The 128934-nt window shown below is 38.4% G+C and overlaps 1 protein-coding gene across 1 annotated transcript; it reads left to right on the top strand.

Moving 5' to 3' along the window:
* The first annotated feature begins 32620 nt into the window (after positions 1–32620).
* On the top strand, positions 32621–71676 carry MTPN (myotrophin). The gene is made up of 4 exons (XM_051640877.1): positions 32621–32977; positions 57073–57186; positions 58425–58508; positions 68432–71676. The coding sequence occupies exons 1-4, from the start codon at positions 32906–32908 to the stop codon at positions 68516–68518; spliced, it is 357 nt and encodes a 118-aa protein (XP_051496837.1). The 5' UTR covers positions 32621–32905; the 3' UTR covers positions 68519–71676.
* Positions 71677–128934: the final 57258 nt, after the last annotated feature.

The raw sequence follows: 128934 nt of genomic DNA, 5'->3' as shown, positions 1-128934 counted from the left end.
AATCAATTCCTATAAATTTTTCACTTATTTTTCCCAAAACTCACATTTCTCCTTTTATATAAATCTCCAGTTCGGTTTTGTGATAACTAGTAAGTTATTTTTAATAAGTTAGAGCACCATGCTCTTAATGTATGAGGCTTTTGAAAAGGGCACTCAGAATGTCTTGGGTTATATATTTCAGAATCTCAATTTAAATGCAGATTTTTAAGTCCCTGGTTAAGCATCCATGAGGGATATCTCTCACTTGATTAAAATACCAGTAGTGAAAATATTTTGGATTTAACATTTTCTTCCACAGAGTGAACATATTTAACAGGTAGTCCCAAAGAGGATAAAGTTTGATGAATGATTTTTCCTTAGGTAATTTTCAGGTAATGCAGTAAGTCTCCAAGTAGGGTGATTTCAATAGAGCAGAATTCTGATGTACTTACTCACAAAGGAGTTAATGCATTTCAGCTAATGCCTAATAGTTTTCCTTTTGTTATCTAAATTAATACTTACCTGTACAATAACTCTTAACCAACAAGCGTTCCTGCTGGAGATGAAAAGCCCCAAACGGAGATTTGCCATATTGTACCTTGATAATGTTTCACACAAAGCGAGAGCTAAAGGAGGTGTGTGTATTGACAAAGATGAAGCACATTATTTGGCTGGCTAAGTACAAATGCAAATCTTTATAGGCCCACACTACAACTGATTGGGAATGGTAGCCTCTTCCAGATCAGGAACCACTTGTAGGAGCCTGAGGCAACCAGAGGGGTAACTGAACTGGATAAGATGGGTTTGCTTGGCACTTCCAGGCGTTCCTTTGCTGCAAGGAATGCATGTATATATTCCAAAAGATAATTAATAGCCCACATAAGGCAAATAAATGTTTTACTATTCACAGATTTTTGTGGCTGGATTTTACAGAAATCACCCCAAAATGTTGATAGAAACCAGAGTTAAATACAGCTTCCCAATGAAAAAAAGACATCTATTGGAGAGTGTCCAAAGGAGATCCATGAGGATGGTGAAGGGTTTGGAAGTGATGACTTATGAGAAGTGGCTGAGGTCACTTGGATTATTCAGCTTGGAGATGAGGAGGCTGAGGAGTGACCTCATTGCAGTCTATGGCTTCCTCACGAAGGGAAGGGCTGGGGCAGGTATTGATCTCTTTACTCCTGTGACCAATGAGAGGACTCGGGGAAATGTCAGGAAGGTGAATCAGGGGAGGTTTAGGTTGGATATCAGGAAAAAGTTTTTCATCCAGAAGGTGGTGGAGCACTGGAGAAAGCTCCCCAGGGAAGCAGTCACAGAACCAAGTCTGCCTGAGTTCAAGAAGAGCTTGGATAATGCTCTCAGGCACATGGTGTGATTCTTGGGGTGCCCTACACAGGGATGGGAGTTGGACTCGATAATCCTGATGAGTCCCTTCCAACTCAGCATTTTCTATTATTCTATGATTAATTTTAGAAAACTGTGTAGCAGTTATGAGGTCCCAAGAAAAGACTCTACATCGAGGTTGAAAATTTATCACTGTTAATTCTTGTTTTAGCAACCGGATTATTACAACTTTGAAATCAAATGTCTTTCATACAGTGGATTGCCTGAGGTGATCTGCAGAGCATAGACAGAAGCCAAGCTAGTGTGGATTTTATTTCTTTTATCTTTAAGCCTAATTAAGGGACACACAGGAAAAAAAAAATATCAAACTCATAAATTGGTCTTTTAGCATACATTTTTCTGCAGCCATCATAAGTGGGCTGTGAAGAAGCAAAGAGCTTTTGCATGCTGACCTGAGTATGCCAGAAGCTATACAGACTTGTCCTGGAACAGGAAGGATTCCTTTCCTTTCCATTTGGCTGTGCTCAGTCTCAGATGAACCCACTGCAGGACTGCTGCCCTTGTACAGTTCAGGAACAAGGAGCAGTAGTGATGGATACAGGTCGCTGTACAAAGCCAATTATTCAGACAACATGAATTGCTCTTGGCTTCAGAGAAACAAATTTAAGACAAGATAGAAGAAAAGACTGCTGAAAAATATGGATGTATAACAACATAGGAGGAAATATCACTCAGCCTCATGATCAAAAGGGAAGGCGTGTAAGCATCCAAATGTTCCTCTAGTCTTCCTGAGGCCAGGGGCATTTCACTGCAGAGGCTGAGCCAGATAATGAGACACTATGAAATGCTTACAAAGAGCTCCTCTTGAATTTTATATTTGGCTCTGCTAGTCCTCTTAACACATAGTGTTTGCTTGGTGCAGTTCCCTAGTTCTTGTTGTGTGTGTGTTTTAAGTGGATGTTGTTTAAATGCTATTGGTTTAGAAAGAATATAAGCACTCTGACATCATTAACCTTACTTCAAACACAGTTTCAAGGAACTGTAGACCATAGCAACAAATATGACATACAGCTTTATCTTAGTCCTTTTGAGAATGGGTCATCTATCCATCCCAGACTCTATCTCGAATGACACATCAGCAGTGGAATCTTTGTTGACATGAATCACATAATTCCCAGACCATCCTTCCTCTCTCTCTCACCAACTCTCTTTCTTCCCATCTCAGCCAGCTATCTGATAAATTTAACCTCTTGCATCTGTGGTAGAAAATTTGTTGTTGTTTTGTTTTGTTTTTTTAATCCTACTGATGATGACCAATAATGTGATATATGACACAAAACACAGGGACACATCCAGCCATCTTATCTCAGTTCGTATTTTCCTACTTCTTAAATATTTCTTGATGTAGTATGTTCGCTTTTTTTTCCTTTCAAAAGTGTTCTGGAATTTATTTTTTTCTTTCTCATATAGGAATTTATTTCTCTGTACAACTGTGAGGCTTATTCTTTCATGTGTACCCATTTTTTAATTGTCAGCCTTTTCAGAAGTATATTTCATTGTAAGTTCTAATCCATTTTTCAAAATTGCTTTCACCCTCCAGGTTCAACCTGATGTTGTAATAGTTTGTCTAAAAAAAAAAACGACCCTCTAGCATTTTCCTACACATCAGCTCCTAGTACAAAACTAAAAACTAAACTAAACTAAACAAACAAAAAAGAAGTCATCACTTCTTACCTTATCTAAACCCCATTCTCGAATATCTTGCATTTCAGCCTCAGTACTGGACTCCTTAAGAGTCCAATATGCTGTAAAGAGGATGCTTGTATAGGAAGCAATATCAGCCTTGTTTAATCGTGTTTGTTGTGGTGTGAACTAGTTTGCAGAAGCTGCCACGCACATCCCAATTCCACTGCAGTCACTCACAAATGCGGGTGCCTTGCAGTTACTTTGAGTTCTCAGATCTGATTTTGCTGCAGCATTAATTCTTCCTTTCCCTGAGACTGGGAAAATAATATTTCCAATTCCTGCCCTAAGATTTCATGCCTGGTCAGGTTTTCCCCTGTGATTTACTCTTTCTCTATTTTCCAACTTAATCTGAAAAAAATTAATGATTTTAATTGAAATCACAAGATATGGTGGATTTGGATGATTAGAAAGTCTTCATGATACAGTATCTTAATCTTCTTTGAAAACAGCAATTGGGACTCCATACAACTATGTAATTGTGAAAGACAAAGGAGGAAGGTTTTAATCACACTGCAGAGAATTATTTTACAGTGCAGCATGTTGTGTTTAAACTGTAATAATACAAATGTGTAAAAGTGAAAATCATTTTTTTTTTCCCTCTCAATTATGTAAATTCTATCAGATTTTCTTTAACAATAAGTGGGGGTCATTTGGCATGGAACAGGGGGAGGTGGTGGTGTTTTATTATTCTGAGACTAACAAGAGTCTCCCTCTTATTGATTCTTAACCCAGAAACTCTGTGAGGAACAGCTGACATACACTGTCGTGTGGCTTACGTTTGTGTAGACCCAGGCAATCCAAAAGAGTACATCTGACCAGATCATGCTTCCAGCTCTGTTTGAAGGTCCTTTTTTGTATCGTGTTCAGGGTGGCAGAATGAATTCTGCCAGATGCTGGAAAACTAGAAAAAATCAGCAACATTGCAATACTGCTAACAGGTCTTTCAGGACATGGATCTCCTGAAGAAAGTCCAGAGGAGGGCCATGAAGATGACCAGAGGGTTGAACCACCTCTCCTATGAAGACAGGCTGAGAGAGTTGGGGCTGCTCAGGCTGGAGAAGAGAAGGTCCCAGGGAGACCTTATAATGGCCTTCCAGTACCTGAAGGGGCTACAAGAAAGCTGGGGAGGGATTTGTTACAATCACATGTAGTGAAAGGACGAGGGGTAATGGATTAAAACTTGAAGCGGGGAGATTTAGGTTAGACATTAGGAAGAAATTCTTTAGTGAGAGGGTGGTGAGATATTGGGACAGGTTGCCCAGGGAAGTTGTGGAAGCCCCATCCCTGGAAGTGTTTGAGACCAGGTTGGATGGGGCTTTGAGCACCCTGGTGCTCAAAAGGTGTCTCTGCCCATGCAAGGGGTTGTAACTAGATAATCTTTAAGGTCCCTTCCAACTCAAGCTGTTCTATGATTCTATGGTCTTGCCAAACATTTGGAGTCAGCAAGACCAGGTAAACAGCCATCACTTGTTATGGAAAGGGGGGAAAAATAACTCACAACACCTCAACGCCTTTACAGATCCAGTCACTGAATTACTCAGTACTTTTGTTCAATTTTTAAAAAGTTTAATCTCTGCTTTTAAGAGACTAAGGGATGATTTTATTGAGGTTACTTTTATGTGCAACATCCTCCTCTCAACTGCAAGCATGCAAGCTCTCCTACCTCCCTAAGGTTTGCTGAAGTCCTGCTGACTGAAATGAGCTCTACATGGATTAAAGATTAAGCTGAAAAGGTAGCCCTTTTCTTTATTGTGACTGTCCTAATATTTTTGAAATCTGTAGCACTCAAGTTCTAAAACAAAAAATGTGTATTTACCTTCTGTGTGGTTTCTGGTATTCCATCGTTACTTTGTTCTGTCACTTGAGCTACTGGAGCTTGCTGCCAAGGGCAAAGAGGATACATGTGGCAAACACTATGTTCCCAGAAGCCTTCTGGATTTTCCAGACAGTCTGCCAAGCACAGTGGATTGTGTAAACTGACTTTGTACTGGATTCTAACTGCAATAAAACATTCAAGTTTCAAATCTCCCTGGAAAGTGGGACTGTAACACTTCTCTGAAATACTCATTTCCAAAACTATTTAAAACAAATGCCAAGACTTCCATATAATCATAAAAGCCATCTTCATTTTCAGTAAGTCATAAGCCTATCATTTGCCATTGCCTCAGAAAATGCTGGAAGGCTGGGCCCTAATGATGCAAAAAAGAGGACCACTCATTCACTCCCAGTAAGTATGTACTTATTAGTAAAACTCCAGGAGTATGCATAGCTTAGCTACTTTTAGCTTCTACAGTTTTTAATCATTCAGGCTGTAAATACAAGTTTTCACCTTCTAGTGTCTCTCACATCAGTCACTTACACCATTGTGAAACAATTAAGTGACCCAGCTGGAATTCAGGAAAGCTAGTATTATTTTTCTTTTTCCCATGATACATCCATGGTCATTAAGCAAGCCATTTAGTTTTACATGCAAAAGGATATAAACACTTGAATTTGGTATAAATACTTCTGTTAGTTCTCTTTTCCAATATAAAACCTTTAAAAAGCCTCTTCAGCTCCACCTAAATCAGGACTTATCTAAATTGTTGTGTTTTTTACCTGCAAACATCTGAGGTATCTGAACAGCTTTCTATATCCTACATGTTTATTGCTCTTCCCTTCGTCTTAGAAGTGGTCAAGTGGCCAAAATTACTGCTGTGCCCAGTGCCCATGTGCTAGATTGGCCCTCAATACACACAAGCAGCAGATGCCAATAGAGAGGTGTGTACTCTGCCTCAACAGCCACCCTTCCACCTTCCTTATAATGTGCCCGATTGCACTACTTCTAGACAAGGGCTTGAACTGATATCTCTCAACTGAATAGTCCACATGTTTCAGGCCATTAGCTATCAGGTAACCTGAGGTCACTTCTCATCCCTTTTGAAATATTCCAGACAGAAGATTATTTGCTGGCATTCAAAAGTGAGCTGATACCCCTGTAGACTGTTAGGAGATCCTCGTAGCTAGAAGAGAGCTGCATGAAGTGACCTTGTGAAAACCTTAAGGCATTACTGAGAAGCATGTTAATATTCTAATGATCAAAAAGGCAAGTATCATAAATTGGAATTGACTTGGGTTTAATTGGGGTTGGGAGGAAGAAACCAAACCCAAAGAAAAATAACTGTAACTACTTGGATGGCTGGGGAATTTGCCATGAACTCAGAAGCCTTGGTTTGAGTCCATTTTCAAGTACACCCCTACTTACATGAATTATTGTTACATCAAAGACTGCAACTTATATTTCAGAAATGTTAAACCATTTTAATTCTCTTCCACACAGTTGTCCCATTTTGTTTTCCAAAACTCTGATGAATATTCATGGCCTCCATGGAAAACAGAGGGTTTTCTACATTGTAACACATGTCAAAAATGTGTTGATAAGAGCAGTTAATACGGTCAGAACAGCTGAGGTAGGAAGGGATCTACTGAGATAATCCAGTTTAACCCTGTTACTAAAGCAAGGACACCATGTGGTGGTGGTGTTACTGCCTTGGGTCTTGTGCAGTTGGATCTTTAATATCTCCACAGATGAGGTTCCACATCCTCTCTGAGCAGCCTGTTTCAGTGTTTGACGAACTTCACAGTAGAAACACAATTACTTGTCTTCAGATTGAATTTCCTGATTTTTAATTTGTATCCATTGCCTCTTGTCCTGCCACTGGGTGCTACAGAGAAGAGTCTGGCTGTCATCTCTTCATTCCCTCCCATCGGATTTATACACACTGATAAGATCCTCCCCTGAATCTTCTCCAGGTTATTTCTAGGTTAATGCTTGAAATGCTGAGTTAAAAGGGAATAATCTGTTTCTGGTTGTACTTTATTTCCTGAGAAGTTTTGTGAATCCCAGAAAAACTCCTTAAATGTTTGATAAACAGGCTTAAAGGAAACTACTACCCCCAGTGCTTTTTGTTAGCCTAATAAAACTGACTAAGCACTTTGCTGGCACTTTGCATTTTGTCCTTGGTCAATTCTTCTTTGAGACAAACCTGCAATTGTAATCACATATGAAGTCAAATAAAACTCTGTGTGAGTTTATTCTTATTTATATACTCATTATCATCTTGCTAGCAAAAGGTTTATAATTTCATTGAAGAAAATATAGTTACATTTTCTAAGTATTCGATGACAGAAAGAAAAACCAAAAGATGTTTGCTAGAAATGTTTCATTTGTTTCTACATGGTTGAGAAATCAGAAATAGCAAGAAGTGCTGAAAGAAGGGTATTCTGTTTTATTTTAAGCAATTGACGTATGCTGGAGTGCTACACAACAGATGGCAGATAGCCAGAAATAGAGCCAAAAAAAATATAGTGTAGATTTTGCTAAATTTGTGACAAAATCAATCACAGTAAGCACAGAATTTGATCCAACAGTTAAAATGAGAATCAGAGTCACTCACACCTACTGTGTCATAGTCCAGTGGATCACCTGTTCTTTGATCCAGAACCACGAATATGTTCTCATTGACTTCAGTTAGCTCTGGGTTTATACAATTCTTCTGAGCAGTCCAGAACAGAAATAATCACAAAGTATCATCTGCAACTGGTAAAACAGAGACCATGAAAAACCGTTCAAAAAGTGAAAAGGGGTTTCCATGATCTTGTCCACACTGGGCACATTTGCTGCTGGAAAAGTTCTTCAGCTACAGTAAACTGACTTAAACTCTGTTATAGAATACAATTTTTGAAGTAATTGGCCTGAGGTCATGCTTTTGTTACCCATACCAGAATCTCACCAATTTTTTTTACAGGTAGACTGCAAACCTGTAATGTGGTATGGTCTCTACTATTGCTCTTTGAGTCAGTAAAATACATGCGTCAACATTTTCACTCTCCTGCTATCTTAAGTGGTCTGAGACACTGTCAATGAGTACCTAGATAAAGCTAGAGCTTTATTTATTCTTCAGCAAAACTGTGATTGGATTCCAGTACAATTACAAACTCAGTGTCAGCCTGAGTATAACTCATAAGAGACCTTCATTGGGTTTGAGGGTGTAGTCTCCAAGAACTGACATTGAAAAGGTTAAGTGACTAAGAACAGAACGAATTAAAGGGCAGGTAGGAAGGACAAAAGGGATAATTGCGTGGTACTATATATTACATTTTAACCATCAGGAAAGGCTGCAAATGAAGCAGCTGTGCTTTGAAGTAAACACAAGCTGGGAAGCAGCAGAGAATGGACATGATCAAAAGATTTTGTTTTTATAAAATGAAGCTTTTATTGTTTTATACTCATGTCAAGTATTTCCTGTAAAACATCCATCTCTTTATTTTCCAACTTGTATTTGGACTGATAAGCCCCAAACATTCCAACATCAAAACATAAAATTGCAACATTATAAGAGTGCATAATTTGGGAAGAGAGGAAATTCCAATTGAAATGTCACCAAAACTCACAGCTTTTAAACACATTTCAACAACAAGCAAAGAAGAAAATCAGTACCAGTACACCCACTAGCTATAGAAGATAAACACAAAAAGATGCTGCCAATCTACAATCTAGCACAAGACTGCATCTGTAAAGGATATTTATTAACACCAAGATATTTAAAGAGCAAAGAAACTCAAAACAACTGAAGTTTTTTATAGTTTTTGGCAAGGTGAAAAAAGAGTATATACAAGTATTCTTGAGTTTTGTATGTAATTTCTTAAAACTGTGCTGAAAGAAGTGCTACATGTGCTCTCCAGGATGCAGTAATACAATTTGAAGCAAGTCATCTCTTCCCAGTATGTGCCCTGCCTTGTAGCTGTAGTTCACAAAGTCTTTAGATTTGTGGAACTGTGATCCAGATTTATAAAGATGTTTCCACATCTAACACACAGGGGCTTGGAATGAGGTACCTAAAAGCTGAGATCTTACACAGCTAAATCCATGAAAGTATGTAAAGACCTAAGTTAATGGAGTGCAGACATCACAAAAATGCCCCAAGGAACTAACAACTCTGTCTACATTGGAGTAAGGGAGGGAAGAGTTCAAAGTATCCCACTAGGCCACTAAGCACAGAAAGTAAAAACTGAAATAGTATCAGGTCCACTCTGCATGAGTAATTATTTTTTTCTTTAGGATTTCCCATGGAAACAAATCTCACTGCAAGTACCAAAATTGATAAAAGCTTGTTTCTTCTGGATTTATGTCTTTTTTTGTTGTTGGATTTTTAAGTAAATTATGGCAACATTTTCTTTTTTCTCCATGCATAACTAGATTATGAAACTGAGGTAACTTGCTTTTCCTTCTCATCCCTCTCCAACTGTTCTCCAGCAAAGTAGAAGCAAAAGAAACCATCTTGTTTGTCTACTCAAGCATCTCAAGTATTAGGCTAAAGTAATCTTTTTCCCCTACATTACCTCCCATTACCTGCATGCAGATGAGCAGCGACAGCCAAGAGAATGGAAACTTATCCAGGACAAAGTTACAAGCATTTATAAGTTGATGTTTCTTATCCTCTACTGCCCATTCTTCAGCAAATTTAGCAGAACATAATTGCTTTTGAAACCTCTATGTCTGGAAACGAATTGAAATTCTCCACTAGATATGGAAGTTTTAGGAGGTGATATCACACCCTGGTAGTGTGATTTCCTAAGCTTTGTTTCCATCAAAATTTGCATTAAAATAATGAGCAGTTACAAATGAAGGCATGAAGTAATACTGCAGGTACAAAAATAAAAACAACAAAAACTACATCAGGTTTTCTTTGGCTTTTGAGATTTTGAAATCTCTGCAATGTTATTTAGTTAACATAATTTTGACTTTACAATATACAAAATACAACATACAAATTTGAATTTACAAAAACATGTTTTGTTTCGGTATATATACTTCTACACACACGTTATATGCAAAGCAATGCAGTTTTTTTTCATCTTTGCATAAATGCAGTTATATATTGCTGGATTATAATATCTGGTTTTATTATTATTGATGCAGCTGGTCTTATTGTTCTTCGAAATCTATTAATTTTCAGCTATAATATTTTTTTCAGGAAATACTGCAGTGCAAAAAAAAAAAAAATTAAAAAAAATAGAGGCTTGAGCTTTATTACTGTTGTCTGCTCTAACAGAAGGCCCATTAATTGTAAACTGAGGATTCCACTATTAAGATTTCAATAACTGTCATATCTCTTGGGAAGTAAGTAATAAATCTTCTTTGTAAAAGCAGCTTAAATGACAATTGTTCCTCTTTATGTATAGAAAAGTTATCTCCATGTCACGAAGAAGTGTGTTACTGCATTTAAAAAGCTTTCTGCAGAAAGCCTTTTATTTATTTATTTAAGCCTGTGAAGAAAACAGAAGTAGATGACTATAATGATCAACATTTATTATTTAAGTGGTTCAGGTTCAAGCTGCGCTGCTCAGACATTTATGAAGATAAAACTACCCTGTTGCAGAGAATATACCATTATCAGTATTAACTGAAACTGACAAAGAGGCTTTGATGGTTATTGGACTGGGATGCACAAGCTGGAAAGGGCAGAACTGGGCTTGAACTTCCTTGCAGCTACCGCTATTTGCAGCAGCAATTTAAAATTGTAAAAAGCAGAGCTGGACAAAAGCAGGATGTTTCACTGCTTACTCACCTGGACTGTCTTCTTTCCCACTTAGCTGGCTAGTGATATTTTTCTTCCCTCATCGAACAGATCAAAAAAATATTGCTTACAAATGTTTGAAACAAAAGCCAAGAAACCAAAAGGATAAAATCACAAAAGTGCTGGGGAAGCTTACATGGAAACACCTGCCTTTAGACACTTTTTGCTACTTATATTACAGAGTAGGTAGAATTGTATGCACCATTGAAGTCCTATTCAAGTTATTTTTGAGGGCTACAGTGTAATTTACACACACTTTTCCCTCAGGTAAATTTTGTCAATAGTGTTATAAGGGTGAACTTATTCATTAGGTACTAAGCAATCCTATGTCTATGAAATGTTTGCATTCCTTCCAGCTGTTAAGGGTAGGAAAGGGGAGAAAGATTAATAAAATAAATGTAAAGGGACAAATTACATAGGCTATGCACTGATTGCAATGCAGGATTTGTCCTGATGTCTTGCAATGATTTCTAGTATTTCCAATAAGAAGGTTAATTCCAAATTTCAGATTTTATTTTAATCCTAATACATCATGGAAAATATCACATAAGTGAGAACAGTACTTAAAACTGTAAATTACAATTTTTAAAATCTTACACTGGATCAGTGAATATTAAAGCAGTAATGTTTTTCTTAATTAGTGATATATATATATATATATATATATATATATTTAATGAGATGCATCCAAATTAATACTAAAATAATATTATGTAGTTGAAATAACAAAACCAGTAAATTTTAAGAGTTATTTGCTCCAGCACAATGTAGTTCTGGCTTCACTGCATTTTCTGGGAACAAAAATAAACCTGTAAAACTGACCAGCTCTAAATTGGGAGGATAGGCAGGTGTCTCAAAATCTCTGCCAACCCTGTTTCCGCTTTTGCTTTTAAGTGAGAAAGGTAGACAGACTTCTTCAGTACAGCTTCTCACAGCCTTCTTCAAATATATATATTGTTTATCCTAAATGACACTTATTTTTAGGCTTCAGTTAAAAGCTTCTCTTCTATTTCTATGTAATGGAAGTTAGGCTTGCATTTAAAATAAGCAATATGCTCCTTTTGTCCAAATATATTGTTTAAGAAAGACTACTAATTCCTAGGAAAATGGAGGACTTTTATTCATTTAACAGAAATTAGTTTGAGACACTAGTGATCAGATACAGAGAGGTATTTTAAGCACCTAAATTTGACATAGAATAGCACAGCATAGCAGAATAGAAGGACAAACAGAAAAAGAGTTGAGTTCAGCATCTATAACTTTTCATGGCTCTAGGTCTTTAGAGTTTAAGTTAATAACTGCCTCAAAATTAAATTAATCAAATTATCTTAAATCATTGCTAAATCAACATTTTGGGAATATTTGTTATGCATTTTAAGATTTCATGTGGGTAAACCAAAGCTGATAAGGCTGAATATTAAACTTCTTTATTTTGGCTTATTTTTATGTTTGTTTTTTTTGTGTTTTTTTTTTTACTGTGTACACAGTTATTTATATGTACCTGTTTTTCCTGTCAATGAAACATTACTCAAGAATATATTGTCCCCAAGAAAGAAGACAAAGAAAAGAAACATTCTGCAGACGAATACATGGCAACATTTCTGATGCTGAAGCTAAAGAGGTACTGTTCAGTTGATTAGGCCACAAAATTGATTTATCTTTAAAGTTCTTTCGTATTATAGCTCTTTACTTCCATGCTCCCAAATGTGGTTCTTTTGAAAATCAGTCTTCATTGACAAATGTTTATGACAAAGCAATAACAAATGGGGCAGGGAATAGCTCCAAGAGGCATGGTTATTACTGTCTTCTCAGAACACCCAAAGGCATTCTTAAGGCCTGCTTCATTGTCTTTGCAATCCCAACTCCCTGCTGCAGTGTGCAAAGCATCTTCCAGAGTACTCAGGACCCATCTTTAAAGCCATGATTGTTAGTTTAGTGAAGCCTGTGGAAACATAAAATCCTGCCAAGCATTCCTGGTTCAGCTACCCATGAGATAACCATTTGTGTGGGAAGTTACTAGAGGTTCCTGAGACTTCTTAAAAATACAGTAGATTTAGCCAAACAATTTATTAGGCCCAAAAAGAGCAGAAGAGATATTCAAAAGCATGAATGACAACTGTGCATCTCACTCATTTATTTTCTGTAGAGATTAGGCATGTAAATGACAACTGAGGCTTTGAAAAGCTCCAGCTGCTAATTTTAAAGCACGAGATGGTAATGTTGTAATAAATTAGAAAGCATGTCAGTTTGAACAAAAGATACTTTGGACTATTAATCTGCTGCAGGCTCATAAAAGAAAAATGTCATTGGAAATGCATTAATTGAGTGCCTACATTTAATGTTGTTATGATGTAAAAGCTGTGGTTTCTACTGATTGTTATAAAAATAAGAAATACATCCCCTAAAACTACAGAAAAAACCAAAACAAAACAAAACCAAACCCATTAGATAGGACACTTCATGTGCATAAAGGGACATAGTTTACAGCTGCTATGTGAGACATCTGGGCATTTTAAAGAGTTCATACAACATTTTAGGACACGGCTAAGATTTTCCACATGATCACAGGCTTGCTTACCTAGCTGCTTAATCCCTATAAAGCATGGGTAACTTATGCTAACAATCGTGAAGCCATTTGTGGGGGTTAGCATATTACTTCAGAATCCATTCTCTCTGCATAATCTGATACGTGCTGAGAGAATTAGAAGACAGCATTATGAATTAGGCCCACCTGTTTTAAGAACTTGAATAGATGTATACTGAAACCTTCAAATGAAGCTGAAATGGCAGCAGGGATTCTGCCCGCCTTGACACTTGCAAGACTTTACTTCAGTCATTCTAAAAAGGAAGGCAGTTGTAAAAGTTGAAGTTCTGTGCATAGCAATATGGAAAGCACAAATTCAAGAATTTGACACTGTAGAAAAATGTTTTGCAGGAGTGTAGATAAGTGTTTTGCATCAAATGTAATGCAGTAAACCTAGGAAAATAATAACCTGAACCATGGCTACAGAATACCAAACTCAGAACTGCCAGACATAGTTCACCAAAATGATCCCCACAAACAGCTTTCTGAGACCATAAATTCAATATGTAGCAGCTGTCAACAAATCAAAAAATGTTTGACATCACTTGGAAAGCCACTTAGAACAAGAAAAAGAGCCTTGTTTTTTTGCTGTTTAAAACCTTGTTTGCCCACATCTTGAGTCCTGTGTGAGGTTATGGTCCTGCAATTCAAGAAGAATTAGATAAGGTAAAGAAGAGGGAAGCTAAGATGAGTATGATGATGGAGCAGCAACTTTATACAAAGACATTAAAAAGTCTGGAAGTCTTCAAACTGGAGAAGAAAAGGATGATGGAAAGTACAACAAAGATCACTCTGGTTTGGTTTGGTGGGTTTTTTGGTAGCGGGGGAAGGGCCACAGGAGTGGCTCCTGTAAGAAGCTGAGAAGCTCCCCCTGCTCCAAAACCAGCCAAGGAGCCATCAGAGAGACTATAGATGTGCCTCAGCAATTAACATACGAAAGAATCAAAGTAACACCTGAGCAGAGTAGCACTTGGGGCAGAAGAGCTGTGCTGAAGGAGGAGAGTGGTGCTGGGGAAGAAGAGCAGTGCTGGTGGTTGGTGAGGAAGAAAGGGAAGAAGGTGCCCAAGCAGAAGTTCCCCTGCAATCCATGGTGAGATGGCAGCTGTCCCCCTGCACTCATTGAGGAACCTGGTGGAACATTCCTTGAAGGAGCCAGGAGGGGTGTACTTGGCCAATTGGACTTGGATTTTGTGGCCAGTGGATTTGCTGCCTGTGGACTCTGATTACGCAACTTTGGAAGACCCCAGCGTGAGGGGAGTTTGTTCCTGAAGCAGCCCATGACTCTGTGGGAAGCCCAGGGTGGAGCAGCTCTGGACCTTGTGGGAAGGACTCATGAAGGAGAGGTTCATGAAGGACACTCTCCCATGGGAGGGACCCCATGGGGAAGCAGGGGAGGACTGTAAGGAATCCTTCTTCCTGAGGAGGAAGCAGCAGCAGGAACCACCAGCCTGTGAAGTGACTCTAAACCCCATCCTCTGTCCCCCTGTGCTGCTGGGGGGAAGGAGGGAGAGAAACTAGGAAAAGAGTGATTTGGGCCCAGGAAGAAGGGAGGGGTGGGGCAACATATGCAAGCCCTGCTCTGTGTGTTGTCTGTGTCCTGTGTGTGTTTGAATAGTGTGAAATAAAATTATTATTTTTTCCCCAAGTTGAGTCTGTTTTGCCCAGGACCTTAATCGGTGAAGAACTTTCCTTGTCCTTTGTCTCGACCCATGAGCTTTGTCCTCCTCATCTCAGAGTGTGTGGGGGTGTTGAGTGAGTGGCCCTGGGGCTACTGTCTTTGTTGTCATGTTGGGCGCAAACCACGACAAAGATTTACAAAATAATCAAAGCAGCAGATGAAGTGAATTAAGAACTGTTATTCATCATACCCCAATACAGGAGCTGGAGGGGACCCATGGAAACTATTAGGAAATAATTTTAAAATGGATAAAATAATGTAATTTTTAGCATGAGGGTAATGAACATCTGGAATTTATAATCAAATTAAATTTTGGATGTAGATAATGTGTCAGTAGGTTAAAAAATCATTAGACAAAATCTTTGACAACAGGTCCATACGCAGACACCTCTAATAACCCCATTACCATAATCCTGGATGGGTGAAATGTAAGGGGAACGTACTGAAGAAAGAGTCAGGACTGACATACACTCTCCAAATAACACCTTCTAGTGTTTCTGACTGAGACACAAGTCTAGGCTTGACGAACCATCAGCCTGACACAGCAGGACATTTCTCACATCCTTGTAGTCTGAAATACGGAACTTCTGAGTAAGAATATCAGACTACCTATATGCAGTCATAGCATAAATACTACAAGTAGGAATATTGCCCATGTGGTTAGTCACTGTATACATACAGTGAGGTATCACTGTGTCTTACATTAACTTACTGATTAGAAATTGATATAGGGTTTGTGGACTGCATACAGAAATGCTACACAACATATCTGGAGGAGACAGGAAGCACACAGCACACTCTACAGTGAAAAGGTGTCAGGCAGGCTGTTAGCGTCAAGCATCCTAGCTCCAGCAGATAGCAATCACTCTCCTAACAAAGTCAGCAGGCTGCAGGTCAAAAGAACTGTAACGTGTTTTAAAGCACTTCTGAAGAAGGGAAGGAAGGTCAATTACCAGAAGTCTCTTCAGGCTGACAGGGAGAGTCTGTGGAGAGAGGATATTTCAGCCTTCTTGCATCCAGGATACGTTAAGACTCAAGAAAAAGTGCAAGTATAAACACATTTTGAGCTTAATTGGTTTTGTGATACGCTTTTCTTGAAAACATATTAGTTTAAGCAAATATTATACGGCTTTTAATAGAGAGCTTGATCACTGTACGAATTATTATCCCAGAAGGACACTGAGTGCCAAGATCCCCGCTTGCCAAGAAACTCACAGCAGGTCCTGGACAGTGAAGGCTGCATCTGATTTAAGGGTAGCAGACAAACATGATCCCATGCAGAACCAGGTGATGGTGAGAAGCCAGAGGCAGTGGGGTGGGGAAGATTGTGCTCTTCCTGAATTGAAGAGGCTACAGGAGTTTTTCAGCTGGCACTATAGACAGTCAGGCTTTGAATCTAAGGTATGATGTATGCTGCTGTTTAATTAACTTTACCCACAGCTCTGACTGTTAAAAGGACTTGTTTGTGCTAGAAATAGTTTCTGCAGACAATATAGGTATGACACATATAAGAAAAAGGGGTAGACACCCATTTTACACATGGAAAAGACAAACATGCCATGATAAAAGACTTGTCTAAAATAGCACAGGTGTCTCAGCCAGGACTAGGGACTGGATCCTTATTTGAACCCTCAAGCCCAGGACTTCTTTCCTGTTAACAGTAATCCTAGTTGTGTTAGGCTGGCACATACACAACTGGACAAGTAAATAATCGCATTAGAATGACTCTACATAATCAATCGGCTGGAAATAAGCATCTGGCATAATAATCTTCTTGCTTTCCTTTTCTTCTGTTCCTTTTCTTGTTTCCCTAGCTGCTGATTTCTTCCTTTTACAGAAAAGCATCAGCATCGTATCTTCAAGGACTAGCTGACACAGAAAACTATAATAGGAGGTTGCTAGTGCTATGAAGGAGTATCTTTTTACACAAAACACTTTTTAGTAAGCTGGCTTATTCCCATATCTTCCTCAGTTGTCACACATATGCAGCCCTTTTATGCTACCACAAAGCCTGAACAAGTGAGTGAAAGAAAAACATCTGCTGATGTTCAGAGTTTTAATGAAATTCACTTCAGTAATATTTGCGTCTATTCTTGTTCTTGTATTACAGAAAGACTTTAGCCAGACAGTTTACTGGCATCAGTGACAGGGCAGGAAGAGAGAAGCTGACAGACATGAAAGATTTTTTCAAAGCAGGACAATTAAATATAACTTACCACTAGGCAGGTGGATAGGATACCCAGACACTGAAACACCCAGAAACTCAATACTTACCCTTCTCTCAACAATTATCTCACTCATCCCTTTGGCAGTTTTCCTACCCACATAATTTATCTTCATGTTTCTTTCATGTGTTCTTTATATATACATACACCAATATGCACATTATTTTATTTAATTTAAAAAGGCAGAGGATAAAGGAGAAAGAGAAATCTGAGGGCTCTAGACTCACTGACTATCCTCATCACATTTGGAATAAGACAATGGAGGCAAAAGAGCACCTCAAAGATTCAGAAAACATAAAAAAATATCTGACTTATGTGACCAATTACAAAGCAATCTGTATTTAAAGCATTTCAGTCAATCATAACCTTGAAAGAGGAAAATTAAAACATTCACTCATCAAACCAAAAATGGGTCCTTGTAAGGAAGCTACAATTTGCTCATGGATATTTCATGATCCAAGAAAGATGCCAAACTCATCAGATAAATTGTTTGCTGTGAATTATTCACTTGGGTCTAAATTGCTGCTCTTTCAGGCTAATACAATGGAAACCTGTGACTCCTTGTCATCAGATTTGCTTTTCAGGAGCTGCCTCATATTCACTGTTCTTAGCAAAAAAGGCTTTGTATGACAGTTAGCAGCATAACAGTAACAAAGGATTTTGTTTCTTTTTCCTCCTGTTTTTAAATTACTTTCCTCCATATTCTTATTATACCTTTACCTTTCACATCCAGCCCCTGATTCAGCTGCAGATTTCTACTTCCTTGCCTGTAGTTAAGCAAGGCTGATGAAAGATCTTAAAATAACAGAAGGAAGAATGTATGGTGAAGGACACACAGATTTCCCCTGCTGAATTGGCACTTTGACAGGTTTTCTAGCTGATCTGAACTTTACATTCCAAAGGCAAATATTTTTTATCACTTAAATCCAAACTCAGTCTACGCCTGACAAAGGACCCGTTATTGCCACCTTTTAAGCTGCAGTAACTTGTCAGCCCAGTAGAGCGCAGCCTTTTCTACTCGCATACAAATATTTAGCATTGCAGCAAGAAGTGCTTGCTTAAGTGGCCTTCAAAAAAATACTGTAGGCAAGAAAAACAAAAGACTAGAGAAAATAACCTTGCTACTGGAAACAGACAGTGGAGAAGCTGTAAATATATACATATAATATATATAATACCGTACTACATTCACCAAAAAAATTAGGTCCAAAAGTGGAACTACCTTCTCTGCTTGACCCATCCAGGAAAAAAATGGCTTATTGTTTTCAGTTTAAGAAGTCTGGCTTCCTCTGCTGTCTGTTATATATGAATTCACCCACACAAGCTAGGTTTTTCCTTCTCCACAATCACTCTGTTATGATGAAAAATGAACTTGTACTTCATTCTAATATCCTTGCCATTCTCCTTCAGCATTTTTGAAAAGGGATTATTTAAGTTGACGAGTTCTCAGAATGGCAGTTACATTTTTATTTTGTCCCACTTCAGTCCTTTGTCTTGAGATGGATGACTCAAACACAAAACAGGTACCATAAACCAGTGTACAGCTGATGCTCCATAAATCTGTACATCTAATTGTGATTAATAAAGACAGGGGTTTATAGGTGCTGAGTAAACCTTAGATAATGCCATTTGTGATAGTGAAAAATAGGGCAGTGATTTCTTACCAGGTAGCAAGAGCACAGTGAGACTTTTGCTAAAACAAAAGTACAGAAAGTGCCTGAAATAATTCCTCTTTCAGACTGTTTCCCCAGTATCTTACCTTTCCAAGTCCACTTTCTCCTGAAAGGGAGGAGGCTGAAGGAGTCATTGCACTTACAGAGCAGGAATACTCTCTTACAAATAGATTGACAAGTGCAAGTCTTTGGATACATCAAAATGTGACTGAGTCTATATCTTGCATATAGAATATTCTCAGGATGTTTCATCTCAAGTTGCATGAAAGAATATCACTGATATATGGGCCTTCTGTTCTGGCCATCTGGTGAGACTGCAGCTGCTGGAGTCAAAGGGAAAGTCCTCACTAAGTGTAGTGAGGAAGAATCCCATGGAGAGAATGTCCTGGCTTGCCCTTCCTCAGCTCAGCTCTAGCCCTGGAAGACTGTCATCTCTTGTGTGAGCCCTCTGTGGTAGCTGGTTCTCTGACAAATACAAATAGGAAGACTGGAAAACCTTCATTCAATCACTCTATAGTATCAGATTCAATGAATTCTGCTCCTGAACTAATGATTCTGTATAAAGGAACATTCCTTAACTAGTAAAAAAGATTACTATTTTAAAAAACCCTGAAGTATATAATGTAATAAGCAACTCAGCAAGCATGGAAGTTTCTCTTTTGTTTGAGAAATTCAGCTCAAGATAAAACTAAATATCATGGATCACTTCAAATTTAAGAAAAAATGCATTACAGTGGTTTTTAAAGGTCTGAAGAAGGGGTTTAAATGGATGACCTCTACATGCCAGTGAAGAAAGTACTGGACTATTTAAACTATTATCAGCACAGAGGAAAGTGAAACAGTTCTTGCCTCTCATGTGTTCTCTCATGAATATCCATAAAGTGGAAAAAAAAAGAGAGCTATTACTACCCCAGAGCACCAAAGCATTCCTTTAAAAAATACCAAATTTCAGCAAAACATGTAATGGTAACTTAGAGAAGCATAGTGTTAATACTCTGCACAGATATTGTATGCTTAAATTATGTAATTCCTTGGTTCAGAAAGTCTTGACAGAATACGTTTAAAATTACTAGCCCAAGGCTACCAAAGTAGATAATATCAAAGCTTCCAAAGGATTACAGAAGTTTCTTACCTCCAATCTCATGATTGGAGTATTGTTTATTAAATAGAGTTTTAATTCAGATTCTATTATCCTGTTATTCTATAGCACTGATTTAAAATACTAGTCACTGCTTTTATTTTTATGTCAGATGATCACAAAGTAAAATTTCCCTAACCATAAGGAAACAGAAGGGTTACTCACTGATGGTAGCATGGAATATTACATAGGACTTTCAGTTCAGCTCCAAAACGGCAGTTTGCTATGTTACTGCTTCAAATACCATGGCTGCTTCATTGACTAGAAGAGGTACAACAATTAGAGCAGACTTAGGTACAGCAATGACAGGCTCCAAAGAGAACTCCCCCCCAAAAAAAACAACCAAACAAAAAATAACAATAAAAAACTGCTTACTGTTACTCAGAGTACATTCCCACACTTTCTCCTGTTTGCTCTTGCCACTTGCATAGAAAACCTTACTTCCTTCTCAGGTGTTTGGATATTGGTGGACTCATATTTTATATCATTACTAAGTCTGGTGTGTCTTTTAACCAGAAACCCCTTCTCAAATACAGGAAGGCTTCTCCTGCCAATTTTAGTGATCTGTAATACAGACAGAAAATATTAATATCAGGCTAAAAAAAAATCTGTAATGTCAATGTTTCAAAGCAGAGCTGCTTATGTTAAAACCATTACCAAGAGAAACTGGCCTATGCACTGCTATTAAGCATTCTAAAACTACATTCATTCTTCTAGGAGGAAACCTATACATAGTGGATAATTTTTTAGAAGTAGATGCAAGTTGAAAAGCATGACTCTTTTTCTATTAGCATAGCAAATTTAGCCAAAAAGATTTAGCATGGAAAACTGCAGCAGCATATGAGAATTGGGTGGAGATCATCTGCTGAGACCCAAGTCACTGGAACTGCAGTGTGAATACATACCCATTCATTTATCAAATAATTGTTGGTTATTTTCATGCCTGTTCTGGTGTTTATGAATTATTTATGCTTCATCCATTGTTTATTATAACAATTGTTAAGCAAGCAGACAGTTATGAATTGGTTAAATGCACAGAATAGGAACATGACTAATTCTGAAAGGAAAAAACAGGTTTTGAGACATCAGGCTGGTTTTGCATCCACTGAAACATGATTACAGCAGACAGAAATCTACATGCAGATTCAGCATGCAGAAATATCTACACACACATACCTGTCTGCATAATCTGCATGTATTCATGATTCATAATTACTTGAAAGAGGTAGGATGTGTAACTATGATGACATCTTGATTTGATTTTACAAGCAATAGAGATAACCTTTGAGTATACAGGCAATGCTAAGTGACGAACAATACACTGAGAGCACACACACCCTTATGTAGATCCAGAAGATGTCATTGTTGCTTTTTAACAACAGGTCAGGAGAGAATCTCTTTTGTGCCGTACTTCTTTGCCACTGGTAGATCAAGTCCATCTAAATTCATTAGAAACTTGTCCATAAATCTCAAAATACTTTATAAGGGTGGCTAGGGATTACTTCAACTCACAGATACATAAACATGTGCCTAAACTCATGCAGTGAGCTTAAACGCTTTAATGACATGCAAGTAATCATGCCATCCTTCATGCAACATGCAGCCAGCTTGCAGCTGATGCTGGAGTCCCATTTGGTTTCTCTTTGTGTTTCAGAGGCAGTCTTCAAACTGTGGTCACCTCTTCCAGGACCGCCAAACATATAAACTTGGTCTCTCCGTAGGAGATTCAATTCACAAAGGTAGCCACTAGAGGTCAGGCAGGACGTAACTCATGGCCACAAAGTGACAGAAGATGGTTCTAAGAGCGCAATCAGCGAGAGAAATGAGTGACCAGAGTGACATAAAAAGTTTTTATTCGTTATAGTTCTATTAGATAGAAAACAGGTGTGGGGTCAAATACGGACTTCCTATACAAATAGAAGTTGGTTATAGTAAAGGTCAGCCTCAGAATACATGCCCATTAACATATTGAAATACTCAAAATAGTTCAGTAGCTCCTTCCCTGAATCACTCATTGAGTTGTCACAGTTTTGGTGAGCTCCTCAGGGACATCTGTTCCTTCACTGGGTGCACAGATGATCACTTCTTGTCACAAAACTAGTACCATCCTTCAGTAGGAGAGCCAATCTGCAGCTGCCAGTGCCTTCCTTGCCTCACAGGCTTTTTCCTGTCCACAAAAGTGTGGCTGCTGATCAAAATGCCTCTCCTCTCCAATATACATGCTCATATTCCCTTGTAGCTTATATTGGGCTCTAGGTTCAAGGGTTCAGAGTGTGTTTTAGAGAGCTTCCTCAGACAAACATATTTCTTTTTCCCATATACCACTTCACTACTTGGTGCACTCATCATCCTGCCTGATTTGCAGCTGAGTGCTACGCAACACTTACAGAACTTCTTGGAAGAACATTTTTTTGGAAGCATTGAAAATAATTCCACCAACATTGACATTAAGGTAGGTTCAGTTACAAGTAAAACAAATAAATAAATAAATAACCTACAGTGGCTTTAGTTAGCTAACTCACTTGCAAATAGCTATGTTTTATCAGATACCATACTCAGAGTGAACAGAAGAAATGATTGAAAATGTTGTAACATTTACTATGCTTCACATATAACTGAATCTCCTATATTTCTAATTCCTTATAGATCTGTAAATCTATACATAAGCGATACCTGTCTCTGATAGCTCTGCCAAAAATGACACCTTCACCAGGAATATAATTATATTCAGGTTACCCAAAATCTGTATATGTACTTGTCATCTACTGGGCTGTAGGATAGTGAAGTACGTAAGTCCTCAGTGGTATTAGGCAAAAAGATACATAGTAAATTTAGACCTACATGCAACAATATGATATGAAATAAAAAAAGGAAGATGTGTAATTTGTGCTACTAGTTAAAAGAAAATCTGCTAATTTTTTAATACTTGCTGATACCTAATAAAACATTTCCTCCCACAACAGCTCATGCAATCTTTAACAGATATTAAAAAATAAGCCCTGTATCTTCTATGCAGCTGCTTCAGTGTCAGAATTGACATCACACAAAGTGGGGAAAACTGGGAACTGAGAACCCTTCTGTTCTGGATTTGCATTTGAACAGATTAAAAAAAAAAAAAAAAAAAAGTCTAATTTCTATCTGTAATGATGCAAACTTGTTTCTGCAAACATAATTCATATTGACTTGCGTGTTTATAGTAAGAATGGTTGACTCTTGATCATGAGGGACTAGAGAAGTAAACTGAAAGGTGGTACAACAATCTATTCTGGGTCCTGTGTCACTATGCATTTTATACATGTGCCGTTGTTTGAGTAAGCCTGTATCATATGCATGGATATATACCCATGTATCCTTCAGTTTCCTTAAATTCCTAAAATAAAATAAAATAATAAAAAAGGTTTGTCTCTTGTTTTTATTATCACTGTCACTGCAAAGCTCTGAATTTCACATCACGTAGCAGCAAGAAAACGGAGAGTAACATGTGGCTGAGACAGAAATAAATGTCACAGCTCTGTGGATAGGAGAGTAGAAGCTTTATTATTAGTGTGTACACAATGTAATCTGCAATTGCATTTTAAATGGGAATTGTGATAAAACACTCCCAGTACTCAATAAGATGATATTAGTGATTTTGCAAGTCAATAAAGACAATATCAGAAACAGAGGAATTACACATACACAGAATATGGTCAATATGTGTCGATTTATCCAGATAGGCTATCCTGACATGTTCCTTCTATACTCCACCTCCTTTGGCAGTAATAGAGTATGTATTTTCACAAGAGTAGTGACAGAGCTCCTGAGAAGACTGATTGAATGGTGCAAAGCATGAATAACAAGTGGCCATGCAAACTCATGGTGGATGAGCACAGTGCTTTACATATAGCTATAGCTGCAGAAATGTTCTAGGCATAGGACTCCCCCTCTACTTTTCTGTGTTATTTGCTACTTTATAACTTCACAAATCTGTAATAAATTAAACAAAGGTGTTCATTAGCACATGCATGGCTAATTAAAACTACAACTAAAGTGTAAGTGGCAGAATTGGGAGGGGCTACAGTACATAGTCATTTCTATCACTGAGGGTAATAGAAACTTTGGGAGGCACCGGATAGTGTGCTGCAGGGACAGCTGAGCTGGTCCCACAGCTCCAGAAAAGCATCCCCTGGGATGAGAAAGAGCGGTGCAGGCATTTGTGTGTGTAACGTATATGGGTAATGGAAGAGTTAGTCTATTAACACTAACCATGGCTGTACACTGTGTCACTGTACCTACCACCACAAACATCAGCAGCTTTGTTTCTGAAGTGTGACATACACAGGACATAACCAACTTGGCAGAATATGCTGAGCATTATTTAGCTGTCCTGTTGAGACTATTTTAAAGTTCCTGTAGAATTCCCACATATTATGTTGGAATAATGTGTGTTACAGGTTTGACAGAGCCTTCAGCAACTGTGCTATTAATTTATTTATCCCATCCTCTGCTAAGACCATGGACGGTACAGAAAAAAACATACCTTGGGAGGATGGGAGAGGAAGAATTGCAACACAACACTGCTTCAGACAGTACTGTACTGGAGATCCTTACCAAACTGAGAGCAAAATGTTTCATAATGCATGCAATCCATGTAATAAAATGAGATATACACCCACTCATGGAAGCTATTCCCTTTTGCAAAAGAAGGAGAACCTAGCTCAAAGAGTTACATAAATAGATTATGGTAAGAGCATTACCACAGTTCTGCCTCTGTTAATATGAAGGGATAGTCCGTGTATTAAATAGCAAATGGACATGACAAAGAGAAAAAATATGCAAAGAAAGAAATAAATCAAGAACTAAAAGGTCAAAGATAGGAAAAAACAAAACAAAACAAAAGTTGTTTTTTTAAAGTAAGAAAAATTTGTTAATTAAACACCAAGCACTAAGTTATGTTGGTGTCTGAAACACACTGAAAAGAGATCTCAAGCAAAGCACTTTTAGTTCATACATCCTGTCCATATTTTTACAACAAAAACACAACTGGAGACATGATTGCAATATAAATGATGCAAAACTATGGATAATTATCATGAAAGAAGAATACTTTTATTAATCTAGAAAGCCAAATATATTCAGTCCAGTACCAGGAACAAGCATCTGTAGTGAGGCTAAAGCCTCTCATATCCATTTCTAAGCATATTTAGAATTTTACAAAAACAGTCTGCAAAAGCAGGATATGTTCCATTTCTGGGAAGACATCTACCTCACATAAAAATAGCCTAGATTTTTGGTTTGGTTTGGTTTTTAATTCCGCTCCAAGGTGGAATTGATTCCTCATACTTACCTATCCTGCATCTTGGCATAAGGTTGTCAGTAACAACTCCATCAACCATATATTCACAATATTTTCTTAATTGGTACAGCATCCTTCATCTAAGATTCTCAAGGTTCTTCACAATTATAGAAAAGTATAGGATTATGGATGAGAAAACCAAGACGTAGGAAATTATGGTTTGGACAACAGTGTCTCCCTGTGGCACCATGACTGTTACTGTTACTGTTTTCTGTTTGTTAAACATAACTAATGAAAACTTCAAAACCCAAGAAACAAAAGGAATTTATTGTCCTTGCCCTTTGATTTATAAGCAGAGATTCAGTTTATTAAATTATACATTACAGTATACAAAATATTCCTCAAAACTAATAAGAGTGTTTTAATCAGCACAAGTATACATAACTTGATGAGTTTTGCTATATTATACCAAAGGTCTTGATTTATCCTCTGATGTTCACAGGACAATCAGTGTACTAGCAAACAATCTGAATAAAGTCAGGACCATCCTGGTCTTAAATGGTACATCTCAGGGTGGAAGCGAATGTCCAGATTTTATTACAGTATTGAATGGAACATTAACACACATTTTAGCAGTGTTTTCAAATGTTCAGTCAAAAAATTCACTGCATATAATCTGTATGATAATCTGGACATTCAACACTTGAAAACTGTGGTTTTGATTAAAGAAGATTTATGCCATATTTTGTAATTGCAAGCTATGCACTTCCTGGAATAATTATAGTTTGCATTAAACACGAGGACTGTGTACACTGTGAAGTCTGTGTACAGTACCCAGGCAGTTGCATTTGCTTCTACTGCTCAGAGCTAGATCCATAAATACTGTTCCATAAAACATTCAAAAGGCAGAAATACAACATATTTAATCTTTTTTTTTTTTTTTTTTACAGCATATTTCATCTTTTTTATGTGGGTGGTATAAAGGCTCATGTTTAAGTTTAATTTTGTAACTTGGGATGCTGAACTAAGGTATTTTATTTTGTGATTTCAGTTGAAAGTGGATGGTTTCAGACAGTGCTGAAAGCACTAAAAAAATGATGAGACTGCTCCAAAATGAACAGAATTTGGAAGCAAGCATTCAATGTCTCTCCTGGTTGCAAAATCTTGCCACCATGAAAAAAAAAAAAAGGGAGTCCCAGGCAATTCTCAGCTTAATAAGGGTAAGAAAAGCCTTACACTTGCTAAAGTACACAGTCCATGAGTGGAAAATTACAGATCTAACAAGGAAAAGCTACAGAGGCAGCTTTCTCTGCTTTATAGAAACTCATAGGGTTCAGCAGCATGTTCATAGGTTTTCTGGACAGAGCTGTTTCCTCCTAAAAGCAGGCCTATGACTACTCTGCAAATAAAATAACCAGAAGATTGCACACATGGTCTGCTATCTCAAAGCACTGATTTGGACAGAAATGCAAATGGTAGCAATATAAGGCATAAGTGTAAAATGATTTATTCTGGCTTATCTTGGATCATTGTTCTACTTCCACCACCATCTCCAGTTTCTCATTCACCCACACCAATTTGCACTCACTCTCTAAACTTCAACTTTCACACAGAGGCTTTCTCTGAATTAGGATAAAAATGCATGAAAATACGTCTTTTTTTTTTTCTGTCTTTTTTTTTTCTTCTTCCCCCCCCCCCCCCCACTGGCTGTGCTTTCTAAAACAAGGCAGAATTTTGCTATTTGTGACCCTTCTTTATAAAGCCAAGTAATTTCACTTTTCTAATTTTTTCTAAAATCCTAGAATTTCACCTACAGAATTAGAATTTAGAATCATCTCCATGCAGCTGAGCAAGTTAAATACTATTTTACTTTCATTTAACTGGAAAATCACAATTGTATCACTTTTAGTAGTCAGTTATTTATTGCTTTAACGAGTACTGTGAGAAAAATGATGTTGCTTGTTTCCTCTTTGTTCATGTCAGTCCCTAACACACCCAATTCTCATTTGCTTACTAGGAAAAGATTTCACCTCTGTCAGCACTGCAAAGCCCATACTGTGGTGAAAAAGCAACCTATTCAGACTCCTGCACCATCAGCAAACCTTTGGGCTAAGTTCTCCTGATTGTGATGCTCAGCTATACTGAACAGGCCCTTGCTTGGGAAAAAAAGACTGTGCTGTCATTCATGCCAGTACGAGCTCTCTGGTGTTTAACCCTCCATCACGACAGCTCACTTGAAGGCAATTTCAGCCTTCAAATGAACAATAAGTGATTGATCCTTTCTAATCATTATTTGTGAGGCTACAGATAGGAGTGCTGCTTCCAGCTGCTGGTTCTCCAGAGTTAAAAAGACATTGACATACTGGAGTGAGTCCACCAGAAGTTGACCAAGAAGATAAGCTGACTTAAGCACATTACATATGACAAAAAGCTGAAAGAAGTTGTGTGTTTAACCCTGAGATGACAAGGATAAGGTGTGTGTGTGTGTGGGGAATCTTATTGTTGTCTTCAACTACCTTATGATAATATAAAGAGAAGACTGAGCCAAACTGTTCTTGAAGAGGTAGATAGAGGGTAAGAGAAATACAAAGTCACAACAAGGACATTTTTATTAGATATAAGGATTTTTTTGTCTGTTTGCTTTGAGAAAGCAGTCGAGCATTGGAAAGCATTGTCAAGAAAATCTGGTTTTGTCATGCTTTGAGATACTCAGAACTTGACTGGAAAAGGCTGTGAGCAACTTCATCTAAGTTAGCCCTGTTTCAAACAGGGATTAAATCATATGAGCTTCAGAGGATCCTTCCAACCTAAATTATGTTGTGTTTCTATAATTTTATTATTTTAATTTAGAGGGGAAAAAAAAGATTATAAAGAGATAGTGTCTTGAACTTCCATTTCCTATGAATTGCTCCTGAAATAAGAAGTAAGATTATAGAAGAAAAGTACAAAGGGTGGGTGAAGGTATGGAGATTTTAGTTCATTTTAGTCATGTACACAGTGATAATCCCTTATACCCATGCTCTTTAAATACAAGAAGGTACACTACTTAAATACGAAATAAACAAAGAAAACTATATAGACCTGCCAGCATTTGCAAATCATACTGAAAGAGAGAAAGCCTACAGCCAAAATTAAATGTACTCTGTGTTAATAAATAAGCCCAGCCTGGTTATTTATGGGTCAGACCTCCAAACCATTACTCACCTTCTGATCATACTGAGAGTCTACACTGATACACTCTTTGTTTCAGTTTTCAGAGCCATCTCCTTTCTTAGCAATTGCTAAACTTGAACACAATTGTGTTTACTAAATAAATCCCATTGGGATTCATGAACAAGTAACAAAGAACTAGAGTGATATGTCTGTCCTTCTCTGCTTCCTCTGCTATTTCAAGTACCACAATAAATACAATCTATGGTTGTTGGGTTTACTTGGTTGCAATCCTGTTTGATCTCAGGAGTGAAAAAATAACTCGTTTCCTTTTCCTTTCCACGCACTCTTCCTTCAGACACTTCATATCGCAGATGGGCAAAGTCAAGCCTAGCCATATCTATATATATTTGCTTTTCAAATACTTACAAATTTTCTACATGTTAGGAAGACATTTATTTGCAGCAATCTCAGCAAATACTAAACTTTTTCACCAAAGATTCACACTGCTAAAGAAAAAACTCAGGAAGAGAGGAGATACTCATGTTTCATATCCTATATAACAAGGTTTGTGATGCATAGACCAAAACCAAAATTATTTTGGCTGAGATTAAGTAAAGCTGTTGCTGGATCCAAAAAGGAAGGGGAAGATATTGGTGTTTCTTCTGTGGTTACTTCCATGGCAGATAAATGGCAAGAAATAGTATAAATACCACCAACTGATAAACAGAAAGCAAATTAATTGTCCAATTTTCACCTGTCATTCTCTTGTGTCAGTTCCACAACTTTATCTAGTCTGCTGCTAATTTTATTATTTTCTCCTCAATAGAATGTAATCCATATGATGATATTTTATATTACTGCTTGGCTCTTGTTGCTCAGCTAACAGCTGTTGTGTTTGAATTATTTGGCATCACACAAGAGGAATTTAGTACATACGAGATCAAACATACAGTTTCAAATAAAATCTGAGGGATACCAGTATGTATTCAATTCTCATTCCTGCGTTTTTAGGCTCTTCTCTTTTATAAATTTATTTTTCACTTATATAGTTTACTTCATTCAATTGTCTTATATTCTAGACTGTATGTGTACTGCATTTATGATTTATACAAGCATACACATTGTGTAATAGTGATGTATAACTGAATACAAAAATTAATTAAATTCCTTTGTTGAAACAGATAAATTCAAAACTACACTTATATGCAAAAGTATATGGGCAAATATAAGAAAATACATGTGAGATTCATTTACAGAAGTGAAGCTCTGGTCAGTAGAGCAGGATGAGTCTATGGGATGCTTTAGCAGTTATGCAGGCCTTCAAAACAGGGCTTAACCAGCAAGCAGACAGATGAATTGAATCTCAAAGGGAGTAAGTGGGCTAAGGAAGGCAGAGTTCCTTGATATAGAAGCCTTCCTACACCTTAACTCATTATCACTCCCTGTCTCCTCCAGCCATTCCATGCATCTTGTGCTTCTCAAGGATGCAGTAAAGAAAGAACCATGTTTTAATCAGCAAATGAAGCACAGATTCATAGAGAACACACAAAGATAGGCTGTGCTGACAAGGATAATGTTTCTTCTTGCTTCTACTATATTTGGCTCATATCTATTGAAAGTAGGGAACACCATCAAGTAAATCTAAGAATCTCTCAATGATGAACTACTTTTCCAGCCAGTGAACTTGCAGCTTTAGCTAGTACGATTAAAGACAGTACACAGAGGAAATCCCTTCCACTAATGGAAAGTGATTACACTTCTTCTGACAAAACAGACAAACCGAGAGATCATAGAATCACAGAGTAGTTTGGGTTCAAAGTGGCCTTAAAGATCATCTAGTTCCAGCCTCCCTGCCATAGGCAGGGACACGTCCCACTAGACCAGGTTGCTCAGAGCCCCATCCAACCTGGCCTTGAACACTTCCAGGGATGGGGCAGCCACAGCTTCCCTGGGCAGCTTGTGCCAGTGTCTCACCACCTTCACACTAAATAATTTCTTCCTAATATTTAACCTAAATGTTCCCCCTTCCAGTTTAAAACCCTTACCCCCTGTCCTACTGCTACATGCCCTTGTAAAAAGTCCCTCCTTGGATTTCCTGTAAAAGTAGTTCCTAGTTTAAGGATTATAATCAAACTCAGGTCTCACAGACTTTCTATGTTTAGTACAGCATTTCTTTTCAAATAATTAACTTTATAGCACTTTCAAGAGCAAAAATTCTGTTTAAGAAATTCCTTTTCTAAATGTATATTTACTGCATTTTTTTAATTTTTTTTTTTCCTTTCCTGATGAATATGTCTAAGAAGCAAAGTTCTTACATCCATATAAGCTTTTACAAGTTGGAACTAAACTCAAAAAAAGAGGACTAAGGCAGTGCACACAGCTTTTAAGAAATACATGACAGCATTCCAGAGTTAGAAAACGGTATCAGGTATGGGCTTTTACTTCTGGAGGCATGCCTAAGAGATCCAATATTAGTCGCTATGTAGAAAACAGACATTCAGAATTCGAGTCTCATGCCGACAGATGTGTGTACCTCTAGGAAAGGCATGTATCAGGTAAAAGGCAGAGAAATGTCCAACTACACTATGTACTTAAGGTAACAGATCTGATAGAGAAAGCGGGAAGTGTGAGTATTTTTCTCCTTCAGTGATGGGACAGAAGGATAACATCGGCAAATTTTTGGCAAAATGGAAAGAGGGGATTCACAGGCTAGTGAAGCTATGGCAACAAAGTCATCCAGCAATATTTTTTAAAATGTGGTAATAACTTGGCTCCTTAATGCATATTAAAATAGCTAAGTAAGTATCCAGATTTTTAAATACATTTTCACCAGACTTATTAATTAAGGACTATTCAGTCTTCCTAAAAAGGAAAAAAATCCAAACTTGATTATAATTTCTGCAGACTTTAAGCACAGATAAATCTGTATTTATGCAGGTAGCGAGAGCATTTACAACGCAATGCAAGAGCATTTGACAATTTGTCTTTCACCGTTTTTTGTTTTCATTAATGGCATTAGGAAAACGAACATGGACAAATAATGAGTTCCAAAAGTTAGTTTATGTGAAATCAGTAATTAATCCAACCTGAAAGGGTATAGATTTCTGTTTCATTGCAAGAAACATTCTTGCCATTTCAACTGAATCTCTGACAATGACGTGCAAAGCCCTATACATTTAACATTTTTGTGGTCCAGAAATACAAGAAAACTCAGAAAAATCACGAGCTGTATGGCACCACCATCCCCTCCTCCCCTCTCTTACAAATCTTATTTAGCTATATGGCAGAGTGCCCTCTCCTTCTCATTACTAAGAACATTGCCACTCTTGAACAGTCTTTATACATCTCCATACTGTTGCCAGACTGGGTGCAGTCACAGCAGAGCAGCTCTAGCTCCAAAGGATGATGCTTGGATGATGCTTGCCAGAGGGTGTTAGAAGAGCAGCTGTCTGTTAGGAGTCGAGCACGACTCACCCAACAAGCTGCATGTTCCATACGCAAAGCATGTGGTTTCAAAAAACAGATGCAACCACCAAGTGCCGACATATTAATTATCATATACACCCTTTTATGTCTCCCCGCTCATGTTTTGAAAGCATTGTGGTATTTATTCACAGCATGTTCAGTGCCTCGGGTTTTGTAGAACAGCTATTTAGACACTCAGTGGGAACACTCCGAAGTTCAGTTCCTCAGCCGGTGTGGAGGCCGCAGCCAGCGGCCCGCCGCCCCCCGAGATCCTAGGGCGCCCGGGGCAGAGGCGCAACGCCCGAGGAATATTTTCCACAGGTCTCGGGCACAGAGTGAGGTAAGTGCAGGGTGGCCCAGGGCTGAGTTTCACAGGCCTCACCCCCCAGCCCGCGGCAGGCTCACCGGACCCGCCGGCAAGCCGGAAAGACGCTGCCGGGACGCGGCTCAGGCCTCATCACCATGGCAACCCCCGGGCGACTGGGGGCGGGGCCGCCGGCGGGGCGAGGCCGTGGGGATTTCGGCGCATGCGCAGCACCGCTTTTGCGCCCCCCCCCCCCCCCCCCCCCCCCTCCCCCCCGCGGTATCTCCGGGAACCGAGGGACGCGCCCGCTGCGCGCACGCGCCAAGCGGGTGCCGCGGCGGTTTAGGGCCCGCGCATGCGCCCCGCGCCCCCTGCCCGGCTCGCGGGTGTCCCGGCGGGGTGGGCAGGGGACGGCGGGGGAGGGGAGCTGGATGGCAACCGGAAGCGGAAGCGCCGCGCGCGAGTAAACCGCTTTTCGCTTCAGCCGGGCGGATTTTCCCGTGCTTCCCTCTGCCCGCCCGGCCTCGCTCCGCCGCCCCGAGCCCCAACCGCCGCCCGCCCGCCCGCCCGCCCGCCAACCGCCCCGCCCAACCGCCGGCAGCGAGCGGCCGCCAGCCGGGGGAGGGGCTCCTGCCCTCCGCGCCGCCGCCCTCGCTCCGTGGAGGTGCTGCCGGCCCCTCGCCGCCTCGCCCGCCCGCTGTCCCTGCCAGGCGGCCGCGATGTCTGACAAGGAGTTCATGTGGGCCCTCAAAAACGGAGACTTGGATGAGGTGAAGGATTATGTGGCCAAGGTAGGAAGTGGCGGCGGCGAGGGCCTGGGGTGGGCGAGGCGGCGCTGTGGGCAGGAGGGATGTGCTCGGAGTCTTCAAGGGCCTGCGTTCAGGGGTCGGCCAGATGAGGCCGGGGGATGGCAGGTACCGTGACCTGCTTGGGGCAAACTGCTTGTGAGCTTCCCTCGGCAGTGAGGGTCCAGGCCGTCGGGCACCCTTCCCCTCCCCCTTCTCTCGGTTCCTGTGCTTCCTCCTTCTCTCACCCGCGCCCTGCTCCTCTCCGCCCCCCCAGTCTACCCTAGTGTGTGCAGCTGAACTTGGTATAGGTCAGTACTTGAAACTTCCTATATTGACAGACAATATTCTAGTCCTGCCTTGCTGATCTTCTGTGTTTATGCATATGTAGGGCCTCGGTTTGGTTATCCTTCTTTTCTGCGCCTCAGGGCTCATGCTTAATTGGGTGATGCTAAGCTACCGGGTGTATTGAGGCTTAATTCATTAACCTTCTGTGAAGTGTTTTGATACCTAGTTAGGGCAAGGGCTACAGTAACAGCAGACACCTGTGTAGTGGGTGAAAGGATTTCATGTATATTGTAGTATTTGGAGTCTGGATTCCATCCTCATTTGCTTGCAGGTGTCATTGAGGTCTGTGTGTAAAGTGCATGTATAGAAAGGCAAGACTTTGTTTCAGTGAACTGTACTGTTCAGGAATATTATCTAGAAACATCAGAGCAGAGCTTTACCTGTAATTTAGCTATAATTACTTAGTTTTCTGAAGAAGTTACTGATTGTCTTTGGGAGCTCGATACATGCTGACATATCTTGCTATGGCGGCTTAAGTTCTTCCTAATCCAGTTGTCAACTGTGGTTGAAGCTTACACAAACTTGTAGCACACTTGGCAAGAAGTGTGCAAGTACTTCCAGCTGCTTTAGTACAAAGTCCAACAGCTTAGCTTGAGTATTTTTTTCTGACAATTTCAGCTAAGCTACTGGACTTTGCATCAAAGTGGCTGTACACTCACATGCTCTGCTCTGTCTGCAAAGTGCTAGAGCTAATAACTGAGAATAGTATAATTATCCCACGTCACCTGATTGTTAATGGTCATGTACCTGTGTTGGGTTAATAAAGTTAGATACTACATTGATGTGTCTTATTTCTTCTCAGCTTTGGATGCTTCCAGAGTGTTTCAGCAGCAGATTTGGATTCTTACTACAGCTTTTATGGGAATTCCCTATAAATCTAGAGAACTCCTGCACATTAGCGATTAAGGATCCTTGTGTATCCATTGCTTAGGCATGAACTTTGACAGTAACCATTTTGAGTCAGTTTGTATCTACAAGATCACTGCAGTACTAGTTACAAAGTTTTTATTTTTTCAACCCTTTCTGAGTGGCACTGCAACTCATAGCAAATGGATTTATGTGATTGCTCTCATTTGCTTCAGTGCAAAGTCAAATACTTAGTTCCATCTGCTGCTGAAAGAAGCTTGAGCCAGCCTGGGTGATGCTGTAGTCAAGAGGCTGAAGGACACCATCTAACTGACCTGTTGAAGTAGAAATCTTAAAAAGAGATACAATTGCAGTTAGATGATTACAGCAAAAGAAGCCTACAGTTCTTGAACAATCTTATGTTTGAGAACTGCTTCTAATGTGGAAAGTGAATAAACCATGGGAATGTTTTTCTTATTTATGACCTAATCTTGTTCATTCTTTTCCCCCACTTACAAATATGCTTTCTACCATCAGCTGCTAAGTGTCCTACTTTCCACTAACACAAGTAGTCTAATGTTTTCTTTTCAGTCCATTACGTTTGCTTGACAGATTGCGGGCTAGTAAACTCTTAGCCTGGTTTCCTGTGGAAATAAAGCTTATATGAGCAAGTTTTGACTGATCCTCTTCATTGTTAATGGTTTCTAATTTTTTTCTAATTTTTGGCAAGTTTTGTAGGTGGTACAGTTGGTTTTGTGAAACTAAATGAAATAGAGGGAGGTACCTTCAGGGAAGAAAAGAGTACAAGAATGAGGTTGTGTTTTACTGCACAACAGGAAGTATTCACTGAGGATGGGCAAGAGAACTCTAAAAATCCTCTGACTGTAAGAGAAGCCTCAGTTGGAACTTCACATTCTTGGCTCCTAAGTTAATGAAATATGTGAGGGCAAATCATGCTTTGGTAGTTACAGTTCTCAGAAAAAATATCTTTTCTGTGTTGCATTTTCTCTTTTGACTGTTTTCCTTATCAGTTTATATGGCTTCTGCTCCCTTCTGCTTTCCTGTGCTAAGTATGATTTAATGTTCTGGAATTTTACATATATGAACTTTGCAGTAGTAGAAATTTCCTCCCCCTGTAATGGGGGAGGCAGTCTTACATATCTTACAGACTGCATCTTCATAGAAATGTTTCGTATCTGTCCGAAAACTTAGTTTTCAACTTAATTTGTTTAGTTTCTTTTTCTAGACTTGTTTCCTCATTAGTTGATTTGAGACAATACAGCTTTTAGTGCTAATCTTGCAGTTTTGCTGTCAATTACAAAATAAAGCATTTGACCTCTGTTTTTGTTTCACATCTGAATGACAGGACTTTGAAATGCTAACTAGATGACTAGAGCACTTTAAAAATACTAGTAAAAATGGTTGTCATATGTGAGGCTCTGATAGTCATGGCTTTTCTTCACTGGTGTTTAATAAGCTGTGGAGGTTGTGTCTTTGGAGTCGTTAGTAGCTCTTCTTTTCATGTGGGATTTGGTTAGTAGGTACCAAGGAGAAGGTAGCTTAATCTTAATGGCTCTCAGATTTTGATTCAAACAGCAGGTGAAACTTAGTGTAAAGTGAAAAACTTTCTTCTCAATGACATGGTTTATCCTGTTTAAGTAGTGAAAATTTCTGCCACTTCAACAGCTCTTGGACAAAGAAAGGATACAGAGGCAGAGGGAAGTCTCTATTTGCATTTTATGTATTTCTACATGAAGATATCTTGCATTCTCTTAAAAGTTCCTTTCTTCAGAAAGAATCTTTCTTAGAAACATTAAGTCTGAGGGCTGGCAATGAAACAGACAGATGTTAAATGATACTGCTTTGTTGCTTAGCAAAAGATGTCTTAGTGCTGCCAGTCTGTGCATTTGGAAAACATTGTTGGCTTCTACTTGATAAAAATAAGAAAGATTATTTGTATAGTTTTGATAGTCCTGTAAGAATTATTTCCTTTTGTAAGAAACATCTTATTAGTCTCTCAATTTCTTTACTTGTATTTGTGTCAACTTTTTCTTTAACGTAAATACTAATTTCTACTGAAACACTGTAGTTAGTGTGTTATGCGAGCAGTTAAGTATGGTGTCATCTGTTTTTATGATGACTAGGATAAAAAGTAGGTTTTAGTGTGTACTTTCTTTGATGTCTTCCTTTTGAGTATAGCCAGCATATGTTGGCTTCAGAGTTATTTTTGCAGGAATTAAAGGAATTCTACACTCTTCCTACGTACATCCACTCAAATTTTTAAAATTCCACAAGACAGCAGAAGCTTTCATAGGAACAGATGAAACGAATGTGCTATTAAATGGGTGAGGAGGACCCATGCAGGTCAGAAATTTCCTTCCCTCCAGGAAGGGAGCAGGGGTTTAAAAAGTACTAGTTGGAAAAAGGGTAGGGTATATGAAGTGTATGGACCTTCTTAATGAGAATGGTGTTTGCTCTTTTTCCTTTTTTTATCTTCCTTCCCCAGTGGAATGGTATAAGCTGTACAAGTGCTTAAAAATATTTCTCCGTCAACATGTAATATTTCCAGTCAGCAGTAGACTTCTCAGGTTAAGTAATTCCAATTTAGTCACTAAGCACAAAGTTTTTGACAAGATAAACTGGGATTTGTAAGAAAGAGGTTACAATAAATGTTTGTTCTAGATTAATTTCATCTCCCATAGCTTAACTGAGAATTCCTCATTTCATGAACTGCTGTAATCCCTTGTGTCGTTGCTTCCTAAACATGCTACTGCTTATAGTTATGCTTGTTAAATCAGCTAACCTAGTGCTATAAGCAGGTAGGACAATCAATCAAACTGGAAGCACCAGAATTTTATTGCTGAGAGGACTGGAAGGTTGAAGTGATGGTAGGCTGTGAAAAAAATGTTCCTAGAAAGTATAAATTTGCTGTGCTTGCCTAGTAGGCGTTTCTGGTGTGGAGCTTGTTTTTTAAATAACAAAACAAACAAAACCAAATCCCTGGGGGACCTTCAGTAAACTCAGCTGGAAAACAGCAACCTCCTGGACATTCTTCACAAAATTGTGATGCTACCTACAGTCTTGCAATTCTTTGGGATATAATGATGTTTGAATATATTTTTTGAGAAATGAGGAAAACTTCTGCAAAACTAACTGTAGAAACCAGAACAAAACCATTTTTAGAAATACCTTTTAAAAAGTAGTTAAGGTCTGAGTGTCATGAAAAAGAGACTTAAATATGTCTGCCAGAAGAGTTATTAAAATGAAGAAATAAATACCTTTTAACTTTTGAAAGGTAACATCTAATATTCTGAGTGTCTCTTGAAATTATTTTTGCTCTTTCAGGAGCAAACTAAATGAAAATTAGCACTTAAATGGCCATTATGTATGGCCATTGGATTACTTGAGTTACAAATTAACCTTACCATGGGTACATTGAAATTCACCTTGTCTCACTACATTGAATGGTGAAGTGCACTTTATTACGGCTACATTGATATCTGGATTGCCTGTGGTTTGGAAGCACTTTTTTTGCTCTTAAGTGTCAGGAAGCCTCAAAGTTTGGCTGGGTTACAGCACAGTGTGAGTATACTTCAGTAGTTTGTTGAGGAGTATATAAAGGGCTAGCACTGACCTGGGAGCTGCTGGACTGAGTTTATCCCCTGTGGAGCCTCTTGGATATCTCTTTACTGTAACTACACAATGTTATGCTGAATCCTGTACTACGTGGGTTTTTCTTTATCTGGAGTACTCTAGGCCTTCTGTTCTTTTCCTTTTGATTACTGTTGAGCATGCTGGAGTTAAAGATACAACTTTGTTTTGACTCTTAGTTCTACTTAAGCTTGATGTTCATTCTACGTTTTGTAAATTTGACCATGATGACCTAAACCTTAATTTTATGAAACCAGACAATAGCTTGCTCCTGTAACCTGCTGTTGAAGATTCCATATTCGTTGTAGAGTTACTCCTAACTAAAATGCTGCAAATGTACTAGAAAAGCTCAGAAGAGCACAGGATTGCAGCTACATTTTAGTAGGAGGTACAATATGACATGTGAGATTGACGAAAAAAACTTATTCAGGATGCTAATTTCCCCAGTCTAATTCAAAAGAGTCTGAGGAAATGCTCACAAATATTATTAGCTTGTGCATTAGTTCTTAAAGTAGTTTGTAGGAACAGCATGGATTAATAAACTTGCCTGTAAACCTAGTATTGTGGTGGAACGTATGACTTGCTGACTGAACTAACATCCCAGAATTCTCAAATCTGTTTGTTTTGTGAAGGTATAGATACAACTGTGGTACAGTTTTAATCTGAAATGTAAGTGGAGTTCATGATAATGCAGGTCACAAATCTAGAACTGCTAACTGTAGCAGTATCTTTCTGAGTTGTTGATGTCAGGCCTGTGATAGTGTTGTTCTTTCAGTTGGCTTCTATGCTCTGAAACTCTTTGTGACTTTAAGAGATCCTAAGTATGAGGCCTAAGTAGGTGACTCGTGTTTGACTTCTTTACACTTAACTAAAAAATTAAGACTTTATTTGTTTCTCTTTAGGCTGTTCTTATCATACTGCTTTGTCCTGTGTCTAATTGATGTTTGCTGCAAAAAACAGAGTGATCAAAATTGGATTCTAATGAGGCACTGAATTTAATTTTTTGTTGCTGAAAGTTTTGCTAATAAATTCTATTCCCTAAATTAAAAGTGAATGTAATGTCTGCTGTGAATATATCCTGTTTTGTCTGAGTCTGTGATCTTCCACATATGCTTTACTAAGTATGACAGTATGAAGTTAGGAATAGGTTACGAATAACAAGTAGGAATTTGATGGTTGTGTGGAAAATATTTATTTCTAATGCTGCTCCTTTTCTTCCCACCCTCCCTTATTCTAACCTCAGTTTTCCTTTTTGTATCAGTTTTATTTTTACTAAGTCCTTGTTTTTCAAGCCTAGCTTATTTTTCAATTCAGTTAATTTTGATTTCAACACAAGGGCATATAGAAGATGAGTGGCTTGTATTCGGCCTCCATTTGGGATAATATGTGGAAAGTTTTGTTAGTTGTGTAGGTTATGCATTGACTGTTGACTTGAGTGCCCTGCAATTTATGAGTCACACAGGCCACCTAAGTAAAAATAGTGAATTAATAGAACTTGCAGCAGTTTCAAAATGCATAATTAGAAATCACCTGGAGAGGTCACAATAGACCAAATGAGTTCTGTATGCTTATTCTGAAGTATATGCTCAGCTATTAAAATATCAGGACCTAAAGGTCAGATATTGCACCCAAGTTTAAGTAGAACAGAATGGACTCAGAAATGCAGGATTCTTAAGTCCAAACATTCTCAAGAATTTTTATGAGACTGAAAGGCACTTAAAAGGTGTAGATGCAAGGTTGCAAGTGAAAATTTAGGAAAGATACAGAAAGCCAGGGCATGTATAGAGTTGTATTGCTCAAGTAATTTTTGGGGGGTTTTATATGCATCCCAGCAGTATTCTTAGGTTTTTTTATCACCCTTTTGTGCTTGTTTGGACTTCTGAATATGCATCCAGACAAAAGTGTGAACAAAGTTTATTCTTTGTATATAGTTCTCACACTTCTGAAGTTGAGGGCTTGTATTAAGTTATTAATAATTTTTCTTCCTTCTCTAGCAAAAGCTGCGCTGTGAATGTTTTATTTACCAGCCAGTACAATTGTATGGAAAGCTGTAGTTGACATTTGTATAGATAGATTTCCTTTTACTAGGACAAAAGCATTAACTGGAATTAATAACTGACCAGTCCATTATGTAACAATTGTTTTTCTTACTGGTTGCACTGTCAGCAGTTTTGAACAATTAGATGTTTGTCTGCTTTAGCTCATTATGAGGAGAGCTAGTTACAAATTATTGCAGCTCATATTAAAAAGAATTTGATTTTTTTTATTAGATGCTGGATATGCTATTGACTCTTTTCTTTTTACTGCAGAATGGTGCTAAAGCAGCCAATGGCAAATTATGCAATCACACGCCAAAGCTGGGGAGGGAAACAGTAGTTTCCTTTAAATGTTTAAGGGACTAATATCTGTGGTGCACTCTGAAGCAGTGAAGATCTATAGCTCTCTGACTTGGAAACCAATCAGCATCAATAAGTCCCATTGAATAAGTTACAGTTCTTGTATTAATTCTCAGTTTGACTGAAATGTACTTGTCTGTGTTTCGTTTTTTTGGTGGTTTGTGTTTGTTGCTTGGGTGTTGTTGTTGTTTGGTGTTGTTTGTTTTTTAATACAGAAAAGAACAGCAAATAACTTGATGTTATCCTGAAAGCAGTTGAAATCACGAGAAGAAAGAGTAGGAAGAGAAAAAGAAGTATGGAGTTGTAAACGCATAATACATGTGCATGACTGTGGCTTTGAAGTAGTTCGGGGGACTTGGGGTTTTGGGCTTTTTTAGCAGTTTGCCTGTTTGTATCGTCTTTACTAGTCTTCTGCGTGCAATGAAATTCTGTAGTTCAGTACAAATACATAATACATAATACAGATACATAATACGCCAAGGGTTATTGCATTTCTCCAAAGAAAGAATTTTTATACCTTTTGTGCTGCAACAGGAATAAGAGTATAGTCCAGATTTTTGTTTTTGCTTGTATACGTTGTTGCTTTCCTCACTGGTTTAAAGGCCAAAAGGGAAAGGGTGAAATAATTTTACTTAGCCTTCAGCTACACTTTGAAAATCAAATAGAGTAATTGCATGCAGTGGCTAATAGGCTGAGCAGACCAAAACATCACTACAAAGGTATTCTGGAGATTTGCCTGTTATACTTCCAGCCAAAGTTCAAAGAATATTCTAAAGTGTCTAATTACGGAGTCGGTTTATAAAACAGAATTGTGCTCTCAAAGTTTCTTATGGGCTAAGATGAAATCTTGATAATTATCGCTGAGTGACTTATACTTTCCCTCCTCAAACTTCAGTAATTTATGAACTTGCTTTTCAACACACTTAGGGCCTATAAATTAGTGATTAGCTTCAAGGAGGAAAGATGAGCTGGAAAGCTATTTGAGACAAAAGATAGAGAGAGCAGTCCACAGAACTGTTACCATCAAAACTGTTACCGTCAGTGTATCTCTTCTAAACTGATTTGCTACTGATGCTATGAATGCAAATACCATAGGCAATAAATGTTTAAAGAAGGACTTTTTTTTGTTAAAAAAATGCCTCCAATACTTGATTCAGGCAGTGCAATTGGGAGGAGGAGGTTTCAAGTCCTCATATATAAAGAGATAGGTCAGGAGAGTTTCTGTGAGTTGAGGTCTGTGTTTCTGTGTATGCCCTGTATAAAAAAATAAAATAAAATTGCAGGATCCTTTGTATTCAAGCGAGCCATTTGGAAGAATCTTCATTTCTTGTATTGCTAAGTTTTCAATAACTTAAATAATATTATTACTTCTTCCTTTGTTAAGGGAATGAATATTTAGCATGGTTTAAAAAAAACTTGAATTTAGCCTGTAATAAAGCATTAATTATCTGTTACTTAAATTTATCTTGGAGATAGTAACTCAATAGTAAATAAATTTCATTTTGAAGTATGTTCCTTTAATTAGAGTATAACATGAAATACAGTCTTTAGTCCAGTTCTTGTGACGAACTTGTAGACTGTTAGTAAAGCATCTTTCAATAGTAAGTCCTGGTGAAATATGGAAAAAATACTCAACTTTTGTCTATTGATTATTTAAATTTTATCAGTATTGGTAGGTTTTAATGGAAGAATTGCAGTGCAACTGAATAATCCAAATGTATATAATTGACTTACAGAGCCATTCTGTGGATGATAATGTGTTTTTAAAGTATATGCTGCTTAGAAAGCAAGATCTATAGATTTAAAAGCAGCTGTTCTGATCAAGTTTTTTACTTCCTTTTTTTTTTTTACTTTATTCTAATAATCAGCTGCTTCAGCATGTCACGAAGATCTGCATTGAGACACAAGACTTCTGTACTGCTTTTGATTTTTCGTATATTTTTATGCATTACTGTGTAAAGAAAATGTAGACTCAATGTGCACAGGAAAATCATGCCTGTTAATCTTATATGAAAACTTCTTTAGAAGCTAAGCTTCATTGTTTTGTGTTTGACAAAACATTTGATCTTGCCTAGGACATATCCTTTGTTCAGACTCTGAAGAAGTAAGTTATAATTATGACGCTAAGTCCCAAATGGAATATTTAAATTCAGTGGGTTTTTTTAAATTATAGCAGTACTTTTTGGAAGATATACTTGTCTTCCTGGTTATTGTCTCATATCTTCATGATGGAATACAACCTTAATTTTGAGAACTTTTGTTTATTATTGTGTGGGGGTTTTGTTTTGTTGGGTTTTTGGGGCTTATTTGTTTTTTTTTAGATACACACAGATGTCAATATATCAAGCTAGCATAAACTGAAATTGAAACCCAATATGCTGGCACCTACTGTTCTCCTAGAAGGAAAACAGTCACTTCCTGTGAGTTCTTTGAGCAACATTTACTGAGGATTTTAATTCAGATGTTGATGTTTGGGCTCTTACAGTAAGTGAAAATGCTTTAATTCAGAGCTAGCAACCAAATGTAGATTGGATGCTAGTGACTTTTAATCTTTGTTCAGCTGGTTAACTTTTGGAGCAATGATCTTATGCTGGAAATAGTCTGAAAACTATTACTAAACTTTTGGATTGCTTTATCCCTGAACTTAGTATTTTACTCTAATACAAACTTAGTGGCACTAAGGAATTGAATCATGGTAAGCTGTATTTTTCTGTCCAAACTTGCTTTCTGAATTCCATGAGTAGATGGTCTGATATGTTAAGCTAGAATTTGTATGAAACTACATTAATAGGTGTTTTGTAGGAAATTTTTCTATTTTGATAATGTCATCTGTTGTCAGTCTGCTAATGGTGTAGTACTGAATAACTGAGACCTCATCTGATTTCTGGTCTAAGTATGGTTAATGTCTGTTCTTGAGCAATCATCTGGCACCCATATGGTATTTTCTGCTTAGTATACCATTACAGAGGGTGTCATCCAAATCAGATAAAAATGCAGCAGTGCTAAAACATGGAGTCTGACCAATCACTTCTGGAGAAAAAAACCCTTTTGCACCAGCTCAGTGTTGCCTGTGAAAATGGATGCTGTGCTGTGTTCAATGGATGCAGTACTTACAGTATCTATAGCCAACATTAGTTTTTCATCATGTTAAGGTATACAGGTCTATAGATTTGGCTAAGTGTCCTGAAGGATTAGTGGTTAAACGTTGGGGTTTTTTTCAGTTGTGCATCCCTGTGTCATATCTGATAGACAAGCCCTGGTGCTATAACTGAAGCTTTTCATCTTCAGTTTTGGATTCTTACTATTTTAAGCAGAGGTAGCTTAGAAAGTGTGTCTGATCATTGGCTGTTTTAGTTCATGATCTGGAATATTAGCACATTAACTCATCAATTACAGTAATATTCTGGACAGAGAGCCTCTTTTTTAGAAGTTACAATACCTTTGTCTGCAACAGCTTATTCAGTCGGAACTAGTTGTTGCCACTACTCTGAGCTGTTGCTTAAGTGAGAGGCGAGTGCTTTTGGACAAACTTTTAAATAGACATCTATAAGACCTAAGAGAAGCTGTAAAATGTCCTTTCATTCCTGTTTCATCATTTACTAATGCAAATAGTGAGTGGCTTCCAATATTTCTCACTCAAGTCTCAGACAGTTAGATTAAAGATTTGGGGGAGGGGAAAATAACTGTTTTCTATAGTAGATGTATTTGAGATCTCTGAAGCTGGGATTGTAGCACAAGTTTCTAGAAGCTGTAACTAGGAAACACTAGGTTCATTGCTGTTCTACAGAACAACTCGTGTATCAGGTTTGTTTGTCTAAAAATGCTGATACAACAACTGAAGCACAGATGGCTCAGTAGTTCAGTTTATTTAGCAGTTTGTTTCTGGAATTATATTCTTTTCACTGAGACAAAGGGCCTCAGCTTGCATTTGATTATGGTGGATAAGCTAGATACTTATCAACAAACAACACCTGAAAAGTATGCGTCTACCTTTTTGTTAGCTTAAGTCAAAATAAGTGTAGGGGTGCTTATAAGAACTTTTCAGGTGCTTTAAGTAACATATCACAATAGAAAAAATTCACCGTTGGGTTCACAATTTTTCTAACTTGTGTAGACCAAATATTGGTATTACAATTAGCAGTTGAGGCTTCTATCAAAGCAGAGAATTGTGAAGTAGGTACCTGTTTTAAACATACATGCCATCCAGGAGGACCTTGACAGGCTTGAGAGATGAGCCCATGCCGACCTCATGAAGCTCAGCAAGGTCCTGCACCTGGGTTGGGGCAATTCCAAGGACAAATAGAGGTTGGCTGGAGAATAGATTGAGAAGAGCCATTAGGAAAAGCATTTGGGAGTGTTGATTGATGAGAAGCTTGCCATGAGCAGGCAATGTGTGCTTGCAGCCCGGAAAGCCAACCATGTCCTGGGCTGCGTCAAAAGAAGTGTGGCCACCAGTTCAAGGGAGGTGATTCTCCCCTTCTACTCTGCTGCTGTGAGACCCCACCTGGAGTACTGTGTCCAGTTCTAGAGCCCCCGACACAAGGAGGACATAGAACTGTTGGATTTTGTCCAGAGGAGGGCCTCAAGGATGAGCAGAGGGCTAGAGCATCTCTCCTGCAAGGACAGTCTGAGAGAACTGGGGCTCTTCATCCTGGAGAAGAGAAGGCTTCAGGGAGACCTTTTAGTGGCCTTCCAGTATCTTAAGGGGGGGCCTACAGGCGAGCTGGGGACAGGTTTTTTTTACAAGGTCTTGTGGTGATAGAACAAGGGGTAGTGGCTTTAAACTAGAGGAAGATAGATTTGTATTAGATATTAGGAATAAACATTGGAAGAGACACTGGTAGAGGTTGCCTTGAGGAGCTGTGGCTGCCCCTTCCCTGAAAGTGTTCAAGGTCAGGTTGGATGGGGTTCTGAGCAACCTGCCCATGCAGGGGGATTGGACTTAGATGATCTTTAGGATCCCTTCCAACCTAAACCATTCTGTGATTCTGTGTTCTACATCTGTCTGCTCTGGTTGTAGAACTTCCTGCAAAATGCCAACTGGAGAGACTCATACAGTCATCAGAAAAGACATCTCTTTGATGAACCGGTCAGGGTCTTTTAGAGGGAATGTTATGTTGAAGTTCTTTAAGTAGCCTTTTTTCAACTTTTTAAATGCTGAAGCTCAGATGGAGCAAGGCTAGATGTGGGTCCAGAATAGCAATGAAAACTGTAGCTTCTTCCACAGAGTTCTAACTTTCTGTATTCAAGAAGTTCCCTTCTCAACATGTTAACCTGATTTTGCTTTTTGATCATCATCTACAGGATTTCTTGTGAATGTTTTTGCTATTTCTGTTTGTTTCAGTAAGTCATGATAGGAGGAAGGTGTAAAGACTCCTTGTCCCAAATATTCCTCAAAGCATACAGGGTAGAAAGAAGACAGCTGGGAGAAAGTTCCTCGTTGTTCTAGGTTATGAAATATAGAGAACAGGGAATAAAAAAACTGGCAGTGTCAAAAAGGTGTTATTAAATGTCTCCTACCAGGAACACAAAGTTAAACAGTAGAAAGGCTTAGATAATGCAGTTGCTCTCAGCCGTTAAACAAAACAAAAAACTTCTAGATCTTCTGAAATAGTCTGTGTGGAGAGTAGTATCCCATACCATAAACCTGTGTCATTGGCTTCTGTGTTGTTGACCACAGACAGCTATGGTCCACTCAGGCTGCAGCTGGAAAACTACTGGAATGGTCAGAATTTGCTGAACCGCTGAGTAACAGTAGCAGCAGTAGTTTCTCTGTGGCAGACTGAATGAAGCAGTTATCTTAATTTATATAATGGACTGAAAGTAAATAATTTTTGAAAACATAAAAGATTTAAGTGAAAAGTGGGATCCAGCACAAAATTATTGCAGTTAGCATGGGAAACTGCCTCCTAGCAGTTAAAATTGGTTGATTTCTCAGCTTTGGCAGGATATTACTGCTGATTTTTAACTGATGAAGTCTGCTTCAAAATCATAAGCAATTCACAAATTACAACACTTAATCTTTTTCCTTCCCTTTCTGCTCTTTGGACTTAACCCAGCCTTTGAGTTGCTAGTTCCTTCACTGTGTTCCACTCTTGCTCTTAGGTTGAATATTGACCAGGGGCAACAGGGTAGTTTTTCTTGTGAATCAAAAGATAGAGACAAGAAAATTTGAGACTCAGTATTCTTGCTGATCAGAATATATATAAAACTGTCACTTTTCATTAGGCCTGCTGCATCTTTTGCTGAGTATTTTTTTAACACATTAGGTTGAGTGTGGAATTTTACTTTTATCTGCTCTGTTCTGGTACTCCTGAAGTATCATATATCAAGAGTTTTTTCCTCTTACAGGAAAAAAGATGTACAAAAGTTTAATATGCTGCACTGACTTGTGTTACAAACTGTTCATTTGAATTGTTCTTGTTTATGATTAATAAAGATGGCATACTAGTCTAGGGTTATGATGAAATACCCAGAAGCTTGCAAAAATTTTTCCCTTGTCTAAAGTACTAGACTAGTGATTCACTTCAGGTTTGTAGTAAGACAGCAGATGGGAGGGTATGTCTGCTGTAGCAATTTGAAACTGAGTCATTTTCAGTAATGAATGCAGATAATTAACCTCTCTGCTCAACCCTGCAGAAGCTGCTTCAGGCTAGTGCTCCATTTCAGTTGCTGTCCAGGGAACTATAAGACCTGTCAGTCTGACCTTGGTGCCAGGAAAGGTTATAGAGCAGATCATCTTGAATGCCATCACATGGCACATGCAGGATAACGAGGCAGTTAGGCCCAGTCAGCATGGGTTTATAAAAGGTAGGTCCTGCTTGACTAACCTCATGTCCTTCTGTGACAAGGTGACCCACTTAGTGGATGAGGGAAAGGCAATGGATGTTGTCTACCTATGTTCTGTAAAGCCTGTGACACCATATTCCCACAGCATTTTCTTGGAGAACTGGCTTCTCATGGCTTGGGCTGGTGTATACTTCACTGGGTAAAAAAACTGGCTGGTGGGCTGACCCCAAAGAGTTGTGGTGAATTAAGTCAAATTTAGTTGGCAGCCTGTCACAAATGATGCTCCCCAGAGCTCAGTACTGGGGCCAGTTATCTTTAATATCTTTTATCTGGAGGGGCAAGTAAATGCACCCTCAGTAAGTTTGCGGATGACACCAAGCTGGCTGGCAGTGTTGATCTGCTTGAGGGTAGGAAAGGTTTGCAGAGGGATCTGGACAGGCTGAATCCATGGGACAAAGCTAATTGTTTGGAGATGCAACAAGGCCAAGTGTCTGGTCTGGGCTGCAACAACCCCAGGCAACACTACAGGCTTGCAGAAGAGAGACTGGAAAGCTGCCTGGGGCAAAAGGATCTGGGGGTGTTGGTCAATAGATGGCTAGAAATGAGCAAGCAGTGTGACCAGGAGGCCAAGAAAACCAACAGCATCCTGGCTTTTATCATAAATAGTGTGGCCAGCAGAACTAGGTGGGTGATTGTTCTCCCTGTACTTGGCACTGGTGAGGCCACACCTTGAATATGATGTTCAGTTTTGGGCCCCTAACTACAAGGAAGACATTTGAGTTCTTGAGCATGTCCAAAGAAAGGCAGCAAAGCTGATGAGCAGTCTAGAACACAAGTCCTGTTAGGGGTGGCTAAAGGAAGTGGGGTTGTTCAGCCTGAAGAAAAGAAGGCTGAGGGGAGACTTTATCACTCTCTATGACTATTTGAAAGGAGGTTGTATTGAGGCGGGTGTTGGCCTCTTCTCCCAAGTAAGAAGTGATAGAACAAGAGAAAGACAAAAGACGCCTGAAAATCCAACTTTGAGTTAAGGTTAGCCATATGTGAATCTGTTCTTTGGCAGTCATTAGGAGAGAACTAGGGTTATAGAATGAAAGGTGTATGGAAACACTCCAGAAACTGACTGAGGAGGATAAAAACACTCTCCATCAGGTCATACGAGCAATCTGAGCTGTCTGCACGTAACCCGAAGGAATGTTTCAATAGTGAGAAAACTTCAATAACAGGAAAATGAAGATAGTAGTTTTCAGTGGTAAACCTCAGCTTAGTTTTTTGTAAAGTAAAACATGAGAGCTTTTTTGTGTTTGCACTTATAGCATACAGTTTTAGTGTTTCTTGAGTCTTTAAAGAAAGTTAATTGAAAATCAGGGTATTTGAGGCTCAAGTTCTGTGCTTAAGCACATTGGTGGAAGAAGAATTCAGGGGGGGTGAGCTATAAAAGTCTGTTTCTATGATGGGAGATCAGATTGCCTTTTTTGGTGCTATTTGAATATAGATGAGATGATACTGCAGCCTGGCTAAAGTGAAGAAACTTAAGATGGTTCAAGGGCTTCTCTTTGCATTGTGGGACTTAGCCATGACAGTATGAGAAATGTTGAGAGTGCTTTTCAAGGCTGTTACTTGAACCGTACAACTTACGTCAATGGTCACATATTTTGAGGAATCTGTAACCAATGCACAGAGTTACACAGAAGGTGAAAGCAAAATGGTCCACTGCAAGGAATGTAGAAACATTGCACAAATGTGTGCAGGGATGGAAGTATTACAGCCATAGTTCAGTTGACTTTGAAACTAGCAAGGCATCTGAAGTGTCATAGAAGGGGCTAAAGTATTGATAGTGAAAGGGAGGCAAAGGAAGATCTGGACCTACTGCTTTATGGAGCAGAGGACCTAGTGATAAAATATGTAACAGTTTTTTGGTCTTTTATTAAGACCTTCGATATCCCTCCACCTATTAAGAGAGTTTTTGGTAATGAGGCACTATCCATAGTAGAGGAAGAATGAGTTAATGAATTACTTAAACAGGCTAGATATACATCAGTCCATGAGAATCAGTTGGGATGCATCTGAGGGTACTAACAGACCTATCTGATGCCTTTATGGTATGGTTATATCATTTTCAAAAGGCTGCAGTAGCTGAGGGAATGTTTATGATGAATCTGAGAAAGCAAATATGACACTCATATTCAAGACTGGTGAGAAAGAAGATCTGGGGAGCTGTAGGTAGGTCAGCTTAGCCTTAGTCTCTGGGAAGGGTGTGGAGCAAATCCTCCTTCTTTTCCTATAACCCATTTAATAAGACCTTTTCTGTAAGGCCACAGAGACCATGTAAAAGTCTGTGGTATATGGACTGGATAAATGTACTACAAGGTTGGTGGAAGACTGGCCCAAGTGTTGGGACTCACAAGGCTGTGATGAGCAGTGTCACTTTTAAGTGGTGTCTGGTTACCTGAAGAGTCGATCAGGGGTTGATATTGATAGTATTGCTTAACATCTTTATTGCTGACCTAAACCAATCAGGACAACAGGATAGAAAGAAGTAAACCCATGCACCTATACAAGCTGGTGAATGATTGGTTAGGCAGGAGCTTTGTAGAAAAGGGACTTAGGATCCTGGTAGACATCAGGCTGCATATGAGTGTGCCCTTGCATTAGTGAAGGTCAGAAGCATACTGAGCCGTATTAGCAAGAACACGGCCAGCATGTTAAGGTATTTTTTTTCCTTCTTATGACTTCTGAGACTGTATTTGAATACTGTGTCCAGTTCTGGGCTTCCTACTGCAATAAAGGCATTTCTATACTGGAACATGATCACAGTCAAGAGTTTAGGGGCCATCAGGATTGCTGAGGACATACAAGGAAAGGCTGTTAGAATTGTGGTGGGTTTGTTGTTAGTTGTTTTTTGGTGTTTTTTTTTTTCTGGAGGAAGAGAAGGGGAGATTTTACTGTTGTCTTTTTGTACCAAAGTCAGCAAGTAGAGAAGGTTGCTTAGTTACATAGTGAAGGTGTAAGAGTCAACAGTTCCCATTTGAATCTAAGAAATTCTAAGAAATTCCAGTTAGATAGAAAAATACTTCTCTGTGAGGATTATCAATCTGTGGGAAGTTCTGCCTAGAGAATTTGTAGAATCCTCTGTCCTCAGAGGTGTGTGGAACTTGCCTGGGCAATGTTGTGAGCCGTCTGATCTGATCGAATCTACTTGTAGCAGATGGTGGACTAGATAACCTCTAGAGTTCTCTTTCAGCCTTAAATAGTCTGTGATTTCATGAGTCAGTAAACTCACAAGCGTGTAGAATTAAACTGTCCTTGTATTTTTAGATTATTAGTCAGGTCTCAGGAAGTGTGGTATTTGAGTTTCCTCTCATTACTGCCAGTGTTTATGACCCATGGATTAGTTTAGCATCATCTTATGTTTTTACTTTTACAGCGAGTGGAATAAGGGCTGAAGATTTTCTTTGACTTAAAATATTCTCAACCTCACAATTATTTTAGAAACTATAGAATTATTGACCTTGAAGACTAAAAGTATGTAGAAAATGGGGGGTGGGGGAAGATTGCCATTGTTTATGCTGTATTGTTTTTAAGAATTCTCAATCAAGGTGTTGTGGGGTTTTTTTGCAGTTCTAGAGAGGTAACTTTTGGGTAAGATAAACCCCAGATCTGAAATGTGACAGCAGTAAACAGTTCAAAAGTCTATGAATGTACAGCAAACACAAACACAGGTTGCACAGTGAACTTTGGCTTAAATATTTAAAATACAGTCATTTTGAGAATACAAGTAGAATTTAGCTAGCTAAATCTATTTTTATCTTCAGAGTACTTATATGTTGTTGGTTGTCTTTTTTTTTTTTTTAAATCTGAAGATTAATGAATCTGGAAAAAGTTATACTGGATTTAAGAGATGTGAGCTGACTCAAAGTTTGAGTAAAGGAAGAAGAATATTAGAGGAAGACTAATACACTTTAGTTCCTCCACACCACCCCCCTGCTATCCCCCACATCCCTGTTGTGGAAGTGCAAGATTTTCTGTTCAACATCATTTGAATATATGAGTAATAATTTTTTTCAAGATGTGGTTTGTTCAAGCTTGAGCTCATTTCCTAATATTGAGGAATGCACTGCTCTGAAGTGGTTTATAAGTTTAGGTTGGTTTCCTCATTGGATACATCAATTAGCTGTTAATTCTGATGCTGGTTTGGGAAGGATCAAACAGTGGCTAGGAGTAGTGATACTTTAACTGCTACACAGGAGAAAATCGATGCTGAACTGATGGGTGAGCTGTGACATTAATAGCATGACAGTGAAGTTTTAGAGCAACACTACTGGTGCACCAAAGTGCACAAGTGAATGGCAGGCTCAGATTCTGTTTCAGTTGATGTGCCACTGCAAAGTAAGGCCACAATTGCAGCACATGGAGTATGCTGTAGGGATGCTACACTAGATGAGTTTGAAACTGGCAGGAACTGGCAAAGGAGGGAGTTAGCAGGTAAAGCTGGAACTAGGGAGGCATGGAATATGGTCTGTGTAATAAAGCATACAGAGAAGATGGGGGCTGTTTTAGGACAGTATCAGTTTGGAGTGGTTAAACAATCTGCCTGGAAAATAATGAGCTTTAGAAGTTGTAATTTTTTACTAAACTTGTTCATTCAGTGTTTTCAATGTCATAATGTGCATTAAGGACAAAGTCAGTGAAGTCTGATTCACTCTTAACTAGGCTTGCAAATGAGTAAGAAATTAAATTTGGTAGAATTTATTCAAGGCAGCTGTTAAGGTGCAGATCCTTCCAGATTATTCTGGGACATCCAGCAGCAGGCATGACAGGAGGGTAATTTGACTGCCAGGGAATTTCTTTCTGAGCTCAGATACAAAGAGGGGGGAACATGAAATGTGAAATTCAGGGATGTGGGGATACTCAGGAGGAATGTAGGCACATTCCCAGGGTGCAGGGATGGAATTAAAAAAGGCAAAGCTGACTGGAGTTAAACTGGAAAAGAACACGAGAGACATCAGTTTTGTGGGGTTTTTTTTGTAGGTACATTGGCAAGAAATGGTAGGGCAAAGAAAATGTGTGTGATAGAGGATAGTGGAAGAATTAAGTTTAAGAGTAATTTTGACAATACTCAATTTAAAAAATAATTTAAACAGATTTTTATTTCTTTTTCCTATGGATTGCATTGCTCCATTACATGAAGTGGATGATAGTCCTGTTCAGAGTAATTAGTAATTTAGAAAATAGAGAAAATTCTTGAGAACATTTAGAACTGAGCTTAATGTTTTTATTTCCCCATCCTTCAGTGAAAAGTTGATAGCCAGCCTTCAACTGAAGCTGATATTTAAAGTCCTTCTGATTGAATAGTCTCCTATTTATGTATGTGATTTTATCTAAGTAAGACATAAGACCAACATGTTACAAAAATCATATTTCATGCTGTCTGATTTAGTAATTGGAGATTTGCAGAAAGGCTTTTCTTTACCTGTAACCACATTTTAATAGAGGAAATTGAAGCAAATACCTACTAACTGCTGGTTCTGCCGTTTCACGTGTTGAACTGCTTTTTGATGTTACTGTGTAGTTGATGCCCTAGTTCTCTAATCTGCAAGAAAAAGTATTACTGATGTGATTTGCACCAGAGTTAGCTTTAAATGTCTGTAAGTAAACTCAATATATTCTAGAAGGTCATTAAAGATGTGATCACTTCTTTCCTTTTGTAAGGGCGAATTCTTTTGTCAGGCTTTGCACAAACATTCGCAGATGCACTCTAGAAAGTGGAAATAATCTGCCTTTTAGTTGGATTTAATGTTTTATTAAGTTTGTACGATTCTTTGATTCTGACTTAATTACATATAATTCAAAGTACTCTTATAACTATTAACCTGTTGCTGCTCTAGAAGATGGCGAAAGTCCTATAAAACTTCCTGGGATAATTGTTCAGTCACTTTTTGTCTGTTATTTGTAAGATTCTTTTTTTTTTTCCTGTGGGTGTAAAGGAAAAATCATGCTCTTCTTTGGCAGTCATGTGGGTTCTGGCCATATGCCTGTGCAGGGTATGGTCTTTTTTAAAGAAAACCTCTAGCAGCTGTGTAGTGCAGTCTTAGTTTCAGCCTACTAAAATATTGGTTATTTTACTGTCTCAGCGGTCAGTATTTACTACTGTCACCCGGTAAGATTGTCGCTACCCAAGTTCATAACGTTCAGTATAATGTCTTTGGCCAGTATTATTAAAAAATTCAGAAAACCTTACATGGAGAGAACTCTCGTGGTGATCATCCAGTGAAGACAGAAATCATAAGCTTTGACAGCCTTACCTAGGTTTTTAGGTATGTTTCACATCACTGTCTAGCCAGGTAAAAGGTTTATTGTTGCAGCTGTGGTAACTACTGTCCTTGGCACTAGTGTACTACCAATTTGCATCATGAGGGTTCAAGCAGTTTTTTGACATCCCATTGTATATGTGATTTTTATATGAAATTTGGAGACTTGAACACAGTAATAGCAACTGGTGTAGATAACGATTGAAACTTTTAATGGAATTTAAAGATAGGAAGTCAATATTTTAATGTCTAAAGGCACTTTCTCTTTGCAAAAGCATAGCTATAAGGATATTCTTGTGAATTTTATAACCATTGGTCTTTAATATGAGTCATTTGCATGTAGGGGTAAGGTTTAGGGATTTTCTCATTAACCTAAAAAAAGTTCACTGAAACTGCTTAATCTTCTAGCCTGAAACTCTCTCTGCAAAAGAATTGATGTGTTGTTTCCATGGATGCCAATAGAGCTCTAGAGCAGTGGTCTGCAAACCCTTTTCATCCTGCACCCCTATCAGTAAAAAAAAAAAACACGTTTGAGCATGCACCACTAATACCTGTAGATTTAGTTGTAAATTATACACATGTACTATGGTACTATGTATTATGTACATTATAAAATATAATAAAGAATGGAAATTAAAGATGAGATAAAGATTAAATAAACACTTTTTCTACTTCATTAACAGCCAATATAAGCAGGAGAGCTAAAGGCTAGAGTGAAGTTACATATGAGAATCCAGCAATGTGTGCATTAGAAGCAGGTGCCTCTGCAAGAGTTTGATCCCTGTATGTGAGATGGATTGATTTGTCTTCCCTTTTTACTTCTGTATGTCTTGGACTGAGAGTAGGAAAAAGACCAAATGAAATTTAATAACATTCAGTGGTCTATTTTACACTGGCTTTTCACACCCATGAAACAATTGGATATTTTACTTTGTTTATTGAAGAATCTAGGAGTATTTGCTCTTTTAAATTTTTGTAACATGTAGGTTATCTTGGTTCTGTTTGGACTAAAACATTCTGATGCTTGTGATAGTTTCTCTCAGTGCTAGGATTTGAATCTGTGTAATCTGTGTTTGGGACATCTTTCTTTGGAGAGTTTTTGCTAGGTACTCCCCTATAAACAAGCTTTCATAATCTTTAAGGAAAATTTAGCGAACTTGGCTGTTGTTTTTTCCCTCCAAATGTTTAATTTTGAGCAGGAATTTATTTCACAACCAGTTTAGGAGAGAACAGCGGGATCTGTAGTATATTCTTTAAGAAGAATAATAGAATCATAGAATGGTTTGAGTTTGACGGGACCTAAAAGATCATCTAGTTCCAACCTCCCTGCATGGGCAGGAACACCTCATGCTAGGGCAGGTTGGATGAGGCCTTGAGCAACCTGGTCTTGAACTCCAGAGATGGGGCATCCACAGCCTCCCTGTGCAACCTGTTCCAGCATCTCACCGCCCTCACAGGAAAGAACTTTTTCCTAACATCCAACCCGAATCTCTCCTCTTTAAGCTTCAAACCATTGCGCCTTGTCCTCTCACTGTACACCCGTGGTAAAAAGCCTTACCCCAGCTTTCTTGCAGGCCCCCTTCAGATATTGGAAAGTTGCTGTAAGGTCACCACGGAGCCTCCTCTTTTCTAGGCTGAAAAAAGAAAAAAAAAAAAAAATCTTGTAAGCCAATGAGCCAAATAGTGTTTATAAACTTAAGGAAGGGAGAGCTTTGCTGGCCTATACTAATCTTAATACATGATGATTGTAAATTTCTTTTTGAATGTGAAATTTGTCACTTTACTGTGTACTATCCCAAGGAGTTACCTCTTGTCCTTCTCCCTTACCCCTTTAATTACCACGTCTTAGCATGTCGGACCTTACCCGCTTTTTTAGAGCATGTTTTGAGGTAGTGATAGCATGGCTTTAACATGGTTGGCTTCCTAAATTTATGCATCCCAGTCCTTAATGTGTCAGCAAACATTATACGTTATTTAAAAACTAGCTGTTTTAAAATTGGCGGGAAGTGGCAAGGTACAAATAAGAACGTGGGTAGAGCTTAACTTTCTAGATAAACTAAGTATCTTCCTTATATGTTTTTCAGACCAATGTGTCTGTTTGTGGGCTATTAGTGTACTGTGATCTGGATGGTTGTGGGGATTTTTTTACTGAAGTTCAGCAAAAGAGAAATTACGTCACAACACTATCTGCAACAACTTTAGTGGTAAACAAGGACTTAAAACCTTCAGTTAGTCAAATTCTATTGTACAGTGTTACTAGTCCACTTGGTTAAAGCTGTGGTGGGCTTTTTTTAGAAGTACGATTTCTTGCTGTTCCAAAAATCATAGATACAAGGAATGATGTTAAACATGTTTCAAAAGACATAGCTGTATTTCAGGTTTAGTAACAGCACTTGCAGAGGTTTGGGTTTTTTCTTCATTGTGCTGCTTGCTTCTACGGCATGCTACTTTGAAGCCAGAACTTTAAATAGTCAGAACCATGTCCTGATCTCTGAAACCGCAGAATGTACAGTGTTTTAGTTAAACACCTTAAGTTAAGCACTTTCGTGTTGCTTTGACTTTTGGCAAAGTGTACTGTGAGAAACATTTAATAACCTATTGATAAGAGAGAATTCTAGGTCGTCTTCTTATTTGGATGGTACCATAGAACTCTAGTAATACAGAACATCAAATGGAGAATTGCATTTCCTTCTGACAATTTTCTCTCCCATTCTTAAAAGGGAGGTGATGTCTGGAAAATATATGTCAAGACCTCTAGTCTGTGAACTTTCTAGAGATTTGGGACAGGAGTGAGAGAACTGCAGCAACTCTTTTGAGAAGTAAGAACGGGTGCTGAAGATACATTCTTCTGATTTTTTTTCTGGGAAGATGCAGGACTTGAGACATAATACTAAATTTAGCCACTCCCTAAAATACTAACACTACTTGCACATGCAAACAAGGCACTTACCACATAGCTTGTCAGCATTTGGTTTCTAGTAACTTCTTGTCACTACTGAAGTACAGCAGATCAGTTTATCCTTAGTTGCACAACCCAAGGTGAAGAAACAAAGCTGATTAGGCACTCACTAAATTAAATTTTGTTTATGCCTTAAGAGATCTCTCAAACCACTAGTACAAGTGGCATTAGAAGACAACTTCCTGTGTCCTGATTTGCTTCGCTGTCTTCAGACTTTTTTGTGTCATGTAAAATTGACAGGTGCTATTTATAAAACAGAATGAACAGGTTCATAATTGGGTTTTAAATTTTGAATATTCTGTACTCACTAGTAGTTATGATGCTGACTTATTTCTGTCATCTGGTTTCTCAGTGTGCAAGTCTTCAATATGTGTAGAAGCAGGTAAACTAACTTAAGAGTACCCACATAAGTAGGATCCCAGCTGGTGGTAAGGAAAACCAAAATGAGACAATGTATGAGCATTTTTTACATGCTCTAGTGATTTTTTTTTTAAGGTGTTTGTTTGTTTGTTTGTTTGTTTCATTTGTTTTCTGTTTTTTTAAATCACAAGTTACCTAGTGCACTTGGGTACCCACTACATTTGAGATGCAGTGTGGAAGGAGGGACTAAAGTTGCCTAGCAGTCTTAAATGCATAGATGAGGGAAAGGAAATTGAGCAACTTAATCTTCATTTTTCTTGGAAAAAGGCTTAAATATTTGGATGGAACATTCTTCAGCACATTTGAAGATGTTGGAATTTTTTCATACTGCTTTTGGTATGTTAGCTCTAAAATGTTGCTCATTAGATTATGTTTATATTGAAGGGTGAAGATGTCAACCGGACACTTGAAGGTGGGAGGAAGCCTCTTCACTATGCAGCAGACTGTGGACAGCTTGAGATTCTGGAATTTCTGCTATTGAAAGGAGCTGATATAAATGTATGTACATTGATTTGCAAACAGATGTTAAGTCTTACCCTATGACCCCCTCCCACTGCCCTCCATACACACACAAAAGATTAGTGTAAGTGCCTAAATGGTTACTGAAAGACTTAGATCAAACTAAAAAACTTGATGTGTTTAAAAATATTTGAGGTGGTCTCCTAGAGGACAGAAGCACAAAATTCTGTTTATTAAATGTTGGGTTTTTTTCTCTTTAGGCACACTAGGAAAAGTTGTTTGTAGCTATGAAATTGTAAGTTTCATTTGACCATGATTTGAAGAAAAAAAAAAAAATCACAACAAAATGCAATTATCATGAAATACTTATTACATTTGTTGGAAGGGACTTCAGAAAACATTACAATGCATTCTTGGGCAGGGCAGGGTAAACTCTGTTTCAATTGGGATGCTAATATTTTCTTTTTTCTTTTTCTTTTGTTTTTTTTTTTTTTTTTTTTGAGACATTCCTTATTTGTACAAATGTAGTCATTTTGCTGTAGATTAACATGCATGGCTTTTTATCTTGAGAAGTCTTGGCTAGGTTGTGTTTGCACTTAAGAATAGCTTAGTTCTCCATAAAGTGGGGGTTTCTAGAGGCTGTGTTTTAGGATACTTGTCTGAAAATTAATGTATAAGACATCTTAGCTTTCTTCCTTAACAAAATGCCTTAGATTTTTTTCCCTGATGCCTGGAAATATTCTTTCTTAGTCAGTTCTCCTAACTAGAGAGGATGAAAAAATGGAGGAAAAAATAAGAACGTTTCAGTTGCTCCATTTCTTATGCTTTCCAGGGCTATAGTTTAGAGAGGAGAAGACAGCCCAAACAATGTTTCAGCCAGAACTGGTTTCTGAAGTCAGGCTGGCTGCAAATCAGGAGAATTAGGAGTAGTGTTTCTAAATTGGGCAAAAAGAGTCAGCCAAAATCCCACAATTTCTATCATTGGCTTAAAAAAAAATAGACAAACTTTGGGATGCCTGGAATTCTTAGGAAAGAAATACCTTTCTGTTAGTTACCTGTTTTGTGGTTGTGTTTTGTTTTTTTTTTTTTTGCTTTTCTTAAACAATGACTTACCTTTTAAAAAGAAGTGTAAAAAATTCTGAGGGAACGCATTTCCAGATAATAGTCTTAAACCCTTACCTTCACTCTACTGTTGACAAAAAAAAAATTTAAAAAGTTAGGTGTAAGCTTTTAACTGTGTGAAATAGTGCTTCCAATAACTGTGTCTCAATTTACAGGCTCCAGACAAACATAATATCACACCACTCCTATCAGCAGTCTATGAGGGCCATGTTTCCTGTGTGAAATTGCTTCTGTCAAAGGTGAGATAAAAATCTTTAGAACAAGTTACGTGTTAGCAAAGTACTTGAATATGATTTTTTTTTTTTAAGATTATAATGTTTCAGATGAATTCAGAACATCAAACAAATGCTGTCTTTGTTGCTATTCCAGAGAGGGTACTCTGATTATGGAGAAGATAGTTGAAGGAGAAATTCCAGGGATTTTGCAGTGTAGCAAAAGTAACAGTGACCACAAGAGTATTGTGAGCTCCAGCTAGAGAACAATTAGTAGCAAATCAGGCAATTAAAAGAATAGGCATTCCTTCAACAGACAGGGTGGAGTGGGATTTAGTTTTGGCAGCTGATTAAGTGTTTCATGTGATGGAATCTCCACTGTGAAGTTGCTCAGAGGTGTGGTTTCCCTCTGCTTTTGCTAGATGACTGAGAACTCATCTGGGTTGGCAGAGTGAGGGGAAAAACAAGTAAAAAGACAAGCTTTCTCTGTTACAGATCTTGTGAATTCTGACCTGGGGAGAATAAGCTTAATCTGTTTCTCTTCTCCCTTTGATTCATGTTACAAAGGCAATCCATTTTACAAAGCAGTAGTTACCCATGTTTTGTCTCTATTCATATATGCTCCTTCTTGTTATACCTCACTTTGAAAAGAGGAGGTGAGCTGCCTTCTCAGTATATGAACCCACTTAAATCATTTGGCCAAAGGATTTTGTTCTGTATGATGTTTTCATATGCCATTTCCAAGGTAAAATGGCTTTCCTAATGCATGAATTTCACTTATTACCTTTTGTCACTTCTCTGATCCTGTCTACTGCTAGTTATACCTTCTGTGAAGAGATGCTGTGACTGTTAATGTAAGATTCAAATGGTGCATCCAACACACTTAAATCTGCTGAGAACCGATCCTTCATTTAGGACCATTAAATACATGTTAACAGAAAAAAAGATATCCTTTATCCCATGTTGTGTTTCCTTCCATTTCTGCTTTGAAGTGTTTTGCATTCTAAATAAGTTGCTAAAGTAATAAATAAGATGTCTTAAAATCAAGTTAATAAGTGAATTGCCTGGCAACTAGTAAGGATTGTGCATTCATTGTAGTCTCTGTCAGCAAGGGCATTAAAGTCTTTTTTGAACCAGATTTTTCATGCAGTTTGTGAGAATGTATTGATCTCTTTACTTGATACAATTTTAATGGAATTTGTGAAGTTCAACAGTCGTAAAGATGAGGTAATCTTACCAAGATGCACAGAGTGCTATAAGAAAGTGAGCTTGAACTAGAATATGAGCTTAGAAAAATGTTACTGCAACTGGATAGTTTGGGAAATCTTGTATTTTCAGATTTCTTCATGCAGAGCTTAGGTGTTGTACCTTCTCTGCTTGCTTCCGTTCACATGGACTAGCTGATAGAACTTAACTCGTCAGCTTCTTCTGTTTAAGACAGATGTTATGTAAAGAAGTTATTCTCTTAATATAGTTATTTTCTGACCCTTGTTTGAACATCTATTTCACACATTTTTTGTAACATAATCTGATTCCATATGTTATTTGATAGTAGATACCTTGGAGATCCAGTGGCCCTTATTGAAAGTTCTAAAAATTACCAGCTGTTTAACTTTGACTGTTTAGCATTCTTCCTCACTACTTTTGGACTGGGATATATTTTTACTGTTGCTCTAGATGCAGGACAGTTACTGAATGTCTGATGTTAGTTTTTGTGGGTAAGAATCAAGGGAAAGGCCAATAAGGCAGACATCACAGTGGGAGTCTTATAGACTGCCCAACTAGGATTAAGAGGCAGACTAAATAGTCTATAAGCAGCTAGGAAGAGTCTCAATATTGCTCATCCTTCTTTTTTTACTCAACCCTATCATCACTGTCATTAAGCTCTAGGCAATCAAAACACTCCTTAATATAGAGAGCCAGCCCACTGCTTCTCCTTTTGTGCCTCTCCTTTCTGAAGAGTTCGTAGCCATCCATTGCAGCTCTCCAGCTGTGTCAGCCATCCCATCATGTTTCCATGGCAACTAAATCATAGTTTTTCTTCTGCACAATGGCTTCCGGCTCCTCCTGTTTGTTGCTCATTATGTTCATTGGTGTAGATGCACTTCAGTTGAGCTATTGATCCTGCCACTTTTCTGAGGGGAGAAGCCCTAATTCCTACCTGACCATTCTCAGGCCCTTGCGTGGTTTCTGATCCATCATAACCCTTGTGTCTTTGCTGCTGCCTGGCTCTCCATTTTCCTACCTTCACTGAGAGGGCACACTGAAAGACCTCACTAGCACACTGTCCCACAAACATTGGTGTGCCACCCCCAGGCTTATCTATAGTGAGCCTGGCTTTTATTCCCTTTCCCCTTCAAACCTATTTTAAAGCTGTGTCAATGAGTCCTGCTAACTCCTGTGCTAGAATCCTTTTCCCCCATAGAGAGAGGTGCACCCCAGCTGTTGTCAGCAGGCTTAGTGTCATGTAAACTGACCTGTGATAAAAAACCCGAAATCCTGCTAGTCACACCAGGCTCAGAGCCAGGTATTGATCTACTGGCACTTCCCACTCCTCAAAGGACTTGTTCTCTAAACCCTTCAACAGCTTAATTCCCCTTCTCTACAGGTGCTCTAGAACCTGTGATGGTTTTATAGAGATCTGCATTTGAAATGTGATGAAATATTTAAGGTGGTAAAAAGAAAGAGTTGAGGATCAGGATTTTTTAGGTATGTAGTTATGACATCTGGGCTACAAAGCTTGTGATAATCCATTGAAACAGCTGATATACTCGATGTGATAAACTTTGTCCTTCATATACACTCACTCTTACTAGTGAGTTGGAGGAAATTTCCAAGGTTGGCACAGGGTGCCAGGATGACTTGAAATAGTTTGAATTCTGTTCCTTATCACCCTTTTCAGCACAAAGAAAGGGCCAACTGAACGCTGCCAATTGGTTGTCAGACACTTTTCCACCGCAGATTCTTCTTCAGGACAACTGTACACCAGTCAGTGAGTGGGGCTCATTCAGTGCCTTAGAACAGAGCCTCAGAGAGCAGGCAGCTCTGATTTTTGCAAGGAAACTGTGCATTTAGAGAAGAGCTCAAGTATGTGAATCATGCCATTTGTTACATGAAAAATTAATTGTGAGATAAAGGCAACTCAATCAAATGTATTATGAACAGCCCATTTCATGTTGCAGTCCTGAATATCACTTTTAAAAGCTGTGGTGTTTTCATGTTTCTTTAAATGCAATTATTTAACATTACTTCTAGAAATGTTTTGAATTTTATTGAAATAACTTTAAAAAAAGTTGATATTTTTATAGCTTCCATCGTTTAACATCACTTTTAGAAACTCTCTCACAGTTTATTGAGTTGGCTTTATCTTATTGTGACTCTTTCTTTTCTCACTTTTGATTTTGCCCTTATCTCATCATGAGATAACCAAAGACAATTGCAGAGTGAACACTTCTGATGGCCAAGCACAGCAAAGGTATGAGATTAATTGGCCAGCATGTTACAAATGATGTGACTCATACACTTGAACTCCCCTATATACACATGGTTTTCTTGCAAAAAAATCAAAGCACTGGAAGCAGAGCCACCTGCTCCCTATGGTTCTGTTCAAAAGTAGTGAACATGGTTCTGTTCATAGTGCTGAATGAGATTCTGCTCTCAGTGCTGACTGAGCACCATCTGCCTGTCAGTGGTATAGAAATGTCTGGTGGTGAGTTGACCTGTGGAGAGTTGGTTGCAGCAGAAAGTTGTCCTAGAGCCTTCTGAGAAGCAGTAGAAAGCCAGTTCTAAGTAGTCCTGTGAGCCGTTCTGCATAAAGCCTTAACAAGCTAAACCAGTTCTTGTTCACTGGGGTTAGCAATGCATCCAAATCAAATGGTTTTACAGCTTCTGAGGAAGCAGGCTTCTTCTGGGAACTGCCCAGGTGTGAAGTTTTTTGTGAAGGCAGTGGAAGGAGGGAGATGTTTCAAACTGTCAAGAGCTCCCTGAAGCATTAATGTGGTTTGACAGTACCATAGCAGGATGTTACTTTGGACAAGCTCACTGTTTCAGAAGCAGAAGTTTCTACTTTATTTTGCAATATTTTTAGGTATGTGTTGATGAAAAACATAGATGAAGCAGATTGTACTACATCTAATGTGCAGATTAAATTATTAAGAAGTCTGGAAGGGATCCCAAGAGATTATCATCAAGTTACTTTTAAGAACGCCGCTATTGTAGCGGATGACTGACTGACTTGTTCTTGAAGATTTGGGGTCACAATAATGGTTTTGACCTTTGTATGGAAAGCAATATTTAGCTGTAATTGTAGGTGGGATGAGACTTAAAGAGATGAGAAGTGGAGTGAAATAGATGCTTGTAAAAGAATCTGTAGCTGCATGTGCAATGAGATGGGGTTTCACTGGTAGGAGTAAGAAAGTCTAGAATATTATGCCTGTGAAAAGAGAGTATACCATGCTACTACCTCCCCTGTGCAATTTCAGGGAGCTGGAACTGATTATTTCTGGATGAGGTTAAATTTCATAGATCTTATTTCCTGCCTCTTCTCTTCTACTACCTCCCTAAGAATGCATCATATTCTGTCTTGAGTGAACCATGGCTCCAAATTATGACATAAATAACATTTTATAAACTTATCTGGTGATCCTGTAGCATTTGGCTATAAATTAAAACTGGAGTGATATTAAAACTGCAGGAGAGCTCCTTCCTTAATCATGTGTGTGTTTTAATACATATTTTAGCTTTCCAAACTGCTGTCTCTGGAGAGGGGAATTAAGAGCTTCCTAAACCAAGTAGTTTAGCTCTAAGTTTCTTCTTAAAACCCCTCCTTGAAAGCATTTGAAGTGTGACCTTCTGTGAAAGGCAGGTAATCCCAGAACATTTGGTTTGACCTTGGAAAGTATGTTCATCAAAAATGATGAATTAAGTACTGTGAAGAAGAACAATTTGGTAGAATTTCCTGATGGGTTTTACAGGAGGTGTTTGAAGTGTCATCTTAATATTCATTGCTGGTTGCAAATGACTACTCCAGCAGGTTTAAGAAGTAATTTTGCAGCTTCAGAAAGCAAACACTTTTCACTCTTTAGTAAATCCTTTGTTCAGTATTGAAGTTGTTGACAAAGTTTTAGGTTCAGGTTTTAAGTTGTTTGTTTGGTTTTTTTCCCCCCCAAAGTTTTCGCCTATTGTAATGTTTGCATGGATTTAATCCCCAAAGCCCACATTTCATTGATTTATGGTTTTATGATTAAAGTACATTGAACTGTAGTATCACATATTACCATGGTTTGTGTTAGTATTCAAGATCAAACATGTCTTCCAATATGAGAAAAAGATACAACCAACATAGTTAATTTGCATAAATAAACCAGCTTGCTTTGTTTAAAAAACCTGAACTAGTTATATGACTTTGTTGTCGTAGTTACAGTGCATACATAGGATTACTGATAACCACCGAACATAACTTAAGGATAGATATACTGTACTCTTCCCAAGGTAGTTTCTCAACAAGGGCCTTTGTTTGCACACTTTCTTCTGAAATAAGCATTTCAGTGAGGAATTGTGATGCCTTGTTGGGATGTTTTTATTTTTGTAATTGCTCAATTTGATTTCTTACACTATAAGAAGCTTAGATGCCATTTCAAAACTTCAATAACGGAGCTTACCAAATGACTGAGTGTTCTCAAGCATGGCTGTTGTGCTAATCATAGTGATCAGTCATAATCAATTTCTGTCATGGTTTTGGCAGATTGTATTTATTAAATGGTTTGCCTTTTCCTACAAAACTGTCCTTTTTCAAAGGACAATTCAAAAACCCTTCCTTTTTAAACTATCACGCATTACTTGGATGGTATATAGTCTAGAAATAGTTTTGTGACTTCTTAGTGTATCATTCAAAATTTATGAAAATGTGTGGAATATCATATTGTAGACGTTCCAAGGAGAAGAATTCTGGAGGTTTGCAGAGTGATACCTAAAACTTATATATCAGCATCTGAGTTTCAGTTGAAAATGTTTTGCTCTCACCTACTGTAATACATGAAGGTCATTAACTATAGTCTGAAGACCTTGATTAAAGTTCAAAGTTAGGGCTTGTTGTCTTACTGCTACATCAACAGTAGTTAATTTTTTAATTAATGTTAAAGTATTTTTCTAGGAATTAGATGCATATTTAAATAGCCTTTGTAATTTTTAATAGTAAGGTGGTTTGCAGCATGTTGTGACCTCAAAGTGAAGGAGAAATGTTGCATCTTGTGTTAATTTTGATCATTTCTGCCTGTTCAGTATGGTTAATAATGTTATATAACATAATATTGGAAGATATTATAGTGTTAAGGAGGAAATGAATTTTTGGTAGCTATTGGTGAAGTCAAAACTGAATTGTTTTCCAAAATACCAGGTTTTTGGTTTGTTCATGTTATATACCAGCCTTCTACAAAACAAAATAATGAGTACTCAGAACTGAACTGAAGGGACATCAGTTACTCTATTTCAGTTTGCTTTTAGTTTTTGCAGGGATAGCCCATTTGAGGGATACCTATTTGAAAAGTAGATAGATATATGAAACTCAAAATGTTCCATGTTTTTCTCAAATAATCTTATATTTGATTTTGTAATGTAAAGAGGTGGAGTTTTCAAAGTGTAGAACAAGCAAATATGTTACAGTAGACAAGCTTTTAAATGCTTCTAACGGCAGATGAGACTTGTAATGAAAGATACGACAAATCTCATACATTTGTTCATCAGGCAGTTTAGCACCTTTTATTCTCATCAGACAGTGGCAAGGGTGATGACTTTTGGGAAGAGTTGTGTTTGAGCACTTCTGTTCACTTGTTCACCTCAATCATAGTTGTATTGGGAATTTTGAAGATAGACACACCTATCCCCTCTAAGAAGTGTTTATAGTTTTGTTGTCCATTGATTCTTCCATATCCTTTTCTGAACAAACTGTTATCTACTTCCGTAACTTTATCTGGCAACTAGTTCTGTAAGTTTGCTGCTTGCTGTGTAAACCAGTCTTCTACCAGCTTCATTAAGTGCCCACAATTCCAATTTCACATGGTTTGGTGACAGCTCTGCTTTGCCTTTATCTTCTGCCTTCGTGTTTTTGTTTTTCCTGAACTGCAACTGTACCCTAATAGCTATTGTGCTGCCTTCAGAGCATATTTAACATCAGTGCTTTACCGAGTGGTTTAAGAGGGCAAAGGCTCTTGTTTTTATTATTCTGCCAAAGAAAGAGAATTTATATATATTTCAGTGTGTGTATTTTAAGAGCATAGCACAAACATAACATGTTAATAACTTTCACTTTAGGGAAGTAGAGAATACTGTGGAATAATTTTACTTTTATGCACTTTTTATTAAACTTGCTTCCAGGCAGTGCTGAACTTCTGAAAATTAAAATCCTCTTGACCTGAACTTTATTTCTTTCTCATTGTATTGAATGCAGGCAGGAATCTTTCTGCCTAGCTAAGGAGCCATTTTCCTAATTTATTAACATGGAGTTTATTAAACTGTGTCCTGCCTAGGTTGTCATGACCTACTTAACCTACATTCGGTGAGGCTGGTTTAGAAAGTCAGGTCTTGTGAGTCTGCAGCTTTTCTGAAGGACAAATGTGCGTGAGGGTGGAAGGTAGTCCTGTGTCTAAACTAAAAGTTCTCTTTCCACTTTAAAATTACTTCAGTAAATAGTTATCTTTTATACTCTAAAAGCTGATACATTGGTGAAGAGTATTATATGTTAAAGTTCTTCAAACTATGATAAAGGATGAATACTGGTAGGTCGGTTACTGCATAGTTCCATTTTTCTTCAAGTCTAAGTTCCTTCAGGTTGCCTGAGTTCAACATCAAAGAGCAGCTTTGAAGCCCTTTTGATTTCCACATGGACTCTGATCTGAGAGTGGTATCTAAGCAGTAGAAATAATCAACACGTGTAAAATAAGCCCAGAACAACCAAGATAATAACTGTTAAATACCTGTTAAATGTGTTGGGTGTTTATTAGGGTGAAAAATTAATGTTTCACAAGCAATGGGTCTCAGTGGTTTCAGGCTAAGTGTGTTTGCAATGACCAGCTTATCATCTCTTGGAAACAGACGGACTAAGCTCATGTTCACTCAACAGAACAGTGATACTGCAGCATATACTGCATATCGTTTGGGCCAAGGATGTTTCATAGTGACAAGAGAGATAAGTGTTATGATTCCTCCTGTCACAAGTGAATTTGTGTATGCACAAAAGGTATGACTGTATTCTACTGCCTGAAAGGTGCTAGACAAAATGAGCTTCCTGGAAGGAATTGTTGACATTTTAAGTATCACTCTCTGAATTATTTTCTTGAGTTCTCAAGACAATTTTATTTTCCTGGACAGCAGAAGCCTGTCTCCCTGCCCCACAGCTGACTCCCACCAAATAAAATAATCTGTTCCGATCATGTCCTGCAATGAGGGTCTCTAGAGGCTGCAAGGAAGACGAAGGGCTGTAACAGGATCCGTTTGGCCAATGAAACTCAGGATGGGCATTGCTGTCTCAGAAACCACTGTGAAGCTGTATATTTAGAGTGGCAGTTGAATACTTAGAAGTAAAGAGAGTAGAAGTTTCAAAAATAGAAATATATGTTATGGAAGGAAGTTTTGACAGCATATCGCAGTAACGTCAGATCCATTTTATTATGTTGTGGAAACAAATAGTGGGCTGAGAGTTGTCTTGGGAACATACGTGGTATTATGTATAGAAGTTTAGTGGGGCTTTATATGTATAATCTTTTATTAGTAGAGAAGCTCTTGACATTCTAGGTCTATTACGTTCTTAGAAAACTACTGAGTGCTCTTTACTATTAATCTGTGCCCTTCCTTCCGTGTAATGTATTTGAGAAGAGATTTGTTCTTATTCATTGGAGAGTTTATATGTAAAACTAAAGTAAAAGCTCTGCAGTACGTGCTCTTGCCACCCACCCACAGTGTTTTTCCTGTCACTTGATTGAGCAAATACATAGTTTAAAGTGAGACTTTCTTATCTTCCCAAACAGAGGTGTTCTGGAATCTAACTTATTTTATGGGAAACATCTCACTACATCTCTGTAGTCCTATGTTCTCTAATATTTTTATCCCTTTATTTCAGTACCCTATTTACAATTTAATCTGGTTTTTTTTCACTTTTATGTGTATGACTACACAATGCTCAAAATAAACATGACTAGTTAATCACTTTTTGCTTCTCTTTTGCTCTACTTCCATAATTTTGGCACTGAGGCTGCATTTGTGCTTATTGTTCCACAGTTTGTCTACTCTATCCATCCTCTTGTTGCCTCCCTAAGCTGTTTAGTTTGCTTTTAACTGCAGACAGAGCTAATTCAAATCAAACTTGATCAGTTTTTGACTTGGAATGATTTGGGATTTCTTCTTTTGTAGGAATAGGGTTCTGTTGTGTTTTGTTTTTTTTTTTTTTTTTCAAAATGGGAGAGAGAAGCACAATCCTAGATGGATATGTAGTTTTTTAGGATGGAGAAGATAGCATGATTTGTTAGTAAGATCTTCCAGAGATTATCTGTTAATTTAGTATGTGAAAAATCTTGCTGCACCATAGGTTTTTATAGAAGTGTATAATACTGAATTCTTGCATTCATGTGAATAGTTGCTGGAAACAAACAAACAAACAAAATCTTTGTTTCTGTCCAAGATTAACTGGTCATTTGCTGATCTTGCAATGTGCTGTGTGAAAAAGGTTATGTAGGGTTTTTTTCTAGGTCTGAAGTAAATTTTGAAATTTAGATAAGCTGCATGCCAGATAGTTTTGTACATAAATATTTCCTACATGGTTTCTAAATGAAAAAAATACACTACACTAAAAAGCTGTATGTAATCACTATAATTATGCAAGGTAAGTATCTGTTGTGGTGCATTTAATGCTAATACAGCCTGGCTTTATGAATTGACAGTCCTTCTCAATGTCTTTACAGGGTGCTGATAAGACTGTGAAAGGCCCAGATGGACTAACTGCCTTTGAAGCCACTGACAACCAGGCAATCAAAACTCTTCTTCAGTGACGGATGGACTGATATCTTAAATGTCTCTCCTGTGGCCTCACACTGCTGCCTGTCTGTCACTCTTTGCATCTTCCAGCTTCTTCAGCTAAATACTTTGGGGGGAGGGAAATTCTTTATGAATCAGACTAGTTAGGGGCTTGTATTGAAGATAATCTGTTTGGAGAGGATTGAAAACTATTATGAACAGTGTCCCTCTAGGACTTCTTTTCACTGCACAATCTCTTCCCATTTCTAGTGAAAATGGAAGAAGGAAGACAGACCATGATCTTGAATTTTTGGCTTGTAAACCTCCTAGGTTAGTACTAAGATTTTTGTTGAAAGATTCCTTTAGATGGAAGTACTGTGCTATGTACCTGAAACTAATTGTGAAGGAGACAATAGTCCCATACTATTAGTGTCTACCATAATATGAAGTGTAGTAATGTAGGTGGCTGGGTTGCTTTTCTCTCTTCTCTCTGTGTGTAGCTTTATTCTTCTTTTTGCCTAAAGCTTATGTTGCGGTTTGGAGGACTTTTGATACTAGTTACTGGAGCTGTTCTTTATGTTGACTAATTGGATGTCACACTAATGTTTTTCTGACTCTTGAGTAAACCAGAAAAGATCAGTTGAGGCATGGTGGTATTACACTCCAGAATATCTGCCAAGCTACATTCGGATGCTTAAATTCAAGGTTTTTCTTTCCTATGTTTTTTAGTCCAGGACAGACATTTTCAGAAACTGTTTTTGAGAGAGTTCAAAATGTCACTTTAGGTATTCCCAAAAGGATTGTAAGATAGAATTTCTTTATTCACTTTGTCAACATAAAATTTGTAGACATGTGAGAAAGCTACAGGCTGTTTGATATTCAAGGAGAATCAAGTCAAATGTGAAAAATGAACAGTAATTATTTAGACATTCATATCAGGTGAATATTGTTGCTAAACTTTTCTGATAAACTTTTAAAATGCATGTAAGCTTTCTTAGTTCAGGTGTTAGGAACAGGTAGACATGCAAGTAGAAGTCTTAACTTGCTCCAACTACTAGAAAACAAACAAAAAAAAGCCCTTTTAGTTGTGCATATATTTGAGTTGGTGTTTCATTGTGGGCTGAATGGACCTCTAAAATTTCACTAAGGCATGGGGCTTGCTCTGAAAGTTCCCAGTGCAACCATACAACATTAAGCCATGACTTTTAGGTAAGATTTCCTCTATCAGTAAGTATGATAGTACTGTTACAGCCTTGATAATTCATGGGAAGAAATTTAATGATGTAGGGATTTCTGTCACAACTTACAGTCCTCAGGAATGTCGGAGCTCCTGACTTTGATCTTGAAAATTTTCATTAGACTGCTGATTCCTCCGTAATAGATTTTATAACAGAAAAGTGTGTACCACAAACTATACATCTTCCTATTTTTTTGGAATACAGATTTCAAACTTTCTGATAACACACACAATATAGAAAATAATTGTATATAATGTCTCATGCTGAATTCTTAAAAGTAGTCAATACTATTTTGATATCACTGTTGAAATTGAGAGGATATGTTGGAGTAGCCTGATGACTACCACTCATATTTAATGTAGACTTGATTTTACTTGAATCATGCTGCATATTATGATTGAATGTCTCAGCTATAAAAAGGCTTGCATTTAGACTGCAAAATAAGACTGATTTATATGTACACATTCCATAAACAATTTGATGGAGAAAACAATCAACTTGGGCCATAAACTGTACAGCATGACTTGGAGATGGGGGCAAGGAAGAGCAGAAGGGTTGGAAACTGGTGATAAATCAATTGGTGAGTTGCTGATAAAAGAGCAGGCATATTTGGTGAGCAATGCTTTTTAATGACTATTTAAAGAGAACTCTTAAATGTTATCTCTGATCAGTGCTGGATTGTCATGTCATTGTAATAGTGTGAATGCAGACTATACATGTAACTCTTCATTCAGCTATGAAAGTTACCATCTTTGGCATAAAATTGCCTCCGTATTATGCTATTAAATACTTAGGTCTTAAAATACTAGTCTAGAAAACTGCAATCTGTTTTTATGTGGAAAACTTGATTATTCAAGTTTTTTGTGTTGATTAGTGTCAAGTTGTCTGGCCATAGTGGTTTTGGTTGTTTTGATTTTTTTTTTTCTCTATTCTTTCCTGCCCTTCCTTTCAACTCCCATGTAAGCCAGCATCATCATAGTCGAGAAAAATCATCTTTGTACTGACTTCTGGTTATTCACTGAGGCAATTTTGCCTCCCTTTTTCTACAATTATGTAGACACCTTATTTTTTCTTACTTGACTTGAGGAAAAAAGATGCAAACAAACTTTAGTGAGACAAGTGATAATTTGGCTGTAATACATACCCAAGCTGCCTTTCAAGATAGTTAAAAGATGGCATTTCATGTTTGGCTCATAAAGAAGAAATGCTTTTTTGCTTTTTGCACTACATAAGAGGTGATTGATCATTTTGCCCAGGATATAAAACAAAAAATAATAATAAAAGCTTATGCTTTTGTAATTGTCTAGATACGGGGCTTGCTCATATGTTCCCTTATTGTGAAAAAAAAAATAAAAATGGGTGGCTGCCTGTATCTTTGAGTAGGTCCTAACTAGATGAAAATAACAAACTGTAAATTATTTTACATTACATAAACAGAATTTAAATACTTTGTTAGGCTGGAATTGCATATACTTTGAAATTCACTCTGTTCTTAAATCTTTTCCTTTGAAATTTGTGCTGACTAAGTTATAAACTTAAGTATATTTTGGATTTTGTACACTGCTCATTTTTCTGAAGGGATAGCAAATGGGAAAAGGAGTATGATAGTTAAGTGGAACATATCCTTGAACATAATATTGAATTATTTGTAGAAGAGGCTGGTAAGAATGGAGTGCCCTAGGTCAAGCAATTGCAGTGTTGCATGCAAAATTTAAAAATGAACTTGTCTTAATTATATTTTGTAAATGGATAAGCAATCGTCTTTCTACGCAATGATGGAAGAAAATTAGTGCTCTGTGCATTTTGATATTTGACTTCCTCTTTTCACCATTGTTAACTGTTTTGACACAGTTGGGTTCATCATTATTATGGTTCATAAACATCAGAATGCTAAATGATACTGTATTTTTAAGTTTGTGTTGCAAGAATGAATGGAATAAACTTGAATTGTGCGATATGAGAATGTGGAGTTTTCTTTCTCCTTCTCCTGTGTTTTGTTACTCTCTGGCTGCAACTTTTTTCTTTGGCTGGAAGGCATCTAAGCTCCAGGTTATGTGTACAATGATTGAAATGTTCACAGAGTTATAAGACTTAAATGTGGGATGGAAGCTGCTTTGAGAGCTAAATATATAAAATTGTTCATTTAAAAAAAAAAAATAATACATCCATTTAAGAGGTTTTGATTAATTCTGTGGTCTTGCAGTCTGCATTTCCCTCTCAAATGGTGACACCTCATGTTGAAGAACTCTTATTCATGTTAAATTCTAAGAGACAATATGTGGGTACAGGGATGTTTCTCCCATTACCTGTGAAGACTAAAGCAATTTATTCTCTTCATCAAAGAAATTGAAAGAGTTCTGTACAGAAAGCACAGCTGAAGTATAAATAAAATTGTATATAAATGTGTATTCATTATTATTCTTGCATCTTAATGGTGCAAGTTGTCAGAACTTCCTTGTATAACTTTTCTTGTCAGTAAATATGTTTGATACGCATTTTTAAAATATACTTTTAAAGAAAAAGTGCAGGAAGGCTTTCTGTCAAAGTGGAAGAACTATAAATGTGGAAAAAAAATACCAAAATAAACTTAATTTGACTCTTTCTTCTTGTTAAACTTTGAAACCAGGGACTTCCAATGCTGTATGCACAACCTTTCAGTAAAGTACTGGAGACAATGACGTGTTCATCAGAAATACCAAAGGAGTTGTGTGTGATGGTCAGTGGCAACTGATTTGTGCTCTTCAGCTCCTGTGTTTTTCTTGGTGTGTTGTTGTGTTTTTTTTTTTAATGGACAGCTTTTCTGGAGGAGAAAATACTACCCAAAGTTCAGAATGCAGATTTCTTTCACTCATGTTCCTCAGTGACTGACTAACCAATTTCATCAATACATGTAAAGACTCTTCCTAACACTTGTCTGTCGCTGATCTTTTGGAATAAATTGATTTATTGACTCCTTCTCAAGGGGAAGGTGGCCCCAAAAAAATCATTTTTTTTTTTCAGTTCCATCACTTGGTTGTTTCTCTCAGTCTTAGGAAAATTACATTCTCAAAACTGTCCTCAAAAAAATTTGTTTTACACATAATCTGACATCTTGGACCAGCTTTCAACAAATTTATGCCATAAACTTACTAGATGAGTTGTTTGGGAAGCACTTCGCTTCATCTAGTGCCTTGAAAAAGCTTCAGAAGCTTCAAAAGTGTTTGCTTGCTTGGGAAGTGAGTGAGCATTTTTTCCTAGAATGAGCATCCCTCTCTCCCTGCCTTAGCAGTCAAAACCATGTTTCTAATCATTTTAAACTGGGAAAAGTTGTATTTAGATACCACTGCTTGCTTTTGTGATTAATGTTAATTTGGGGAACCTTCTTTCAAATAAAAGCCCTGGTATCTCTTGATTCTTCACCCTTCAAATTGCATTTGGAAAGCACCTGGGTACACATCTCCATTTTCCTGAGTCCCAGATGTCTCTGTTTTCAGGATACTGCAGGCTGCTGCAGAACTCAGAATTCTTATGTACTTCGTAGTGAGTTTTTGCTTCGCACAACATTTTGCAACATTCCAAAATGAAGAACAGAGGCTTTCATTTTCATGCACTGAGGTTAATCTCATGGCCATTAAATCTGAGAGGCAGGACAGTGCCAAAACCACAATAGTCTGCATGTCTCAATTCATCTATCAAACTTACAGTTCATTAAAAGAAAATTTATTTCAGTTGTCTCAAGATAAAGGATCCAAAACTCAGTCTCAAAAACAATTTCTTGACCTACAATAAACTCAAGTTTGGTTCACAGATAAAATTGTTTCCTTTAAAACGTTCCTTCATATGTGTTCCTTTTAACTTTTCTCTAACTGAAAATAATTCCCTAGTACATTCAGAAGAAAGTTCAGTTTGTTCTCCAAAGTAAAAAAAAAAAAAATAAACTTTGATCCAAACTAGAAATTAACTATATTGCCTCAAAAGTGTTCACAAGTGGGAAGTGTTGAAAAGCATGTAGCTTTTTATGGAAATGAAATTGCGCTTCGTCTTCATTTTTGGAACACGCTTATAATTGGGAAATGTAACCTTTTATTTAAAGGCTGGCACCATATTGTGACAACAAAAAAAAATATCCAACGGCCCAATTCTTTATTTTCAGTGGAAAATCAACTGATATGTCCCAGGTTGACACAATTTTAATTTTTTTTTTTTTTTTTTGCCAGCTTCTCAGTGCAGCCACCAAACCAGAGCAGTATTTGCATGTCCCTATATGATGATTTGACATGCTTTCTGTTTAGAGTGGTGATATCATGATGCCCTAAACTTTAGTGTATCCTAATTAAGCTTCATGCTACAGTCGATTAGCACAGAACAGCTGTAAAGGGGTAATTAGCCTAAGATCAAGAGAGAGATCTGAATAGGGTGGTTGTTATTACCTAATTCAGTTTCTGCAATGCAGAAGACTTCCCAGTATGTCTTTTTTCCATGCAGAGAATGAGGATAGCTGCTGTTGTTAAGACTTCATTTAATAGTAATTTGCTATTCTTCTGGATGAACTGTGGCCATCATAACATGACAGCCTCCTAGAAAGAGCAAATCATTTCTAATGTTATTTAAACTGTGCTTTCTTGTTGTGTTTGCAATAGAAATAATGTGTTACTTTCAGCTTCAATGAAAAATTAGCTGATAATGAAATTCCTCAAAGCAAGTACTTTTATAGAATTATTCAGAGTGAGTATGTAATTTCACAATGGGCACCTTAACTAAATGAAGTGATCACTTAAGTAGTATTCTAAAACTTTTTAAGAAGTCTTTCCCAAAATTTGTTCTTGTTACTTGTATATATTTTATTTTGTGGATTTATTTTTTGTCTTCCATGTGCCTTAGGAAGCTTCCTAAAACAAGAATGCTTTTGAATTTTCTTTCATTGCTCTTTTGCATAAAGCAAAGCTCTAACTTTACTTTTTACAACAGAAATGTATCTTATGCATTATTTTGAAATAAAATATAGCCAATGTTTGTGTGTTCTTCTCTATTAACGTTTATGCTGAGGGATAGTTCCTAACTATACTTTTAACAAATTGCTATGATGTCCCACACCTGATACCAATATCCACATGGAAACAAATCCTGAACAGGAGGCATAAATAGAGGAAGAAGTGGTTGAGGTTTTAGGGCTTTGGATATAATTAGAACTAAGAAGCAGAGTTGCATTGGACCTGGGAGCAATACAGATTTATTTTATCACAGTGCACAAAACTCTGTTTCAGTTTTCAACAGGAAAACTTAATTTTGTTCCTTTTTTGTGTGTATGTGCACACTTAGCCTGTAAGCTGATTGAAGGATTATATCTCAAGACCTGGCACACCTTAAAGGTTTGTTTTTGTGTGTTTTTTGCAGTAGTGTCAATAACCTTCTCAAAAGCACAGATAAGCTTATTGAAAGAGAGAGATGAAACAGATGGGAAGCACACCAATTTCTGGTGTCAGATGTTTAAAATGTAAGAACAAAACCCACACTTATAAATTAATTAAATTTCTGAAGACAGCTATAAATTAAATATTTACGAAGCCATATTAAACAATAACTTGAAAGAAAAACTATCCAGCCTACAGCAATAAAGCTGTATAACTTGTATATTTAATAAGGAGGGGCTTCCCAAGGCTGTGCTCTCACTATAAACAGCTGGATATATATTGGCCATTCTCTTTTGTCTTCTTATTTTTTTTTTTTTTTTTAAGGGCACTTAGCAGATAGTTACTTTGGGGAAAGGAGAATTCCCTGGTTCCCAATTTGCAAAGCTCAGAGGTTGGATCTAAGGTGTTAGCTTTTTTTACTGTCAGAGGTGAGATTTACAAAGAGTGAAATGTGTTACAAATTAATGTAAAAATCTCCCTGAGTGGTTTCTAAATATCAGGTTCTGTCAACTGCATTTTTTTCTCCACCTGCCAGGGTTGACCTGTGACACAAGCTCCCATTTTCTCATCTTCCTGAATGAACAGTTTTCAAAAGCTGTACTTTATTGCAGCTTCCTTTTCTTAACAGGTGCCTAAAAACTAGACAGATAACTTGTTTATACGTGTTAACTAGAAAGTACTCCATCTAAGGCTGTCTGGTGTCTAAAACAGAAAAGGAAGAATTAAAATCACATGAGGAAGGACTGGGGAGAAATTATGTGCTGTGACTACCAGCTTTGTGGTTTTTCCGCTTTAAATATTATAATGATATATGCCTTTTTTTATCAGATGCTTTATCTCCTTACTGCTTTTCTTCACATCATTTGTAGACTGAGTAGTTACAGATTTGGAATGATGTTATTTAATTACCCCTTGTTCTTTTCCTGAAGGCCATTGGAAGACAAGGTGGTTGCAAAATCAAGTACTATCTGTGGTCTCACAATGATCCTTGCTGCTACCCTGAAATAATGTGGATATAACACAAGTGTTTAACCTGCACTTTGAGTTCTTGATGCTCTTTTAACTGCTTCTTTCATGATGCTACATGTTGATAGGAAGAATGTAAATTACTCTGGTTTTTTTGGTTTTTTTTTTAACCTTTGGAGTAAGATAATTTCTTAACCCTGCAAGGTATTTAATTTACATACTGGACTGTTGATGGTTAATACATCATACTGCTGGCAGAAATAGAAATTGTGTGTTGTGGTCCTACAGCTTTTTACAGTGTAGTTGCCCTCGCAACTCCAGTTTTATTGTTAGTTATGATACAGCATAATTCAAAATGTACCTGGGCAAATGCACCACTCCAAGATTAGACACTTTAACAGGAGGATGGCTCAGCAACAGATCTTATTTATTTATTTATTTATTTATTTTTTTATTTTATTTTAACTAGACAAAGCAGATTTAAAAGACCAGCTGTAATGCAGAAGGGAAGAAGCCAGACTAGCAGACAGAGAGGAGCTGGAGTAGGCTTTGCAGTATTTTAGAATTTTGCACCAACAAGTAAGGCAGGCAAGTGATGGAGGTAAAATAAGATCCCATTGTGACTGAATAGTTTTACTTAAACAATTTAATCTTTCAAGCTCATTTCTTCACAATATCCATTGGAGACAAAACACTCTTCAACAACAATTATAAGCCAAGTTCATAAACATCCGAGCTTCAGATTGTGAGTGGAGGAAAATAGTTGTTGAGGTGATAAGACAAAGGAACCTATTACATTCAGGTTTTGTGTTCAACAAACCAGCATGTTTTCCCAAGCATTTGGTATTTAAATGAGTAAGATTTGTGTGTGCATTTGTGAGATATAACCTTAATCCCAATGAGTGAAGCTTCTTGGCTTTTCTTATCATCCATATTTTGGCTTATAATGTTCTGTAATACTTTTGTGCTGTTCATGCTCAAGGCATTGTTTATTGCCTTCCTGCTCTGAAACCATAAATGCACCATGCTCTGTGATTATTTTTTTTTTTTAATTATCTTTTTTTTTTTCTTTTTTCAGAAAAGCTGAAGTGTTGTGGCTCCTCAGTCATTTGGACTGAGAAATGCTGCTTTATTGACCTGAAGTTCCCTAATGAAGCAGAAGCCCATGTCAGTGCAGAGCTGTGTGCTGCATGCACAAGCATTTGCACTACAGAGCAGCTGCGACACATTGTGGATTTCCAAATGCATTTTTCCCACTGGTGGCTGTGAAAGCCCATCAATAATTTCATGGTTGCTTAGACAGAACACTGTCACCTTTTAAACATGGTTTCAACCAGATTTATCTTTCTTTAAGGTATTGACAACTTGCCAGAATGAGGAAATAATTATTTGAAAGAGGTAACAAGAGCTTGACCTGTCTAGTGTAAAACCTACACAAAAAGTATTCCCAAAGAAATGTTTATACCATTGCCAGGTAGTAGGTATTTGTGCTGGGATGCACCTACCAATCAGTCATGTTGTCTCATCTGTTTACTGAGGAGTTAGAATATTTGTCCCAATGTTTTGTGTTCTGCTGTTAAAAAGCTGGTGGCCAAAAGCTGCTTTTGTCATACTTGGTAGCAATTGTATTGAGAAAAGCACTGATACTTGCTGTGGATGTGTACTGAGAGGGTAGCGAGTTTCTTTTAAAGTTTTATTTAGTGTAAAAGCAGCAGTGGTAAAGGTCAATAGCTAGTAAGGGAGTTGACCTATTAAGGTGTTTGACTAAATGAAAACATAAAGCTTGTCTTACAGAAGTTTTTAGATTACACTAATTATTTTTATTATGTTTTATACAGATTAATAGTAAGAAACATTGTCACTTTTTAACATGATATCGGCAGTTGGTTCTTTTGTTGTTTTGTTTTGTTTTCCAGGCTTTCTTTCTGTCATAATAAGAAATTTAGTTAGCTTTTTCCTTTTTTTCACAAATTCCTCTGCCTATAATGGTAGATGAATTGATAATTCTCTTATTTCTCAGTTTGAAAGCTGGCGTGTATGCTTTGGTTAGAATAGAATAATCCCTTGTAGTCTGGGGGAAACTTCTTTATATGTAAATATGCAGAGTAACACCTAGCATAGAAAGGGTTTTTTGTGGTTTTTGTTTGGTTGGTTGGTTGTTTTGGTTTTTTTGTTATTTGCTTTCTTTTCAGAGAGTAATTTATCCTACTCACAGACAATTGATCACCAGGTAATAAGAGGCAGGGATTTCCTTGATCCCTTTGATAAAATTTTATGATTAAAAATTTATACCCTCATCCGTATATCTTTGGCAGAGTTAGTATAAGTACAAGAACTGCTTAAACTTTTTTGCCAGTTGAATTCTACAGAAATGGATCATATCAGACATCTTTATCATCACAAGTGGTACCTAATGTATAAGAATTTCTTACTGAGATTTGAAGAATTCAGGGCAATTTGTCCCCAACGCTCTGTCATGTGGAGTTAAATGAATGTACTTGGCTTTGAGTAGCAGCTGATAAGCAGGTATGGAAATAGCCATGGGAATCTTCCACTTCCTTTGCAATGGCCTGACTGGAAGCACTCCTGGAAAACTTAAAAAAAAAAATCTTGAAAGCAAAAAAAACCAGAAAATCCCATACCAACAAACAAAAGTCACGGTGGGGAAAAAAAAAAATAATAAAAAAAAAATATATACATACACGTATATACACACATACATATGTATATACACACATATATAAAAGCAAAACTGAGCGCTCTGTTCCTGCCTGAGATAGTTGGGAGATGAATGGCTTTTCTGCTAAGCCAAGCATTGCAATTTACTCAACTTCTTACTTATCTTTGGATACAATAGCATGTAGAAGGTTGTCTCCATATCTATACCAGTACTGGTAGCACCTTAAAACTTGTTTCCCCAAAGTAATGTGTCTACACCAGAGAGGCAGGAGATATTAGGCCTCAAAGGTTTGTGTGTTAGCAATCTGCTATTATCCACAGTGTCTTCAGGCTAATGTTTCCACATGGTATTGTTTCAATGGATAGCCAAGCCAAATTTCTACAGGAGATCCGGACTTCTTAAAAACTTTGATCTTTTCTGTTTCTGAGCAATGCAGTGCTTGCCTTTCTTCAGCAATATTAGGGGAAAATATCAGGGAGAGTGTTAAATAGTTTCAGTGTTTTAATTTGTGGTGTTTAGCTTTTGTAAAGCTAAAATTGAGCTGTTCCTGCAACAAATTCTTTTTGTAGTAAGGGAACTCAGGCTGATACAATATAGCTAAGAAGTGGACGGGGTGGGGGGGGAAAACAAACAGCCAACTAATATTTGGTGATTTTTGTTTCTCCAACATATAAGCTAAGTCACTAGAAAATCTGTACATTCTTCAGTTTCATGGTTATTTATTAAGTCACTCCTTGAAAACATTGGTATTGGCATTGCCAGTTGTAGGTTTTCCTCTGGAAAGAGATTATCCAAAGTAGGAAATACTCCCAAGTTTAAGCACTGTTAACTTGTGTAATACAGCTGCTCAGAATATTGCTGCCAAGTTGAATTCTGAATTTGTCCTGCTTTCATGCCAAGAAATGTTATTTGGCTGGAAAACTAAATGTGGTTAACAAAGGCAGGTTAAGAAGCTGAAGAAGTGTGCAGAATCACATACAATGCGTGTGGCTATACTGTCAGTGTAGCTGCACTTTGTAGGTGGTGTTCAGACTGAATATCACTTTTTCATTACTTGTGATTCTTGTCATCGAGAGTGAGTGTCCTTCCAGAGCTAAGGATTGTACCAGGACTGCAGTTGTTCAGCTGTATTAATTGTACCTGCTAATCAAGGTAGATTAGCCTTACATAGACCAGTGAGAACTGGGAACACAGAAATTAAACAGGGTGATCCTGGCTTTGGGGAAAGGGTCTGAAGAATTTCTTACTCCTTGATTATCAAATGATGAATTTTGGAGGAAGTGACATTGGAAAGTGACAGCTGCAGAGAAGATCTCAAAGTAATTCGTAAAAGAGGCAAAGCAGGAGATTTTTCTTAGTTCCCCAATAATACTAAAATTACCAGGCAACATAAAGAGAGAGCACAAATAATGTAAAGCATGCATTGCAGCAACTCTTGGAAAAAATACAGAAATGGGAAAATATGGCCAGTATTCATATCCATGATTCTTACAGTGAAGTTATCTTTATGGCCAGGGCAGCAGAAAGAGTTTTACTCTTTAGGAGAGGAAAATAATAAGTGTCTGTTGCAATGCATTCACTAATAAAACTTCAGGCTTACACAATCTAAATGGTTCTGCTCCAGAGGGAAATAGCTCAGTACAGTAAGACAAGAACTGAAAATATTTGGGGTTTTTTGTATTTGTTAATTTGGGAGAGAGCAAAATAAAGAAGTCTAAGCTTGAGGATATTAATTAGAATGTGATTTCAAATTAATGAATTACGCTTTCCATATAGTTTTGTTTTATTTTAGTTGCAATTTTAAATACGTGAAAGGTGGATAAGTGAATATTGCAGCTTTGATGTTATTTGGCTCAATATTTACCTTCTAAATGGTTCTATAATTTAATCTTGAACTGTAAAACCACTGTATTCTGCAAGGCTGAAATAGCATTGTGAAATACAGTGTTGCAAAAAGCACAGGAAAACAGCTGTAATGCTTATTCCTGAAATAAACAAAACCAGTAGCCCTTCTAAAATGCAATAATTTGTTTAATATTGGCAGTGTATATGTAAACAACTATTAACAATCATTGCTTTTCTCAGGCTTTCTACACTTTCAGGCTCTGTTTTCATTGGGAATGACCAAGCTCCATGTATTTATTTATAGCTGGTTGGAAGTTGTGAAAGTTTCTTCTGTAGACTTAATGTAGACTTCTTATGCAGAAAAGTTTGAGACCCAGTCACCCACTCTGGTAAGCCTTAATACAGTGATAACAAAGATAAATGTATATTTCAACAAAATAAACAAGCACTAAACTCTTTCCATTTTGCAATAAGCAATCCTGGTAGAGGTTGGGAAGTAGGAACCTATTTGGCTGAACGTTACTTAATCCAGTGTGACACAGCTTTGGTCCTGCTTTGAGCTCCTGCTCAGGTCCTGTCCTTTAAGCAGCACCCCCCTCTTCTAGCTAGCAGTGGCAGAAATGACTATGTAGGTTGGCTGCAAATGACTTCATTTTTCACAGCTGTCACCTCTAGGTTTGCTTTAAGCACTGTTAAAAACCTTTTTAGTATATAATCTCACCGGCCCTCATCGAGGAGCTTCTGGGAACCAGAGCAGTGGAGGAAGAAAATCTCTATTCAGAGGGTAATGTAGTGGGGTCTGGCGTAAATGATCCTTATGCAGCCAGTGAGAGACACAGTGGCACAAGCTGTCACAGCTTTTACAAGTGTGCTGCTGTCACTGCAGTGGTAATGGAAAAATTACAGAGTACAGAAAAAAAACACGGTGGACAGCCAGTAGGTTATTGATGTCCATTGCTTTCCTCTGCTGAGAAGGATGTTCCAAGTGATTAAGCGACTGTCTCTAGATTCAGGAGAGCTGAATTCCTTATGTTGACAGATTTTTTTTTGATCTTTGGACAAATAATTTATGCTGGCACAGTTAAAGTATCAAATGCTGCCGAAAACACAGGTTTTTTTCCCCTCTTTCATGGGCCAAGCCCCACCCCCTTTATCAGCATTAGCACTAATGTTCACGTGTTCATGAAGTGAGCTGATACAGCAGAAAATGGAGCCTAAGAGAAATAATAAAAATATTACAAGCCTGAGACAGTATTTCAGCTATTCTTAGGGAGAAAAAGCAAATTCTGCTTTCTTAGTTTGCAGCAGTGACAACAACAGTACATAACTATCTGTGGATCCATTGTGTCTGGCCCATCCCCAGGCTTGCTTAGGTCTTTCCAAAGTGTTTTGTAATCCCTGTTGTCTGTGAGAGTTTAGAATAATCAAGGGGACAAAGTCACCTTAATGTTCACCTTCCCCTTCAGTTTTTTGAAACATGGGTTGAATGTCCTTGGTCCAGTCCTAAAGCTGACTTCTAGGTCGCTCTAATATTAACCTCTTTCAGCAGTGAGAAATAGCTACTTATGTCTAATTCTCTTTCACAGGTTTTAAACTGTGTCTTTTAAACCGTGACATGTCCCTATGCTGGCTGCCATGTTTCTTCAATAGTTTCTTGTGAAGGAGGTTTTAAGAAATCTCTGGAAAGCATAAACATTTTCTGTTTAGAAGTTTCTTTATATTCAGTTGGATATTGGGAAAGACGGGGAGCAACGGAGAAGAAAGAATATGGGCTTTAAAAAAGCCCCCAAATGTAGTCCCTTAACAATTTGTAATTATCTTACAACTTTACAGTCCTTCAGGGCTCTGAACTGCATCTTCAAAGAAAAAACAGGATGTAAGCATCCCAAACACATAAATATACGGGCAGTTAAAGTCCAGCCAGAAGTTCTATTTTTCCCCAAAGTCCTTGTGAACCATTCTACTCTATAAAGTGCTCTTTATAAGGGTAAATATATGCTTAAGGCAATAATTGATTTCTTTTCTGAATGAATTACTCGTTTCCCTGTCCTGCCTCTTGTAACAAACAACCAATAACCAGCTACTGTTAAGGCAACTTCAATACACGACTTCATCTCCATCTAAACTAAGCTTGGACAGATCGTTAATAATGCAGGCCAAGGAAAGGAGTGAACTTGCCTCTCTGCAATATTTTTCAAGAATCCATTGCAACTGAAAAGCCAAGATTAGCCAGCAGCCTGACAGTTCAAACAGCCTGTGACAAGCCATCAGACTCTCTTGTGTTTTCATTATTTATCATCATTCTGTTAATATACTGGACAGTCATTTAGAATTGGAACAATACTTTGAATGGTGTATAGACTTCTTTAGAGTTCTTTACTGCAATGATGGCATGGGTAAAGAGCTGAAAAATATAAGTGACAATACCTGGTTCTTATACACCGTTTTCCATGTGGGAGGTTTTACAGAGGAAGGAGACACTTTGAGATAAAAACGTCATGGTCAAGGATAGAAAAGGAAGAAAAATTAATGTCTCCAAATTCTCCGTCTGAAGTTCCACTGGAGCCTGCTGCTACCAAATCCATTTAAAACCTATGGTGGAGTCCAGAAGCCCTAGCCAAAGACTGGCTTTTCTCTATGACTCTCTTCTTCTGTGATACAATGCAATCCTGTGAAATGTACTCATTCAGCATACTTCATAGATGTTTTAATCAGATATTGTGCTCACTGAAGGCAACCTCTCACTACACCTTATTGAAAAAATAATGGACTTGGGGAAGAAAAATAACAAAGACTTGAAATTCTAGAAAGAAAATTATAAACAAACAAGCTTCTGTTTTATTTTGTTGTGTTTTTTTCCAAGGACACACCACCTGCAACTCTTTATATTGATTCTGACACTGGCTACTCTGCAGAATCCTTCTGAGTCACTCTTAACTTCTCAGTCTATGAAACAGAGATTGTAAACAGCCTGAAAAATAGAAAAAAATTACTCTGGGAGCCATCTCAGTTGTTGAACAGTTTCAAAATCACAAAGCTTATCAATCTGATGCCTTATATAGGCACAGGCTAAGTGCTGGTGTAATTAATTCAGTTTAAAAGATATTTCTTCTTCTTTTTTTCTTTTACTCACACCAGCTGTATTAGTACTCCAGTGTGAAATAGCTTAAAGCAGTTCAGTTTATTTCCATTCCCACTTAGAAATGATGTCTACTATCATTAGCCCCTTTTCACCTGTTTCATGTTTAACTGCATCCACAGTACTAAGGCTTTACTTCTGTAATTATACAGTCTAGGTAGGGCTACTCCATTTTTTTATAGATTGTAGTTTCCTTCAGGATGTAGCATTTCTGATTAATGGATCTTTACTCTGAGGAAAATGAGATTTATAAAAAACCAAACCACTTGATAACTGGCTTTAGAGATTTCCCCCATTCATTTTAGTTAATTTAAATTATAAAAATTCTACAGCTTCTTAATCAGAGATTTCATTGCCACTTCTGGCAATGCTTCACAGCTGTGTATGACTTCAGCAGACACAAATAAGATCCAGCAAGAAAACAGTTTTGTTTTTTTCAGGCCCCATTAATTGAAATCGCATGGCCTAGAGTGTTGCATTATCCTTTAAGAAACACACTTGGGTTGAAATAGATTTTTCCTCTCTGCTATAAGGTTATTGTTCCCCAAGTTCCAAAAAACAATTTCAGGATAATTTATCTTCTACTATTTGTGTGTGATTAAGGTACAAATCAAATAATATCATTGTCTTTTTATTTGTAATAAATGATGAGCAAATAATAGGAAACATCATAGTCATCATGTAAACTTAACATTTTTCAAATGTGAAACCAGATGATAGTTTTATCTGCAGGATATGTCTATATTAACAGGACTGCCAGTGTACTGTACTAGGAAAATGCTGCAAGAGTGAACACAGCAACAATGGGAAACTCTTTGTATCAGTCCAGCCATCACCTGGAGAAAAATAACCTCACAAGACTAGTAAAAAATCTGGCATGGCACAATTTACTTCTTCATCTTCAGTGACAAAGCATGTTCATTAGAGATTACATCCCTCCTGGTTGCAAAGCTGCATCTGCTTCTGCTTGTAGCTTGAAGCTTGAAGTTTCTCATGGAGGTTGGACTAGATCTTCTGACATCCCTTAGAGCCATAGGATAATTCAGATTATATGATGCATTTTGAGGGAAATCTAGCATTTTATCCATTCATTGTTTGAATTCATACACACAGAAAATAAATTAAATTCAGAGGATTTTTCCTGATGATTATAGTTTTTTGTGTATTGTAGAATGGTAGAGGGGGAGAATTACCTCTCTTAAACTGCTGGCCACACTTCTTTGGTGCATACTTGGTCTGTCCCAGATGCGCTTCCATTTTTAATCCAGGTTGTCCATTTTACAGTTGAAAAGATCACGGCGATTAAGTAGCACTTTGCAACTGTAAGTGGCCAGGACCACAACTGTTGTCTGCTTCTATAGCTCAGCCACTGAACAAGTCCCTGGCAAACCACGGTGGCTTAACTGTTTGCAGTCACCTGCTTAATTCTGCAGAATGATCAGAGATAGGTTAATGGGGTTATACAATTTACTTTCAAAGATTATGTTCCATGACACAGACAAAAACGTAAGAGGAGGTGAAGAAGCAGAGGCAGAAGAAGGTTTCAAAAGCATCCATTTTTCATGGTGCGTGGGAAGATACATGTGGCCACTCTATTTCAGTGTTAGCTGTTCAGGTTCTCCCCAGATAAAAGCAAAGACACAGTACACACATTTCAGATACTGGGGCTGCAAACTATTTGCAGAGGTATCAGTGATGGGAATTAAATCCGGTTACTCCAGAGGAGCCCTAGGCATCATGGGGAGTGAACAGGAGGCAGTACTTGTCTGCGAGTAATTGGGGAGCTATGATCTCACTGGCATCACAGGGATGTGCTGCAATGGGTGGGTACTGGTTGTTAGGAAAGACAGACCAGCATGGTGAGATGGGGAGTTGCCTTTTATGAGAGAGCAGTGGGAATGCATGTAGCTCTACCATAGGATGGATGTTAAGACAGCCAAGAGCTTATAGGTCAGGATTAAAAATCAACATGGGTAATGAAGGAAGTAGGTGAGGCCTATTTCAGGCAACTGGAAGAAGCCCTGGTCCTCATGAGGGACTTCAACCACCCCACAAGACATACAAACAATCCAGAAGGTGTCTGGATATTTGTTTCTCAAATAATACAATATAGAAATCTGAAAGGCAACCCTGGTTACAAATAAATATCATATCCTCAAGGGGCTCCAAGATCAATGAGTACATCAACCATAGAAGTGGCTTCCTTGAGCTATTCCAACATTATTAGGGAGAAAAAGATCAGCTATGAACAATCAGAAAGGTCGTTTTGGCTGTACTTGCAACAAAAGATCAGTTAATTCCTAACTTGGTTGTACTGTGCACAAATCCACACCTTTTCTTCTATACTTCCTAGTTTTTTATTTAGTTATAAAAGATAAATGGAATGCCTGGAAACATGATAAAGCTTTGAATCTGCAAGACTTTTTAACTGTACTTAAAATAAGCATCTTACCTTACTTGTCAACTGATTACTCTTAAAACACTTGTTTCAACACCCAACAAGCATCATTGCTATGACATTTTCCTTCCTGGAACAAAGATCTCCTGTGCTGTACTTGGCTGTAACAACTGTAATGTCTTGATGTGATAAAATGCAGCTTTTTATTGTACATGTTCCATGCCACACATGATACACAGCAAATGATCTGCATCATCTAGCTCTCAGAGTAATTTTTATTACAGATTTCTTCTTACTGAGGCTGACAAAGCAGATGAGGATCAATTGAGAGACAGGGAAAAAAGGGAGGAAAAGGGAAAAATGGGAAACCCATTTCCCATAACCTAGGAAAAATGGTTATGAAACCCTTGATATACACATACAGTCTTCAGTGAGGTGAGAGCATTTTGGCCTTTGACAGCTGACTTGTAAGTTAGTGGCTGATCCGTGTAAGAGAATGTATTTTTCCAGTATTCTTGGTTTGGTATCTTGAGAAGTTATTTCATCATTTATTGAACTGTTCTATATAGCCTCATATTGAATAGTTAATGCTGTGATATTATATGTCTCATGGCTCTGAAATTAAAGTTCTCTGTTTCAGTTATTATGGGATATGCCCTTTTCATTTTTAGAGAGCTCTCTTAAAAACTCACACAGAAAATCTCAAAGGTACCATAGGTACTTTGTCTATCCCAAGATGGTGTTTTGGCTTCCTGTTACCTTGGACACATTTAGTTTGCTCTTGCAGAAGGGCCCTGTGGGGGCATTGAGAGATGTAAAATAATGTCTTGCTTTTAAAAAGATATAATATTGAAAAAAACGTTATTGTTGTTATTATTATTTCACCAGGTATTCAATTAATTATTTTTACTCCTGTAGGTGAAAGAAGATTTTGCTTTATTTCAATAACTCTGTTAGCTGTATGAAAAACTACATGGGCTCTGTTCATAATTTACATATAAAACAACTCATATTTTGGTCTGAAGAAGAATCTCTATGTTTGTAGTGTCAGATATTTTTCTATGCAGGTGGATCTTGGGTTGTCTTTGCATGAAGTTTCACCACTGTCATGATTTTGAGTGGAATATCTGACAATAGGGAAACTTTGGTTGGCTTGGAGGTTTCATTTGAGTAAGGTTCCCAAAAGCTGAATCTGATTTTAATCTTAATCTGAATTTACTGAGAACAGTGTTGCTTGCTAAGCCTTGGTTTCCAGGTATTTTTGGCTTGTCTAGAAATAGCGTAGCTTATTTTGTATGTATTTCAGCACTTCTTATTCCAGCCAGTGCTGGAAATAAGCAGCTCAGGAGCAAACAGCTATGGCAAAAAAAAAAGTTATTTAAAAATTAGCTTCTTTCATTTTGCTGTCTCCTTGCTTTGTTTTTTGGAATAGTGGATAAAGCTCCTTTTGAGTGCTGCCATTGCCATCCACTACAGCATCAAATGTTTATGAATGACTTAAAAGCCAGTTTCAAAATATTTTAAGTAACTTAGCTGTCCCTTCCCATGAGCCAGTCACATCTGGGAACTTCAGGATACATCACAAAAGGCTGAAATGGAAGGAGACAGAACTTTCTAAGATAAAACTTTCCAATTGTCTTGTTTAGGCCTCTAATAATTCTACTCCTTTCCCTGCCTCAGGTTGTTTACTCTTGCTCCCTTCTCTGGTCAGATGTTGGTGCTAGTGTGACAGACTGAGGAGAGGACTACAAAGTGCTGAACATCTAAGCCCACGAAAACTTGACTTTTGAGGAGGATGCCAGGCAACACTTCTGGCTCCTGGTGGCAGAGACACCAGGGCTGTTGCAAAGGAGTGGGTCGGACTGTGTGACTCTGGATGACAGCTCCAAGAAGAATCATGTGGAGCCATGCAAGTGTGAAATGAATTATTTAAATGCTATTATTAAAGTGGTTGCAGGCTAAGTATGGATTAAAGAAAATACTTGGATTCAGAAAGCAAGCATGACATTTAGATACTTAATCAAATTCCCTAAACATAACATTAAAGAATATTGTTAAAGGACTCAACATTTAGAAAAGGTAAGGATTAAGGTGCAACTTAAATTCAGCTTCCTGTTACATTATTTTGTAGTTTTGCCCAAAATAATCAGTTTGAAGCCTTTGGAGAACTAACAGGTCTCTAACACAAAGTCCTGTATAGGTCATACAACCACAGCTGCATGACCTAGCACAGGGTTGGTTGTTGGGTTTTTAATGTTTTTGTTCTAATTTTATTTCGTAACAAACTCTTACTTGCAAAGAGAGCCTTAGTCCTAGGAAAGGCCTGCCCTTGAACAGGATTTCAAATGACACCATTTATGTCTCTTGTGAAGACTTCAGGCAAGTGAAACACTTTTAAAGAGACAGACCCTCTGGCAACATCACAGCTCTGTAGCAGCTTTCTGGTCACAGGTTCTGCATTTTCCATGGCTCTTTGGGTGACTGTATGTGCCATATCCCACATGAATCAGTTATGATAAAGGAAACAAGAAGGTGTTTTGCTGCTCACTTTGCATTTGGCATTTGGAATGCATATGTGGCTGAGAAGGTAAGGTACTGGCTGCTGGAGACCTCTAGTCATTTCATCATGATTTATAGATCAGGAAAATGAATTTCATTGAAGACCTGTCCTCGGATACAAATCTTGTCTCACATTATACATGACACCTGTGAAATGCAGCTTTGTTTCCTGGCAGGAGAAGGAACACTCCAGCTCCGTACTAATTCAGCAGCCCCATCCTGTCCCTTAACACACAGTGATCAATTGCTTGTTCTTTTGCTGTGGATGTAACACATCTTCCTCAAGCAGGGAAACACTTCAGTGTAATGTAAGGATTTAATTTTTGCATCATTCCTTCTGCTTTGTAGATTTAGTGTATGACCTATGGCAAAGAAAATTATTTTTTTCCAGGAGGCTTTGGCTAGGAGGAATTATTGAGAAATGGACAGCTGTAAATAACTTGTATCATCAATGGCTTCATGTCCCTTTCTGATGTTCTGTGACATGTAAGAATTACTTCCATGTTATGTCAGAGACTAGGTGCAACATGAAAACTTTTTTAAAATCCTGATTCAGAATATACTTCTCATGGTGCTGGAAGATTTTATGAACCGACTGAAAGGGAAGGGATATAATCCAGAGGGACCATGACAGGCTTGAGAGGTGGGCCCATGCCAACCCCATGAAGTTCAACAAGGTCAAGTGAAAGGTTCTGCTCCTTGGTTGCAGCAATCCCAAGCACAAATACATGTTGGACAGAGAATGGGTTGAGAACAGCCCTGAGGAAAAGGATTTGGAGGTGCTGGTCGATGAGAAGCTCAACATGAGCTTGCAGTCCAGAAAGCTAACTATGTCCTGGGCTGTATCAAAATTAATTAATCATGGCCACCAGGTCAAGGGAAGTGATTCTCCCCCTCTACTCTGCTCTTGTGAGACGCCACATGGAAAATCGTGTCCTGTTCTGGAGCCCCCAACACAAGAAGGATGTGGAGCTATTGGACTAAGTCTAGATAAGGGCCACAAAGGTAATCAGAAGGCTGGAGCACCTCTCCTATGAATGCAGGCGGAGGGAGTTGGGGTCGTTCAGCTGGGAGAAGAGAAGGCTCCAGGAAGATGTTACAGCCACCTTCCAGTACCTGAAAGGGGCCTACAAGAAAGCTGGGGAAGGACTTTTTGTAAGGGCAAATAGAGATAGGATGAGGAATAATGCTTTAAACTAGAGCAGGGTAGATTTACATTACATATTAGGAAGAAATTGTTTTCTGTGAGGGTGATGAGGCACTAGAATTAGTTGCCTAGGAAGCTGTGAGTGCCCCCTCCCTGGAAGTGTTCAAGGGCAGCTTCTATGGGACTTTGAGAAACCTGGTCTAGTGGGAGGCATCCCTCTCCATGGCAGAGGGGTTGGACATAGATGATCTTTAAGGTCCCTTCCAACCCAAACCATTCTGTGATTCTGTGATTCTATGGTGACTGGTAGTAGTGGAGATTAGATCAACATATGACTGCCCCTTTAACTGCAGCTTAGCTGGTTCCTCCCTAACATGGATTTGGTAAATTATGTGTCACATAATTTACCAAAATATGTAGGACAGTTAAAAAGCATAAAGAAGCACATTTCTGCAGATTGTCTTTTATGAAGACCAGCAAGGGCTGGCTTCTAAACTTAAGTTTCAGTATTACTCAATAGAGACTTTGCACAGGCATGCTGAGGGCAGCTTGACTTTCTGAAAGCCTGTAAAAATAATCTTACATAGGGGAGTGGTGCCTTTTAAGAGAAAAGAAGTGTCCTCAGACTTACAAATTAAGCGTGCAGGTGGGGTTTCCTTTGTGGTCACATATCTCATTCTCTTGATCTAAAAATAACAAGTGACAGCTGATTTTGTTGTTGCCAACTTGTTCTCAAGTTCAGGCAATTTGTTTCTGCTTCAGAAGTGATGGGACACCTTGAACTGGATCACCTGGCATCTATCTAGCAAACACATTCTCCCTCAGGGCTGGAAAGCTGGGCAGAAACTGAAGGCAAGGGTTAATTAGAAAAGTAAGGATAATTATCTGGGTTTTCCTTTTTTTTTTTTTTTCCTCTGTTGCAACCTTCACTGACCTATAGCTCCTGTTAGTTCATTTCCCATTCTGCACTAATGCCTCTGTGCATTTCAAATAGCTTCGCCCGTTGTCTCCCTGCTTAAGTAAAACCCTGGGAATTCTTCAGCCTTTAAATAAAATTACAAAAGCCTTTGCATATTGTGCAATTACCTCTCTCTTTGTTTTCCTAAAAATTGATTCAACTCCTCCCTGGCAGGACACCAGAATTAGCATGTCAATATCACAGCATCTCTCTGTGGGAGTATTGCTGTGTATCGTCCAAGGTTATACCTTTATAGTCGAAACCACATTAAAGTGAGTTGTTTGCACTGTTACCTTCAGGAGATGTAAACAGTGAGGAGGTTGTTCATTCCGGTCACAACTGCAGAATCTGTTACAGGTGTTAAAACAATTGTGATTTAATTTAAGAGGTTTTAGAAGAAGCAACCTCATTGTGTCTCCAACACCCTACCCACTTCTGCTGCTCCCCAGAGTCCTTTCACTTAAGACACCCCTTTCTGCACCATTAGCATTACCTGGAAATTGAAATCCCTCTTCCAGCTTGGCATTAAGCAGTAGAGCCCTAGCGATGACGTCCCCAATTTCCACTCATTTTTCAGCATTTGCATCTTCACTAATGAATGCTTTTCTTGGCATATATACAGTGTGTAAATAGAGAACCCATTCTAAGAAAGAAATGTGTGTGTGTATATATATTTATATATGTAACTTCAAACCCATATGTCATTCTGGAAAATATCCTAGAGCAATGATATGACATTGAGATAATGGTGTTTTTTGAAGATTAAGTGCCCTAACTAAAGTCTGTCTCCAGTTCTGAATCAGCTGACTTGCACTCATTGTCAGAAATGTGTCTGTTTTTCACCTTGCACACCAGAAAAAAAAATAGATTAAGAATACAACTTTTGAAAGTTCTGATCCTGTTTATACATCATGTATAACTACTAGAGTAGGTAACACTCTTCCGATATCTTCTATGATAAGAGGCAAGTGAAACCAAACAACCAGTACAATAAAGGCCAGCAACACTCAGAATCTGGTGAAAGAACAGTTTGCACCAAGCAGCTCTCTGTCTCTAAGCTCTCCAGCTCTAAGCTCTTTGTCTCTAAGCTTTCCCTCTCTAAGCTCTCTGTCTCTCACCTCTAAGCCACAACTCTGCAGGGAGATCAGCACATCTTGGGATTCCTACATTCATAGTGTTGCTGCAGAATAAAACCATGGACTAAATGAGAACACCCTACCTTGCATTTCTCTTTTAAATTGTTAAATTAAATTCTGTAACTGGTACAGGACTGTACTCCACTCCTTCTCAGCTGATGTATAAGCATTAGCTGTCTGTTTCTGACTTGGTTGGAAAGTTTTAAGTCCCCGAGTTTTTTATTATTTTTTAATATATATATATTTTATCCACTAACGTGATTTTTAGAAAACATTTTATCCATATTTTCAAACCTTTCAGAAAATATTAGCAGTACTGATGACACTGCAGTTTTTGTTGCTGATGAACCAACTAAAAGGAGTTTGGGTTGTGTGTGCCTAACCCTGAATGGCATAATTCTCTCCTTTGTTTACACAAGAAAGTAGAAGAAGCTTGAGCGAGCTTGTTGCTGGGTCATCTCTGCTCCTTGTGCTTCAATTTCCTCATCCATAAACTGGGAATAATGATACTAACCTCGTCTTCACAGTGCCTTAAATAAAAAAAATTACACAGAGCTACTGAGTTCACCAGGGCCTGTAGAAGTAGTTCTGGGGATCTAGTTCAGAGATCCTCACTGGGAGTATCAAAAAATTGCTTTTCCATGCCCCAAACATTTTTCTGAGCCTAGATCTGCATGTCCTTGGAAGATCTTAGTATCTCATCCACCTCAGTTGCTGTTGGTTTTCTTGCTCCGTTCTTCCTTCTTTTTTACCTGCTAAGAACTTGTGAAGATGAAAGTTGATTTATTCTTAAACACGTTTTCTCCTCTGCTTTGGTGGTAACAGCTTCAGAGGATCCTCAACCTCGGCAACATCCAGGTGCTGAAGCTGCTGGACCTGCTGCTGCTGAAGGGAACCAGAACATTCAAACCAACACACAATGACTTATTTGTTGTGGCTCCTGGAGGCTCTGGTGGAGGCAGTGGGCCTTTGACTGTTACTAGACATGGTTCATAAGCAGAATGAGAGTGTGAGTGTCCCTGTACCTAAATATTTATAGCCCGACCAGGCAAATCAAATCACATTATGAAAACAGTGTGCCAGCAGTCAACTCCAGATAGCAGATGAAGAGACAACAAAAGAAAGATGTTTGCCAAGGACAGAGCTGGGAGTTATGTTGTATTTCCAGAGGGAGAGATGGGTATGTATACACAGAAGACAATGTATACTCTTTCTTGATGAACTGATACTTCGGCTTTTGAAATGTTTTTGTTTCTCCCCCACCCCTCTCTTTTGGTTTCTTCCCCACCCCTGTCTTTTGGTTTCTTTACCTTTCTTTGTTCCTGCTTCCTCCTCACTATGCACCTAGTGCTTTTTTGTGCTTGAGTTGAGGACAGAAATCCAGTAGGGCGGAAGCAGAGGGAAGCCAGGCCACTGAGACCTGCTGCCGAGGGCCCAAGGAGGGCCCTGGTGAGTGGACACTTCGCAGGCTCTTGGCTTTGCTTTGCTGCTTTCACACTGCATTTGGCATTCTCTCTTTTTTTAGTCAAATGACCAGGTGGAATCTGTCACCAGCCAACCCTCAGTTACCTCACAGAAGTTCTTGCATGCTATTGGTGCCAATTTCTCTTTTCTCCATTAATAATGGATTCCTGGTGATACAGTTTGATTTAGCTACAATTTTGGTCTTGCCAGAATAACTTGAAACTGTTAGTAGCTGGAAACAAAAGCTACTTGTTCACATCTTTATGTCTCCTCTCTGTGCCTGTTGCTGTTTACAATTTCACCTGCTCTCTCCCATCTTGTGGTAATCTGACTGTTTCACCAGCTCCCCTGCCCCGTGTCACAGTGGCTGCACATTAATGGGGAAAGAAGGAGCCCTGAGGAGAGAGATATAGTGTGGGGAACTGGAAAATGGTATTGAGTAATTTATCAACAGCAGTATCCCTGCTGGAAACAAGTCATCATCAATAACAAAAGTGCATGATCTTCCCCTCTGAACTCCAGAGCAGCAGTGGGGCCCAGCACTGAATGCTAATGCCTTCATGTAGGGCTCATTGTCCTCTGTTGTGGTTTTTTTTGAAGTACAAGAATAAATCAGCTTCCACAGCAAAGCACTTTCAGCAAGGTCCATAGAGGTGTTTGTACAGCCCCACAAAGGGTTCAATGCTCCTTCAGCATTTTGGAGCTTTTGAGGGTTTCCACCAAAAGGACTCCAGCCTAAAAACACCTGCATGCACAGGAAGTTGCAGTCTTACTGTGTTGTGTAGTGTTAGTGCTTGCCGTTGCTGTGGCCAGATATTCTTTGCTGTTGCAGCACTGAGGACCACAGCAGTCATGTTTGTGAACCACACAAGCCTGCATTTGCATCACAGCTGTCCAGGTTTCCATTTCAGTCACACAAGACTAAGAACCTTTTGTTAAAACTTTGCTCCTGCAAACAGTGTGGGAGAAAGGGCTGGTTCCTATCTTTTTGTTGGCAGAATACTGCAACTGATAAACTGCCACTACTGTTCTATTACCCTATGCAATCCTTTTCCCATAAAAGACATACAGATGTGCTAGAGTCCCCCACTCCAATGCAGCATAAAGTATGTATAGCACAGGTGTCCAGAGACCCTACCTATAAAGTCTGAGTCCTATGCTTTAATGGGTACATTGGCTTTTCATTCCCTACCACTTGGTATTTAAAGTTTTTCAGTTGATTCCCCAAATTTCTAATTGATTGGGCTGCCTCAATCACCAAAACCAGCCTTGTTGACTAGAAGACAGGAAACCAGTATTTTTTTTCTTCATGTTTTAGAGAGAGAGGTGCATGGGACTGCAAGCCTTCAAAGCCTATGGTCTGTGGTCCAAGAGCTAAAACCAGTCACAAACATTTCCTCCATCTGGATGAAAAATTACAGCTCATCTTGCTACTGTTTCTTCTTCAGCAGTGAGAAAAATAGCCACTTTTAATAGACTTTATATAATTTTTCCTCTGCCTATAACAGGGAAGAAGCTAAAAAACCACAGTGAGATCACAGACTTAGACTAGCTACCAGATTTACATTCCTGAGAAATGTTCACATAACTGAGTGATGTATCACTCAAATATATAAATTAGTTTTCCATGGGGAGCTCTCTGACTGTTTCAAATGAAGGGTTTTTGCTTTAAAAAGCACAGATCAGCTTTGTTGCTGCAACTTTATGGAATTTGTCCCTTCAGACTGCTAGTCCCAAAAGCTGTGCAAGTCCTGGCTGGGCTCACTGATGAGCTAGCAAATGTATTCAGCAACAGACACTACCCTTCTAGCCCTGCCAGCACTCCTCTCCCAGCTCTGCTAGAGGCTGCTGCTGCTGCCCTTTACTAATAATAGAGCACTTGTATTTTTTCAAGGAAGGGACCTAGGACATCTGGGTAGTGCACAGTGAGGGTGGTTCTCAAATGCCCTTTTTGAGGGACTAAATTATAATAGTTCAGCTTTCGTCTTGCTTTGAAGTTAGTGCCGTCATGTTATGACAGTTGTGGTTCCTTTTCTTACCAAAAATACAATGTGAGTTTTCCCTTAAAATGGTAATTCCTGCTTCTCTGCAGCAGCCCTCTTCCTGACAGAGAACAGTGGCATTGTTTTGCCATTATTTTTTATAGCTCTTCCACCTATCCTTATTTCTTTAAAACAGGGATTTGGAGAACTTCTCTGCCAGCATCAAGAACTAGATTCAACACAGAATTCAAACTTTTAGATAAATTATTTTTTGAATAATTTAAAAGCAGATTCAACTAAGAGATGCAGAGAAAATAGCAAAAAAAAACTACTGTTGTATGGAACAAAAAGGAGGAGGTAGAGGCATAAGAACAGCAGACAAGATAGAAGCAGGAGAGAAAGAACAGAAACTGGATGAAATCAAGACACAAAAACTTATTACTGTTTTTAAGTACAAAATTACAAAGTCCTAAAAAATTACCCTTTCCTGACAGTGACCACGTTGTGAAGAAGTTTGCCTTTTAGGGCAAAAGTGGTGGATATACTCAGTGGCGTAATTCCAGCCTTATACTTGAGGTATCTTGCCTTCTGTGCCCATTTCAAGCAAATGCTCCCACAAGCCGCACATAGACACACAGAGAAAACAACTAAGAAAACTGAAGTAGGCATTGTTACTGACAACTCAGAGGTTTGCAGGCAGATGGCCTTCTTTGAAATCTGGCTTTCTTTCTACATGCATCAGCAAGACTATGTATCTTTCTGAGTTACTGTGACAAGAGCTGTGAATGGATGGATGGCTGTTTTACTGCAGTTTTTGATAGGAATTTTCAGAGATTAGGACTGTTTTGGAAAGATAAGTTTTAGAGTCTACTTTCAGAAGGTGCTTGAGATTAGCAAGCAACTTCAGCTACTCCGTTATCTCCCTCAAAGATGATAGAGGTTGAAGGAAATTCACTCTCAAAAGAGAACTGAATTAGGTTTCTTATCATATTGTGCTTGTTTAGGAAGGGCTTTTTCAACGTTTGTCAGAGCCAACTTCATAGCTTGCATTTTAACAAAAAGAAAGGCCTGTGATTAAGGGGATAAACATACTCCCAAGTGCAATACATCTGCACTGGGGTAGCATGGCACCTCTTGCTTTGATTAGAAATAAGTGGGATCAGCAGGCAACAAAGCAGGCAAATTCTCTTTGATCATGCTTGTACTAATTATGTACTTCTAAACTTTTTTTTTTCCTTCTCATTTTTTGTTCACCTTATTGGCTTGCTGGTGTCCTAGGTTTAACTTCTGATCTCAGTCTTTAGTTTCTCTGCCCTAGTGGGAAGTCACTTCATTCAGCCAATGTGGTAAATGTCATGTGGCTGCCTTCCCAGCAGAATTATAATGACTGCTGTCAGTATTAATCCCTGTATTCTTGAATTAGTTTTATAAAGCACTGTCTGGAGAAAGGAGAAAAATCATATTAATATGACAAACTGCTGTAACTCTAGCACCATCCAACAAGAGAGGCTGCTTATCTTTAGCACTCACTGGAGTCCCTTATTTAATTTAAAAATACATTTCTCTTCCTTTTGACACTCACACGTGCTTTATACTAAGTAAAATTATGTTTTCTGTCAAATTTAGGTCACATACACTGAATCCAATGGTAAATGGGAAAGTGAAACTGCAAAAGATGTGCTTCTTAAACACTGCTAAAAAGGGAAATGCTAGTGTGCCCATCAGCAGTTATTATCTTTCTCTGTGCTATTCACTAGTGATACAGGAACTTCCCCAGGCCTCACTCTTTCATTAATTGTGTTGTAACCTTTTACGGTGGATAACTACAGAACAGTATTTCCAGGAAAGCAAGATCAGTGGGGAGAGGCAGCATTCTTTACTAGCCTTGCTGATATATTTGGAAAAATCAATTTGCTCTCAGGTTCTGAGACCCGCAGGTGATTCTGTGCTTGAAAATTTTTTCTGTCTGCTCTGGTGAATGATGTTAGCTCTGCTCCAAGCCTCAGTTTCTCTGGCAATCCCAGCTACATCATCACTGCTATTATAAAAACACAAAGAGGATCATTATTTCCCTCCAGGATTTGTATAGGCCAGAAAAATTATTACTGTATGTTTGGAGGGAAGAAGAAATAATTTCTTTATCAGTGAGCGACACTTCCTGTTCAGCTTTTGTTTGGTGGTATCCTTTGATCATTCCTGTCCCTTCTGCTTCAAGGCAGTTGTGATATCTTAGTGCTGAAGTTGGGCGCTGAACCTCCACACAAACCACCATCAGACCAACAGCTTCTGCTCCATTTAGACCAACAAATCAGATATGCATTTCATAACCATCAACTTCTGGTATTCACTTTTATAAACATATAAAATAGCTTACTTTCCCCCAGCATCCATATGCTGAACTGCAGGATTACACAGATGCCCTTTTTAAAATTTATAATTTGCAAAATCTCATTAAATTAAAGATTAACTGCAAATTGAGAGTTAAATCACTTACCTGTCTTAGGCAATGTTATGCTGCTATGCAAAATGTTTTCTAGAACTCTGACAAGTCATTTTAAAGTCTGGGTTGAGCCTAGGAAGTGCCTGGTTGTGAATCTGTGAATTTTTGACCCAAAATTCACTTTTCAGTTACATGGAACTAAATGCCCAAATGGATTTTCAGAGGAATATTTGTGTTTAACTTCTGAGCCTTTCATCATATAAGAGAAACAGAAGACAGGAGATAAAACAAAGGCCAAAGAAAGGCCTGAGGCCAAACAGAAGGTGGGAACCAGGGCAAATCTGCCCCATCTCAGCTCTGGCTGTGTGCTCCAGGTGTTGCTGCTGATTTGCCTCCCTCCTTCGTATTTTCTAATGGTGATTTACTGTGTCTTCACTAGTCTGCTCTTCTTCAGGGTGAGGGTATTAAAAAAAGAGAATACAGGACTGTGTGCTTTTCTCACTATAAGCTAGAAGAATAGTGTTTGTGCTTGAATCTGTCTCTATTCATGACAGTTTTCCCAGGATGATGTGATATATTAAATACAAGTATTTATACTAATCCACTTTCGTACTTCCTCTTAGACCAGGAAGGTGAAGGATATTTAACAGATCTGTTAGCTGACTATGGTGGTGATTTTTCTCTATGGGTTACCCCAGTGACTTGTAACGTTCATTTAAATACTGGTAGCTTCTCATCTAAGACAGGCTGGCGTCCTGACTTCATTGACCTCCTTCACACAGAAATCAATTGGTATATATAGGTCTTGCTATGTTTGCACTTAACCTAGATATAGCTATGCTGCTGGAAGAGAAGTGTGACACAGCTTAAAATATTTTTGGCCAGAGCTATGTCCAGCTATATCAGCAAACATATACATATAACTTCTCCATGTTTAGATCAGTATGGTTATATCTATTCCAGAGCAAAGAAAAGGCACAAAAATCACACACAAGCACAAAATTATGAAAACCAGTACTTGTAATGTGGCCAAATTTGATTTACTTAAAAATAGGTTAATTAACAACAGGTGACCTAGCACATCTGCTAAATGTTTCATTTTTCTTTAAAAGATAAGCAATCAAAAATCTCAGTATTGGTTTTGTTCATATTTCTTGGGCTTTGGTAGCTGCCCTGTGTATGAACCCTGTGAGTTTTGCATTTGATCACAGTAACAGTAATGTAGGATGGCTTATTCTTACAAACACAAGTTTGCGTGAGCAGAGACTCTTTCTTACTTGGGCTTTATTCAGTTTCAAATTGGTGCAGCTTTTTCTGCATTTATATGTTCTGAAGAAAAAAAGGTAACATCTGTGAATGATGCGGTTTTAGCTGACCTTGTTTTTGTTGCAGAGCTCCTCTTCGTTGAGGAGATTTTTGACTGATTTGCCAGCGTATTTCCATGTTTGGATTTGACACATCAAGTTAGGGCAGACACACAACCCAGATCAAGACTGTCTCCAGGCAGAGTAATCTGTTTCCAGGCTGTAAGACTTCAAAAGTTAGAATGGATTCATCTCTGAGTACATCTCGGATGCCATTTTGGTGTAGCTTTATTAAAGTATGACTCAAGCATGTAATTAATTCCTAAATCATTTCATTCTTTGGCAAGATTTGCAACACCTGGTACTTCGCAATAATGATGAAATAATATTACTTCCAAAATGGCAGAATGAGTTGATCTGTAACATTTCTGCTGGGGCTATAACAAGGCAATTATTTCTGTGCTCAGGAAAAAAAAAAAAAAATTATCCAATAAAGATGGATGTATTCCACTTTAAAGCAAGGAAAGAACTGTGACATGCAAGAATATCTGCATATATATAAAGTTTATTATAGATTTCTGTAGTTATTTTTTTATGCTTTTTGAAACAAGGAGAGGAACTGGAAGATCTGTTACCTTAGTAGAATACCACTGAAGCTCTGGGGCAGCATTCACAGAATTACTTACGCTGCTTGAAGGTAGCTACCCATATTTGTTTTAAAGTCTGATTCATTAAATGTAAGAATATCAGTGCGGTATTAGAATAAAGATTAATTTAGGTAATTTGCTGTCCAAGGCCAGTAGCAGATGCTTAGAAATGAGCACTAACTTATGGTTTCATACTACAGCTTGAGGCAAGATAGCCATCTATTGCCAAGAGGGAAACATCCTGCTCTTTCTTTCAACTTCTGCACCCTGAGCTCCTGGGTTCACAAACCTCACTTTGCCTGCGCATTTCTGGTGCTTGTCCAAACATACAGGCAGTCAGTTCACTGACATGGCAGAAAACTCAAATAATAGTAATAATAAAGAGAAGTGCTTTTGTCTTTGGTGAGCTGAGCTGGCTTGCCTTATGATCAGTCAGGTTGCAGAGCCAGCCAGGGAAGTCATGCACTTGGGATCAGCAGATGTGGGAAAAATCCAGCTGATCTTCTGAGAGCAGCATTTACAGATGGTGGAAAAGCTCTCTTCTGAACGGTAATAACTATTTCAGTTTATCAACCAGTCTGTACAAGGTTGTGGGGTTTGGGGTTGTGGTTTTTTTCCATATGTGCATTACTTTACCTTCATTGTCCTTGAGTTCATTCCACATCATGCAATGTAGGTCATAGTAGATCTTAATATGCAGAAATTGTTGTATCATCTGAAAACTTGGTCATGCAACTTTTTAGCTTTTTTCGTGTTATTTATTTGTGTGTTAAAGAATGCTAATCCCAACACTGAATTTAGGAAGATCACCTCTTCTCTTATGAGGGAGAGCTGAGAACTGTTTAGGTCTGGAGAAGACTGAGACGGGATTTTATCAATGTTTACAAACATTTGAAGGGCAGGTGTCAAGAGAATGGGGCCAGACTCTTTTCAGTGGTGCACAGTGAGAGAACGAGTGGCAACCGGCATAAACTGGAACACAGGAAGTTACTTCTGAACATGAGGAAAAGCTTAAGTATGAAGATAACAGACCACTGGAACAGGCTGCCCAGATGGCCTGTGGAAACTCCTTCTCTGGAGATATTCAGAACATACCTGGACGCTATCCTGTGCAACCTGCTGTAAGTGAACTTGCTTTAGCAGGGGGGTTGGACTAGATAATCTCCAGAGGTCCCTTCCAATCTTTGCCATTCTGTGATCATGACAACTGCCTTTCTGCTGTGAATACTGACTGTATATATCTTAGTGCTCTCTTTCCTGCTTTTAAAGCATTTACCAGTCCTTGAGGGAATCTTTCCTTCCAAACAAAGAGGGCTGAAGGGGGTTTCAATGAGGACCACTGTTGCCACCTTTTGGGGAAGCTGATAAACTGACCATCTGATCATTGATCTGTCCATATGATGGATGACTTCCCTGAACAAAAGTCCTGTTGATATATATACCGTAATTATGATTAATTCTCTTCTTTGTTTCTATGCAGGTTAGGATTTTTTTCCGTGGTGTTCATCAGAGGTGGGGATTCCTTGTTAAAGATTGGTGCCACACTGCCACCTTTCATTCCTTGAGCACCTTATCTGTGCCAAACTATAGATCACACCTCATGGCTTTTCCACAGCTGAGGTGCTTTAAGCTCTTGAATAAATGTAATCTGTTATGGGTATTTTTTCACCATTTGGTTTCTCAGTTTGTTCCAAGTCACTCACTACTGTTTTGTTAAGTTGAAAAATTTCTTTCTGGTGAAGAGTTTATCTGTTGTAGGAAATTTATGGACACTTTAAGGGCCATTAGGTACTTCTGAAAATCTCTGAGGTTCATTTGTGGCTTAACAATATGTCCAGTCACAAGCATTAAGTAGTCACTGTGGTAGGCCAAAAAATCACAACCAACCCCATGAATTCTGATAGTCAGCAGATAATTGTGTGCATGTGGGGAGAGGGTGTGGATGTCCAAAGATCCCAGCTGGAGGAAGAGGATCTTGGAAATGGAGGAGATCAATGGAGGCAGATGCCAAGCGATGCCCAAGGGTCTTGGTGGGTAACTCTGGAGACTGACAGCTGCATGAAGCTGTACAACAGGAACTGACTTGCAGCCTGACCTTCCCAGGCCAGGAGGGATCTTCCGTAGCTCTAGGGAGGGAATTCAAGACCTTCAGATGATATTGCTACTGAGAGAGCAAGTGAGAGTGGGAAATAACCAGGTAGACTAAAAGACGTAATTTCATTTCTTCATAAATATAAGCCAGTTTTCAGATCCACTATAAGTTGTTTGCTCTGTCTCACCCATGACACTCATGAGTCAGATCCACTATACCTTCTATTTTTTTCCAGCTATATTTTATTTTCATTAATATTTATTTCCAGCTATCTTTTTTTTTTTTTTAACTATACATTTTATTTGTTACTGTAGCAGTAAGTTGTGACCTCTTTATATCCTTTATGTTTTGAGCCTTGAAATGCACTTGGATCCTATTTTCAGCTGTTTCTCAATCTGTAATGTAAGAAATCTGTTATTATTTTGGGGAATGGTATGTTCCCTTATTTACCTGATTCCCATAACTGGAGAATAAACAAAAAGCTTCATTATTATTTAGCTTGCCATAAAAGTTAAAGAACTGCCAGTACAGGACTAAGATGACAGCTGTAAATGCAATCAGATCTGGTGCTATTATTATTTAAGCTGACAGTGATTTCCTTGGGTAAGAGTACATTAAATTTTTCTTAATTTCAAACTCAGTGAGTTTTATTCTCTGCAGTTAATTCAACTCTGAGCCAAAGGTATGTTTATTATACTGCAAAACTAATATTTAGACTAACAGTACTGCTTTTTCCTGCCCGGAAAAATCTAACAAAATATGGAATAAACTTTAATACGATGACTCATCATTTTTATTTAAGATTGCACTTTGTGGAATGGTTCTAAGGGTTGGTACAGGCTTTTTTTCAAGTGCTGTCCTTAGATTACCTACTTAATAGTTTAATTTTTTTAAATGTCTCTCAAATTGGGACCCCAAATGCTTATTTAGATATGCAACAATGGTACATTGACCAGTTTCTGTTGCCTTTCAGCCTTTTCCTGAAACTCTGAGGCCTTTTCTTGTACTTGAGCAGACAGGCAATCACTTGTTTTACCCAGGACTGAAAGCAGGACAGGAACTATTTCATTACTACTTCCAAGTCAGGTGCTGGAAGTGTCTCTTTAACCCAGCTATCCAACATTCCAATGAAGGTAGATCATAGTCTCTAGACAGCTATCTTTAGGGCAAAGAGTCTTGTATCCCAGAAACTTTCATTTTGAGCTGCTGTTCCTGAAACAGATAGCCACCTGACTTCCTTCTCTAGATTAACTGTGGGTACAGAGGTACAGGCAGCCTCAAGAGCATGGGTTATTTTGCTCTGATAAAGCTAAACTGGAATGATGCTTTGATTTGTTAGTTAATTACCAGCATTTGGGTCCTTTTTATTTCTTTCAGCATTTTTTGGGTTTTGTTCATACTGACCAGAAGCTGCTTACTCACTCATCTATCTCTTCATTGTTGTTCAGTCAGGAACACACTGAATAGCAGCCAACATCACTCTAACAGTATTGTGGGTATCTCCAAACTTGAGAGCAGCCATATATTAAGATTTCACTCTGGAAATCAGAATTTGATAAGAATAGAATACTTCCGGTTTATGGATGAAGATGTAATAAGTATCAATATCTGGGAATTAAATCTAATCACGGTCAGGCTAGTGATAACATACTGATTTTAACAGTGAGAATTGTTGGTCATTGAAGCAGGAGAGTAATGGTAGGAATCTGGTTATTTTACCCCAGTTTCCTCTTTTGGTCTTAAAACTCTATGAATTTTAGTTTGGGACAGTAAATAATTTCCACCTGAATAATTTAATAGTTTACATGTTTATCATCTTCACATTTTGACTATCATCATAGAAGAATAAATAAACACAAGTTTTGGGGGTTTATTTCTGGAGGGCAGAAAAATTCATAACTTTCAAGTCACAGTCAACCTCTCCTCTTCTTTATCCTCATATTAGTCACCAATGAAGACAAATATATTCCTCTCCTTTTCCCTAAGCGTATGTTGAGCATATTGCATGTCTTATAGCTATCCCTGGAGATAACTCTTATATGCCTAAGTGCACAGTGGAAAGGACTGGGTTTTTAATGTGTTGGGTAATTTTCTGTCTGTGAGGATTGGTAGAAAGGATAGCAAAGAAAACAAAATTAGTATGAACCCTAAGATGGAAATAACCTCACCCAGCAAACTGAACATCTGTGCTATAAGAGTTTTCATAGTTTTCAAGTCTCTCTCAGTTGTGGGTAGGGATGCTGAAGTCCAAATAACAGCTCTAGGATTTTAACATACTCAGGCAATTTTACCTCTGTGTCCTCACTTTGAACCTATGGCTAGTTCAGCAATTCATTAATGGAAATGCTGTTTTCAGTTCAGTTCATAGCAAAAAAAGCACATACCCACCTCACACTACCACCTATCACAACTGGTTAGCACCCTTACCTTTGATCTCTCCAAACCTACTCAAATCTTGCTGTTCAATAGAAAGCTTTGCTTTCATCTGAAAAGTAATTTTGACAAGGATTTACTGGATACCACTTCTACTTGTTCTGTGAGCGGTTTTAATAAAATTAAGTGCTCCCTTTTTTCCACTAATTTACATGTGTTCTTTGCCTTCCAGGGGTAAGGCAGCTCCTGGCAGACAGCACACGACATGACAACTGCCACCTTCACAGGTTAGTTTGGTCCTAGCTTAGCTGATGAGGGACTAAGTTCCCACTAGGACTGTGTTTTCCTTTTCCTCCCTTACTCTTTTGATCCAGGGGACTAACCAGAAAATGTGTCATGCTATGCTTTCAGTGGCAATGAACAATTTTTCATATACTGTATGAAAAATGAGGAAGGATGCATGCATGCATGTTTTCATGCAGGTGGTTTCTGACAGCCTGGGTCTCTAACCAACACTTATCTCTGCTCCCTTCTCATGGCTTTTGCAGCAAATGCTATTCTGAAGATTAAGATTTTGATGAGGGAACATGGGAAGTCCCTAAATCATTGTTTTCCTGCAGCCTGCATGGCTGGCTGGAGAGTATGAAGAGTGCCTACTTGACAGTTTAGTGTAAAGGGGTAGAACTAACCAATTTATTTTCCAGTGACAGCTAAAAACTTTTTGTTTCTCTCCCTTTGCTGCCTCCCCTGTCTATACTTCTGATTGCAAGGGGTCACTGCAACTATCTCCAACTGTTTGCTAGCAGCTGTGCTGTTAATTACTTTGTTGGCCATCATGTATCGCAGCAGATAATGTTTTTGCTTGATTTTCTATCTGTTCTTGATGTTTATCCTTGTCCTTGCAGTGGCAATCTACAACTTTCCCAAGTCATTCGGCGAATGTTTAAAATAAAAATGTATTTAATTGCAAAGGGAGGTTTGAAGGGAAACAGTGCATTGCTCTAAGACCTCCTTTGATACTCTTTGAATAACAGGTTCAAATGAGGAGTTTCTTCATATACTGCCTCTACAAAGCATCAAAGACAGAGGGTGGCATCATGGTGTCCCATGGAATTGCCTGTATTATACTGATTACTGTCTCTCATCTCTTAGAAAGCCAAGTTTTATAGAGTTATACAGTAACAAGGTCAACTATTATAGGCTTGTTATAGGGACAAGTTCATAAGTTATAGAAGATGTATGGTATAAAAGCAGATATAAAACTATATTATAACTTTGAGGCATTCATTAATTCGAATGGATCTGATGAAGTACAGTAATATCAGAGCTTGCACTAAACATGACTTCATTGTATGGTTAGCTGAAACACCACTCTAATTTTCTCCCCAGTTCTACAAACTATGTAGAAAAGCCTGTACCAATGAGCCACTACATTCTTCCCAGAAATGCAGTTGGGTGGCTTTCCTCTGGGCTGCTGGAGAGAGTCCAGAGGACAGCCATGAAGATGTTTAGAGGGCTGGGAACCTCTCAGAGGAAGACAGACTCAGAGAGTTCTGTTGTTCAACCTGGAGAAGAGAAGGCCAGTACCTGAACAGGGCTACAGAAAAGCTGGGGAGAGACTTTTTACAAGGTCATGTAGTGATAGGATGAGGTAAAATTGTTTCAAACTGAAAGGGGTAGATTTGGGTTGGGTATTAGGAATAATTTATTTTCTGTGAGGGTTGGTGAGGCATTAGAACAGGTTGCACGGATAAGCTGTGGATGCCCCCTCCCTGGAAGTGTTTAAGACCCTGTTGGTTGGGGCTTTGAGCAATTTGGTCCAGTGGGAGAAGCCTCTGCCCATGGCAGAGTTGTTCACTTGGAAGGTTCCTTCCAACCTAAACAGTCTGTGACTCTATGTCTGTGTCTAGGGTTGTCAGAGTTGCTTTCAGAAGCATAAAGACCAGCTACTCAGGTAGGATTTTGCAAATAATATTATTTTTTGCCTCTGTTCCACTATTGAGGGTGCCAGGTATCTGTGCTAACACTGGTGGTAGATTTCTGCTTGAGATACCAGCCCCTTTCTAAAGCTTCTGTTCTCTAGAAGCATATACCTTCATTTTTTTTCTATTTAGAAAATGGTTGAGATATTTTGCTAAGAAAACCTTAAAAATAATTTAAAACCCACCCTATATTTATCAATAAATAACTGAAAGTAATAACTCAGATTGGAATCCCCATCCTCTGGTACTCTGTAAGGCAGATTTCTTCCCAAGCAAGAAAAAGAACCATTGAGAAATCCTCCTGGTAACTCCATACCCTGCTGAAGTAAATCTAAATTTTCCCAGAAGTGATAAAAGGGAAATTAAATTATGTTTCCTGAGAATGAGTGGGATTCCTTAACGAGACTGTTAAATTTAACTTTAATTGCACAGAGAAAGATGGTGATAAAGCTCCTGGTAAAATGTATTGCTAAAAGGTCTTGCTAAAAATTTATCAGAACATAGTGTGCTGGTTTGGTTCTGGCATGGTTTTGGTGGTGGTGGAGGGGCCCCAAGGGTATCTTCTGTAAGGAACTAGGAGAGGTGAATGTAGACCTGCAGCCATGGAAGACCCCACACCAGAGGAGGTGACTGTTCCTGAAGCAGCCCATGACTCTGTGGGAAGCCAATGCTGGAGCAACTCATTCCTGAGGGACTGCACCTCATGGGAAGGACTCATGTCAGAGAGGTTTGTGAAGGACGCTCTCCCACATAAGTGACCTTGTGGGGAAACAGGGGAGGACTGTAATGAATCCTTCTACCTGAGGAGGAAGGAGTGGCAGAAAACAACATGTGATGCACTGACTCTAAACCCCATCCCCTGTCCCCCTGTGCCACTGCGGGGAAGGAGGGAGAGAAACCGGGAACAAAGTGATTTGGGCCCAGGAAGAAGGGAGGGGTGGGGTAACATATGCAAGCCCTGCTCTGTGTGTGTCTGTGTCCTGTGTGTGTTTGATTAGTGTGAAATTAAATCATTATTTTTTCCCCAAGTTGAGTCTGTTTTGCCCGTGACCACAAATGGTGAGCAAACCCTCCTTGTCCTTTGTCTTGACCCATGAGCTTCCAGTTGGCCTTTGTCCTCCCTATCCCAGTGTGTGTGTGCATGCGGGGAGGGTGAGAGAGAGGCCACGTGGCTGGTTCTTTGTTGTCGGGTTAGGCCCAAACCACGGCACACAGGAATAATTTGCCTGGTTGTTGTGGAGTGCCTATTAACAGTAGCTTTTAATAATACATTACAATTAGATAAACATCTGTTGCAGTAGTACAGTAGATCCTGTCTTGAGGCATATGGTCCCTTCCAGCCCTAGTTTTCCATGATTGCACACCATCCTAAGGAAAAAGGCTGCTGTGCTTTTCACTTGTGTTATAAACGGTCAGGGTACTTAGGTACTTAGTCCTGTTTTATATGTCTGAAGCCTTGTTATTTGCCCTCATAACAAATGGGACAGTGGGGAGGGGAACACTGTTTCTGCCTTTCTTGTTGTAATGGCTGATGCTCCTGTTGCAGTGACTAAACCAGTGCAATCCTGCCCCCAGCAACAGGCAGAGCCTGGGCTATGGTGAGGAGTGGAAATCTTGGCAACTCCTCAACAGGCAAGGGAGCTGGGAAGGCAAACATTTTGTGGGACACCTGTAGCAGCAGTTTTGCAATGTTTGTTCTGTGGAAAAGAACCACAAATTTTGGGGAATACATCTGCAGATGTATCCTGCTGTGCTTCTTATTTATCTGGCTGGCAGTACAGAAGTGTTTACAGATTAAATTTATGTTTTGAATTCATTTTGAGTGGCCAGAAAATCCAAGGAAATATGTTCATTTCCTGTTTAAAAGCTTTACAGTCTGAGGAATATAAAAGCATTTGAAAAAAGAGAGAAATCTTTCAAATAGTCAAAATGGTAAGTCAGACTTTCATAAGATGTTATTTTTTTCTTGAATTTTAAATTTGACTGATTTTGTATTCCCTATACACTATATAGATCTTCTAAAAACGTCTTAAGCACATTAAATATTTTACCTACATAACTTCTGAGATGAAGAATGAATAGATGCTGTTAGCAGCTGATAAAGAACATCTCACTTAAGATTCTTTTGTATTGTTTGTGTCATCTTAACAAATTGTTTGGTATTTTCTTTAAAATTTCTACTGGAAGACAAACTAAGTACAAAGGTAGCAGTAATGGAGAATTAGGTTTTTCTGTTACATAAAACTTTGGATGACAAGGAATCTACAGCTGGGATGGATTCATACTAGAAAATTTTTCATGTAATTATTTCAAGTGGAAGTTTTTACTGAAAGAAGGGCAATCAAATGAAAATTCTTTTTTTAAGTGGTGAAGTTTATTTGGTCTTTAAAATAAAATTACAGGGTCCAAGATGGTTTAAGACTAAAATAATCTGGACTGGCAAAGATTCTAGGAATTCCTTACATTTATATAGGGCTGTTCTTCTGGAAAAACTGCATCCTGTGTTGATTTACATCCTATTCATTTTACGTAAGTACCAAACTTCTAATCTAAGTCTCAGACCAAATGCTTTTTACTGCTGCAGAAAAGGATCAGAAGAACTGCCAGGAAAGTAATTCTACTAGGTACATGAAATCTATCAATGGAAATGCTTTCCTTTGTAGTCACTTAGGGTCTCCTTGTGTCCACTGCTTGATGAGAGGTTAATCTCCCTTTACTGTTCTTGAGAAGACGTTAATCACCTTTCACCTTGACTGTTTTACATTCAGACAAATAGCCCAGTCAGTTTGAGGCTCTAAGTAGAGCACAGAGGATCAGGGATGCTTTTAGGAAGTGATGCACCTCAGCTGTCTGGGCTGCTGTCACAGAATGAAGCTCTCTCCAAGACAGACTCTTTTTCTTCCCCACTGAGAGTCAATTGTGACAGCGAAAGAACAAAGGGTAATGGTTATCAAATTGTACACAGGGTGTTTAACCTAAATATAAGAAAATACTTCTTTGAGGGTAACAGAGCACTGGAACAAGCTGCCTAGGGAGTTTGTGTAGTCTCCATCCCTGGAGACATTCAAAACCTGCCTGGACATGTTCCTGTGTAATCTGCTCTATGGGATCCTGCTCTAGCAGAGGGGTTAGACTAGATGATCTCCAGAGATCCTTTCCAGCACCTACCATTCTCTGATTCTATGTTATTGAGACCAGGCCACCTAGGCTTTGGAGAGCTAAGAGGCAGTCAAAATGACCCCTATCCTGACTGGTTCACAGGTAAGTAAGAGTTGTCTATTTCTACATTCATACTCACAACTCTATGTATATTGGAAAGACTTTATAAAATTAGGGTAAATCAGAGTATGTAGGGTTTGGACCATTCCCCACAATCTCCTAGAAGCTCATTTCAGGAGAAAACATCAAAGTTTTACTAAAAATGCAAGTATAACTTCCTGTCCCAGTGGGCCTGTTTTCAAGAGAGGGACTTTAGAGATGAAACTTTCTTCTGCGTTTATCTCAGTTTTACTGCTGATGTCTGCTACCAGACTCAGCCAGAAAAAGGATAGTGAGACACATTGCCTGATGTCCTTGTATTTCCTGCTGGTGTAGGTGAACCATGAAACAACTACAACCTTCTATTGCTGGCTTCTTTTCTGCCTTACAGAAATAGTCACTGAAACCAGTCATTGGTTAGAACAGAAAAATGAGAAAATGATTGATCTTTAAAGTCTCTGTCTGTTCTGCCTCCCTCTTGCTTTGATGTTCTACTAACTGCACACGGAGCTCTTTGTAGCAGAGTCTATACCACCCACAGAAGAAAGCAAGGAACTATCTTGATAGCATTGCTGAGATAGCATCTCTAGGGGCATAAGGAGAAGTGAATCAGCATGGTCAGCAACAAAATTATGATGGAGAGGACACTCATGCTCTCTTTCAATCTTATTTTACTAGGTGATTTAGAAAATATTGAACTTAAATATGAAATATCTCATTGAAACCAAGGTAGTATCCTGAAATGGAACCTTAGTCAACAGCAGAGCTATTTACGTAAGAAAGTGTTCCAAAGAGTGCAAGTGAGTTACTGCATGCAGTAAAACAGATGAGCTGGTAGCCTCTGGCTCCCAGGGGGAATAACTTAGAATCACTGGATGAGTCACTGAGACAGGCAGATACAAATACTCTTGTTAGCTCAAAGGAGAAAATGTTCTGCTCTCAGAGATCAGCATTCCCATCAGTCCACCACCCTGCCACATCTTGTACACATTCTTAGCTCAAAGCAGATAAATAGGTCATTTGGGAACAATGGACTCCAAAGAATTACAAAACTGCAGTAAAGGGCATGCGCTGTCACACTACTAATTTTTCTCATTACTTTCAAAGATACTGTTCAAAAGTTGAGTTTAGATTTAAATATACTATGCCTAATTCAAAGTAGAAAATCAAAGGTAAAATAATTGCAGCCTAGTGGAGGGTTGCACATCTTTTCACAGGCAGCTGACTGTAGAGAGGCATTCAGAATAAGAATTGCTTGCTCTTTTTCTCTTGTTCTCTAAAAGGAAGTCTTTTTGACTTCTCAGAGCAAAGGCTAAGGTTCTTCTCAGGGTGGAGAACAGACAGAAGGAACAGGAAAAGACTGAAACTCTTCTGTCTCATTGTTTCAATAATTTGCATATACATTTGACCTCCAAGGCTTTCAAAGGCAGAGACTTCTATGATGTAGTATGAAGTTCTTCCTTTTTTGTGTTGCCAAAAATAAATTCATATGAATTTTCATTTTAAACCCTGTGGAGATGTGTTTACTTAAGATAATGTTCATGTAACTTGCCTGTTACACAGCTGTTGTTTAACAGTAGATGGATTCAGCTATTTGGACATGGCAAGTGATAAATAGTGAATCATTCTAGCTTGTTACCTGTGCTATGTATAAGTGAACATTTGGAGTACAATGAACTTTGTATCAGTTCCTCTTCTCTGTGTGCAACAGTACAGACACAGGCAGGGAAACATGAGAAATAAATTGGAAAACAAAAGGAGTTATTTTTCCAGAATTTCAGTTCTTTTTAGAATCTTTTGTCAGGATCTGGTTTCAAAAGTTTTCAGAGTTTCTTCTGTGATTCCTGTTTGGGTCATGTCACTTGTCCCTAGGGCTGATCAAACAGGCTTTGACAGTCAGCAGAAGTAGCCAGATGCTCCTACCTCTGCTAAAATCAGAAATAAGACAACAATAGCAGCAACAGGAATAAGACAACAACATCCCAGCACATACCTTCCAGGTGGCTTTTATGGGAACAAGAAGTTAATGAATGTGAATACCACTCAATATCTTTCCTTCCTTCACCACTGCCTCTTCTGGCCTAGCACAGCTATTTTTTTTCTCTCCTAATGAGAGGGAATCACATTAGCAGCTCTTCTAAATGAGAAATATGGTGGGTACATTGACACACCCACCATGGTGTCACCAGAGCTATAGGCCTGTGTGGAAGAAGAGTCTAGCTCGGGTCATTTAAATACCTGTTTAATATTTACATTTTTTAGATTAAATTCACATGCACATATATCAAATGGCTTGTGATATATTGCAACACTACTTCTAAACCAGGTTAAGAGGTCCCCAATACAAACTTCAGAGTTTATTCTCTGAGGTTTGGTCTGATTGGTTTGCAATTACTGAAAGTAAAAATGTACAGATATCTGACAGGTTATAATAGTAGCTTGTACTAAGAAGTTGCCTTGCTCTTTTCAAGTTTCTCTTTTTTTAGGTTGTTCACATTTCTGGAACGTATGGCCAGAAATTGAGATATCTTTCAAAAAATAGACAAACAACAAGAAGAAAACAAAACAAAACAAAACAAAACAAAACAAAACAAAAAAACCCCAAACAAACCCCAAACAGAACAACACTGCCTCTTTTTTAAGTTTCCCCTTATTCTGGGACAATGAACTGACTCTGCAGCCAGTACCTAACAAAATCAAGACACAGTAACATAACAGAAACAGTCTTTTGTACTGTACAATTTACTATGTAATCCTTCAAGTACCATGCAAAATATCTCAGATAGACTGGCTTGCATTCCCACTCTTCCTGTATACTGTATTTGCTCTAGAAATGTTGTTCTGGTATCTCATGTTATACCACTGATGAAGAAAAATGGAGCATGAGCTTGACTTCTACAGAAGTCTTTATAAACTCTTTATAAACTTTATTTCTTTAAGGGATCTGCTTAACCTTTCACACTCCTCAAAAAATGTGTAACACTTTCCTGGATGAAATAACCAGTACTTCTGCAGTAGTCAAAAAACACAACCTACTTAAGAATCATTAACTGTCATTAAATTCCAGGGAAAAGTTTCTCCTTGACTTTCTACAGACAAAAAAGCTTCCAGTCTCATCAATGTTAATTTGTCTTTGCTGAACTGGCTGTAAGGAGAAGTAGATTTTCAACACTTACTTCAGCCTGAGCCAGGCAGAAGTTACTCTCTCTTTGAAATACCTTCTGACAGACATGAATTCTAATCAGGCTCAGATAATTTTTCATTCACTGAAGACTTGAACCAAAAAGGCAAGAGGTAACAAAGCTCAATCTTGCTAATCTTCTTTCCTTACTTTGCTAAACTTAATCAGCAATTGTTGACATTGACCTTTCTTTTGCTGACATCAGGAAATGGATGATCTTACTGAGTTAATCCCTTCCAGCCTGATGAGGAAACCTACACTTTCAGGAAAGTGTAGGATGCAGATAAGGACATGTACTCACTCTCTAATGATAAAACACAGGTGAATCCATTGAGATAATTTGTGGGTTGAACAAAACCCAGCAATAGTAATGCTGAAGAAGAAACAAAGAGATCACTTGTGCAGATCCTTCTCTGCACTTCAGGGAAGGGGGGAAAAGCTTTGCAGATTAATACAAAATGAAATTACATCCTGGACAATGTGGGTCTTTATTTTCTCAGGCACTTTTTCAAGCCTAAATGGAATGCTTGCATTTTTACAAATGAACTAATACAGAATTTGGCCTGGTCCTGTGTGATGGAATAATTCCAGAAGCGAAGTGTACACTAACATATCATGTGGTGGTGTTGACCTGTAACCATGAATTCCTGGTGATGGAGGAAAACTCTTGTGATACATGGTTTGCAAAATGTTGTAAGTTTATAACTGAAATTAATCTGACTTTCTAAAAAAATCATTAGAACAGCACATAAAACCTGGTACTTGGGGGTCTTCTTTTATTCATAAGAGACTCACTCTCAAACATAAGGATATTTCATTGCCCTTCCCTTGATGCCTGGAAGCTACCTGAAGACCACAAGGCCTCATAATTAGGGAAGGAACAAGGGGAGAAAGAGGGCTAAAACAGGCTTTGAAATACATTTGCATTCAAGAGGAAGTAAAATGCCCCTCAAAGATGGCTATTAAGACACCAGCATAAGACCTCACTCTTTAAGAATGTAACCTGGAAAAATAACATTTTTGGATGGGAGTTGTATGTGAGTTCTGCACAGCTGTTTTCCCCTTGCTCCCCCTTCCCAAAAGATATAAAAGCAAGCTGAATCAGGAGATTAAGCTATGTTCTGAGTGTTAGCTGGTTTGTTTTTCTCCTTTAAATGTATCTTCAGCTTCATAATAATGAATATTAAGAATCTGAATTGTTTTGAATTTTTTGTTTGTGGTTTTTTGTTTGTTTGTTTTCGGTTTTGGTTTTGTGTTGTTTTTTTGTTGTTGGTGGTGGTGGTGTTGGTCTTTTATGGTGGTGGTGGTGGTGTTGGTTTTTGGTTTTTTGTTTATTTGTTTCCTTTTTTTATTATTCCAGGGATTAGAAACCATTGCCCATTAAACCCCAACTTGTTTTGGTAGCTGTCATGTCCAGGATCCAGGAAAAAGTGTTCCTGACAAGTGCTCATTGTTATCCTTCCACCAAGGAGCAAAGAAGACAAGGCTACCAATAGGTACAGGAATAAAATTCATAGATGTATCATGTATCTTTCAGGTCCAGACAACTTTTGTGGGATTTCATTTAAGTTGTTTACAAGATAGATATTTATGTCTAGGCTCTTTATCTAACCTCTCTGTGAGGTCAAGAGAGAGAAAAATATACTAGTTCACTTAGATTCAAAAGGGCATTTAAGCAAGATCAAAACTAAGAGACTATTTGCCCACTAAAACCGTAATTTTCTGAAAAGTGTCCAGGTTGAATACCTGGCAGACACCTAGGCCTATGCAAAATTAAGCCCATCCTTAATTTCAGCAGGTGTTGCATGAATTAATAGACTGTAGAAATAGGAATAACCAGATCCAGTCCCCCGTATGGTCCTGTATATTCTTGTGTGGCAAAACAGTGAAAATATTATTCTGTAGTTTCAGTATCTCTTCACATTTATGCCAGAAAGCCCACATCTGCTGATGCAGCTATTAAAGAACTTACTGCTGCTGTAGCAGAGGAACAGTTGCTGGATGTTTGCTGGCTGCTGTGTTCTTTGTTTGTGGCAGAAAACCAAACTGAGCAAAGACCCAACAGTTGTTTTTGGCTTAGGGTCAGACTATTGAACAGTCCTATAAACAGGGCCGTAGACAACTCTTCTTCCCATGTCAATTTGATTTGTCATACCTATTCTCACCCTTTTGGATTAAGACAAACATCTTTTTTTTTCTCATTCTCCTTAGCTATCTTTCCTGCCCTGATAATGTTGTGGGGTTATTTCTCCATATAAATATATATGTATGTTTCTTCTCAAACATAGCAATCTGAGCATTATTAGCATAAAAAAGATAGAAGTATTTGAAAAAGCCATTTCCTTTACCTTCTCCTTGCAATTACGGTTTAACTGCTTCAATAAACAACAAAATCATTCCTTGCACACATCATTGCCATAGAAAAGATTAAAATATTATGGCTATCAGAAATAATGAAGGAAAGAACCCACACACAAAGGAACAACTTCTGCATGCACCCATCCATCCCAAATTCCAGCAAGGGGCCCTTCCTTGCCAAGAAATGTCTCAGAATGCTGCTTCCCTCTCTCTGCCCAAGCAGCCATGGAGGTGCTGAAGAAAAAGGAAGGAAAAGCAAAAAGAGATAATTAAAAACAAACAAACAAACAAAGCAACAGTGGGAAAACTCTCTGCCTATAACCTTCCTGCAGCCCAGGAAAATCAAGCAGTCTATAATTTGATTTCCTGAAAAAGGGAAGAGGCTGAGAAGGGCCAATACTTTAGTGCCTGAGCCATTTTTTGGTTCAGCTGTCCCTGTGTTATTTCACATAAGAATGTGTTATGATTTACACTGAGGAGTGCTGGTTTATTATCCCAAAGAATGTGACGTACAGCTTCATTACACAGACAATAGATTCATTTAGCTTGTGCCTGCCTTTCATGAGGCAAGGTTTAAGAACAATCTATTGCTTTGATGAAAATACATTTAGGCTGTTTTCTCTAAATGCTTGTTTATTTGATAGGTTCTATGTCCTAATTATAACATTTCACTGCACATAAAATTGAACTCAAAGAAGAGCTACCATCCCTGGATTGTTCAGTAGTTGGTATAGTGGGGTCACTTCCTGATTGAGGCCTCACTGCTCTATTACTGTAGAAGTTATGTTAGAATAACAATAGAAAATGCACTTCCAATTTATTTTGAAGTTTGAGCTATTTTAGAAGAAATAGATGGTAGTTTACATTGTGTCTTATGCACCTATACAGAGCACAACTACCTATCCTATGCATAATGCTATATATGAGGCACACTATTTTTCTTGAGGCTGCTGTGTCTTTGTGTGTTCATCTACATTGCATTAGAAACACTCATTTGCTAAAATAACCCTAGGTATGTCATCCAGAGCTATGTCCTTGGCAATCTCATGTTCCTGCTGAAAGGTCTTAGTCTGTTCCAGCAATCTTTGATTTCTCTCTGTGAATCCCTCAGCTTGCAGGGGGACTACGAGCTTGCTGGCAAATTAGCTCCTGCAGCACTAACAAGAAAACCCAGACTGCACACAAAGGTCTCTTCAGGCCTGTACAAACCACCTTCTCTGGCCCATGTCAAAGCCACACAAGCCCCAGTTGTTGAGAACTCTCTGCTGTCTCATATTCTGCCTGCATCTTTTTCTCTTTTATTTTTTAAAGGCAGCAAGATAGTGCAAAGAGATGGAAATTTTTCCCTGACCTCATTTGGATATCAAGGCCAGGCCTCATTTCCTCAGGGAATAGACAAGCATGTGGGCTGAACATGCTGCTTGACACAATTTGTCTTCATGAAAACACTTGACTTGTCAAAAATACACACTTGCAAGAAACTGCTTGTGCCTGCCATAATACCATCACTTGACCTGGCTGTATTAAATACATTATTAAAAATATTAAGCTTTCTCCCATTACTGCACACTGCTTTAGTTTTAGAACTTGTGTCTTTCTTATGCTATTGTCTCATTGTAGTTGCAAAACCTGCACTAATCACTAATGGGAAACACAACTATTAATGCATTGGGCTAAGCTAGGCTAAGCTGGAAGAGAAATGGCAAGGCTTCTTTTGACTTGGAACTCTGAGCCTTTCTTTTTTTCAACATGTTGGTAACTTGGCATTTAGAATGGTTTTGGGAAATGAAGAGCCACAAAGCTGAAGCTGGAAGTTTCTTTCTCTACTTAACTATCATGTCTGGATTTTTTTACACTTTTACGATTGCAGAGTCGCTTACTATGGGTGAGGTTGAGGACATGAGGGTCCTCATCAGAGAGGACATGTTTCAAGTTTTATAGCCCAGGGTAGATAGAGATTACTTTAGAGACAATAACCATAAATTTTATGTTTCCATCACTCTGCACTTTTAATTGTGTCAGACTGATATGAGAAACAGACATGAGAACTGGATTATTCAGAATTTAAGGTGGTTGTTCATCACCAAGTAGCAATAAACACTATTGATTTTGAGAGAAAAGATTAAGTGTTCGTGCTTCCAGAAGAGGTAAAAGTATTTTCGAGGAAGATATTTCTGGGAAAATGATACATTTTCCCTAAATAATGTTTTGAATAATACTTTTCTACAGTTTTTTTTGTAGAAGTCCTGCCTTATATTTCTGTATGAAAATTTGCTAACTTTATAAATACAGCCTTACTCTCTGAATTTCCTGGGTCCGAGGAGAACTTCAACAATGGTACAATGACTTATTTCTCAGCTTTTGGGTACCAGCCCACACATTCAGTTTTAAATGAAATATTCTTCCTTTACTTCTTTAAATATAAAATGTTCATATTTGAACACTTTAAAAAGGCTGGCAAGATGCATTTTACATCTTAAATGTGACAGACTCCTGTCAGTATTTCTAAGGATTTGCTGATATTTATGTTAATTTCTAAATCTTCTTTTAAATTCTCTCCTAACAGTGGAAGCCTCTGGGTAGGGCAAGGCCAGTGGTGCACGGCAGCCAGTGAAGGTGACTTCCCCGCAGTATCCTGTCAGTGGGGAGCACAAGGCAGCCAGGGGTGCAGCTGCCCTGTAATTTTCAGTTGCTTTCATGTTTGTGTAGGGTATGTGGTGGGGTGTGATAACACAGTCATTTCAGGAATTGCTGGAGAAGTATAAGAAGTGACCCCATCTGTGTTCCTTTGCATTTCAACAGGAAATTCCCTCCTCTTTCACAAAGAAGGTCTGCAAATACCTCTAATCCAATTCACTGCAAAGTCACCTGGGTTTTGACTTGCCCTTGCAAGTAATTTACCTGCTATTACTCTGAAATGGAATAGGAGTCCTTGCATGATCCTTCACAGCATCACATAATCTCCAGCCTGATAATGTCTTAAACCATGCTGTCTAAACCCAAAGAAACTCCATTAGGTGAGACTACACTGTATAAAAGACGTCAAAAGAGCTTGTATCCCAGGGAACTATGCTTTAAAAACTTCACTGTTCCTACTGTAACTTTAACAGTTCTACCTTATGCAACCAAACACCAGTTACATGAAAAATTGTGATAATGTTGCAAAAGCTGCCAGAGCTCTGAGATGAGCTTTTGTACCAGTAACAATGAACACTTTCTTTCTGTTAGGGAAAAAAGAACGACTCAGCATGAGCAGCTCTGGAAAGAACAAGTCTCCACTGTGCCTATTTTGGAGCAATTAAAGGTACTTATGAGCTCTCTCTGTCCTGGCCTAGGAGACACATGCATCAAAGAAGTTAATGCTCCTCTGCCACTTTTTTCTTAGTGCCTTCCAGGGAGCCTATTTACAATTTTCTCTAGATGACAGAGGGGAGACATGAGTACTGGTGTACACATATGGTCTAAAAGGTCACCATATAACTGAGTAATGTCCTGTAGAGGGATGTTGTTTTGTTACGGAGAAATCTATCAACATACTATCAACCAATTCACTACTAAATACATTTCTGTAGTCATATCTTCAGCCTCTGCAAAAGTTGAAGACAGGACAGGATGCATCTGAAGATGACAAGTCGTTAGAATGCCTAACATGTGGGGTGGGTGACTGTAACTTAGAAAATTTTCTGTTCATTTATATGGACTTTGAGTAAAAGCTTTTAAGCTGCTCCCAAAAACTAACAATTTCTCAGTCCCCAGTGGCAATACTTACCTCTAGTCAAAACTACTGTTGTGCTCTGCAATTAAGACTGAGAGACACCAGTAACCATAACCTAAAGTATTGCTTCCCTTAGGTCAGATTGCTCAGAGTTGACATTCTCAAGTGTCAATCTATACCCAGTTACTGGAAGAAGAAAATAGTTGGGAAATAATGGAATCATGGAATTGTCAGAGTTGGAAGTGACCTCCAGAGATCATCTAGTTCAACTCTCCTGCTAAAGCAGGATGGCCCAGAGCACATTACTCGGTGCAGCAACCAGGAAGGCCTTGAATATCTCCAGAGAAGGGGACTCCACAACCTCCCTCGGCAGCCTGTTCCAGTGCTCTGTCACCCTCATAGTAAAGATGTTTTTCCTCATATTTAAATGGAACTTCCTATGCTATAGCTTGTGCCCATTGCCTCTTGTCCTTCCACAGGGAACTACTGAAAAGAGTCTGGCTCCATCCTCCTTGCACCCACCCTGTGTGCCTTCTTTTTCTCTTTGGCCTAAAATGGATGAAAGCAACAGGGACAGGTATAAACAGCCTCCTGTGAGTCAGACAAACAAAAATCCCAGCTATGCTCAAGACTTTCTTACAAAATAGGTGCTGGTACCCAAAGAGTCATGCATGACTTTAAAGTCAGCTACTACTGTTGCAACAATTGGTGACTGCCCTGGGTCTCATTGTGCTGGCTTGCAGTTGGCCCAGGACAGTGACTGGTATTCCTATGTGTTAACAAAGATGGCTATGGTTCTCAGTTGCTTGGTCTCTCTCCCATCTTCTTCTGTGTAACACTCTGGACCACTGAACCCCATCTTTCTCAGCAGCTTTTTCCAAACCCCTGTGTCCCCAGCAAGCTGCATCTCTTTAAGTACAAATGTTCTCTTATCCTGCTTACTGTCCCCAGATTCCTCCTCTTGAAGGTTTAGCACTGTTAAATCTGGATCTCCCCACCTGTTTCCTGTTCCCATTGGCCGCAATTAAGAATTTTGTTTCTGGAAAGTTGGGAATTTTCAGAGTGGAGATAAGAAAGAGTAAAAGCAAAGACAAGTTGGAAGTCTCCTGGAGCTTTTCACCTGCCTGCTCTCCAATGCCTAGGATGCTTCTTGAGCTGCTCTTTCTTTACATCTCGTGCCTACTTGCTGACTTTACCATATTGAGCCAATTATCCAGCTCCTTAATAAAATATTTCCAATCAATTTAAAGGTTAATTCTATCAGGAAGCCGGGTTTTCCTCCAGATTCCCCTCTCCCAGTGTCACTACATTTCCGCTGTCCCACTCCTCTCGTGCATCTGTTAAACACTGGGCCCCAGTACAAATTTGAGTTGATAAGAAAAAATGATGAAAGAAGCATTAAAATACTGGAGTCTTGAATACCTTCTTAAGAGAGTTTGACATGCAGCTGCCTCCAACTATTTAACTAACTCATAGGATAAATTCTGCAGAAATCCATTCAAGCTGCATCCCAGCAAAACAACCCAGACTAGCGCAGAACAGGCTGCTGTGGCAAGTGTTGCTGCACACACACAGCCATCTATGGGTTTCTCTGCAGCTGATGACTCCAGACAACTTCGCTTTTGTTTACCTCAGGGCAGGATGACTGGAAAGTCTGTTGGACTGAAATTGTGTGACAGATATGACTTACTTTATGTAGCAGCATATCCTGATTATTCCTCTTTAAGGAGCAGACATGATACCTAACAGACGGATACCATTTTGGTGTGAAAATGCAGTCATGATCTTCACCCTTTGTAGAAGAGGGAGTTTCCTTAACCAGGCTTTGAAATGGCAGATGGAGTCAGTACTTTTTCACCTTTGAGAAAGGAAAAGAAAGGAAGGAAGGTAAAGAAAGAGAGGAAGGAAGGAAAGCTTGTGATTGTGTATCCTTCCCTTCTAATTTAAGCCAATTTTTTGACATTACCATAATGACTTGTATCTGCTGGGGTGTAGCTACTAATTGTTTTCAATCCTACTGTTTTCAAGGAACTGTGTATTAGTCTGTGTGTACCTTTATTGGGAGGCTCACTAGATCTGTGGAGCAAATAATACCTATATCAAGGCTACTCACAATTTTTTCTGTGTTTCTCAGTGCTGCTATTTTCAGCTTGAGTTAGTACTGCTACAATAGTAATTGTTGCAGTTCAAAGTCCTATGCACTTTTTATCCCGTGGCAGACAATCTGTCACTCATTTTTTAGGCAGAACAGTAGCAGAAGTTAGAATCAAATAATTTTTAATGCTCACTGGCAGAAACAGATTTTATCCCGTGTCCCGTGTCCTTCTGAAAGTGCAAGCATAAAGGTTTTACAGTGAATCATTCTAGAAGCAGGCAGAAAAATATCTTTGTTTGCCTCTGTAGCCCTGGTTGTGTGATTTCTTCTTTCTTTCTTTCCAATAGATTTATAACCCAAGTAGTTACCCACAAAATCTCAGTGCTGTAACCTGGCATCATATTCTGCTACAATGACGGAAACCTCTCTGAAACTATTCATTCTCTTGTGTGGCTTTGTAGGAAGACATCATTCTCAGACAGTCAGAGATCCTTTTATTTATTAATAACCCTATCTCTAATAACTCACATTTGATTTTGCCTCTGTTAGTTTTCTGCAAATCTTTGCCCAACTTCTGCTTATGCTTGTACTTCATTTGCAGTTCATTGGTTTGTCTCCACCAGTAAAGAGCTGTGTTTTACAGTCAGGCCAGGTTGAAGTGCTTTGAGTAATCATTTCACAGCACTCTTAAATTATTTTAAATAATGACAAATGATGACAAATAATTTTAAATCATGTGAGGCCTTTTTTTAGTGTTTGCTTTCTGTAAGTAGTCTACCTAGGAATGTTTCTAGTCTCAATGCATTTTATACGTTTTGCTTGATTTTCAGAAGGAAAAAATAATGTGTATACTTTTCCTGAGATACTTAATGTGGTAACTGATGTAAAAGAAATCTTTGTAAAGACAGTTCCATCTGCAGCTGTCATTTGAGTTAGTAGATGAATGTTTATACTTAGTAGGAGAAGATACAGTTTAAAACAACCTATTAATTTTTGTAGTGATTACACATTAGCTTATCTTCACCTGAACTTTTATTGCATATTACTTCTGACAGTCTAGATAACAGGGTTATTTGGGTTTTGTTTTCTTCTCTTTTCTCCTGAAGAGAAGCCCTTATTTACTTCTTCTAGAGTTGTCTAAGAGCATGCAGTAGGTCAACAGCAAAGTCAGAGTTTATTCTTTTTATTTTCTCTGGAGTGTCCACTAGATTTGATCAAAGCATACCAAAACAGGCAGAGCCTGCTTTAAAGAGACCTTAATGTAATCTGTTGGCATTCAGAAAGTGCCTTGTTATCCTATACTGTGAAAATTTTGAACGTTGAATTCTTAAAGTGCAGATTTTGTTAGCTAAATTAGCATCAATCAATAAATATGTATCTTGACTGAGCATCCAGAAGCACTTAGTAGAATGCTGTACATTTTCTTTATCTGCTGTAGTGATAAAATAAGGGTTGCAATTCAGTTGCCTACACATCTGTTTATAGCTATTTGAGGATCCATGGGATGCCTCACTTGGCCTCCAGGGACCTCTCCATTAAGACATAAGTTTGGTTTTGCTCCTGTGCCATACCTGCCACTCTTGGAAGGATGTCTCCGGTACCCTAGAGCATGGAACATATGTCTAGTCCCAGGGACTGATAAAAACATCCATGCTTTCCAAAATCATGCAGTAAGTTGTATATGCTAGAGAGAGATCAAGTCATCAGTCGGCAGTAGTTTACCTTCCTGATGCATGAAACCACAGTGACTGCTGTTTTATATAGTCCTCCCAGTCACTGTTCTGGCTTCCTGCTCTCTTCCCTGTATATTTGCTTGTCTGGCACTCTTTCCTGAAGGCAGCTGACTCCAAAACAGCAAGCTTCTTATACACAGGAGCAGCAGGCTTATTTCAGGGAAACTGTCTATGCTGAAAGTAATGACTCTACTCGGTGGTTTTGCCAGACTGAGGTGAAAATACACAGCACCTTCAGAGATGCCCTTGTCCTTGTGCAATTCTTGTTGTTGCTGATTAAACCAAGGGTTTATTACAATTATAATAGAGAATCAAACCTCTGATTTTGCACAATGAAAGGTGGGAGCTGAACAAATATAAAATAAGCAGTGAGGAGTTAGGATTTGCCTTGGGTCTAATTGCTTATTTTTAAGTACATCCATGAAAATTCTGGCTTTCAGTTCCATGTTATACACACTGCTTCCTGTCAACACCACAGAGCCAGGAGAAATCCTGTTCTCCCTCCTATCCTATTACTCAGTGAAGGGATAGTCATAACTGCCCAAAATAAATCTGACTTTATAACATTGGGCCTTTACTAAGTCTTTCCATCCATCTCATTTTCTGGATTATTTATTTCATTTTCTGCATTCCTTCTCCTTCTTCCAGCACACTGATTTTAAGTGACAATATCTAGGGCTACATATTCATGTAAAAATGAAAAAGTTTCAGGCTCTTTTCTTATTTTCTTTAAGTGTGTGAGAAAAGGCACATAATCAAATTTAAAGCAATTATTGGAAAAAACCCCTCACCAAGATAAATTAAAAAACCTCACACACTGCTAATCATCTTTTGCTAATAGCATCATTGTTAAGCTTTGGTCATACTGGCAAAGGAAAGCAAGTGGTACAAACTATCATAAAGGAAACAGAACAGGAAAAATACAGCCCTGGAGGTCAAATCTTGACTATTCAAAAAAGGGTGTCAGAGGCAAACTACCATACCTAGTCACTTTGCTGTAGTCTGTGCTCTGCAGGAGAACACAGAGCTTGATTTTCATTTTAAAACAAAACAAAGAAATAAAGAAAAGTTTTTCTGAATTTTAAAAGAAACTTCATTTTCCATAGGAAACTTCACAATTTATTTCACTTTGATATGTAATTTTGTATGCTCAAAATTTTAAAATTTCAACTCACAGAACAGAAACATGGAGTTTTTTACTATTGCAAGTAACAAAACATATAGGTGTTCATTCCTATTTTATTCTCAGACACAAATTTCAGGAATGACAGATTTGCAGACAGGACATTGATACATTGTGATATCCACACCTTATTGCAACAGAGACAGATAAATTGCTGCATTATCCTCTATATTTCTAATATAAAAAAGCTTGAAAGGCAGCAATTTCAAAGCCCAGAGCAACTTAACCTTCTTCATCACATGATATATTCTTAGTTTCATAAGATTTCCACCCTGTTTTCTATAATATTGTTAAATTTTCCCCACTGGGGCAGTAAAAGTCTGTATTAGCATTTGGACTGTGGCCTAGATTACATTAGGGATGTTACAATGCAAACTCTTTGCTGCTACACTAAAACCTTTTATTTTTGTTTTGTTTTGATTTTTTTTCCACTCTCTCTTTGGTAGGCTTGGTTCTAGAAAGATAACTTGAAAAACAGATGGAATATATTCTCACATGTAAAGCTAAATTTAACTGCGCTATGATCTTTTTTAGAACAGCTCTCAGACTGAACATCTGATGGGAACAATAAGAAGTTATATGGCAATGCACATTCCTCAGTCTATAGATGGAAGGAGACATCAGAAATGTGTACTCTTTAAAGGTAAAATCCACAGAGAGAAGTATTAACATTTACATTATTCCAGTGCCCTTTAGCTGAGATGCATATTTATCTTACCTAATTACCATCTTTAGGCAATCTATCCTCTGCAAGCCAGAAAGCGCTGTTTTATATGCCAAATTCAACATTGTTTACCCATTGATTTTCATTACAAGGTCGAAAAGTTATGACATGGTTATTATTTGACACAATTTTAGTTTTCTTTCTCTCAAAGTTGGAGTTACACTGGAAAAATAGGGGTGATACTTGGACATGGTCTGTTCCACTCAGTATCCAAATAATAAACTTCATATGTCAACCTTATACTACTCAACAGATCACAACTGGCTTTTGCAAAAAAATTGTTAAAGGTACATATCAACACATCTTCCTTCCAGATAAACATAGCATTAATAATAATTAACATCCACCTGTGATGTGACATAGTGCTCTAAACGTGGATCATCGTTTCAGAGCTCCAATCACTTTTATTTGCCTTTCAAGTGCTGTCATGACAATGTGGATCTGGACCTCCTTCCTTGGGAAAGGAGTTTCTTTGCTGCCAAGTGGCCAGCAATCCACTACTTTCATTCATCTTTTGCTACAGCATTGCCCAAAGAGGCCTACAAATAATTTGTTTGAGTGAATGATGTCTGGATTCGGAAACTGAGATAAAATGAGGTCATCCAGTGAGGTCTTCCCAGCTGTAAAACGAAGTCATTAATTTAGTTACCATGTTAGACAATCAGATTTCTCACTCCTTTCTGCCTTGGAAGTTAGCATTTAATTTAGTACTCTGGATGCTTTACCAAGTTGACAACACTAATGCATCATTCATGCTCCAAGAGCTTCACTTGAGACTGTCATGTTTTCCAAGCTTGGCAGAGTCTAGTTGTTTCATTAAGTGCCTTTCAGGTCAAAACTAAATCTCAGCATGGACATAACTCTCCACACTGCAAAATGACCTGAATTCAATGAGTCAATCACTTGTCATTATGTTTAAGCATTTTGCCTCTAAAATTCTTATCACAAAGAGATTTCATTCTTATGTTGTTAGAAACAGTAAGGTGGTCTGGAAGTTGGTCTTCCCCCAGCTGCAGGGAAATTATTGGGTCCAATGCCACAGATACAAGTGATGCCTTCAAGAACTGAAGCCCCCGCTACCCCCTGTGTTGGATGAAGCACTTCAACCATATGTTTGGTGTCCATGAGGGTAGGTGTTAACAGTTTCTTTCTTCGTTTTGCTCCTCCCCTTGAACTCACTGGCTCCTTTAGCCCATTGTTTCTTCCTCCCACTCCAGCTTGCATCAGTGATTCCTCAGGATTGTCCCTACCCCAGCTCTGCTTCCCTGGGTCTGGTGGAAACCAGTCCAGCAAGCTGATGCAGCCTCTCAGGTGAAGTTGAGGTGCTGCTTCTTACAGTCATCTTGGATGGTTAAGGGTTCACTGGAAAGGCAGGCAGGTAACCAGTGAAAAGGCGTTATGGAAAAGTATGCTTCTTCACAGCACTGAGTACTGCCTACTGTAAGGCCCAGTCTTGCTGCTGGCCCTTGGGTAGTATCCTATGTCCCCTACACAGTCTTTCTTTCCTTGGGTATGGGTGTGTGCAGAAGGAAATCAGAAAGGAGACTGCAGTGCAGCAGCATGGGGAGGTGACAAGGACTAGCAGTGCGTGCAGAACTAGAGTCCAGGGGTGATGGGAACACAGGGTCTTTCAGCATAACTGACAGGTCCCCCATGCGAGAAAATGAAACCTCTTTCCTCACCCTGAAAATAATAACCTGGCTCAGAAGGAAGCTTGCTGCTTGTGCTTGCGAGACAGGAGACATGATATTACAATCACATTCATTCTTTTATCTCTTCATGACTTGAATACATTTAAATCCCAAGTGATTAGAATGCAGAAGAGCAGGAAGGAAAGATTGTTTAAGGTGACTTAAAAAAAATTCTGAGAACTTCTCTGAAATTCAGATACTGTGAAGGAAAGTGAAAAATGGTATTTAACTTCTCCACAGCACCATTCTTCTCCAGAGCTTCCTGGGAAAAATCATGTAGTAGCAGGAAGGTAACTACTGATCCTCATGACCTTGCCAAAAACGCAAAGCAGGAAGTAAAAAAAAAATACTGATGCCTGTAATAAAAAGTTTTATTCCACTATTTATTTCCATTTCATTACTCTGAGAAAGAAAAAAACAAAAGGTAACCATGTTTTTTTCTCTGGTTTCCATAACTCGTCACTGCTTATTGATATGCTTCTCTCTCCTGGGTCTAGAAAGAGGGTGTGATAGAAACAGTAGGTGAGGGATGAAAATATTCCTGAAATTGTATGTGCAAGAGTCAAAAGCATCTTCTGAATGTCCCTTTTTAAAGAACTGATAGCCAAAAGAAATTTTAAGTGGACCTTCTCTCATCCATACCTCTCTCCACCTTGACAATGAATACCAGGAAAGCAGGTAGTAGTCTGAGGCCTATGGCCTCAAACTCATTTTGAATACCTAGCTCTGAATAAGAGTCTCTTGGGATATGTCCAAATTGTTTCATCAGAGAAGCCTTGTCCTCTGCTTTTTCCATATTGCCTACAAGTTTGCTCAGTCTCTGGTTGACAAATACACTGAGTCAATTTGTTTCCTTCAACAGAAAGGTAGGGTGCAACTAGCAGGATCATTTTCTTCATGTCTTTTCCTGTTAGAAAAGTTGGACATGATCTAGAACAAGTTTGGTTTCCTCCTCCAGCACCCTCCTAGTGTGGCCTCACATATGCTCTGCCATGCGTCAGGACGTATGCCAACACACCTTTATTGCACTGTGAAAGGAATGTGTTGTTGGCTGCATTACCACCCTTTCAACACTTTGGACAAAGGACTGAGAGCATACATGCATAAAAGGCCAACATGGGCACCAGACAGAGGGACAGATTAGATCAAGGCTTACACAGCATGCAGACAGTCAGAGTGCTCTGGAGGCTGTGACCTGCTAGTCTTCAACAGCTCAGGCATAAGCCAGTCCAGGGCTGCTTTAGGGGCTCTGGTTGTCCTTGCCAATGGAGTGGGAGAGACAGGGCACAGTTTGGTGAGGCTCTGTTGTCTGAGAAGTCGGCTCAGCTCTTCTGAAGAAAAAAGTCAGAGTTGGTCTGTGAGTGAATGTGTAAACCAAAGCCTTGCAACAGAATACAGGCTGCACAAAGACAGACATGGAATTATTTGGTCAGTTATAGTCACCCAAAAAATGAAGACAAAAACATCAACTGGAAAATCTGTAACAACCCAAGAAAGTCTAAGCAGTGAATCAGAAGATGACAATTTATCAAGACCATGGGTAAGACTGTTCTATGGAAAAATCAATAACTCCCAACATTTCCCTGACCCATTGACTTCTGTCTGACTTACGAGTGTGAGGAAGGGATGTTGCATCTCTCTTAGGCTGCTCAACAATGATTTATATATATATATATATATATATATATATATATTCAGGAGGTTGTATGGTGGTAGCTCATACTTATATAAGTGCCAGAGACTACTAATGCCTAAACTCCTGACATCATTTTATTATGTGGCATTCCCAAAATCAATTGGTGGTTTTGATACTGTCTTCCAAATATAACTCTTAGTACTGGAGGGCTTGAATGGCAGAGCTCTTTAATATTCCTTCCCTTGGTTTTGCTCAGGTCTTCTGTCTCATTCACACACTGATTCCCTTCGCCTATACACTGGACTGTGAATCCTTATTTCCATTCCAGAGGAAATGCTGATATTCTATCATTTTTTGGTAATAATATTTTAGAAAGTTGACATATTTTAGTTTAACTTTTTGGACAGAAATTAAGAGTGTTGGTGTTCCCAAATTAGAATGTTTGATTTGATGAAGTCAGCTGAAATTTTATTAAAAGTCAATTCAAAACAAACATACCCCTATCAATAGTGCTGCAAGTTCCTGACTTACCACTTGCTTAGAGAAGAAGCAGCAGTTACCTAGGGGAGGTACAGGGTGGGATAAAGGATCTTCTCCTGTAATGGACCATGAGAAATAAGTCACATAAATTTTGACATAACAGGATTCAAAGTGTTGAAGTAGAACATATTTTTGTATAGATTATTATGCCCTATAGTCATTCTGTCTGGGAGACAAGAACCACTGGCATGACAGAGGTAAAAGAACAAGACATTCCCATCCAGAGAGGAGCAGCACTGAGTCTCTAACAGTGAAATTTGTTGCAGTAGTTTGGTGTATGTTTTGTTGCAAAAGGCACATACGGCAAACTTTAAGGAAGAAAAGACAAATTCACAGTGTACAAGAAAAAATAAAAGAAAAGACAAACAATTATATAAACAGCACTGATGGTGAGCCTGCTTTTCACTGTTGTTATCAGTTCTGAGGGGAAAAAAAAAAAGTAGTGCAGACAGTAGGAGAGTAGACAATTAGCTGCCTACTTCTTCCAGGTCCTTCTCCTTCTACAGCTACTGAACATACTGATTTGTTGAACTTATACACTGGGTAGGGTGCTGAAATATTAGCTGTCTCTTTCTCTTTCTTGTTCCATCTGATTTG

This window comes from Apus apus, chromosome 1 (genome assembly GCF_020740795.1).
Source record: "Apus apus isolate bApuApu2 chromosome 1, bApuApu2.pri.cur, whole genome shotgun sequence".
NCBI lineage: Eukaryota > Metazoa > Chordata > Aves > Apodiformes > Apodidae > Apus > Apus apus.
This window is presented reverse-complemented; position numbering and strand designations above follow the sequence as displayed.

What these genes read in the sequence shown, in the direction of transcription:
- MTPN (XM_051640877.1), top strand. Translation starts at nt 32,906, where the DNA reads ATGTCTGACAAGGAGTTCATGTGGGCCCTCAAAAACGGAGACTTGGAT. An exon ending in TGAAGGATTATGTGGCCAAG is followed by an intron (nt 32,978 to 57,072) that starts GTAGGAAGTGGC and finishes TTTATATTGAAG; the next exon opens with GGTGAAGATGTCAACCGGAC. An exon ending in TGAAAGGAGCTGATATAAAT is followed by an intron (nt 57,187 to 58,424) that starts GTATGTACATTG and finishes CTCAATTTACAG; the next exon opens with GCTCCAGACAAACATAATAT.